Here is a 144179-nt window from a genome sequence, read left to right on the forward strand (position 1 = left end):
TATTGTGTATATCCTCTGCTTTGGAAACAGCAAGGAATGCCAAAAATCATAGAAGAACAAAAGGCATGTTTTTTTTTTTTTAAATGCTTAGCACAAGTGCTGCAAGACAAGATTCTCCAGGCATCATTATAGCAAGCAAACCATACTTGAGTTTTTCAGATTTTTTTTTAAAATGGAAATTTATAGGGTAGTATTTACGATTGTATTTAGCCCAGGAGCTAAGAAACAAAAAAGGAAGGGAAGGCTAAAACAATGATTAGAGTTATACCAACACACACACAAAGACACATTCTCCAATAACAACCTTATCAACCTTCTTTGATCTGATGTTTTCTACAGTTGATATGAAGTCTACAATTCTCATTAGCTATGTTGGCTGGTGGAGAGTAGGAAATGCAGTCCAGCAGATTTGATGGGCATCATGCAAACTGCATGATAGCATTGGCAATAGCACTTAGACTTATATACCGCTTCACAGTGCTTTACAGCCCTCTCAAAGCGGTTTACAGAGTCAGCCTATTGCCCCCCAACAATCTGGGTCCTCATTTTACCCATCTCGGAAGGGATGGAAGGCTGAGTCAAACTTGAGCCTGGTGAGATTTGACCTGCCAAATTGCAGTGGCAGTAGCTTGCAGTATGCCCATGAAATACAAGTGATCCACAACTTACAACAGTTCATTTAGTGACTGTTTGAACTTACAATGGCACTGAAAAAAAGTGGCCAATGACAATTTTTGACACGATCATTGCAGCCTCCCCATGGTCACATGATCAACATTTAGAGGCTTGGCAACTGACTCATATTTATGACGGTTCAAGCGTCCCGGGGTCATGTGATTGCCTTTTGCAATCTTCTTACAGAGTCTATGGGGAAGCCAGATTCATTTAACCGTGTTACTAACTTCACAACTGCAGTGGTTCACTTAACAACTGTGGCAAGAAAGGTTGTAAAATGGGGCAAAGCTCAGTTAACAAATGTCTCGCTTAGCAACAGAAATTTTGGGCTCCATTGTGGTCGAAAGTCAAGGACTACCTGCATTGGTTTATTCGTTTATTCAGATAGCATGGTAGGATTCACATCAACATGTAGTTCCTTACGTGGAACATTTTAGGGACTTACAGTGGGACATTTACAACAGAGCCTCGGTGGCACAGTGGTTAGAGTGCAGTACTGCAAGCTACTCCCACTGCAATTTGACAGATTGAATCCCACCAGGCTCAAAGTTGACTCAGCCTTCCATCCTTCCGAGGTGGGTAAAATGAGGACCCAAATTTTGGGGGGCAATATGCTGACTCTGTAAACCGCTTTGAGAGGGCTTTAAAGCACTGTGAAGCAGTATATAAATAAGTCTAAGTGCAATTGCTATTTAGAGAGCAATACCCTATTTTAGAGTTTGGTGATTGAAACAGGTGCCAAAATCTTTTTCATTCTAGTTCAGTTACATACAGGATTTGACTAGCAGCACAGGTTGCAGCAACTAAAAATACCATACAGCAACATTTACCATTCTATCAATATTTTCTGGCTGAATTGCCAAACCATTAAAAAATAAAAATCCATTTAAGGCACGAGTGTCAAATTTACCACATTCTGTTGCTGTCATGTGACATTTCTCCCATTCGCAGAGTTGGGGTGGGCGTGGCCCGTATGTGATGCATCTGGCCCGCGGACCACCAGTTTGACACCCCTGATCTAAGGAGATCTTCATTTTCAGTCATGTTAGTTTTCCAGTTCATTTGGCACCTAAACTCTAACCCTATGGGTGCTGGCTATCATAACATACCTGTATAAAGGTGTCAACAGAGAGACAAATTAGCATGGGTGTGTCATGATTTTGACATTTGTATCAAACATACTAGTATGATTGAGTTTTTTTTAGCAACTGTCTTCATTGTTCAGGCTGGAAGGGGTTGCTGGAAGTTATAATTAGCAACATCTGGTGGGCCACAAGTTCTTTCACTTTGGGATACAGGAGTTTGAAGAATAGGCTTGGTCAGAATTTCAGTGGGACATCTTCCTTTAAGGTATTCTATGATTGGCTGAACCTATTACAGTAAGCTAGAGATATGAAAAATATTGTGAACCATTTCTGGAACATGGCAGAATTTTCTTTTTTCCTCTGGAGCTCTCCGCCAAGCGATTGGGGGATGAGGTAGGGTGTCTGTTCCACAAATGAATCTTCAAGAACAAGAAGTGGGTGGTAGTGTTCCACATATGGCCCCACTTTGAATTGTCGACCTGATAAACCCTTCTAGGACATTTCATGAATGAAATATTTAGGTTTGCTGACAGTTAAGGGTTAAAAAAAAGTGCAATAATATAGCTTGTCTGAACACTTGTGACAAATTATGGTTTAACCTGATGACCTGGTTCACATAACACATTCATTTAATAGCTAGATTTCCACAATTTCATAGGCTACCCAGGTTTTTTGAAATCCATTTGGCCCGGCTTAACATGAGGCCTTTCATTATATATCAATGTGATGTCCAGAGAAGAAAGAAAAAAAGGAAAACAGACATGATGTATAATTATGGTAGATGTCTAGACAAGTCAGACTCCAAGATGTCATATAACTGTGACATGTTTGATAAGTCCCCAATGTCTGAAATAAAAGGTACTGAATAAATCCCAATTAGCTGTGTAGCACCTACAAACGATCAGCCAGATAAAAGGACAATTGCAGCTTAGATAAGTGCAGGATTTCAGCCATTATCTGAGCATCCTTTCAAGTAAAAAAGATTGTTGACCGTTCCATAATGGTCTTCCAGGTTTCCCCAGCATGTTATGGAGTTCAATTCCCTATGGCTTGCCACAGGACATGGTATGCCAAGTCAACCAAAGGAACCCCTTGGAAGTAATCTATATCAGGAATCCCCAAATCCCGGGATATGGATTCGGTACTCATCCGTAGCCTGTTAGGAACCGGGCCGCACAGTTGGAGGTGAGCTGTAGGTGGTGGGTGGGATAGTTACTCCCTAGCTCTAGTATCACGGCCTCAGCTCATCAGGCATTAGATTCTCATAGGAGTGTGAACCTTACTGTAAATTGGGCATGCGAGGTATCAAGGTTGTGCACTCCTCCTACCCCCCTCGCCCGGTCTGTGGGAAAATTTTCTTGCACAAAACTGGTCCCTGGTACAAAAAAGTTTGAAGACCGCTGATCTATATCACATCATATATGATATCATCATATATATCATGATATCATATATATCATATATAACATATATATCATATATATCTGTCTGTCTATCTCTATCTATCTATCTATCTATCTATCTATCTATCTATCTATCTATCTATCTATCTATCATCTCTCTCTCTGTCTCTCTGTCTCTGTCTCTCTCTCTCCTATCAATTAATCTGGTTAATTTGATAATCAGATAATCAACATAATCAAGATAATCAAGAAATCATGGTTTAGAAATCAGAGAGGATAGATTTGCAATTATGCCAAGACCAAACAAGAAACTACTATATGGCTTAGCGCTGTATATCACACTGTACACATGATGGTGCACTATGGCTTTGTAGAGTGGAAAAGGGTACAATTATGTATTAGGTGTTATTAAGTCAGTGGAAGTCTTTCAATAAAATAGGTAAAATCTTGAGTTTCCAAGAAATCTTCATCAAACAAGGTGTTTAAAAACCCAGGCAAAAACAAAAAACAATCCAGGCAATTATTTTATATTTCAGGCACAGATTATTTCATCATTGTCAATCCAGGCAGGACATTGCTTAATTTTAGGAAAATGCTCCAGGAAGTTTCAAGGTTGGAATTTGATCTCAGTTCCGTAAATCATCAAAATAATAATACAATCTTATACGAGTCTGTTCAAAAGTATGCAATTGCAGGTCAGTGTGTAAAGGACTGCAGTCTTGGCCTTCCTTCCTAATCCATTCTTCCTCCTTGGTTGTTTAGCCTCTTTAGTACAAAAATAAGAACTGTTTAGATTGGAAATGGTTCATTTCTGCTCTTCTGGCATTTTAATGAAAGTCTCAGAGTTGTGCTTGATGGAATGGCTAACTTTGTATGCAGTTTACTTTCTGATACAAAAAGTTCTTATGCCATGTCCAATTTGCCATTCAAAAAATTGTCCTGTGGTTCATTTCTAGGAAAAGTTAATATGGAAGGAGCACAAGTTCCATAATTTCCTTTGCAGTAATATATCAGTGACGGCTGTCTCTGTCTTATACATCTATTAAAATATCTCAAAATGTATCAGTCAAGAGTGACAATGATATAGCAGGTATAGAAACATCATAACAACTAAGTTTCCAAGGTCATGTTTGAACTGTTTGATGATGGATTCCTATGCCAAACATTGAAGACGAATACAACTTTCAGAGTTGGGAAATTATTCAACAATTAGCATAATTGTATTACTAACCAGTAGGCAACATCACTACATCGATTGGCCTATTCAGTACATCTTTCTACTCAACAGAAAAGGTAGAGTTTCCCAAGTAAAGTACAACTTTGTTGGGCAGTCCAAGATCTGGTCACTAAGGGAGACTGCTTCATTTCTGGGTAGATACCCCACAAAATAGCGACAAAGGCTGGGGAATTTTCCCATGCTGTTCTGCAAAACCAGTGCCACGTCACAACTGACCCCATATGAAGAGCACCATTAAATTTCATTTAGTGTGTTTGCTCCGAGAGTGACTTCTGTCTACTGTTCATCAAAATATGTTATTGTAGCATGGGGGATTTCAATGGATAAACCAAGTGACTGACAAGAAGACTCCTGTGAAGTTATTAGAAACCAATTTTTATCTTAATAATAAAAAAGAAAGTCTCACTAGAATAACTGAAGGCTCTCCTCAAAAGGAAGGAAGAGATATTAGTGGGAATTTCCCCTAGATAATAGGCTTGAGTCTATAGAAATCCTGTTTTGTCTTAGTTAGATGTTACGATATTAAAAACAGAATGAAGCAGATTTATTGGGCTGAAGCAGGAAATTGACAATTCTACAAGGGTACTCCTAAACTTGCTGTTTTGATAAACAGCATCTTTTTTTGTTTCTCTTCAGATGAAGCAAAAAATGGAACCAGATGCTAGAAAATGCAGGGAGCTAAGACCAAGCTTTTATAAAGTTGTCCAGAAGAACAAATTTAGCTTCTTTAATAGTTCCCAAAGCTGTGGGTGTGCTATCCTGTCCTGCATCTTACCTACACTGCCGAGTGAAGTGTTGGTGACTTCTGGCTATTAACAAGGCACAATGTCAAATATGTAGTGCTCTATTGTGTTCCATTGTTCTAAAATGAAAGAAAACTCTTCTACAAGGCAAAGCTGAACACTCGTTTCTTTTGAAGTGTAACTCTAATCATGAGAAGAGATTAAATTAACTGGTTATGTAAGCATTGTGTCCAAGAAGGTTCAGATCTTGGAGAATTAACCTCACTTTCTGATATGAGCAGTGTTTTAAAAACGGAGAGCTCTTAAATATGTTGCCCCATCTGTAGTGGAACATGCACCAACTATTTCTAAGGTCACATCTTTACGATGCAGTCTTCATTTCATCTTCAGCCCACAGTTGATTCTGCCTAACTGTTCAATATGATGTTAATGTGTTATTTCTCCTCTTTCTGAGTAGTAGTAACTGAAGCATGAGAATCTGCTCACTGGTATCTGTTAATAGTATCCCCAACTACCTACTTTTGAGGCATGGGATGAGAGAGAAGACAGCACAGATAAGTGAAGGAAAAAAGCAGAAGAGCAAGAGAAAAAGGTGAGAGCAAAAATATAGGAATCACATAGGTGTGGAAATACAAAAAAAAAAAAAAAGATAGTGCAGATAATAGTGCACTTATGGCGCAAAAACAATAGGGATGGCAGGGAAGTCAGTGATAGAGCCAGTGGAGTTGCTCCTAGAGGAGGAATAAAAACCAAGAACTAGTCAAAAACAGAACTAGTAGTACTGACAAGGTGGCACTAGTGATGGAGCCAGTGATAGAGTTGAAATGATGGAGCTGTGATGGGCCTGCAATAGAACCAATTAGGGAGCTGTTGTAATAGTTGGTGATGGAATTGTTGATACAAATGTTGGAATTGATGATGGAGACCAGTAATTGAGATGGTGGCACTGATGATGGAGCTAGTGTTAGAATGGTAGAGAGCAATGCAGTGGAGCAGGTGATGGTTGATAGACTGAGCAATGAAGCAAGAGAAGATAAATGACCCAACAATGTGAAACAGGAAAAGAGTGATCATCTGCGCAATGGACACCATACATAATTCTAATTCATAGGACAAGTAGGGACTTCCTGGTAAGGCAGGAGAGGAAAACAGCTGGTTAAATCTGCCAGTCAAAACACATTTCTTCCCTCACTGCAAATTATAATCAGGGGAGCTATCAGGATATCCATCAACCACTTTGCTTAACTTGGTCCATTTTAAAAGCTGTCGGGACAGGATCTCCCACTAACCTCTTTTCAGAGGCAGAATAAAAATCAGCTTTTGGGACAGAGGAAATTCTGCCATTTACTTAGGGTTGCTGCAAATCTCTGTCCAAAAAATGTAGGCAAAACTAGATAAACCAACTTCCTCAATCCCTGTTCCAGATTTATACAATCTATCAAGTCTACTGCAAGCCAGTTTGGCATTGTCTGATAAATATCACTAATTTTCGTACACTTCTACACTTAAAAACTCCCCCCTCATTTAATATAGCACAACCATGAAATAATGTGGGGCTTAGTGTAATATGTGTTATGTCCATGATGGTGAAGCCATTGGCTTGTTTGACTAACCATTTGGAAATGAGCTACTGGGTCCCAACAGGATGCCTGTCATAACATTTGTACTACACAGACAAAATGGAGATTTCCAAGTATGCCATTCTGAGTACTTGGATGAAAGTCAGGAAATAAATGAAATAATAAAAATAAATATTTCCTGCAACGGTCTTTGGTTCATGATGCAAAGAATCAATATAATAACAATGCAACCATCCAATAAGAACAAAAAGCCAAAATCTGTTAGAAATACAGTTCCAAATACTTTGATTTTTTTTAAAAAAAATTGGATTACATTTTTATTATTTTGCATTAGCCCATCTGTGTAACTGTTCTTTAGTCATTCCTGCATTCCTCAGAAATTACCCTGTTACTGATCATCCATTGGAAAGATAAAGCAACATGAAGAAGTTATTATAATTGTGAGGAAACAGAGTCATCTGGCCTGCTGGTATCAGTCAGAAAAACTAGTTACACATTTTTGCTCTGTTTGCTTTTCTTATTCGGGCTTATCAATGGGGTTTAACCAACAGAACATTACTCACAGGAGGATCCCTTAGGAACAAGGGAGATGGGTCAACAAGAAGAGCCGATTTGGTTTTTGCTCATTCACGATGACTCCCTTTTCAACACAGTACTTCTGGTTTGCTGTTTTCTGGATCCCACTGGGAGTTTTATCCTCCTACAGCAAGAATGTGACTCCATAAGAGCCTCATATGCTTCAGATAGAAACAATGCTGTGAATTTTTCAAGTCAGACAGCTTATTTCAAGCTGGAGTCCCTGGATTCCTCAGATACTGAGGGTTAAGAAGTCATTTCTTAGATATACATTTTTGCTACATATGACCTTTACTGAATAATTTTTTGTGGGAAAAAATACAGGATGACTTCTTTAATTTCTTTATTTAATATCCTTATGCATCTTAAACACAATTCAATGTAGAACAATTCTGATATGTCAAGATAAATAGAAATACAGAATAACAACATTTTCTGCTTTTGCAGTTACAACTTTAAGAAGAACCTTAACACTACAGTGTACTTACCATCACACTGTTTTTTTAAATGATGTAAATCAAACTATATTGCTTTGACAAAGCAAAACAAGTGTAAATGAAAGAATCTTCACTGAACAATTGTTTTACAATACAGAATTAACTCAAAGGAAAACAAACAAATGTTCCTGGCATGCTCCCTAGAATACAGGAGGGGGAAAGGCACATAGGTTATACTAATGTGAACTGGAGTGCCTTCAAATGCCAACGTTCTTCAAAATAACTGTATGGAAGTCCTTAATTTGGTCCATCCAGAAGAGGCACAGCTAAGATCAATTCTTGCTGCTCTGTAAAGCTTCTATTATAGTTTTGTTATATTCTGCAACTTCCTTCATCACATTGTTCATTATGGGCTGGTAGTCACTTTCCTGGCTTTTTGTAGCTATAACTTGATCATATCAATTAAGGAAAAAGTTCTTCAATAAATATAAAAGCTACCAATAAAAATGCCATAAACTCCTAATACCAAAAGAACTGAGGCCATACTGGAAAAAAAGTCCTAGATATCTATCCTTTTTTGTGTGTATCACTTTGCCAGAAAGAAAGAAGGCATCCAGGTTGAGAAAACTCAGGAGAATTTTTTCAACAAGATTCGCTCTCATTAACCATGAATTAAGCCAACTTTGCCACTGACAATACGGCAGTAGGTCAAGCTGTTGCAATCATTCTCGACTTCAGGTTAAACCTCACACGATTCAATTAGCAAAATCCATTCTTTTCTAAAAACAATCAATAACCACTTCTGAACCAATCCAGTCATTTTGGAAGGAAAAGGAATATTTGCAGAACATCCATACATGTTGTAGTAACTTATAAAAGTGTGAATTGGCTTCCATTGTATAAAGAATCTGCTCTTTCCCTCACCCATTATATACTCCAGGGTCAAGAAGTTGAGAAAAGGTCTGATCCTCCTAAAAAGTACATTCACACAATACAGAAAGGCATGCCTAAAAACCACAGACAAGAGAGTAAGGTTCTTTTTTCCTGTCATGATTTAGTGTGTTCACACCTGGATTTACTACTGGTGCCAGATGTAGGAAAAAGAAAGGACAGATGTTAAATTACGTCATGCAGGTTTTTTTTTACATGATATTAAAGGAGCCTCTGTGGCGCAGTGGTTAGAGTGCAGTACTGCAAGCTACTTCTGCTGCGGCCAGCTGCCTACAAGCAGTTCAAATCTCACCAGGCTCAAGGTTGACTCAGCCTTCCATCCTTCCAAGGTGGGTAAAATGAGGACCCAAATTGTTGGGGGCAATAGGCTGACTTTATATACCGCTTAGAGAGGGCTGTAAAGCACTATACGTCTAAGTACTAGTGCTAAGTGCTATTACCATCCCTCTGCTTTGTGTGCTGTGTATATCCAATGGCCAATGCTACAGATGCTAATCTCCCTAAAGGTCCTTATGACACTGAAAATTGGTACAGCTCTGCCTCACTGTGACCTCACTAACTCTTTTTGGCCAAAGGCCTCTAAAAATTCTGTAGGTATGATCACAGAGAAGTCCCTATTACACAAAGTTCCTCTCAGAAGTGAGAAGGAACAATGGAAACAATTCATGCTTGCTATGATTATCTGGAAATCCACCCCAGAAAATGACTGAATGGCAAGAACATTCAGTTTTGCAACTACTCATTACCCATCTTGGTGGAGCTTCTATTAGTCAAAATCTTGGTGGAGCTTCTATTAGTCAAAACAAAGCCAATAAACTACATATAAAACCCATAGCAAAGAAGCAACCATCACCCACTCTAAACCAATTGCTGTATTTAACCAAATAACATATTTGCATATTACTTTACACAACAAGTACCATAGGTTATATTTTTGGTTCACCGTGATCTGAGAAGGTAGACAACATACAACAAAATCTCTATTTATGCACCTGATTTACTTTCTTATTAAACTTGGTGTAATTTATAAGTGTTTGATGTATGCCCTTGTATTCAGAAAAAAAAATCTGCACCAAATTTATTCAGAATAAATGTCAGTAAAGCTTAATAAAGACTGGTGCTTTTCAAGAAGTAATAGTAATAATTTGCAGTATCTGACAACAAATACTATTTATGAAAACAAAAAGGATACATTCTTTCATAACAAAATTATTTTGTTCATGGTGTTGCCACTTCCTTTCCAGATTCGTAAGCTGAAGATAGAAAATGAAAAAAATATGGTAATTAACAGGAATAAATACTGTAGTTCCATTTTTTAACACAAGACTGACCTACCCAGGGGTGGGTTTCTACCAGTTCTGTCCACCTCTGTAGAACCGGTAGCTCTGAAGAGCAGTAGACATAGAACCAGTTCTATATCTGCTGATGTTTTTGCCCACTTGCCCACCCAGGCTGTTACCTGACCTTTATTTCCTGATTTTTTCAACTTCAGCTGCCGTGCGAGGCACAGCTGCAGTTAAAAAAGCAGGAAAAAGGGGTTTTTTGAAAGGCTGCTTCTCTGCATGCAGCATGCTGATGACGATTTACAGGCCCACGCCACATGCAGGGAAGCACATAGTAAATCACTGAACCTCGTAAATGACCGAACTGGTAGTTAACCCTGTCGGATCCCACCCCTGGACATACCTTCTATTCAACCTTCTATTCAACTGTTTAGGTACTTGCTTTTTATTAAGCCTTCTGATTAAGACTAATTGCAGTGTAATCTTCTTGTTCTATATGAACATATGTGTATGTGTGCATGTGTGTTTGTGGATAAACACACACACACACACACACACACACACACACACACACACACACACAGGTTTAATGGTTAGGGTGCTGCTTAGAAACCGGGAGACTGCAAGTTCTAGTTCTGCTTTAGATGAACTTGGGCCAGTCATTCTCTCTCAGTCCAACCCACCTCACAGGGTTATCACTGTGAGGAAAATAGGAGGAGGAAAGAGTGGCATGTATGTTCATCACCTTGAATTATTTATAAAAATAATAAAGACAGAATAAATATCAAATAAATAAATAAACACACACAAACTTATTTTTATAGCGACAAACTATTAAAATAACAACCCATCATGGTGAAGATTTGCTTTAGGTAAGGCACAGAATTCTCCTAGTCTGTTTTATTTTGGGGTGGAGGGGGAGGGAGTCAACAATTGCTTCCAAAATATTTTACTCATATTAAACTATAGTATACTCTGCACTATGAGGGAGAAACTTCCTCAGTTCCATAGCTGAATTTCCTGTCTGATGGCAGAATGTGTGATTAAGAACCGGGTCTGTGCTGAGAATAGTCTAACACAATAAGTTAAACAGTGGAATTTTAGCCATTTGCTGAGCATAAATAACAAGGTTATATGGCTATTATATTTATGGCTGCTTCCTAAAAATACTAGCAGCAGTTTGCTTGCCTAATATTGCTGTTCAAGTCTTTGGAATCAAAACATGTATGCTCCTTACAATGAAACTTTCAAAAACATTATGTGGAAGTCAACATGTTTACTTTAAGAATATCTCACTGTAAATGGAAAATTAGAACATAAACCATTGTACACATTAAAACAATTGTCCATTAATATTTGCGTTGGAAAAATACTTTGAATTTTATTTACCAGTAAATAAATGGCACCATGTTTTATTTACCAGTAAATAAATGGCACGTTTTATAATTAATTGTTTTCTGTGCCATACTCAGCATCGAAAATTACTAATTCCTATTATAAAATGTTATATAGCTTTCATGTACCCTATATTACTGCAAAGCAGTAGACTCTATGTTCATTTCAGAAAGCTGAGTTCCATCCTCCTTTTTAATTCAAATCTGCCATCAGAGGTATTTACTATAAAACACTTCATGTGTCCCCCACATGCTAAAGCACTTGTCTCAAGAAGTTTTGAAGCAGTTCAGTGTATCCTTAACAATTTACCTGTGCATGGGTTTCATTCTCCTGGAGCTGCAACTTTAGGGCTTCATATTCTCTATTCAAATGTTCCATAATTTTCTTGAATGCATTCCGATGTTTGGTCAATCTTTCTTTTTCTTCTTGCAGTTTCTTAGCATGAGGAAATTATACAAAGTCAAACTACTCAAGGAGGTAAAAAGTATTTATGTTTATAATTAAGTCTGCAGCACAGCATTTACCATAAAGAGCACATAAAATGAGATAGAGCTGATTTTTCAGAATATGACTGAATTGGCCAGCTTTTGTTTTGAATTGGCCAATTTTGTTTTAATATTTGATAACTGGTAAATGAGTCAATATTTAAATCCCTTCTGTTTCTCCTTTATGCTAAGAGCTGTTGCCCAGGTGAAGCTTTTAAGTTATTCTAACTTTAGCAAGTGGAAAAATAGAAATGAGAAGATTTGCATGAATCTGGACTTCTAATTTCTTTAGAAATCATACCTTTTATGTGAATCATTTCTTTCTCATTCTCTGTGCTCATGCACTCACTGTAGATTTAATTTTGATTCCCAGCCAGTGTTTATGAACACATTGGCTTCTGCTATTTTTTCCTAGCTTTTACTTTCTAACACATTTCCTCTTCTCATAAAATCTTTTGTTCACAGTAATAAATAGTACTTAAATACTGAAACACTTGATATAAATAATGCACAATTAGAATAAAGGATCTAAGGGATTACAGGATTGTAAAAAGGGAGGTACTATTCCAGATCTATCTGAGATATATAGTAGGATAAAACTGGAATGGTTAATAACATATTGAAGGAGGACACAACAAACTCCAATCCCCAAGACAAATTAAGCAGGAAGAATGTATTGTCCAATAAAGCTTCACCTGGGGAACAGCTCTTAGCATAAAGGAGAAACAGAAGGGATTTAAATATAGACTCATTTACCAGTTATCAAATATTAAAACAAAATTGCTAAAGTGAATCTGAAATTTTATTTTCACCAGGGAAAACGTGACACAAAACTATCATAGCTGTATGTACTTTTAATCTGTTAAAGCTAAGAACAAAAGGAACAGTTAGAAAGTAGGATTCATTGTGTATAGGATAAGAAAAATAAAAAAAGGACTAACAGTGATTCAGAAACAGATGCTAGTGCAAAAAATATAGGCATGGTTGTTTATCTACTATACCGGGTTTTTGTCATAGAACAGTGCTTGTTGAAAGAATTGGACTAGCTGCTGATTTAACTGAGTTTAATGCTTTAGCCTTAATTTATCTATAAAACTTTATGAATTCTCCCAATTAAATGTCATATTATGGATTCAAGGAAATGTGCCTTTTCTATCACAGCTCCTGTCTTTTAGAATAGCATTCCCCCAGATATATATATGGCTCCCACTTTTCCAATCTTTTCTAAGTCCCTTAAGACCTGATTCTGCTCCTGGAACTGGGTTTAGGGTATTGTAGATCCTCTATCATGATTTTTTTGAATGTGAATGTTACTGTTCTTGAATTGTCCAGGAAATTATATTTCATTATGCTATGTTTTTAATTGTGTTTTAATTACACATTTGATATTCTGAAAGCTCCTAAGAGTTTTCTTGGAGTTAGGGTTAGGGTTATGTTCGCTTCATATCAGAGTCCTTCCTGCTTATATCTATCAGAAGCTTTCTTAGTTGTGTCATATCCTGCAGATATTTGTCTAGCAGGAATAGGATTTTTTGCATTGTGTCTTTATGTTGAACAACAGGAGATAAGCCACCTATTTTATTCATTCTGTCATTCCAACATTTTATATTTATTTTATATGCCACTATTTTATATTGTACCCTATCTTATTAATCAACTATCAAATGTGCTATTTACTTTTATTACAATCGTAATACTAGGTAGGAATAGTATAAAAGTAGAATTAGAATTTACCATATAATTTAGTACTATAAATTATGGTAACATATTTAAGCTAAGAAAACCATACATACAAATACTAGTGAAGGTGGAATAAAAGCTGGGTGGATTCCATACCAAACACTATTAGCATTTAACATAACCTCAATCTTGTATTGTATATTTTAAATTTGATGTCATATAGAGCAGTGATCCCCAACCTTTTTGACGCCGCGGCCCGGTACCGGCATCAGCTGGGCGCCGCGCCCGGTACGGCATCAGCTGGGCGCCGCCATCTTTTTGATGAAAAGTGCTTCCGTGACCTCACCGGAAGCACGTTTCATCAAAAAAGATGGCGGCGCAGCGCTTCGTGAGCTTTTCCGGGTAGAAATGGCTTTCTACCCGGAAAAGCTCATCGAGCGTAGCGCCGCTTATCTTTTTGATGAAACGTGCTTCCGGTGAGCTCTACCGGAAAAGCTCACCGGAAGCACTTTTTCATCAAAAAAGATGGCGGCGCCCAGCAAGCCAGCGGCCCGGTAGGAGTTGTTCCGCGGACCGGTACCGGTCCGTGGACCGGTGGTTGGGGACCCCTGATATAGAGTATGCCTTATTTTAACTGTGATGCTTCTTTATTGTATATTTTAAATTTTATGTCATATAGAGTTTGCCTTATTTTAACTGTGATGCTTCTGACATGAATAAACAATAAACAAACATAACATCAACCTATTTTGCATTACTGGCAGCATATGAACCCTTTAAATCAGGGGCATCAAACTTGGGGCCCGGATGCATAACACGCTGGCCACACCCACTCCTGGTTTAGTGAAGGGGGGAAAAACTTGCGATATGTCACGTGACAACAATGCGTCATCGTGAGTTTGACATCCCTGCTTTAAATCATCATTTACACCAATACCACCTTCTCCTTTCAGGCACTTTTAGTTCTGTAAGGTAAGGAAACATAATTGGGATAGTCTGAAAATGCACCTTTTTACAAAAAGAACAAAGCAATGGGGGAGTGATTTGGAAACAACTGATCCCACTGCAACAGAAAAGAGGGAGAGTCCATTTTGATTGGGTTTATTTATTGCCCATTCTAAACATCCATTCCTACAACGAATCACCACTAATTTTACAGTATTTCTTTCAAGTGAGAAGACTGTTGGCTGTATAAGGAAAAAGTTATATGTTTTTTTTTTTAGAAAAAAATGTAATGACTTTTCAATTTTAGGCATAAAATGGTTTCTATTCTAAAGTACGTTATTTTTTTTACCAGTCTGATTATTAAGCTTCTAGCAGGAAGAATGGGAAGCCATTTGTAGCAGCTGGCTTGTATCTTGGGTTGCAGTAGTAAAAATGTGAGTATTGCAACTATTTTGAATTATTACTGACACATCAAATGGCTCTGCCATACTCAGTTGAGATAAGATAGGGGGAAATCACCCTGCCTTATTTAACAGTGCTAGCCTACTGGAAGTGGTGGAGCATAATCCTACAAAAAGTGATTATATAATAAAAGCAGTTTCTATATATGCATTTTAGCCGGCCAAAGACTATTTAATGTCAAACATTTTAATCTGCATTTTGAAGAACTGGTTCTCAATCATATTTCCCAATTGTTTTTTAAAGAGTTATCACATGGAAAAGAGAGAGTGAACTTATTCTTATTGTCCCAGAAGGCAGAACTGGAATCAGTGACTTAAAACTATAGGTAATCCTCATTTACAAGTAGTCCTTGTCTTACAACAGTTTGTTTAGTGACCATTTGAAATTATAATGGCACTGAAAAAAGTGACATGCCTCTTTTTCACATTTATGACTGTTGCAGCAGGTCACATGATCAACATTTGGATGCTTGGCAGCTGACTCATATTTATGATGGCTACAGGGTCCTGGGGTCATGTGATTCCCTTTTGCGAACTTGGGGGAAGCCAGATTCACTTAACAACCAGATTACTAACTTTACCACTGCAGTGACTGGCTTAACAACCATGGCAAGAAAGGTTGTAAAATGAGGCAAAATTCACTTAACAAATGTTTCGCTTAACAACAAAATATGTGAGGCTCAATTGTAGTTGTCAACCACAACTGGAACTGCCAATTTGGCCTTTTAAGCAGGATGATTAATCACTAAGTGAAACTGTGGCTGAGCTTTTTACTTCAGTTTTCCTCGGGTTTACAGATCTGTGGAGGTCATAAATGTGAGAATTGTTTGCAAAGGGACTTTTTCATCTCCACTGTAGCTGAAAACAGTAGCTAAACAAGGCTGTCGCTAAATAAGGCCTACTTATATAAGAAAACTACACAACAGGAGGAATTTCCTGACTGTATCATCCAGTGGAATAGGCTATCGCAAAAAGGGCAAAGTTCTCCTTTGCTAGGTGTCTTCAAAGAGAGGCTTGGTAATCATCTGTCAGAGATACAATACTCTAGTACAGGGGTCTCCAATCTTGGCAACTTTAAGACTTGTGGACTTCAAGTCCCAGAATTCCTCAGCCAGCCTTGGTAACTGAAGAATTCTGGGAGTTGAAGTCCACAAGTCTTAAAGTTGCCAAGGTTGGAGACCCCTGCTCTAGTAGATCCAGCAATGAGCAGAATTGGATTAGATGACTCCCAATATCCTTGTAACTCTATGGTTTTAGGATTTGGACTACTGATTACCTTTTTCTTTTCTTCTCCTGCTGTTTTCAGAGCAGGCAGATTGTTATATACTTCCAGGTCCTTGGTCATCTGTTCAATTTTTTCTTTGAGTGAAGTTAGTTCATCAACCATCTTTCCCTCCAATAAGCCCATCTTCTGGAGGTCCATTTGGAGTCTCTGACTATCTATATAACAAATGAAAACCTTCTAGTATGCATTACTGACATATTTTCCATCCCAGAACACATTTACTTATGTCCAAGAAGACAACCAAGTCCTACTTGCCTTATTCACCTTGGCATTGATCCAGCAAAGCTCTCAAGAATGTTATCTTTTGCATACAAATATCCATTATCTGATGAACTAGCAGTATGGCAAAGACTGGTGCTGAAATAGTTTACTGCTTGCAGCAAAAGCTGCCAAACTGAAATTAAGACTGTTATTCTTCATTTATATCTGTGACTAAAATGAAGAACAATAAAAAATCCATTGCCTTCCTTACCTTTAAACTATCCAAAATGTTATAAACTCCTAGAGATTATGTTGATAATTTAGAATAAAAAATTACTATGATTCAAATAAAAGCCGATCCTTTGTATACCAATTTTGTTGACTCACTATGCAATCCATCGGATATACAGCTTTGAGGCCATATTTTAAAAATGTTTTTAAATATCAAACTTACATTCAGCTGCTACACAATGCAAGCTGTGGTCTGGCCATTTTTATTGTAAAAATAGACATATTATGTCCAGTTTTAAAAATACCAAATCCTTAGATACTTCAAGAATAATAACGGAATCTGAGTATATATGAATACTCATTTCCTCTTGTGCATGATCTCATCTGGGAATATCAGGCAGACTTACTGATACCTCAGAATTACCTGGGTGTATACTGTAGATTGAAGGATTTTTTAAAGGTATCAATGCAAGATATGGAGGTATCAAATTAGCATGCTGGAGGAAACGGTGCATATCATCATGATTTAAAATCCTCATGCTGTATTGTTGATACCTTTCTTAGAATATGGCTTAACTCCTTGTCTCGGAGTTGATCATCCTATTCTCCTGGCTGACCTGAAGATACATGCGTTGTACTCAAAAATAATGATTCAAGGATTCAAATTCCTGCATTGTGGAATGTCTGAGAACTGACAAAAGTACAGGCACAGCTATTTTAAATTAAAAATTTAAAAATCTATTGTGGATGGACACATAGTCAGCCAGCTGTTCATATTGGTTTTGGCATTTTTGGGCACATACTGCATTTAGCCCTTCCCAAGGACTGGGATAGGTGGATGTTTGTTATTTAATAATATTGAAGGTATTGTTGCAGGAGGTAAGTTGTTCCAAACAAAGCTGCCTTTTGCAATTAACCAATGGTGATTTTGACAATTGCTGATGATCAATGTTGATGGTGCTCAAGTAATACCCTTAAACGTTTTGGAATTGCACCCAAAGCATCTATTACAATTAATACTATCTTTACTATTTCTTGTTTGCTGAACAATTGTTCACACCTGGTGAAGAACATCCAGATTCCAATCTAAAACCATAGAAAACTGTTGCTAAACAAGTACAAGCAATATCAAAAGAGCAACAATTTGGGGATAAGACAGGCTGTTTTGCTGAACAATCTGGAGGTTCTAATTTTCTTCATCCAAACACCATCCTAGAATAAAAAAAGGAAAGGAAAAGGGGGAAAAAAAACAACCCTTCTCTCTGGGAAGAGACAGGAAGAGGATGCAGTCCAGTTCCTTCTGATATGCCACTAAGTCACAGACTTCAGCAAGCAATGTGTACATAGTAGCAAATTCTGAGACAAAATTGCTTTTGTGCTTTGACCTAGGGAAACGTTAGTGGGAAATGCTGCCATCAGCAAATCTGTTTACTCACAGAAGTTTCCTTTAAGGAGGGAAAGGCAGACTACTCTGTAGTGGTATTTTACACAAAGAGGGAACTTGTAGCCTCGAAGAACTTTTCTAAAATATGGAAGACTTGTTACTAAGCAAATAGCAATGTGTAGATTATAAAAGACATGATTTCAAAACCAGCAGAGTCTCACCATCCTTTTATAGTGGGTTAAACAAATCAGCAACCATAATAATAGACTAAGCAGTTTTAAGAGAACTAAAACAGAATAAAAATTTGCCTTGTTTGCCTGCCTTTTTCATCTTGCCTTTAAATTGCATCTCATATTTTTTTTACAGTGTGATTTTGGTTTTAAGAGCTGGCTAAGAAGGAGAGAATAACCACAGATTCACTATGGTATAATCAACTCCACAAATGTTTCCATTCAGAATGCACACAAACTGTACAGAATATCTGACTCCTAAAATTATTTGTTCTGAAATTAATATATCTGAAAATTGATAGTGCTTTTATTTTTATTCACAATCTGTAAAATCTCAATGCTTGTAACATTATTTGATACCCAACAGCTTATGGAAGATGTAAATAAAACTACTTTTGAAACAGTATATCCATATATCCAAATGTTTGGGGAAATCAGCAGTATTTTCCTGATTCTATATCAGTTTCAAAAATTTTATTTAAATGTATATGGTAAATTTGTTTCTATCTATACAATGCAAGGAAAATACATAAAAAGCATAACTCTAATCATTCAACCCACAGAAAAATAGAAAGCAATATAATTTTGATAGGCAATCAGCTTTTTTATTATTATTTTTATCATTTTCAGCTTGTACCATCAAACAAAATTCAATAAAGAGAGCTAGACAATTAATCAACTTGAGATATTACCATAATTTGCTTGAATCATAGTTCATCAAACAAGTTCACCGTGTACTTATGGAGCAGGGAAAACTAAAGACACTGCTTCTCAAAGATCCATAGATAACTTTACTATAAGCATTTTTTTTCTTTTCCAAATACAACATTCCACAAATAGCGTCTTAATTTTTTTTCATAAATCTTTCCTCTCACTACTCCCTAATAGAATTTATAAGTTTAGCTACTTGTCCAATTAAAAATCTTTCCCAGTGCTAAAATCTTAATGATGAACAGAGAGCATGAACTATGAAACAGCTGAGTCCTTGAGATATAAAAGGGGAAGTTATTTTTTGTAATGGAATAAATACATCTCAAATGTATTCTTGTCTTACCTGTACCCAGATTTTTAGCTGTACTTTGTGATTTTTGCATCTCACTTGATTTGAAAGTGAGATCTTCCTGCATCATCTTCAATTCTTGATTTGTTACAGAAGATATCTGCTTCATACGACTTACATTCTGCATATTACAACAACAACAACAACAAAAACTCTTTCCAAATGTGTTGCCATGCCTGGAGGTGGATCAATAAAAAATCTTTTTCCATAATTATTATATCAGTCATAGTAAATGCCCTTTAGAAATGTAAATATTAGAGAATATATCTCAAACTGCTGTATTATTCATACAAATGGTTTTATTACTTTACTTTACATAATGTAAACTCATGACATAATGAGTCAAAGCTAAAGATAAACAAAATATTAAAGGCTTACAATAATTTGAGGAAATTCAATCAAGGATACGAGTAGTCCTCGACATAAAACCACAATTGAGTCTGAAATTTCTGTTGCTAGGTGAGACATTTATTAAGTGAGTTTTGCCCCATTTTATGACTTTTCGTGTGACAGTTGTTAAGCAAATCACTACAGTTAAGTTAGTAACAAGGTTGTTAAGTGAAACTAGCTTCCCCATTAACTTTGTTTATCAGAAGATCTCAAAAGGTGATCACATGACTCCAGGACACTGCAATTGTCATGAATACAAGTCAGTTATCAAGTGTCTGAATTTTGCTCATGTGACCATAGGGATGCGGCAACAGTCGTAAATGTGAAAAACAATCCTGTCACTTTTTTCAGTGCAGTCACTAAATAAACTGTTGTAAAACTACCTGTACTTGTTTCTTGCATAAATAACCCTAACCCTTATGTTATGAAAAACATCTTCACAGGCAATGTATCCTAAAGGAAAACTGTTTCTGAAATATTAATGGGACAATCAGAGTCTACTTCAGAAATTGAGACAGCCAGTTTTAAAGGAAGCTATTTTAACTACAACCTGGCACCTTAATCAGTTTCCAGTGAATTGTCTTGTATCTGCAAAAGTGCTAATAAAACATTAAGTCTTTTACACATTTGGTGTAAGGGCAGTTGTTAGCCAAGAATATGAAATGTAATTAGTGCATGGCTTAAGTTGTGTTAGGATGGTTTGGAAACATAAAAAGCATATCTGATAATCACTGTTCTGTTTCATGCCATGTGCGATTGATTGCAATATGAGGTCATTTTTTCTTTTTTTACACCTAAGTCAAAAAAAGGAAGGAACAAAAGTGATGAGGAAAAAGGAAAGTGCAGAAGCAAGATCAATTCTATGGAACCCATTGACTTCCTATGAACTATGTTTTTAAAACCCCTAAAAATGTAACCCTACCTTAATTAAGTGCTAACACAAATGTTAAATAAACCAAAGAAGAATTCTCTGTTCTAGGGACTAAGCTCTGAAACAGGCTTAAAATGTGTTTCAGAACGATCTTGGTGTAAAAAGAGAAGTCACCATTTCAGGACGAAAAAGGCTAAAGCAAGGCTAGACTCTTCACTTCTTAACTGTGTTTACTTGAAAATCTATATTAGGAAGGAAGAAATCTCAGTGCCTTCTTTTGACTTCTCCAACTGTGGTTCACATCCCTTAAGGAGCTCTGATAAAAATGTAAAGGAGTCTGCACTTACTCCTACGCTACCTAGACATGGAGTGTGCTGGTACCAGACCAAGCCGTATGCAGGATCCAGCTGCTGGAACATTCTTCAATAGCCTTTGCACTCACTGTAAGGACTCCTATGAAACCCCCTACTTACTCCTGAGTACTCTCCAACACAAAGCTCATTTTCCTTCTATGCCAAAATGACTCTTCCTGGGGGATAACCCTGAGCATGGATGTCCATTCCAGCCAGTGAAATATTGCTTCTCCTTTCCTTTTTGTGATAGGAAACTGACATGCCCTGGTTGCCTGTCTTTCTGAAGCATATTCTCAAAGTGCTATACTTTCTTAAGGTGGCTGCTCTCAAGATATGAAGACAGCCATCTCCTTGGTAGCAGTTACTAGTGAGGACTTTTCTTTCCTTCCTGTACCCATATAAAATAGCTTCCTTCCTTCCTCTTTTATATGCAGTTCATGATAGAGAGAGAAATATCATACAAATTCAAGTATTATCTTAGAGGGTCATAAATCTGAGAATTCGTGACACTAAACTGCTGTTAGATTTACTCTTCCTTTGCATTCTGAAGAAATACAAATACAAAGAAATAAAAAATCCATGTTATTATCAAATGGCTTTATTATTTCACAGGGTGATTTTCAACTTTATTTAAAATTAAGTAATAATTGTCAGGATTTTATTTGTTTGGGAGAGATGTATGCCATCTATATTTCCTTAATAGTAAATTAGGATTTCAAGAGGGATTACTTCTTACCCGACTCGAGTGCTCTAAAAGTGCCACAATATTGGCCTCTATCTCTGATTTCCGTTCCAGTTCCTGGTTCTTTGTCTCTTCAAAAGATTCGAGAAAGTCTAAAGATTTTTTTTTTAAAGATAGAGGAAGCTATTGTTTACAATAGGAACAGCAGAGAAGTCCTGCAGCATTGCTTAAAATTGCACTTTGAATGTTAAACAGGGAGTTTAAAATCAGAAAATAATTCAATGAAAAAACAGTTCATATGGAAAGTACAATGAGAATCAGTTATTCAATTGTCACTCAATTGACACTTGAGCTCAATCTGGCAAACTAGCAAATAATAGTATAAACACATTTCTAAGATATTTAATGCATCAATTACATTCCATCTGGACTCCTGTAACACAACCTATTTATCTACTGTAACATAATCTCTGAAGAATATTCAAAAATTTAAGCAGAATGCTACACCTTATTGATTGATTTTTTTTTTCTAACAAGAGTTTCACTAGCTAAAATACTATTTCCAAATCCAGTTGGAAATGTTGATGATGATCCATAAAACCATATATACAAACTGTATGAAAGACCCTGAACCTTAAGATTGCCTGGGGAATACCAATGTTCAAACAGAGGAACTCTTTACTAGCTGCTTCCAGATTCTGGAAATTCTTCCAAAAAATGTGGCAATTCAAGTAGAAATTAGGAGAATTGAGGTCATCCACACCATCACCCAAGATTGGGCAACAGCTCCCAACATTTACAAATACTGTGTGACTGCTTGTTTAAATTGAAGAAAACTTTCTGTCCTGAGTTTTTAACTAAGTCACAGTATGCCCGAAAACTGATATCTGGAGAGCTTTCGGAGCAAAGGTTCAAAATGGAGGGTAGCTGTGGGAGTGCAGCTGTAATATGACCACAGAACTTTAGCAATATTGAATTCAGTAGAAAGCTTTGGCTCATATGGGGTTCCAAAATTTGTACCAGAGTTCCTATACGTGCTCAGCAGCTCCCTACATAAAAGGGTTTTGTTAAAATAGACTAAATGCTTCCTCATCAATTTCTCTTGGCAAAGTAACAATCTATAGAATTCTTGAAATGAAATTAACTTAAGAAATTACTATTCTTCATTAGCCACTGTCTTGCCAAATTTCTGTTTTCTTTTATAATATTTTTCAATACATAAGTATTTCAATTTACTTTTAGTTTCTAATAATTTATTTGAAATTCAGAAGACCTGAATGTGAACCAATTTTTACTCGATGTGATGCCATAAATCCCGTTATCATGTGGGAAACTTGAAGAGTTGGACTTACTAGTGAGATTAGCATTCATACCAAGTGACTGATGATGTAGTCTAGCTTTCACTTACCTGAGACTAAAGGATAAAAAACACCGATAAGATTTTTTTCTGAGTAGACATATTAACAAAATAACAGAGTTGGATGGGGCCTTGGAGGTCTTCTAGTCCAACCCCCTGCTCAGGCAGGAAACCCTATACCATTCTAGACAAATGGTGATCCAATCTCATCTTAAAAACTTCCAGTGTTGGAGTGTCCACAACTTTTGGAAATAAGTCTTTCCAGCGATTAATTGTTCTAACTGTCAGGAAATTTCTCCTTAGTTCTAGGTTGCTTCTCTCCTTAACTGAATATTAAAATGAATGTTTTCAGGGCACTAAATGTGAAGTGTGCATTTTACATATGTTTATAAATCTTACTTACTATCCATGCTTTCCTCTCTCTTCTTCAATTCTTTATATTTCAGATTTTTTTCACCTACAAAAAAAATTTAAAATTAAACAATTAATACTGCAGTTATTTTGTATTGACAGATTAGGGTACAGGTAACCTTGGTTAATGATGGTAAATAGGACTAGAATTTCCATTACTAAATGATGCAATCAGAGTGCAATGTTACATTACCTTATTCCTTAGCAATGGAAATCTAGGCAGTTCCCAGCGCCATCATTAACCAAATCCCACTGGTTGTTAGGCAAGGACCCACCCGGATTCAAACCATTCCCGACTTGGTCCCTCCTAGCCGTTGAGCCTCACTTCTTAATTTCTTTCAGAAATTGCTTTTTAATTGTTTTGTAGTTACTGAGAATTATTATAATGACAAGTTATTTTATAGTACCGGGTGAATCTCCTTCAGTCCTTAGCAAAAATAAATAAATAAATAAAAAATAAAACTTTAAGAACTTAGAAAAATTATTATTAATTTGGAATAAAAAGCAAAACGGTGATTAGAATTTTGATTTTGGACAGTTATAAATGGATTATAAATGGACCACAACTGTGGTGGCAAACCTATAGCACCTGTGCTACAGGTGGCACTCAGAGCCCTCTGTGGGCATGTGCGCCGTTGCCCCAGCTCAGTTCCACTGCACATGTGCATGTGCCTCTGCTGCACATGTATGAGGGCAGGGCGCATGTGTGGGGGTGGCTTTAAAAATTACAGGCTACAAAAATGATAATAAAAAAGATGCTGTATACAAATGGATATAGGAATGAAGCTGGCTGATATCGTAATAATTAAAGGGGATAAACAAATAACAAATCAAGAAAACAATCTTGATAACTTTCCTATATTGAATTTACAAAAGAGTCTTGTTAAAGTTTTGAAGGCTTTTGTGAGAAGGATAAGAAAGAAAAAAATGAAAAGAAATCAAATTCTAGGATAGTATTTGAAAGGATAAAGGTCTAGATTATTAAAACTAAAAGGAAGGAATACAAAATGAGTTAATTTGATCAAAGTTAAAGTAGATATTGTTATCTCTGCAAACCTTTAATGGACTTTTCTGACCAAGACTGAACAAGGTTTTAAAGATTTGTTTATAGATAAGAGATGAGAGATAGGGAGAAGAGACCATTTGTTATAATTTTAAGAAAAGACGAGTTACTAAAATTGTCTATATTTCTTCCGATGAAAGGAGAAGTAATTTCTTTATATATTTTCTTTTTTACTACAATATTCTTATTTTTTCTTTCCTTTCTATTTGTTTTTGTCTTTTTTCTTCTACTTTTTTCTTTTTGCACTTTCTTTTTCTTTTAGAAAAATCCATTCTTTTAATTTGTATTAGTTTTTTAAATAGGTTATTCAAATTATTATTTAAAAAACAAACAGATTTGAATGGCCACACTTGCAATATGGACAGCAGCCTCCCTGTTGATATCAGGTTGACAGTGACCTCTATATTATTGGCCTTCTAGAAACTGTTAAAAATGGAATAATGTTGAAGGACAAATGGTGAAAGAAATGACGCTGATCTCTGACATATGGTTTTAGTATTTTGTATTAAAAGCCTTTAGGAAGGCACTTAAGATCCGGCTCTTCCTACAGGCTCTGTGTTACATTGGTATGTGGCCACTAATCACTAGCAGTACTGTAATATATTTGAATCTATTTCCTCCCTTCATTCTTTTCAATGTCTATATTTTCATTGTTTTTAATCCATTATAAGCGGCCTAGTTATGAAGTGGGTGACCTTGAAAATTGATTTACTAAACCATTGTATATTTAAGACTCTTTTTTTTAAACCACAGATGTTTTATTACACCACTGTATGTTATTGTAAAGCACTAAGAGTCCCGTTGAATGCATTGGGAACAAATTGAAAGATAAGTAAGATGCATTTGATTTAATACATGATATATCTCTTCCATAGCATACTTCTATGATATACACACTTTATTTATGATAACTGTAATCTCTGTTGACTTACAAAAATGGCAGATTCAAAAATTTAAAATAAAGCATGTAATACAAGTAGATATCAGCTTCAAAACCTAAAGAAAAAATGGAATGCATAAGCTAAAAATAAACCATATTAGAACTGACAGTCCCGCCTTCTCTTTTCCCTGTAATATAGATGACATTCCCACTGCTTGCATTTATAAATTATAAATATGTGCACTGTTCTAAGAGACATTTTTTAACATCCTGGTAACTAGGGGTCTATTCCTTGTCAATACTTCCTTCCATGATAGGAAAAAAATACTGAAAATTAAAATCTAATTTGCTTTCATGAACTGACCATATAGACTGAGGCTTAAACAAAACAAAAAATCTTTGGAAAATATTTTATGAAAAATAGCTTCAGTTATCAAGCTATAAATAGTAAAACAATTTCTTACCATCTACAGTCATCCAAGCAATATAGGAAAACGATGCAAAAAGTGTATGAAAATAAAACAGATAAAAGCAGAATGATGGAATTACTATGGAAAGGCTAAAATCAAGTACTAATTATATGATCAAACTTAAGAATAAAAGAAAGAAAAACAACACTGTTTAAGTCACACTTCTAAGGAGATAGCATTAAGATAATTAGTTCCTTTTAGTTATTAAATCAAAACATATATCTGCATGTACTTATTTTATTTATCTAAGGGCATTTAAATGACTCCCCAAATCAAATAACATGACTTGGGCAGTATATAAAAAGGAAAGGAAAAAAAATCAACCAATAAACATAAAAAACTTGAAAAGTCATTAAATCATGAAGGCTGATTTTACTGTAACTTCTCAAATTGGGAATTCTATTCAACTGATCCAACTGTTTGAGGAAAGAGCCAGATCTCAACTGCTGCCATTGAAAAGGCATGGCTTTTGGGTTCCATAAAATGGCACCATTTCAGTGAAGCAACCCAGGGTGTACCCTCTGTATAGAATATAAGCATCGTTGGGTGTCACTGGATTACAAGCTCCCACAATAATCCCAGATTTGGGAAGCACGAAGGTGGAAAAGGCTACATTATTAATTGAAATGCTGTTTTTTTCTAACTGCATGGGACTCAAAAGATTTCACGATACATATGCAGAGAATTACCCACATTCACATTCTTCCAAATAGTCTTGCTTACACAAAGCAAGTCAGAAGACCACCCGTATACATTGCAAGGATTAATTTATGTTGGAGTTCTTCTGCATGATTGTAGAATTTGAACAACTTTTATTAGAAAGGATTAATTTTTGGCTTACTTTGCCACATCATCATTCTTTTTTCATTCACAGTGATATACATTCTTTAAAGTCTTTTGAGAAAAGAGATATTTCCAGACAGCTAACAAGCCATCAGGTGCAATATACTATAAAGCTTTGTTAAACATCTTTTATAGATGTTTTAGCAGTAGGAAAATAGATAGAAGCAGAAGGAAACTACAGGAAGGTAACAAATGGAAATAATTAACATATATGAGTAGGGAATAAAAATATTGTACAGATTCATGCAGTTTGCATGTATGAGCACATTTTAGTATCTACTCACAATTCATAGACTCTACCTGAATATAAATAATCCCCATTACTGAATCAACTATAATAGAACATTTAAATACAGTTTTGAAGAGTCAGGTCTTAAAGCCTTCTTTCACCTTGGTGTTCCTCTAAATCCATGTCAAGCTGCCGGATTCCTTCATTGAGATGGTTGATTTTTTCTTTTATCTCTGTTAGCCTAAAACAATGTATAAAGTGCATAGTGATAACTATAAACATGCAGCTTTAGACACCAGCTTTTGGCAAAAAGTACCGAATAAATAGCTTTCAGACTAACAATAAAACAGCAATGTCTTTTTCTCATAACACATTTTCACTTCTGTATATTCTTGAACTGAGTTTACACAATTTTACCTAAACAAGATTAATTTTGTAGAGAATGACGAACATAAGAATTTCTTATGTTAAATAATGGGTCCCCCTGCTGGCTAAAAGATTTCATTACAATAATGTTACAACAGAGTAATGCTTCTTTACCTCACTTTCTCAAATTAAGTTTGATTTCAGAGACAAATGTACATAAACCGTTAATTAAAGTAATCCAGTTAACGTATTTAAATTTAAATGTGATATTGTATATAAATTTAAATGTAATCCTGTATTTATACAAGGGAAGGCATTTTTTTGTTTATAGCTGCCTTTAATGACAGGTATCATCTTTAAAATCTCTTCCCTCTATTTTTTCTTTGAACAATATGAATAATCATATGATAGTGAAGCATATCTCATAAGCAATCAAAATGTCTCCTGTTGCATTACTTATTACTATTGTCTTATTACTATACAGTAGTATTACCTAGTTAAGGCATCAGATACTTTAATTCCAACTCCATTTTCACATATGATTCTTCAGAATATTTCAACAAGCAAGTCATAAAAACAGCCCTGCTTCTTTTTACAGTCAATGGGTACAATACACAGGACTGACAAATCTTCCAACGATATGTGGATGTAAATGAAACTGATTTTATAGCAGACATTAAAAACTAGAGGAGAAATATAGAAAAACACTCACTGCCTCTCCATGCTTGCAATTTCTTGATTGTCTTCCTTCACCTTAGAAAGAGATAACAGTAACATAACATATTTCTTAACGACCCAAATAAATTACTCAATTATGGAAAGAATGATAAGAATGCTGGCTTGGCTATAGAAACAGATTGATATTACTTGTATTGTCTAAAATTTACTGAATAAAATAAAATCATCATACCTTTCAGTATCATAAATATGTGAATATTAGAAAAAGTGATATATAAGTAGTCTCTGACTTACAACTAAAATTGAGTCCAGAATTATAGTTATAAGTTATTGTGGTAATAAGTCAAGGCATCATGTGACTGGGCTTAATTTTTTTTACATATTTTGTGATAGTTATTAAGAGAATGCAGTGGTCATTAGGCAAACATGGCAGTTGTTAAGTGAATCCATTTTCCCCAGTGGGAAAGTAAAAGCTGGAAATCAGCAAAACACATTTCAAACCAGGGTCATGTGACCATGGGATGTTGCAAATGGCTTTAAAAGGTGAACTTGTAACTTCGAAAATAGGTTGTGCTCAAGGAGGTTCATCTTAACTTCGACTAGTTGGTAAGCAACAGGTTGCAAGTCGATGACTACAGGATTGTAAGTCTTACCTATAGGGCCAGAAATGTCTCCAATTTCTGCTAGAAATATATCTGCTCAGATATTCACTGATGATGATGGTTTGGGATCCAAGAGACACAGAACCAAACCCAGACTAGTACAAATAGCATTCTTGGAGATATCCTCTATTTACTTCACATTTTTGGTCAGCTACATTGCACTGGAGGCTTAGCTAGTTTTTCACATCTACTGCTACTAAATCAGGTTTTCATAATCTTTTAGTTACACCCTTGATGTTTTTCAGCTATCTAAATATGATACATTTTATTATCTTTCAACCTTAGTTCAGTATTTCAGTCTATCAGAGAAGAGAAAATAAATTGTATAACATAGACATACTTATTTATTGCCTTCTCAATTCTTTTTATGATATGTGAATACTAAGTCACAATCAACATGTCACCTTTCAAACGAAAGAGAATACAGTCCCTTTACAAAAGTGTTAGCTCTGTTGGTCAAGGTCACCAAGCTGCAATCATTACATCTGCTGGCCTAGAGTCATGAAAGTGTGGCTTTTCTACATTAACATGACATGTAAGTACTCTAGGCCTTTATTTCTACCTGTTAATTGAGCCTTACAAATATTACAAAGTATTTTTTCTACCTGTTTTAATAGTCTTTCTCTCTCCTCCTGGGGAGATCCCATGTTCTTGTCCTCTGCAATCATTTGATCTCGATGTTCCTCAAGACCATGGAGCTTTTCATACAGCTGTAAGGCCTCTTGTTTAATTTGGGAGTGGGTAATTTCCTAGAAACAGAATACATGCATGTGGTATTTTGTATTTATACAACTGAAATAAAAAGTAAAGACCAAGAACAATGAATCGGCTTTGGCTTGCAAGTCACATTATTTTATGGCTAACCAGCAACTAGAGAATAGCATAGTAAGGTTCCTGCTAAAACTGAGCACTCTGCCCATACATTCTTTATAACAGTGGTTGCCAACCAGTGGGCTGGGGAGAAAATTTTGGTGGTCCACAGAGAAATGTCACCCCCAAAGCACTCCCCCCAAAGCAATTAATCCAGGCTGCATGGGAACACAAGGCTACGCTGCCGACATGGCCCGCGGGAACACAAGGCTTGTGTCGCTTGCATTGTGAACAACATGAGGTAATGAGAGGAGGGGGGGAAGGGAGGAGGGGGGAACTTGCCCCACGCGCCTGGCCTGGCCACTGGGGCTGCTTCTTTCTGCTTCTTCTTTTGCTTTTGGCTGCACTCAAGGAAAGCAGCAAAAGTCTTTTTTTCTCTCCCCCAAACTCTGCCAGAAATGAGTCTTTGGGACCCTGCAAGGCATCTTGCTCCAAGAGGCTACGCAACAAGTCTCACAAAGACTCATTTCTGGTGGAGTTCAGGGGAGAGAAAGAAAGACTTCTGCTGCTTCTGCTGCTTTCCTAGCATGGAGCCAAAAGTCTCTCTTTTTCTCTCTTCCCCTGAGAATGGAGCTGGAGGCTATATCCTGCGATCCCAAATAAAGAATGATTGATCGGTAGGAAAACGGGGTGGGGAATTTTCCTGCAGACTTTTTTGGGGATTTTCCCAGGGTCTCTGGTCCACGGGATTTAAAATTATGAGTTTGGTGGTCCCTGAGGTCCAAAAGGTTGGTGACCCCTGCTTTATAATATGTTATATATGTTCATTGATTCATACATTATCACTCCTAAATACTTCTAAACGAAGATAAAACAAAGTCATTCTCTATCTTCACATATAGAGACATAGACTGCTGATTAATATCTGTATCCATTTTCTTATTTCACATCTATTTCTGAGCCTTCTTAACCATTCTTGATTTAAGAACATATGTATTGTCCAAATTATGATTGCCAATGTGTGAAAATTACAAGATAATAAAACCAGCTGTCAAAATTACTTTCTGATAGGATTCTGAAACTAAGGAAATCGAAGCATTATCAAAATTATAACCTTTAAAATAGCAGATAGTAATTTTCTAACAATCAAATGGGAAAATTCAAACAACAGTTGATACATATCCATATAAAAATTATGGGAGTTATTAAACTAAGGATAACAAGTATTTAGAACGTTACAGAGAAGTTCTGTTGGTTAGTATAATATTGTGGTTTAACATTATAAATCGAATAGTAGGAGCCTACTTAAAAGTTCCCACATTATAAATAGTTTGCTTAACTTTTATTTATTGAATAAGACACAACTGCATGTGTGTCCCAATGGCTAAATTTACTCATTATAGCAATAGTAATAGCACTTAGACTTATATACCGCTTTATAGTGCTTTACAGCCCTCTCTAAGCGGTTTACAGAGTCAGCATATTGCCCCAACAATCTGGGCCTAATTTTACCCACCTCAGAAGGATGGAAGGTTGAGTCAACCTTGAGCCTGGTGGGATTCGATCTGCCAAATTGCAGGCAGCTGGCTGTTGGCAGAAGTAGTTTGTAGTACTGCACTCTAACCACTGTGCCACTGAGGCTCTTTTATGCTATGTAATATGTGAATCTGGCCATATGGTTTACTGTAGTATGTTAAATGACAGAGGGAGCAAACAGTGATAATTTTCCTTCAAGAAACAATTATCCTTTCCAGTATTTTATGTTAAAATTTACTAAAAGAGTCACTGAGAGTTGAACATAATAATAGGATTAGTAATTAAATACTATCTATTTATCCCAGATTATTAAGAAGGACTTGATAGATAAATAAAAATGCCAAATCCATTCAAAATACCTTGCTGACTGTGTGACAAATCATAATAATGATTTGAGTAGAAGAGAAAGAACTGGAGAAAATCAACAAAATATAATAACCTTCAAATAGAAATTGAATGACTGTGGCAAAAGAAACAAGAATAGTACCAACAGTAATAGGTGCTTTGGGTGCAATCCCTAAACATCTGGGTGCTTTGGGTGCAACCCCATGAACACCACTGGCATTTACAAAATCAGCTTCAGTCAATGGCAAAAGGCAGCTTTACTTGGATCAGCTTACATCTTGGGACAATACACCATCAAACCACAAAATTCACCTTTTTTATCCACAAGCATTCAGGTGTTTAAACTGGATTTCGCTTTGTTTATCCATCTATGTAGCCCTTCCCAAGGACCAGATAGTGTCCTGAAGATAAGAAACAGCTAAAATGATACTAGACAGGGATTTTGACTTCATTTTTAATTGTATGTAAGACACTTATTTATGAATCATCGCATTTCAACTTATCCTTCCATTATGTAATGAATTTGAGAACAGGAAAATACATACTGCTTCCAGAGCTTCTTCTTTCATATTCATAGCATCCATTTCTTGTTGTAAAGAAGATAATTCCTAGAAGAGGAAGTAAGATTTTCATTTAATAAAAAACTATTAAAGAGATTTAGTGCTTGAAAGAAACTTTGAAAATTAAGGCTTCACGGGCAGCCCAGCTATGGCCATATTCTATATAAATGTACATTTGTATTCAGGGCATCCAATCTTATACTTGATAAATATGTCACCCATTTCTTTGAAGAATTTAATAACTGGACTAATTCCATCTTCAACATGATCATAATCATACTTAGGTCCTCAGTTAGGAGTTGAATTATTTAAGTTTCCACCAGTCTTAGACTGTGACTCAAAATGTAGATCTCCCACACATAATAATTCCAGGAATACCGTATTTGCCGGCGTATAAGACGACCCGGCGTATAAGACGACCCCCCACCACCACCAGAAACGCCCTCCAGAAATCCCCGGGCTGCAGCGGCAGGGCGGAGTGCCAGGGGCCGTGGGAAGAGCAGGAAGGCTGCAGCCTCGGGCGGAGCGAGGCGAGCGGGATGAAGCGGAAGCGACGCAGGGGATCCGGGAAGCCAGAGGCGCCTTCGCTGCATCCAACAAGCATCCGAAAGCCGGCAGTGGATATACCGCGTATAAGACGACCCCCACTTGGAGGCATGTTTTTCGGGCAAAAAGTCATCTTATACGCCGGCAAATACGGTAATTGGAATAATTTCCTCTGCATTTGTGGATAATAAACAATGGAAATCAGTTTCCCTTTGAAACAGATGAACTCAAAACCTGAATGGGAAAGTCTCTAGATTTCAGGATTTTTATTTGCTAAATTTTATAGTCAAAATTAATTTACTAGGTTCCTGCACAGCTAAAATGAGATTCTTATAGAAACAAACATAAAAATGTAAGGAATAATAGCTGTAGTCCAAGTAACTTAGTCAAGCATAGTTAGATTATAGCTCATGCTTCAAAATGTGACATGATTGTAAATGTTCTGATATTAAAGAAATATGTTTTTTCAATTCAATTCAATTCTTTATTGTCAGTGTACAACATGTGTACAGTGAGATTGGCTGAGCCTCCCTTAGTCACCCCTCCAACCCAATGCAACTCAGTGAAAGATTAAAACATTCCTAACCCAGTGAATCCTACTAACAAACACACAATCCTATTTCACCAATGCGAGCATATTGCATGTTGCGCCGGCCCTGCAATCAAGTTCTCTTTTAAACCTTAGATTTGTTTATTTTGTTCAGTTCTCCTTTAAACCTTAGATTCATTTATCTTCTTCTGAACAATTTTTTTTATTCAATGGGGTCAATTGAATCTTTCACTCCTACATGGAACTTTTCTACAAAGAAAACTATCTCACTAATGCATCACGCATGCTTAATTAGTCTTGCAATGGCTGGTTCCTCCAGTGTGAGAGACAGCTACCAAGCCACACGTCTATGGTTTCTTTAAAATTAAGAAATCATGTGCCTGGCAAGAACTGGAGAACTAAAGGTATAAGAAAGAAAAAGAGGTTGGTAGATTCTGTAACATGATTTCTGTGGTAAAGAGTTAATCACACCTGTTCAACCTTTAAAAGATTAAAAACTTAGATTTGGCTGGAATATATTTCCCTTGATATGTTGACTGAAGTTTCTGGATTTTTTTTTTTTTAAATTTCCTTGGTCTGAAACTATTCTGGCACACATCAAACTGTAAATTAGGGAAATATTAAAGACTACCTGCAAGAGCTTTTCATTTGCCATTTTCATTTCTATGTACTTGGTTTGATCTTGTTCCGACATATTTTTTATTATATTTTCTGCCGCTTGTTTTTCCTGGCGGATGTCATCTTCCACAGCTTGAATTAGTTTTTCTTTGCTGCATTACAAAAAGAAATATTTTGTAAACCTGATTCACCTTTTTTTTGCATTTAATTTTTAAATTTTGAACAGCAGTAAATTTTACACTAAAGAGAGTGAAAGCAAAAACAAAGCAATAACAACAAAAAGACATGCCTTCCTTGAGCTGAACTCAACTTTTAATCACTTCAAGGATATATTAATATAGTTTTCAAAGGAATATATAGAAATGCCATTGTCAACTATGAAGACTTTTTGGTTTCAAGCTGTTTTTTTTTTTAAAAAAAAACATTTTAAACAATATTATACATATTTTTAACTAACATTTCATATTTTATCTTTCCCACCACAAAAAAGTGTCAGGAAATTAAAATTCAACAATGTATTTGGAGGGGTCTCTTGGGACCACAAAAAAGGGTCATGAAGGCTACAATTTGCTTACACTAACTAAAACACTGAAATTGCTGAGGTGGATTGGGAAGAGGACCTGACTATTAAAGAAAGTATGACAGAAACAGCATTTCCTCACACTGTTCAGACCCTTATTATGAAGCTCAGCTAGTATTGGTTAGCTCTTTTTTTCCAGACCTTTGATTTAAAATCAAGCACATGCCTGCTTCCTTTTAAAAACAAAATTTAGACAGGCTATGCTGTGCCAAGATTGATGTTTTTATTGCTGGTGGCAGTCACCATCCCCATTAAAAAATGAAGAACTCTACCTTTCTAGCCTTAGCTCTTTGTATCCAATACAAATATCTTTTATTGCAAACTTTAGGAGATTTCTCCGCCCTTACCTTGCAATTTAATGTCATAAAACTACACAGATCATATTCAAAAGTCTTCTTGATTGGCTGTAAGCCTCTAACTCATAGATGAACACAAATAGTCAATCTTTTGCTAAAGGTGTCCTGCAGTTTATTTTAAACTTCCTCCCTGGTAATTGGGTACAAAGGTTGCAGCCAAGTGCAGAAACATGGCAACTTTCCTCTCTCTTCTTTTTCAATCACAGGAAAATATGCAAGTATGATATTCCGGAGGAAAATTAAGAAGGTATGATATATACAAATAAATTATGGTACAATTGTATGACACCAAAGTTTGCTTCATAATCCAAAAGCTGGTACTGATTTTTTATGAAATTCAGAAAAGATACTGAACGATTTATGTTTTGTGAGATGTCGTATTTAACTCTACTGTTACCTTGAAGTTGTACTTTGTTTTTAAACCACCTAAAACGTAACAAAGATTGCTTTGGCAGTAAATAGGAAACCTTGAGAAAGGGCATATACTTGATTTTTTTAAAAAAATATATGGCTGAAGATAAGATTGAGAGATGCTTTCACCACGAAACTTTACCGCAACCTTGGTTTTGTTTTTCAAGCAACTGCACTGTATAAAATAAACATCTTATTAATGGTATTTTTTATCAACCCTTGAGAGATTTATGCAGTTTTCTTTATAAAGAATGGTCACATAAATTGCATCACGACAATGAGAGATGACTCTCTGCTTTGTGCTGCCCTTTAAAGTGGAACCATTTTAGAGCTCAGTTGGGAGCAAGAAGCAATGTTCTTCAATTATCGAAGTTGCATTTAGAGAGTATTTGTTACTTTATGTACTTTATAAAAATCTATAACAATATTAATTAGCTGAAGAAATGCATCTTCATGAATGTGAAGAGCTTGTACTTTTAGCAAGTGGACTTGGCACTTGTAACTTTTGAATTCCTAAAAATAATAATTGCTGTTTGGTTTGCCATCTAGAGATGTTTGAAAAAGAAAATCGTATCTACTTTGAAAAATGGAGGGAGCACGTTTCACAGACTTTCTCCTACCTAGTCACATTTTCTATAAGAAAAAACACTCTGAAATTGGGGAGAGAACCAGATGACTTAGAAAGTTCTACATTAATGAGAAGTAAAGGCCAGGATCCTGCCTCCTACATATGTATTCTGCATGAGGTTGATTTGTCGGACACCTTTGCAAAAGTTTCCATGTATCATTATTCCAAACAAAAAGCAGAATTTGGGAATATGGGAGTATGAAGGATTACTATGTGCATCTCTCTGTGTAGGTATCTGGGTATGTGTGTTTTTTTGCCTACATCGTGCACAGTCACCTATCTTTTAGAAAGTCTGAATAAAAGTTTCTTCCATACATAGGTCATCAGATGGTTGAATGGATGATTTAGGGATGAAAACATTTTTACTTTTTAATTTCAATGTTTTAATTCAACTCCAAGGATTTTTTCATTTATTTTGCTTTGCAATTGACTTTGATACAGGTTATGGCCACAAATCATGAGCCAAAGAACAAATAATAGCTCCTTAGTTTCCTATGTTAAATCCTCAGTTCTTGTTACTATTTGAATTCTATCAAAAATTAACAGATTTTGAACATGAAGCTTGCTTGGCTCCTGATACTGGTTGCGGTTCTCTTTCTTCATCCTGTCAGTACTGAATGCAATGATACTTCCCAAACTGTAAGTTATCCCTTTTAGCCACTTGTTAAAGAAAATGTTAGCTTCCAATTTCTTATTAGATGAGAATGAGATTTAGATCCAATAGAGCTTTTTTTTAAAATGATGTTGTGCAGTTTTTTTAAAAAAAATATGTTTTAGAACATGTATAAACTTGTGATATTTAGAAATATAATGATCACCTATTTCTATTAATACTATCAGTCATTCCACCACTCTTGCACATATATATGTCCAGAACATGCCACACATTGCATACCAAAAATAAGGAATGCTTCTTCAGGATGTTAAGACTAAAACCCCATTAGAGAATATCTATCCTGTTAAGAGATTTGAGATTCAATATAGCACTGCACATTTTGTAATATTCAGATTCAATTCCCTCAAGTATCATATTCTGCTGCATATATAGTGTCCATTACAAATCACAATGATGTAATAAACAGATCTGGCTCATGATGTATTTATTGCAGAAGATGCTATTATATACCACAAAAAGCAAAGAAGCATTCCTGTAATTTATATAATTTGCAAAACAGTGTTTGCATCATGATATCTGATGCAAATAATAAACAATTTAAAATGGTCACATTGGCATGTTGGTATGATGCATATGTCAACACGAGATGTCCTTTGCATCCTTTGGCAGCTCTAGGGATTTTTAGAATGAAACAGCTCCTTATGCCAGAAGATAATTTTCAGTCTAGGTCAAAGGTGGGATTCTACTGGTTCGGACTGGATCAATAGATCCGGTTGTTATGATTCTCCATAGTTCGGAGAACTGATAAATCGGACCTCTGGCTGGCCACACCCCTCTCCGCCCGCTTCTCCACTGCCTGCCTGTTAGTCTTTATCACGCATGCATGACATTGCACACAGCCTGCTCTTGCGTGCCTGCCTTCCGCTGCAGCCCTGCAGATCTCCCTGGGTGAGTGTGGCTCTGCAAGCCCCAGCCACCTTCCCCCCACACTTGCCTTTTGCTGCCACCACCGGTCGCCTTCCTCCCTACTTGCCTTTTGCCACCTCCACCGGTCGCCTTTCCCCCACAACTTGCCTTCCGCTGGAGAACACGTGGAGAGGCTCGTATAGGCTCTGACCAAGGCAGCAGCTGCTTCTCCCACCTGCTGCTGCACAGTGGAAAGCTTCCAAGTCTCCCTCTCATTAGAAACAGCTCCCAGGCAAGCAGAGAAGCAAGCCAGGTTGAATCCTGCTTCTCTCTGGTTGCCTGGGAGCCGTTTCCGATGGGAGGGGGACTTGGAAGCTTTCCGCTATGCTGGGAAACTTTTGCTCTCCCAGCAACTGCAGCAGGAAAGAATACGTGGAGAGGTGCCCCTTGATCGAGTCCAGGAAAGCTGATGGCGGCTGCGGGGAGCAGAGCCTGGAAGCCCTGACACCACCGGAATCACCATTGCCGCCTCGCTGCTGCTGCATCCCCCACCCCCTGCAGGTATGATGAGCATCAGCTCCAGGATGGGTGACCGCCCACCTGAACTGCTGCTCCCACTGACTTTTTTCTGTGCCAAGAGTGGAGGCGAGAGAGAGAGAGAGTAGCCCTCTTGGTGCGGAGAAAAGTTGCGCGTCTCCCCATATTCCTCTCTCTGCAAGCAGCCTCTCTCAGCACCTTTAAACTTAGCACACTTCACAGATGAGGGAACGAGGCTGGGGAGATGCACAACTTTTCTTCACAATGAGCTACTCTTGCCAGTGACTCCAGACTGTTTTGCCCAGCTAAGACTAGATCAGGGGTCCCCAAACTTGGCAACTTTAAGACTTGTGGACTTCAATTCCCAGAATTCCCAGCAAAGGTGGCTGAGGAATTCTGTGAATTGAAGTCCACAAGTCTTAAAGTTGCTAAGTTCGGGGACCTCTGGACTAGATTATCACGGAAGAGAGTATCATGCAGCAAGATGCCTAGCAAAATTTAGTAATACTGCAGATTGGTTGTTTACAATGAAATCAGGTGCAAGATAGTGATGGTAGGTAAATTATTGGGCAGTTTAGTTTGGCAGGCTGATTTTAGAAAGCTAAACAGGATCAGACCTGGTAAGTACTCGGCTGGGAAGCCAACACAAAATAGGGTGTGGGAGGAATGGGGTTGGGAAGGAAAGAAAGAAAGAAAGAAGATAGGATAACCTTTATTGTCATTTTTTTATTGTAAGTACACTGGCACACATTAAAAGTGAAATATATATACATATCCATACACATACATAATACACATGCTACACACACACACACACACACACACATTGCTTATTTTGAATACATAGTGGAAAGGAAGAAAGAATATTGGATACATATACACAAATGTGTGTGAAAAAAGCTGCAAAGATTATAAAAAACAGCTTTCAATCTTAGCAGTTATAGATGAGAGAGAGAAAGAGAAATGAGAAACAGAGAGGGGGAGAAAGAGAAATGAGGAAGAAAAAGAGATGTGAGAGAGAGAGATGAGAAAGAGAGAGGGAGAAAGAGAGAAAGACAGAGACAGAGATACCTGTTTAAAAGAAAATAGAAAAATGGCTCTAAACACTCAGTTTAAGGTTGCACGCCCCTGGGTGAGGCAAACACCATGGTCGTTAAGTGAACCTTGTGGTCATTAAGCAAACACTGGTTGTTAAACAAGTCCATTTTCCCCAATGGACATTTTTAACTGGAAACCAGAAGGAATTGTTGGAAACTGGCAAAAAACATAGAAAACCTTGGTCACAAGACTGTGTGGGATACTGGTCATAAGTGTGTGTGAGTGTGTGTGTGTGTGTATGGCTGTCAAAAACACCAAAAACAGGTCAAGTAGCTCTGGGGAGGTCAGTCATAAATTAGAACACTTGCTAAGTAACAGGCCATTAAATGAGGACCACTTATATCTGGTTTGCCAGTCACATGGCCACCTAGCCACGCCCACCCATCACATGACCACTTAGCCATGACCACCTGTCACATGATCTAGCCACACCCAGTCAATCACATGACCTATCCATGCCTAGTCAGCAACCCACTCCCACCCAGTCACACGACCAAGCCACACCCACAAATTAGGCCACGCCCACAGAACCGGTTGTTAAGAAATTTGAATCCCATCCCTGGTCTAGGTTACATGGAAATGTCACATGCGTTATGCTTTCTATTCCCTTACAGCTTTTTAAAGACTTACAGTATGGAAATTTTAAAGTATCTGGAATCAACATTCATGATCAACTTATTTCTTGTATACAGTATACTTGGAATGAAAATATTCCTAACTAGAAACAGCATATAGATGTCATTGCTTTGTTTCTGATTTGGGTAATGTTTATTTTCCTGTTCTCTGTTGCTACTTCTCTAATCTTATGGGATTTTGTTGTTACATGGCTCTTTATTTTATTATCAAAACTACATGAATATCTGTTTGAGTTGACAGTGCCTTTTTAACAACAAATATTATACAGATTTGTTAAAGGTTTTTGGTAAATAATTTGTTTTGATATTTCTGTAACTGTTTTCTCTCTCTATTTAACAGGTAAACTGTCAGGAAGTGGCAAAAGACCATTCTTCTGTTCCTTCTAACCTAAACAAAGACATTTCTGTGTTATATCTTAGTTGTAACCATATTATTTTAGACAAGAATGACAAAGAAATACTTTGCCAGTACAAAAATCTCTCAGAACTGTATTTGAACAACAACTCTATTATTCTTGTTTCTAATTACAGCTTTGAAAAGTTTTTACAGTTAAAAATTCTTGATGTCAGTAGTAATTATATCGAAACAGTTGAAAAAGCAGCATTTGCTGGTTTGAATGAATTGCAGATTCTGAATCTACAAAATAACAAAATTACAGAGTTAAATTCTGATGTATTTTCAGGGCTAAACAAGTTGAAAGTCCTAAACTTACAAAACAATTTTCTAAAAGATTTTGATGTTAAGGTAACATTTAATTCAATATGTATTAAATTAAAAGGAAATGCGTGGACTTGTTCATGTGACCTTCTTAGTTTACAACATTGGCTGAATAACTCTACTGTGATAACAGGTAGGTCTATATTTAGTCTTGATTATTTTTCCATTTCTAAAAGTAATTTCAGAATTGCTTTCTGAAATTCCTAATTTGGGAGCCAAAAACTGTAAAAGAAAACTGTATATTGGAGTAGCCTAAGAGACTTGGCTTATCTACAACATTAATGTGATGTCCAAACAACTGGATTGTGAAATTAGCTTATATAACTGAGTTTTTTTTTTAATGAACTTATTTATGCACAATGCTACCATAGTATCCTTGAAAGTGAAACTAAATATTGGCAAGGTTCTTTGTCTAATACTGCAGGACCTGGTTTGGGCTCATTCCAGTCACATATGAAGCATTAAGACATGGTTTAATACACTTGTTAATATCCCCATATGAAACTAAATATAGTTCTCATATTTTAAAGTATTCAAAATAGCAATTTCAAAAGCTATCTGTTTAGCCAAGTGGGTTAGAAAAGATGTTTGCACAGTGAACCAGAAATTTATTCAGAATAATATATTTTAGTAAAATAATTTTGCATACTTCAACTAAGCTATCTACCAGATCTGAGCTGAAAAGAAAATCAAGGGGACTACTAGATGATAGCATACAGAGAACTTTAATTGCTATCATCTGGTAGTTGTTCAGAGTTTTCCAAAACAGATCTGATAATCCTACATTTAGGTATCTGCTTATAAGTGAGTCACTTTGGGTTCTAAAGAATATTCTTCTAGGAAAGCAATTAATGCAATTCAAACAGATAACTAACACAATGATATATGTCATTCAGTTTTATAATGATACAGTTAAAACATCACATTCATACATTGACTCAGAAATTGTTTTCCTTGAATGTCCAGTTTTTGGGATATAGTATACATTACTAGGATTGATTTTTCTGCTGTAACATCTTCCAGATGGCTATCTAACAAAATATTCCATTACTGAGGCCAACAGTGATTGAATATATCTTTGCTTTGAATTAGCTATTTACTAAATTTGGCACCAAGAAAGTGGCATTTCACTACAAAATTCTTCTGATACATGCAAGCCAGTTGTTAATGAGTAAGACTAGTAAATCGCGACAGTGTTTCTTTAAGTTCTCAAATGAAGTTTGCTTTCTGTACATGAATGCTAAGTATTTTCTGTCAATATGTTTAGCTGGTTAACTGTCCTAAAAGACTCATGGTTTTGTTTGTTTGTTCTCCTGGCTTTCTTTTCTGTTAGATTAAAATGAATATAAATTCATTTAGGTTTATTATGTTATATACTATTTATTTTGCTTCACTGTCAACCACATTGACAGTGGACCTCCTCCATTTTTTAAATTTATAAACTAAACAATATTTTTAATATAAAAAGTTTATCTTTGTACAAGAATGCAGGCCATGCTGATACTGAATATATTTACAGAAAATGAGAACAAGACTATGTGCCCTATTCCAGTTGCTCTGAAAAAATATCATATCAAGGAAACAAATACATTAAATTGTAAACAAATGGGAATATCTAGAACAACTGTCTCACCCTTTACTTCTATTAATACTACCTATGGCACTACATATAATTATACAAATGGATCTGCATATTCAGGTAAATTTCAGTTTAAATAATAATTAAGTGTATATATGGGGTATATTGTTTCAGAAAAAAAATGTCAAAAATAATATAATTCATTTATATAGATTTTGAAGCACTGAATATTTTTAAACATAAAAAATATCTGTAGGTCTGCTAACTAGAAGAAAAAAAAAAGAATGTGCATAGTCTTGAGTAATTACCAATATTCACTGAGCAATTCAGCTTAGATTTGTTTAATACTCCACTGACTGTCCTCCATTCACGCAAATTAAATAACATATTGCTTTCCATTTAAGAATAGCTTTTGTCAAAATTCCCCTCAAATGCCTGCAATATTCTATCTGAAACTTGGCACATTCATAGAAATCTAGGAGTCCACTTGAATAAATGAAGCTCCAAGCTACCTAACTGAGGCAAAGAGCAGTTTCTGCCAAATTAAAAGCTCATCGTTCAGATAGATGGGCAGATGCATTCATGCATAATGCAGGGTTCAATTCCGTTTTATTTTTTTTATTTTTTTCTTATTCTTGTAAAGGATTGGAAGCTGATTTTTTCTCTGGTGTATCTGGAATGGCCAACTAAATAGTGTTTTCTCAACCTTCCCTCTTCCCAACTTAGTTATTTCAATCATGCTTTACATTTCAAACCAGGAAATATATTGAAATAATTTTATGGGTACCACTTAACCAAAACAATCTTTTCCCTAGCAGAACATAACTGAACACGTTAAATTGCAACGTGTACTGAGTATCTTTACATGCATATTGGCTAAATACAGTTAATCAGCTACAGTTTATTGAGCCACGGTGGTACAGTGGTTAGAGTGCAGTACTGCAGGCTACTTCTGCTGACTGCTGGCTGCCTGCAATTTGGCAGTTTGAATCTCACCAGGCTCAAGGTTGACTCAGCCTTCCATCCTTCCGAGGTGGGTAAAATACTCTGTAAGCCGCTTAGAATGGCTGTAAAGCACTATGAAGCGGTATATAAGTCAAAGTGCTATTGCCGTTGCTAATCAGATAATCTGGATAGTTCAACATTCCAATTATTTGTTGCATGTCTGTTTGAGCATAAAATTTTGGCTTTAGCTATCAGATATAGCAACCATTTCCTCTCATGAAAGTCAAATAGATCCCAGCTGAAGTTGTAGGATTGGCCCTATACTCACATCAAGGACAAACTAGGTGAGCCATTAATCTTGAATAAATTAGACCATGACTTAGGCAGGTATCAGAGATCCATGTAGAAAGTTGATCTATTATTAATTCAGTTGAAATTCCTTATGTGATATTTAAAAGTATCATACCAGTTGACAATTTTAATAAATAACAATTACAGTATAATATTCAATTAAAATTACTTTAAATGTTTACAGCATTTATCAAATCTTTTTTTAAAAATTCAATAGGTAGATAACCTAAAGCCCATATTTCTCATAAGGAAGAGTACAGTTTGCTTAATCAGATCAATAGAAATTAATAAATGGCCTCTGAAAATCAAGCAATTTCTCAGAAAGATTGTGTAGAAAAGACAGTTATGGAGGATGACTGCACATTATAAATACTTTATTTTAACCTGCAGTTATTCAGCCCATTGGCAAAAGCTGGATTTTTTCGATGGGAGTCCTAGCAGTTATCCTCAGCACTACAGCACTGATTATGGCTGCTATCAAGTTTCCGATGTGGTACCATTATTTAAAAAGCTATAATCACAGACGTCTCCAAGAAAAAGAAGAATCTGAGCTGTTTGAAGAAACATTCACACCTCAATTATGCATGCCCTCACAAACATCAGAGACTAATGAAGAAGAGTTTACAGCTGTTTTTGAACAATTCTGTCCATATGTTCCAGAAGATGATGGATTTATTGAAGACAAATATATTGATCCATAAATGCTTACCATATATATTATAGACTGAAACTATTTCTGTTAATAGCACAGAATTGTGCCTTTCACTGTCCTATATATAAGACAAAAATACACAATCTGTGTTGTTTGTCATTGATCAATTTCATGTGATCTAAACTTATTAAGAAAAACATTACAACTTTGATTTAGCAGATATTGATATGATGGATTTCTAATGCAATGAATTAAATTTCTACAGTAATTTATGACATTTGTTTTATGATGTCTATGTTATTTGCATTTATTTACATAATTAATCTATGAAGGAATGGGTATTTAAGAAATGGGAAATATAAATAAAAATTTGGGTAAATGGGAATGCATGCAGCAATACAATAGAAAAATGTGGTTGTGATCGTGGAGCACTGCTTTTGTCAATCTGCTCTCCTCTACTGTATACCTCTCCCTTCAGAGGCCACTAACTGCACTGAATTACCCCACACTTAATAAGAACTGCTTCACAATATTTATGCCAATACTTGTGACTACTATTGTTTTTGAGTGTGGTAAATATGCAAATTGTGAAAGGCTTCTTCAAATGATTGAAAATATACACTGGACAAAGTGTATATTATGAAAATATGAAAATTCCATTCTACATTTTAAAAAAAAACGAATTTAGGTACTTACCTCTGTCTTTCTGTAAAAATAATGTCTATGCTCTGAGCTTCACGGTCATTTTGAGCTTTTAACTATTAAAAAAGACAAAATGATTGGTAACATCACCATATGTGCAATAAGTAATACTAATACTGAAATGAAACATCAGTTTTATGCTTACCAGGTTATAGTCACTCATTACTTCCTCCATATCAGTATTTGTGTTAAGTTTATCTACCAACTAAATCAACAAGAAAAGTTAATCAATTCTTTATGTAATATCATATAGGAACAAAATCAAAGGCATTATTGTGTTGCATAGTTATTGTCAAATCTGCAATGGTCTGAACTAGATTAGAGAAACAATAGTTGGAAAGTTATTTTCAAATGCAATTCAAAATTGAGTCCAATTTTCATATTGCATAATTAAATCTAAATATTAAAAATTATATGTGAAACAATAACATACCATATTGTAGTCTGCCAACTGTCCTTGAAATTCTTTGATTTCACTAGCTAAAGATTCTGCTCTAAGAGCACAAGAAAACACAAGGTTATAAAATAAGCTCAGTTTTACACTTCCAACCCAAAAGTTACTTATAAATATGAATCCACTAAGGATAAGTGTATTTACAGATTTTGATGGGTAGTTTAGCTTACCTTTTTTCATAAGACAGATAGACAGAATTCTCCTGGTTATACATATCAATTTCTTTCTGAAGCTTATTGATTTCTGTGGTAAGCTCATTTATTTTGCCTCTATAAGAAAAGAAATGGGTGATCATGTTAACATGTAATCTTTGGTAGTGCTGAAATTTCGTATCATTTTAATTAAGGTGATACTTGAGAGAACCAAATGTACTATAAATACTACTTCTTTTTTTCATTTTGACAATAAAGGACTAAATAGAACATGCACTAAATTGGATTGTTCAAGGACCTGCACTCCTGATTTTAATTTTAAAATAGTTAGGATTTTTAATAGGTGCCTTTTAAAATTTCCACATGTTCTAAAATATCAATTTAATATACAAGAGGATATGTTTATCATTGACCAATTTGACAACACTGTATTATTTTAGGGTCAGCTAGTTTTTCCTAGAGTAAGAACTATTACAGGTTTTGATAGATTTCTTTACAAAAAAGAAATTTCTTTACAAAAATGTTTTTATAATTATCAATTCTCCCATTACAATGGTAGAATGAAAATCGTTCAATTAGATATAGTTAAGAGTCTTTAATTAGACTGACTCTAACGAGCACATAGACAGATAGAAGGGAGTCAAATTTAAACTATGAAGGTAAAATGTAGGTTTCTTCACTTCTGATCTATTTGTGAATTCACTCAATATGACTTATGTGATTATGTGAAAACAAGATATTATTTTCCAAATTATGGTTAAATATATCCAGCTTAGCTACAATTTTATGACATTCCCAAGTTTTGGAGCTTCATGTGGTCATGTGACATGCAAATCAAAAAAAGTTTGCTAATCATACCATATTACTTTTGCTTATTTTATTCTCTTAGGCTTGCTGTATTATCTGAACCAAAAATAGTTACCAATTTTGGATTTCTGGAAAAGCAAATTCTCAAAGCAACACTTTTCACGAAACATATAGTACAAAAAAGAATAAAGTATGGACTTCCGGTTTGCAAGCTTGCGGCGGCGGCAGGGATTCGCGACACCACGCGATCCATGCTGCGTTTGCCGCAAGGTTCCCCCGATCCGTTGGATCTGGGGGATATAGCTGCCCGTAGAGGCAGCTGAAGACAGGGGGATCCGGAAAGGGGTTTGGGGCATCGCAGACCCCTTCCCAGCCAGCTAAACCCCTTTTCCTGAGGCGGAGGAACGGCGGTCAGCAATGGCCGCCACGAAGAAATCTGCAGCCGGATAAGCAGGTGCAGGAGGGAGAGAGTCGGAAGAATAGTGAAAGTTGCTTCTAACCGGGACAAGACAAGAGAAAGTGACCTGGAAACTTGAAGGCTACTAAGTATGTATTGTCTCTAGTGAGAGTTACAAGCTGCGAATACTTTACAAAGGAAAGTTTTTTTCTTTGTTCCACTCTCCTTCCTAAAGTGACAGCGGAGGGAAAAATCCTTTTGGCTGTGAGTGGGAAGGGAGAGGGGGAAAAATTGGAGCAAAATTTGAGAATAAGGAGAAGATTGCCTAGAATTTTAAAGAGTTACTAAACATCAATAAGACTTCCAAAAATATATTTGAAAGGGAACTTTGTGATCAAACTTTAACTCCAGAAAGAGAAAGTGAAGAAGAAGAAGGTATTTAAAAGAAATAGCCTGTTTGGATTGTTTGGTGATTTTGGAACTTTTGAGAATTATTGCTGATCAAAACATCTGGGTGGTTGTCTGGAAAAACTTTTTCTCTGCACAATGGCATCACTTGTGGATGGATTGAAACTTGTATATCAAAAATATGAAAAAGAAAAACAAGAAGGGAAAGATGGTCTTGGCACTATTTTTCAATTTTGGAAATGGCGGTTCATACTTATGTGAAGCAGAATGAACAACAGGATGAAGGGGACAAAGAAGAAGCCATCTTTGATGAACAAATGACTTTGGTTGGAGAAGGAAAAAGAAAGAGAAAAAGGAAAAGAGGACTTTAAGATCTGGAAAAACAACCCAAAAAGAGAAGAATAAGGTGAAAAAGGGACATTATGTTAGGAAACAACAGAAAGGGGAAAACAGAATAAAAAGGAGGTGGAGAGACAAGGGGTTAAAGAGGACAAGGAGAAGAAGCAAGGGAGAAAGGAAAGGATGAGAAGCCCTAATGGTGGGGAGCAAGATGTTAAGAAGCAAAAGTTTTTTAGAGATAATGGATAAACTTTATTGATAAAGGGATTCTAGAAAGGTACATAAGACTGTATTTTTATATTTGTATTTAGAAATAACCATAGAAAATTGGGAATAATATGTAATTTAAAATGTGATAAAATATTTAACATAAACTAGTGAAATTTTTGTTAAGAAAAAGGAGTACTGCAATGAAATATGATTTATGATTGTGATGGGGGTAATAATTGTTGGAAAGCATAATTATTCCCACAAAGGCATGATATTTAATTGAAATGGATAAAATGTTTAAGATATAAATGATTGTTAATATTATACCATGATCAGACTATGGTATATTAGCGAAATTTTTTGTGAAATGAGAGATTTGAAGTAGAAGAAGGAGGAACATTGTAATGAAATAATGAGCTATAATATGTGATGTGGGGGGTAATAATTATGGAAAATAGGGCTCCCATAAAAGTATGTGATTTAATTGAAAAGTAATGTGTTAAACGTTCAAGATATAAATGAATATCAATACTAATGATTAGATTTGTATCATTTTTGATAATATAGTATAATTTTAGAATGTACCAGACAGAATCCCAATGTAAGTTATGTGTTTTATATTAAGTATTATAAATATAGGGAGAGAAGATAAAGGCATCATACTCCATATAGTGTACAGGAGAAGTTTTTCTTCTTTTTAAAGAAGAAAAATAAATGGATGGCTGGAAATAGAACAGACAAAGAATAATAAATATTATGATTTGAATTGAGAGGAGATAAATAAAATAAAATTGAGAAAATTTAAAAGAGAGGAGAAGTTATATAGAAAATTGAAAATGTTAATAAGATATGAAATGGTATATAAAAGGAATATGAATTTGAATTTGTGTCTGTACCAAGAGTTATAACCCGGGACTAAGCAACTTTCAGAAAAGAGATTTTTTTATGCTTTTATGTTTTGTGTTTTTGTGTGTGTATGTATTGTTTGTTTTGAAGAATTAATAAAACTTGTTTAAAAAAAAAGAGTAAAGTATAATTGCTATTAGGATGGCAAGAATTTATTTCATTCCATGAGAAAATGATATATTGAGAAGTACTGTAACCCTACACCTTCCTCATTAAGATCTTAAGAGTGTACCACTTGATACTATACTTTTTTTCAAATGTTGACTACTATACAACATTTGAACCAACCCATCCCATCTAACTAGTGACAAATTCTTTCACATACCTAAGCACTCCAAGGTAATAGGATTTATCCATAATTTGTCTCTGTGGACCTAAGAAAAAAAATATTATTGATATGACAAAAAGATTTAATTGAAAATAGCAAAATGATTCTTGCAAAACAAAATTATCATATAGAGAAAATATTTATTCACATGACAAAAAATGTAGCATTTCCCCCCTAAAAGGTTAAAGATAATATATGATCTATAAATTTAGAAAACTATAGGCCTTGGTGTCAGCGTTCCAGGGAAACAAACTCCAACACCCAAACTCCAAGACAGGCATTTTCTCAAAGTTCTATTTTATTAGAGTTATCATACTGGCACATCTGGGAAGACCCGAATCTGAGAGTTCTGGGTTTTCCTCCAATAATTAACTCACCCTGCAGGACAACTAGGGTGAGAGGCAGGGATCCCCACTCGCCGCCGCCCGGTCCGGCATTGGTGGCGCCCTGGCAGGACAACCAGGCGGTCAAAAGAGAGCGCTGGGTAGCTTTCGGGAGAGCTCCCGGAAAAGCTCACGAGCGCCGGCGCCTCTTTTGGGGCTTTCACCGGGAAGCCACCGGCGCCCAAATGGCGGCCGCAACCAGGGCCCGGTAGGCTTTTCTCGCCGTCGGGACCTTGGGGACCCCTTACTAGAGCACTGGTATCTCATTGCGGATTTGGCCAGGGCAGGCCAGCCCCTCTGCCTCATTGTTTCTTGCAGAGTGAGTTGTCCTGCAGCAAGTCATTCAGGATGAGCTGACTGGGACAAGCTAGTGGTGGCAACCTGTGGCGGTGAGACAGCCAGGACAAGCCAGGGACGGTGAGCCAGTAGCAGTGAGCTGGCAGCGACAAAGTGTCCTATTCTGTCCTCTGGAACATGAATGTATAAACATTCATAATAGTGAAAGAACCTAAGCTTGTGACTAAGAAGTAATTATAAACAATCTAGCCTCCCAGGAGGGAAGAAGCCAATAAGAAAGGGGGAGGACACTTCCAGAGCAATGGGTAGCAAATAAAAAGGTGTGTTTGTGTGGTCTCTGAAAGTGGTGGCCTCTAATTGAGAGGACATGTGGCAAGTCTAGTATATCAGATCTAATCATGGGTAGATGTTACAGAGAGAATGTGTCTCAAAAGTACCTAGATCTCAAATCTTGAAGAACTATAAAGATGACTACCAGCACCTTACATTGTACCCAGAAGCAAATGGCTATCAGTACACTCTTGGAGTAAAGTTGTTGCATGAATACTTTAATATATAGCATTTGCTGTCTGATCCACTGCCTTCTGGACCTAGCAGACTTCTCTGAAGTAACCAAGGTTGCTAAATTCTATCCAATAACAATTGCTGTAAGGAAAACTTGGATCTAATGGAATGGAATCTACATTCCTATTAGATGAGATATTGTTGTATATTATATTAATTATTTAACCTTTTTAATTTTCATTTAATTTTTACCTTGTAATGGTTTTAACCTTTGAATGGAAATAAAAAGATAATTTAGGTTAATATTCTTGTACTTCCATATCTCAAAATACCTTTCATTCCTGTTTTCATTCCACTCAGTCCTTGCTGTGTCACTGGACGGTCTGCAACTTTGATTTGAGAGGACAAAACCACACCAGTTCCTATGGATCCACCACGTGTACCAGGCCTGGATGTACCTGGGGGCATCTGATACAGAAATCAAAATGAATAGGAAAACCTAATTAAAATAGTACTCCCAAAGAACAGGATAGTCAGTTTGTTCCAATTGGTAACTATGAATCAACAGGCTAAGGTACTGAAATTTAAAAAATGATTAGCTTTTAATATCATATATAAAACAGATTATTTAAAGAAAGAGCTGTTATAGGCAGGCAGAGATTGTGCAAATGTAAAAGATGTACATTAGCTTTTACACTGTGGGAAATAGCTAGTGATATGATATGGATAAAGAAGTAGTGAATTGAAAAGATTTTAAGATCCTACTGTTCATATGATTAAAAGGATTTCTCCTAGAATCTCTTCAAGACAGTATGTTAATCCACTAAACTAAGCCATTTGTTTGTTAATCTGCAAATGGTTACTGAATATATCATAATTTGTAGACCATGATTCACAAATCATATTGGCAGGATTTACATAACAACCAGAAGCCAAAGAAAGGTATGACACCAGAGAAGTCAAGGTGTATCTCATCCAAGCCCTAACCAGGCATGGAAGATTCCCATAATACTGGCACACAATTAGCTACAGGGAGGGTATTTCAAAGTAATCTCTTTGACACAAATAAACATGTAGAACTGCCTTAATATCATTTGCCTAACAAAACATATCAGTGCCTACTATATATCTAAATTGGAAAGGGGAAACTGATTCCTTGGTTTTTGAATAAATTAATATTAACTTACCCCTCCTCCAAGTAATGCTGCAGATGGAGGTCGTAATGAGGATGAAGGTGGCCTAGCACTCAGGCCTATTCGTGAAGAAGGACGTGCTGTAGGAGGTTTATGATTACTCGCCATTTCTACTTTTCAAATTTCTTTCTAGAAAAAGAGAATCACATTTTATCCAAAATTCTCCTTAATGAATAGACAACTCTGATCTGCCTAGTATTAGCCAGTTATTTTTAAGAAAATAATAACATGCTCTCCATATTTTAAATTAGAATCATAAATCTCGACAAATCTTGTGTATGTGCAATAAGGAGCAATCTTTAGGAAAAGAAATAGTTTGTCTCAGTTGCATTGAGAGCAATTACTGAAAGGGGCAATGTTAAAAATAAATTTAAAAATGCATGAATTGATAAAACAATGCACATTAATGCTGGTATTTGGGTACTTTTATAATAATAATTATAAATCACAGGGGCTGTCAAAATGACAAAACATGGTTTATTAAAGGAGTATATTGAATGAACATTTTTAAAATTATAAGTGAATGAATAAGTGGTTATTTTACATATTGTATAATTACAGTATACCTGACACTTGAATTTACCATAGTGATAACAGTTTGCATTATTTCTGTACTGTTTGCTATTTCATCTGCACCTCTATAACTGTCTGGTTTGGTTCTGCAACCCAATAGGGCAGACATAGATTTCAGGGGATAATTAGGACTGCAGAAAAACAATTACTACCAACCTGCCTTCAATCGAGGACCTGTATACTGCACGAGTCAAAAAGAGGGCAGTGAAAATAGTTAACAGACCCCCCACATCCCGGACATAAACTGTTTCAACTCCTTCCCTCAAAACGACGCTATAGAGCACTGCACCCCAGAACAACTAGACACGAGAACAGTTTCTTCCCAAACGCCATCACTCTGCTAAATAATTCCCTCAACATTGTCCAACTATTTACAAAGTCTGCACTACTATTATTATTAATCTTCGCATCACTCCTTATCACCCATCCCCTCCCACTTGTGACTGTATGACTGTAACTTTGTCGCTTGTATCCTTATGATTTATATTGACTGTTTCTTAGTATGATTTGATTGCTTATTGTACCCTATGACTATTATTAAGTGTTGTACCTTATGATTCTTGACGAATGTATCTTTTCTTTTATGTATACTGAGAGCATTTGCACCAAGACAAATGTGTGTGTCCAATCACACTTGGCCAATAAAAGAATTCTACTTCTAATTCTAAAAGAATTATAATTCTAATTTCTCAATTTTCCAGGAAGGGAATTTGACATTATATCTCCCTTCCTGGAAGGATTTATGGATTTATTAAATCCTTCCATTCCCCTACCCTTCAATCAGAATCAAAGAAATTTCTTGGATGAGAAATATCTTCAAGGAAAAAAGAAAGAAAGCCCAGTTCCCTTTTGAAAGGCATCTTTGGGACAACCAGAATAACATTTAAGAACATTAATAGATCTGTCCTAGTCAGAACCAACAAAGAAAGAGCAGGGTCAATAGACCAGTGGTAGTCCAACCCTATCCAAGCACCTTGTTTACATCTTCAAGGGGAACAAATGAAATGATTTCAGAGCATTTTGTCTTGACAGTAGGAAAGTCAGGGCTCTCCTGCTTCTCTTGCTAAATCTGACATGGCTGGCTGCAGATTCCCAAACTTGAAGGGATGGCAAGACAACTGTGTATCTACTGGGATGAGGTGCAGTGGGAAGTAGCTCTTTTAACTTCCATTTCTCCCATCCCATAGAAAAATACATCCACGGAACCAGATAACAGTTGAGGAAGAGAAATGTGTGAGGGGAACTTCCCTTCCCTTCTGCTAACCTCAGCTATGTACCCAGACCTGTGACAGACCAACACCTAACTGGTGGGACTACTGTATAGGTTTTGACAACATGTAGCTTTCTGTAAACTCACTGGGCACATGTCAAAAAGCACATTAATGGATTAAGCACTGTTGAGATTAATGCACTAAGTAAAGGCAGTTTTGGTGTGTGTGTGTGTGGGAATAGGTGGAGGGTGCCCAGCTAAAAAGCCATTTCCCCCCTTGTCCTTTCCTGTCAGCAATGCTTGCAATAAAGAAATACAAGATCTGCTCCCTCTCAAGTGTGGCAAGAAAAGCCAGGGTAGAAGTGTGGCAAAAAATAATTCCTTTGGTGAGAGTTCCTCAATCCAACAGAATGATCAGATAACTTACAGAAAACCTGCAGGTCTTCTACTGCCATTAGCTGACACCAAAGGTATTTCTCATTGAACTTTTCATTTGGTAGGGAATTATTCTGCTTCATTGCCATGGCAGAAGAAAAGTTAGAAATTTGGTCACAAGTTCTTCAAGCTTGCATATATTCCTGCCAGCTTCCATACTGGATAATTTTTATGTTATTGCAGAAAACACCACAGTATAGTTCAGGTTTCTCAAAGTGTGGTCTGAGGATCCCTGGGGGTGGTATGTCTTCCAAGTCCCCTTCCAAAGGTCCTTGAAATCAAAATTATTTGCCATCTTATGGTGAAAAATCATACAATATTAAAAATCCTATCAAACACTTGTGGGAAGGAGCAGGGGTAATGAATCCATCAATTTTAACTTTTAAGAGTAAATACAGTAAATACAGGTAGTCCTCAACTCACATCCACAACTGAGCCCAACATTTCTGTTGCTAAGTGGGGCAATTGCTAAGTGAATTTTGCCCTGTTTTACAAGCTTTCTTGCCACAGTTGTTAACTGAATGGCTGCAGTTTAAGATAGTAACACGGTCAGTAAGTGAATCTGGCTTCCCCATTGACTTGGCTTGTGAGGTGGCAAACAGAGCAACCATCATAAATATGAATCAGTTGACAAGCATCTGAATTTTGATCAGGTGATCATGGGGATGCTGAAACTGTTGTGAGTGTGAAAAATGGTCATAACTCACTTTTCTCAGAGCTGTTGTAACTTCAAGTGGTCACTAAATGAAATGCTGTAAGTCGAGGGCTACCTGTATTGATGAACATTTGATATCTCCTACAAACGAAGCTCTTTGGGAATCCTCCATTATTTTTTTAAAGGGAGAGAAAAGTTTTAAGAAATCCTGGCAGAGCTTATTTTGGCTTAAGACTTGCAAGCAATCTGTCTTGCAAACTGTCATTTACATTTGGTTATTTTGTAAGCCACTAGTGGCTTGTCGAATAAACTATCCAGACCAAACAACGTGATTTATCAAGATGCGACTTCATTTCACCTCACGGCTTTCCCACTTGATTCCATTACACACCAGGCTATGACGAAAAAAAGTCAGAGGAAACCGTAGCGATGCCGGTGCGGACTTGCGTCTAGGGTCGTCGGTGACAGTCCGATTATCCCCGCAGAGAGACTCAGGCAGACGAATATAAAGACGCCCCTTTTGCTCCGCGCTTCGGGTTTCGGCCTCTTACCTGACTCTCAGCGCGCGCGAAACACAAAGGCAGCGGTTGCTGCCTGCAAACTCCTTCACGCGCGCGGCGCCCGTATCATAGCAACGACAGGCAGCTCAGTTAAAGTGCCGTTTTCCTTTCACCGTTCCGGAACTTGGACAACACGCGTTCCTTCCCGTATTTTATCGCGAGACTCCATCCCTTCCCTCCCCCCCACAATATAATACATGTGCTCCCCATCTCACTTAGAGGCAACTCTAGTTAAAATATAACGTTGTTATATTAATTATATATATCAATTATATTATATTTATTATATGTAGATTGCTTAGAGAAGGCTGTAAAGCACCGTGAAGCGGTAAATAAGTTGATTGTTTTCTCTAAGTGCTATTGCTATTATGTTATTATTTATAACAATATTACATATTGGATAACATAAATAAATATTCACGGGACTAGTATCTTCTTGCTTATTTAATTATTGCTTTTCATGAGTAGAAATGTGACAATTTCTTCATATACACAACTCCACTTTTTAACGATGGCCCGTTTTTTATAGCAGTCTGGTGCCCTAATGATGCTGTTGTTGCTATATTGTCAGAGCTATTGCTCTGAAAGTAAATTCACTCAGACATGTTAAAAAGGTGATGCATCACACAAGAGTTGTAGCAAACCTAAATCTAGCCTAAGGAAGATCCATTCATTGCAAAACAACTTGGAGGTGCCTGAATAAAGTCTCTACATTTTTTCTGGCAATATTTCAGAAATGGTTTGCCATCACCAGCAGACATTACCATTCCCCATTGCCTAAATCCTACATTGGGTCTGTCATGTTAGTGTTATTGACTTACATACAATGAACGTCTATAGCGATTCTCAGTCATCCAAGTCATGGTTGTCCCAAAGGTGCTTTTTCAGGAGGCAACTGGACTTTCTTGCTTTTTCTTTAAAGACGTTCTTCAATGAAAAAACAAAGTCCAGTTGCCTCTTGAAAAAGCACTTTTGGGACAACCATGACCTGGATGACTGAGAATAGCTACAGACTTAGCTATACAATTTGGGATGAACACCCTTTGAAGGGTGTGGGAGTAGGAATGGATTTGCAGAGGGGAAAAAATTGCAGACTACAGGAACCAGGAACACTACTTAGGTGCCCCTGAGGACCCAGATAAACCTCCAAGTGCTTCAATGATCCTCTAAAAGGAGGCAAAGGACCAGCTGTCTGCAAAGAATATAAACCCTTCTATTCCCCACTATCCTGTCAGAGCTGAAGAAGCTTCCTGGATGAGAAGCTAAACGTCTTCAAATGAAAAAAAAAACACAAGAAAGTCCAGTTGCTTCCTGAAAAAGCACCTTTGGGATATACAACGAATGCTAAATGCAAGACCGGGGCAACAAAAAAGCTAGGGGACCTCACTCCCGCTGCTTAGTTCTAGGTAGGTCTCCTTCCGTTGTCCCAAAGGTGCTTTTTCTCAAGAAGCAACTGGACTTTCTGGTGCTTCCCTGAAAACATTTCGAGAGGTGAAACGTCTTCAGGGAAGAACCAGAAAGTCCAGTTGCCTCTTGAGAAAAAGCACCTTTGGCACAGCCATGACCTGATGACCGACAACCTCCATAGACATCTCCTTCCGTTGAGCTCTAAGGCATCTCGGGATATGTAGTTCTCATCTGTTTCTCGCCGCAGAGAACTGTGGTTCGTCGGCGTTTTTTCCGGCGCTTGGCGCTGACGTCATACCAGGGGCGGTGCAGAAAGTGGGTGGGAAGAGGAAGAGAAGCGGGTGTGGTGACGGGCGCTGCTGGTGCTGTGTCAGCGTACATAATACCTGAGTGCGGGCGGGATGGCCACCCCGGTAGGTATTTACCGGCTCCGCTGCTCCCTGGTTGGGCACGAGCTGGACGTCCGGGGCCTCAGCTGCTGCCTCTTCCCGACAGGGTCGTTCGTGTCCGTATCCCGAGACCGGACGGCGCGTGTCTGGGCTCCGAACAGGTTAGTACGGTAGTAATTGAGAGGGGGAAGCCTAAGAAGGTGCCGGTGCGTGTGCGGGGGGGATTAAAGACGTCCTATAAGGGCTGGGGGCGCTCTTGCCTTACCAGCTTTTCGCGTGCAGTGTGAGATCTGATGGGCTTTTTTCATCTCCCTCCTTCTGAAATGGCATAGCTGTGACTCGATCCATTGGGGAGGGAAATCGGAAGGGGAGTTGGAGCAATTGGCCGGTTAGGGCAATAAGTCTTGGCTGAAAATCTGTCCAAATTACTACTTTTTCCTGTTTTACTAGATCAGAGGTTGATGGTCCCAGATAGTTTGAACTACAGCTCTCATCAGACCTAGCCAGCATAATAATTGGTAGGTGCTTCTGAGAATTGAGGTCCTGAAACCAGGAGGATAGTGCTTTACCTGTCTTCGTAAACGGGGCTGTAGTGTTTAAAACACCAAAAAAGCAAAAAAAAAAAAAAAAGTTGTGTAGATGCTCATCTGTTGTGCACATATAGATAGTCCCAGCAAATAATGTGTCATCTGTCTTTATGGAAATAGAAACCAGTGTTTTCAGTCTCTGGTGAACGCACCAAAAGAAATTGACTGATGTAGCAGCATGTTCGATTTCAGCACCAAAGCAGCACCAAATCTGGCTTTTGTAGCGGAAGACAGAACTTTTATATGTTGTAGTATAACTTCTGAAATTTATAATGACTGCCTCAGGATGTCTTACAAATCTACAACAAAAATACAGTGTCATGTTACAGGCACCGCACCGTCAGTATAAATTCATTATTAGAAATTATTCTCAAATATTTTCCCAAACTGTTTGCTTAAATATATTATTGCTGTTGTTGTAACCATTGAAGTCTTTTTTTTTAAAAAAAGTATAGTAATACTGTTTCAGAGTAATACTGTGAATGAGTTAGGACTAGGTATGAAAGGCCTGAGTAGTAGTTATTTGATGTATTCATTGGAGAAATAGAAAGCATTGTGCCATTGGAGAAATGGAAAGCATGGTGGTTAAGGAAGTGAAAAAAGGAAGATGTTTCAGCTTATAAAGTTTAAATTAGGTGCTTGTGGTTTGTATTATAATAGTTCCCCTGAAGAATAAATTCTTCAGAAGGATGTTAATCACTGAATTATTTGCAATATATAATTCTATATAGAATTGCAAATGAATTATTTGCAATAAAGTGCATGTTTCCTTTTTCTTCACACCTTGGTTTGGTGCATTTGTTTCCTCTTTGCCTTCCAGTGAATGGGATAATGCTTTCAGCTTAAATGAATTTATTGAACAATTAGAAATCAAGCCTGTCGTACAGTTAGCCCTTGACTTATAGCCATTCATTTAGTGACCGTTCAAAGTTACGATAGCACTGAACAAAGGGACTTATAACCATTTTTCACACAACCGTTGCATGTCCCCATGATCACATGATCAAAATTCAGCTGCTTGGCAACTGGTGTGTATTTATGATGGTTGCAGTGTCCCTGGGTCAGGTGACCATCTTTATGACCATCTGACAAGCGAAGAAAATGAGGAAGTCGGATTCACTTAATAACAATGTTACTAATTTAACAATTGTAGTAATTTACTTAAATATGGTAAGAAAGGTAGTAAAATTCACCTGTCTTGCTTAATAGAGGAAATGTTGGGTTTAATTGTTGTTGTAAGTCGAGGACTTTACCTCTGGTACATCTTTATCTCTGGCTGGAACTTAATTGAAAACCCTGGGGATGCCGTAGCTCAGTGGTCCCCAACCTTTTTTGTACCAGGGACCAGTTTCAAGCAGAAACACTTTTTCAAGGACCGGGGGGGGGATTCTATTTTCCATTCCCAAAACTTTATGTTTACCCTACAACTAGCATTAAAGACACCTGACTGCAGTCTCTCTAGTTCTAGGTCTTGCCCAGCTGTGTAGCTACAAAATTTCATGCAGATGTTTCTCTTATCTCTGTTTGGTGAAAACAGGAATTGAATGAGGAGCATTTAGTCAGTGTGTTTTCCCTAGGAAGCTCCTGTAGTCCTTGTTTAGGGATCATTCAGAGCTACGATGGACCTCTAACATCCAGCCCAGGAAGAAACTGCTTCAAAGAAGCCGGGGGGGGTGGCTTTTCCTTTCGCCGCACCTCCTCCAAAGTGCCCGTTCACCCCCACCCTGCCCGCCCGTGGTTCAATCCAGTGCTCCGTTCTGCCTGCCTGCGTTTCTGGTTGTTTCGGAGCAGCTTCGGCTGATAAAAAGAGGTGAATAGTTATTATTCTCAGCCGAAGCTGCTCCGAATCAACCAGAAACGAAGGCAGGCAGGCAGGCAGAACGGAGCACTGGATTGAACTGCGCGGGGGTGGGCGGGGTGGGGGTGAACGGGCGCTTCGGAGGAGCTGCGGCGACAGGAAAAGCCACCCCCCGGCTTCTTTGAAGCAGTTTCTTCCTGGGCTGGTGGAGGAGCGAGAGAGCGACTGAGAGAGGAACGAGGCGGGAGGAAACCGAAGCCGCTGAGCCAGAGAGCAGGACAGGCTTTGGTTGCTTCCTCCCTCCCCTTCTTTCATTTGTGTCCTTGATCCCTGATCCCAGCAGCATTCACCGAAGGCGAAGAAAGCCGCCATTTTTTTTATTTTATTCTCTTTGCGGCCCGGTACAGAGTGCTCCACGGACCGGTACCGGTCCGCGGCCCGGTGGTTGGGGACCCCTGCGTAGCTCATTTAAAAAATAACAAATTGAATCCGATGTTCATCTATTTACTCTTCTAGATCAGAGGTGTCAAACTGGCGGCCCAGATACATCACATGCAGGCTACTCCCACCCCAGCTCCATGAAAGGAAAAAACGTCACGTCACGTGATGGCAATGTGATGCCGCGAGTTTGACACCTGTTCTAGATTATTTCCATTTCAAATGTATTCCAGAAGAGTTAGGATTTACAAAGAATCAGGGATTTTTTTCAACATGAATTAGAGTTTTGTGGATAAAGGATCACTATTTTAAACATTTTTAACATTCTGATCTTGTTGAAATGAAACATTTTAGTCAACACAGTTACTTTTTTATTTTTTAGCAAAAACTCAGTTCTTGTAGAGAAAATAAGAACTATGACACATTAATAAAGTATACTGTATTTTAATTTTCTATCTCAAAAGTTTTCTCTAATTCTTTAGTATATTAACACCTAGAAGTTTTATTTGAGTTGTTGATCTGATTTTGGTTGTAAATTTGGTATTTATTTTTAGTCCAAACAGAGGATTTCATGAAATACACTGCTTGAGCGGCCATTCCAATTTTGTTTCTTGTGTGTGTGTCATCCCTCCAAGTGACCTTTACCCCCGTGGATTAATTGCTAGTGGTGGTAATGACAACAATATTTGTATCTTCACTTTGGACAAGCCTACACCACTGTATGTCCTTAAAGGTCATAAAAACACAGGTAAGAAAAATCTGTTTTAACTATACAATTAAGCAATTTACGTGTAATTTCCAGTAAAAGGGCATAAGGTATCTTAGCTGTTATATACAGATAGACATATTTTGTTAGGAGAAATATTTAAATGTATGTCACTTTGTCATATTCCAAATTAATGATTCGTTTGGCAGGATATTATTATGAATGCACCAGCCATATTTTATGATGCTCTGAGTTGAATAAAGCTAAATATCTATGCAAGTCAGTATTAATTTGTACTTTGTACAAAATTTTATATTAATATCTATAGTTTTATAGAAGATTTCACATTTGTCAATCTAGCCTTTGAAATAGGGCAAATACATAGGGAATGGCTAAATCAACAATATTATATTGATACTGTATTGTACCTATGATCATAAACTCTATCACGATGCAGTGCATCTTTAAATAAAATACAGTAGAATCTCGGGTCACAATCATAATTCATTCCATAACTTTGGTTGCAACCCGATTTGGTCATGATCCGAACCTAATTTTGGAAATTTGGCCCTTACAAAAAAAAAAAAATGGTACGGAAGGGGAAATTGGCCACGAAAAATCTTCTTGTGAATTTTTTTGAAAGGAACCTGATTTGGTCGTGGTCAGAGGCATTCGTGACCAAAGGCTTTACTGTATTGTTGTTTATTAAAATATTTTAATTTTACAATTCTACTTAGAGAAATCCAGAGCAACATGTTGAAGGAAAGGGAAAAGGCAGTTTGAATTCAGTACTTTGTAGGAATGAGAGAAAGAGTGATAAAAAAAAATTGAGGCAAGGGGAAACTAAAAGAGTGTTAATAGCTGTATGGAAAGGATGTTGCTTGTTTAGGTATTTACTTTGGCTGTGGTTTCCTTGATTGTTTAGCATAATTTTTATTGCTACTTCATAAATGAAATAATTATGAAATCAGAATATGGGATTTTGTTCTGATGTATCTTTAGAATTGCAGTAGTTATCTGAAAAGCTACATCTAAGCTGTTCCTGATTGCTAGCATATCAACACTATTTTGAAGTTCAACAATGCTAATTTTCTTTTCTTTTCTAGTTTGCAGCCTCTCCTCTGGGAAATTTGGCACCCTTCTTAGTGGCTCATGGGACACTACAGCAAAAATCTGGTTGAATGATAAATGCATGATGACATTACAGGTATGGAAGCTGCTTTACTGCCATTAGTGAACCAACAGATAACGTGTGTGTGTGTTGGTATGTGCACGCTTCAGAAAACACAGATGGGCTCTGGCAGAGAAAATATCCTTTTTTTATAGGGCCACACTGCTGCAGTCTGGGCTGTGAAGATACTACCTGAACAAGGTTTGATGTTGACTGGTTCAGCTGATAAAACTATTAAACTGTGGAAGGCAGGTAGATGCGAGAGAACATTTACTGGTAGGTAATTGCCTGTACAGTTTTTAAATACAAAATTGTGAGAAACTTCTTTTTTTATGCAAAAATGGATACTCTTCCCTACCCTGTATGTTGAGATACAGAAAGGAAAAATCTTGTTTCGTTAATAAATACAAGCATCAGAATATTTTATTTTGCTAGCCTGGTTCAGCTTTTGTTTACTATATTCTTGAGAAATATTGTTTTTCAGTTCAGACTTTTAACTACTGGTATATCAGTGTTTGATTTTACAGTACACGCACTGTAAACAATCTTGATTGGGTTATCAAAAAAGCTTTTTACATTTAATGAATAACATGCAAGAAAATAATTGGATCCATTTGATTGATAAGTGAATTGATAGCATTGAGTTAGATTTACAGAAAAAAGTCTAAGAAAGTTTAACATTTAACAAAGTATCTTCTCATGTTAGTGAGCTTAACCCAAAAATTCACTTCTGAGTCCTTTCATATGAGGATAACATTTCCATTGAATGTAGTTAGCCTACTGCCTGAATAAGCTTATTTGCAATTCATGTATTGTTTGTTAATACACAGTTAGAATAGGAAAGTGTTAAAATAGGTGACAGGCACTAGGAAAAAATGTTTTTCCTTGGAATAACTAGCTTAACAAAAATATTGTAAGCTATTGTAAACTAACAGGCCCAGGGAAATCAAATTGTATGTAGCAGAAATCTGTATGCACATTTGGGAAAAATGATTTTTTAAAAAGTTTGGAATTTTATTGAAAACGAATAAACAGGTTTGGTTAGAATCTAAAGACATGCAAGGATTTCTGGCCCTTTCTACTATTGTGGAAGGATATTCCGTGTTGGACTTTGCCACTAGAATGACAATTATTCATCTTTGAAATCTCTGTTTTGTGCAGATATGGGCCTGACACCCCAGCAACAGGCAAAATTATTCTATTATCTAATTCTATTAGCCAAGTTTCCTGTGACCGATGCTTCATTATAGAAAAGTCTCAGATATTAAAATTTAACACCTTCCTTTCTAAAATTGATCAATTTAAGCTGTCTTCTCCATGCTGGGTGGGGAGGCAGTTGGTATCATACAGGATGTTTAACAGAAAGAAATGAAAGTCAATGTATGGTGGAGAAAGCCATTTATTTAAAAAAATTGGTATGGCTGTTTATGTTACCAATCAACTCTGGTTCGTTCATAGCAGCAATAAAACTAGTGACTATAAATCATAAAGCAGTAAAACGATAACCCCCTCCCCCTAAAAAAACAACAACCCTCTGCATCTTCATGTCTCTGGAGATTCTCTGTCATCCAGGTCATGGTTGTCCCAAAGGTGCTTTTTTTCAAGGGGCAACTGAACTTTCTGTTTTTTCTTTGAAGATGTTTTCACTTGTCATCCAAGAAGTTTCTTCAGTGCTTGGATTCAGAAGCTTCTTGGATGAGAAGCAAAACACCTTCAGAGAAAACCCAGAAAGTCCAGTTATCTGTTGAAAAACTACCTTTGGGGTCTGCACCTTAATCCCCTTCTTAGGATGCCCTGTAGCAAAGTTCAGTTATCCTTAGTTCATTCTTCCCATCCCATCCCATCACCTGAGTAAAAAGCCAAGTCTGGATGGCCTTCCTGACCTAAAGGCTAAGAGAACAGGCTGCCAAATTGCAGGACAATTGCTGTTTATAAGGTGGCACAACCACGGAAAAGGCATGCTTCCCAGGTCCCAGGTGGTAGGATTTTCTGGTAAGGTATCTGAATAATCATAGGGAAATGGATGAGAAGAAATGAAAGTTCACTTGACCAGTTAGGCATATTGAAATCAGATATTTGGCTCAGATACAAGTAGTCCTTGATTTACAACTATTTAGTGACCAATTAAAGTTACAACAGCACTGGAAAAAAAAAAGGGGCTTTGCAACCAGTCCTCCCACTTAATGATTTTTGCAGCATCCCCACAACCACATGATTAAAGTTCAAGTGCTTAGCAACCAGCATGTGTTGCAGTGTCCCAGGGTCAGGCAACCAGTTGCAGTGTCCCAGCGTCAGGTAGCTGCCATTTGCAATCTTCTCAACCTGCATCCAACAAGCAAAGTCAATGGGGGATAGCAGGATTCACTTAATGACACAATTCACGTAACAATTATAGTGATTTGCCTAAAAACCATGGCAAAAAAGGTCATGTTAAGGTCTTGCTTAACAAAAGGTCTTAACAACAAAAATTCTGGTTCCAGTTGTTGTAAATCGAGGGCTACCTGTATGGAGGTTAACTCAATGGGACACCCCAGTTTCTGAGCTAATTGAGCTAATTTTATATCTTGCATTTTTGGGCAGGATTGTAAGGGAAAGATTACTGTTCCTTTCTGTATTTTGCATTAGATTGCTGGCGAAAGGCTATGGAAAAGTATGCAGTGAGAGAGCTATTAATTCTCACATTTTTATATGACCACAGAGGGAAAAGAAGAACTATTGTTTTCCCTTGCAGTTTGTTTTTTTGTTATTCGTGTCCGAAGCATCACAAATAACATATAAGGCATACTATATGACATAAAATTTAAAGATAAATTTAAAATATTTCCTTGCAGTGATGCATGGAAGGTCCTTTTACCATCCTATTGTGAGTTAGTTTGCATTCAGTACCTGTAGTTTAAAATTCTGATTTGCCTCTTATGTAGCTTAATCGATATCCCTTATCAATGTAACCAGTAAACAGGATTCTGACAAGGAATGCTGAAGAAAACTATTTTTAAATCTTTTCCTTTAAAAAAAAAGTTTGATTACTGAAGAATACTTCTTGGTGGTTTATTCAGTTTGATCACTTTGTTATTTAGTCTGTTTGGTTCAAGCTGTTATTGCTGCTTTAGAAGTTCCCTAGTGGCCGGCAAAAAAAATCTCCCTAAGGCAGTAATGCCTTTTATAGGAAGTTGGAAGAAGTTGATGATAGTAATTAGTTATTTGCAACCTGTCAAATATTGAAATTGTCCTACCCTGGTAGACTAGCTAACAAGTTGTTTTAAATAACATGAAAATAGTTTTCTACTATCTTGTATTAGATTACTATGCAAAAATCATTTGTTTTATTTCTATTAGATAACTCAAAGTATGATTGATAATGGTTAAGGACTATTGACTTTATGTTGGAAATGCCAATTATAGTTTGGGCGTGTTCTGTTCTATTATTGCCACATTTTGGACAGAAAGCACCAGGGATGGATTGAACTTAACGCCGTGTGTTAAGCATATGTTCTTCTTGATTATATGCTTAATACTTGGTTTCTATCAAAATATCAAAAAATGTGGGATTATTCTGAGGAGGGAGCCACCTATAAAGAATCACTATACAATAATAGTCTATATCTGATTTTCAGCGTTGATACTAATTTGAGTTTTTGTCAACTTTCAAACTAGTTTTTCCTTGTCAAAAGAAAGAAACAAGAAAACTTCTTCCTCTCTGTTAATTTATTGTAATAAAAAGGTGTACAGTATTGCTATTTACAACTTAATGCAAGGCTTCTTTAAGTTTTAGAAATAGTCCAGTGCCGTTGATATTTTCATGAGCCAATGTGGCTTTAGCTGGGTATTTGAGTATGAAGAGACTCCAATCTATATTGATGTATGGAAAATATATAAATGCCCATATTAAAAGGACTGCTGTAAATTTTGTATCGTGAAAATGCTTTTCTGTGTGTTACGTTGCAACATAGATGCATACAGAATACACAACACATTAATACATGGTTCTCCATTTAATTGCGGCTTACGTGCCAACTTAGCTTCTGGTCTCAGAGAAAACTCAGGTAGAATAGCAATATTCATTTTATGTATATTATGAACATTATCTGTATTTAAAAGACTGATCTCACAGACCAGGAAAGCAAGAGCACTGATGGCAATTACTGTAAGCCTGGTTGCAAAGCTTGCTTATTGTCATTTAAAAGAGGTTGAGTCGAGTCTTCTTTGTAGGGCTGAATACGGGCTCTTTTAGAGGGAGAATATAAATTTTTGAGCAAGTTATCAAAGAAATGGATTTCTAATCTATTGAACCTTTTTTCCCCAAAGGGCACGAAGACTGTGTAAGAGGCCTAGCTATTTTAAGTGAAATAGAATTTCTTTCCTGTGCAAACGATGCCAGCATTCGAAGATGGCATACATCTGGTGAATGTCTTCAGATTTATTATGGCCACACCAATTATATATATTGCATTTCTGTCTTCCCTCAAAGTAAAGGTAAGACTTGGGCTGAAAAATAACTCTCTCCCCAGTTTTTCTTTCTTTTTAAACGAATGGCAACATCGTTATTTTATTTTCTAGATTATTGTCACTGTTAGTTTAGAATTACTATTGAATAAAATCTCGGTTCCTTCCCTAGCTTTAGAATAATAGTTCAAGTTTATTACTTAACGTAATATGAATTCTTCTATCTGCCGGAGCATTCCTGGCCACAGAGTCACAAACTCTGAAGTAGCAAGAGTTGTAGTGGGAGAGTTTGAGGAATGAATACATGATGCCAAGTAATAATATGGTTTGATTTTTGGTTTAGCGGTTTGTGAGCACAGTGATTATGATTTAATGTTGTGTGAACGATGTCATTGTGATTTATTCAACCAGCTGTGTTACAAATAAATAAAGAGATCACAAATCATCTTAACATGTGGCCCTAGCAGTGTTCACAGTGTGCTGTCCGGGTTTGTTTAGTTCTTCCGTTTGCCTCTTCTGAGTTAATAATTTACCTTAGATCAAGGGCTGCTATTTATTTTATTTATAAACAAAAACTTAATGGTGACTGTTGATAGACAGGCATCTTCTTTCTTCTTTGTAAGATTGATAAAATTCTATACTATAGAATTACAGGTAATCCTCAATGTACAACAGTTCCTTTAGTGACTGTTCAGAGTTACAGCTGCACTGAAAAACTGACTTATGGCCATTTTTTCACACATAACAGTTACGGTCACATGATCAAAAACCAGACGCTTGGCAATTGATTCATATTTATGACCATTGCAATGTCCTGAGGTGATGTGATCCCCTTTTGTGATCTTCTGACAAGCAAACTCAATGGGGAAGTCAGTTACACTTAACAACCCTGATACTGCCTTAATAACTGCAGTGATTCACTGTGGCAACAAAGGTGGTAAAATGGGGCAAAATTCACTTAACAAATGTTTCTTTAGCAACAGAAATATTGGGCTCAATTGTGGTTGTAAGTCAAGGACCAGTTGTACAATACTAATGTTAACATTAATGTTATTGATAATTAGTATAGTATAGTGTATAGTATAATATAGTACAGTATAGTCCTTGAAGGTTACTCTAAGAAGGCATTTGAGTAGAGGCCTAATAATTGGTGCTACACTTCATTCTCATGTTCTCATGCAATACGATACCGACAAATTTCATTTTGGCTAAGCAAGCTTGATGTGGTTTAATTGTCAGATTTCTTGGTAGTTTTTCCTGAATTTGTTCAGGTTAATAGCTTGGCTCCAAAGAACATCTTCTGTGCAGTGCCGCTTCCATTGCGATGAGTTTTGTTTTTAATCCGTTGCTGCGGAGAACCCCTTCTAATATGGTGTGCAATGTAGCACAACAGTTGCTGCAAGGCGAAGGGATTTGGTCATTCTTTCAAACTTATTATGCCCACTCTGTAAACCTAACTAAGAGAACCAATGCTCCTGGTTGTATAATGGTGTGGTATGTAAGCCATTCTATGCAATGTAGGAAATCACAGTTTCAAATGAGAAAATATTAAGGTGGGATTATCTATTGTACATCTGCAATATGTTAATGTTTGTGTGGACATAATGCAACTGTTAAATTGAGTTCTTTTATATAGCCATGCTTTGTTGTCTCATTACAGATTTTGTTACAACTGGTGAAGATCGATCACTCCGAATATGGAGAAAAGGAGATTGTGTACAAACTATCAGGCTTCCAGCTCAGTCTGTTTGGTGTTGCTGTATTTTAGACAATGGAGATCTTGTGGTTGGAGCAAGGTATCATGTCACCCATTTAGATAAATTAGTAACAGCACTAGGCAAGAACAGTATTTATCAGTTTTATACAATGTAATTAAATACTGTGTTGTATTTACTAATACTGGCTGTATCACTTCAGAGTTATAGAAATGACCCTTAGCATAGTTAGGTTTACACTCTCTCCTCTTTCTTATTTAGCTTGGCTGTGAGAAGTGATTGGAAGCTTCCATTTCCATTTTTGATTAAGGAGATCAATTGAGCTGGCTTCCAGAAGCCATAAATAAGAAGAGTCACAGTTTATCAGAGTTCAGTCCCTATGATTACTACTTCAGCCACAATGGTAAAGCTTTCAGTATTCTAAAATTGAAGTTTTAAGCTTCAATTGTATTGCAATAGGAGTAGATGGAACTTATAATATGAAAAGAAGTGCAGTATCACATTAAATGAGAGTTTAACATACCTCAGAGGCCGTGTTAGAGATTTAGCAGCAAAATATCATATGAAACAAAAGACATCACATCATGTTTTTCCCAAGACTACATCAGCTTCCTACCTCTCCCATCACTTGGACAGCAACCTGCTTGACTTTGAGGCAGGGATTTCATAGTTGGTAATTAAGTACCAGCTGGGAGCCCTTCCCTGGGAGTGATGTTATCCAGCTACTGGCTGTTGTAAGAAAAGGACAGTAATTAAGGGTGTTGGGGCCCTTTTGTGTAATCACTGAATGGATGACATGAAGGTAAGGACCATACCTTCAGTGGGGCTCCATGATAAAATATACAGATGAAGTCTTCGATGCTGTTCCTAAAGAAGATCATTAGGAAGTTTGGAGGCAGATGCCACCAATAGATTTCTGATGCCCAAATCTGTTTCTCAATAACACCTTCAGGAAGTGGTGTGGCTCTTAATAATGTGCTGAATGAGGGATAACATAAATTGAAATTAAATCCAAACAAGATGGAGATGCTCCCTGTGAGGGACCATGATTCCAGAGAGGTTGAAATGTGTCTGTTCTGAGGGGGATTATCCTCTCCCAGAAAGAGCAGGTACGCAGTCTGGAAGTGCTTCTAGACTCAAATTGCTCTCTGGTTTCCCAGATTGATGCAACCGCCAGAATCCCTTTTATCAGTTTCAGCTGATAAGCCAACTGTGTCCCTTTATGAAAGAAAAGGATGTTAAAACTGTGATGTGTGTGCTGGCAACTGCCAGGCTTGATAAATGGTAATGCGCTCTTATGTGGGGAAGCCTCTATATCTAAGCTGGAAACTTCCGCCAGGACAAAGCTCAGCAGCCAGGTTGGTCTGGGAAGAAACACAGAGGCCATATTATGCACGGGCTTTAGAGCATTATACAGACTGCCAGTTTGCTTCTGGCCCAAACCCAAAATGTTGATTATGGCCTTTAAAGCCTTCAAATCATTGGAGAGAATGTCCCTTTTCTATGAACTGTTAACTTTTGCAGGGATCAACTATATAGTTGCCACGAGAATTTCCACCAATGGATTGGCATTGGGCCTTCTCTGTTCCTACCATAGTTCTTTCGAATATACCCCCAAGCCATATTCAGGGGCCCAATATCTAATGTTTAATTTTTTTTAAAAAAAATTGGTGGTTGTTACTTCTAATTATTTTATGTAGTTTACCTGTTTTTATTAGGTTTATTTTAATTACTTAGTTTGATTTTCATTCAGTTTAAATTGTAAACTGCTGAGAAATTTCAGTGGACAGTAATTCCTAAATAGCAAATTAGGAGTAAGAAGTGGCTGCTGCTATCTTTTATTATTTGAAAAATACACCTTGCCTGTTAGCTTTCTTTCTTTTCTCTACATAATTAATAGCTCTATAATAACCATTGATCATCTCAATTTAAAACAGAACCTCCATGTTCAAAGGTAGTGAACTTTAGATACTGGAGAAAAAGTTTTTCTAGTTGAACCAGTAAAGTTCTTAGAGATATTGTAGCTATTCTGAATTTCACTCTGTTCAAACTATATTAATCAAAGAAGTCATTGTTTTTTTAATGAATTTTGAAGATGTCCTTCAGGATATCTTATTGTTTTGTGACTTTGGGACACATTGTTGTGTTCATGGAATCTAATGTTTCCTTCCATGTCTTTAAAAAGTAGACTGAAATGTTAAAATAAGCCAGTCTTTGATATTTCATTGCATTATTTTGAATTCATTGGGGGCGGGAACTAAGATGGGTTTTTTTGTGAGCTGAACCTTTTAGACACAAACATACCAGTAAATGGTAAAGTAATGATGGAAATACTTTGTTGAATAACCAGAACAATTTTTACTTTTCTCCAGTGATGGAATTATCAGAGTGTTCACAGAATCTTTGGAGCGCACAGCCGGCCAGGAGGAGATTTGTGCTTTCGAAAATGAGCTTTCTCAAGCAACCATTGATTCTAAAACTGGTGACTTAGGGGACATCAGTGCTGATGAGCTTCCTGGTAGAGAACATCTGCATGAACCTGGTATGTATGGCACTGTTGTCTTTCCCTTCCCCCAAAAGTTAAAGCAAAAGTTAATGACTTTTGAACATGCATCCTAGAAATCTTAAATAAATATTTGCTGCCTGTTTAAAAATGAGCAATCTTTGATGCTATCTCCAACAGAACAATTTAAAATCTAGGAATAAAAAAAGACAGGAAGCACTGTGTATGCTATAGTGAAGTGCTGAACGATGGAATAAAAAATAAATAGAAATGTGATGAACTGAATGCATTTAGAGGTAACTTTCCACATGCTGAGTTCAAAATTTAGAGAATAGCCCTTTAGTTTAAGAAAGGTCAGATAACAAAATAACTTTTGATCCTTGAAATAAAATCTGAATTAATGTAAGACCGGATTTGTCATTATTATTTGTCAACACTATTAGAAGATAATGAGATCATGGCTTTATTTTTTATTTTTGCCTAACTATGGTTATACCATTCTTCCCATTATGTGTACACGACTTGTTGGAAGAGAGCTTCTCTGTAATCCAGCATACACAAGAATTACAGCAAACTGGAAACCTTAAGCATAGAAAAATAAAACAAGAATAACAAGGTTGCTATTATTGAAATTTAGCTTTGCTTAATCTTTCTGATTTCTTTATTCTTATCTTTATTTTTGATGGAGCCAATTTAATTCTAGTAAAGTATTCCGTCTTAAATATACAGTATTTATTTAAAACTGGGAACTTAACTTTTTATTTCTTTACTGCCTTGTTGGTTTCTTTCCGCTGCTGCTGCATGATTGCTTACTATATAAGCAATTATTTAGTAAGTTAGAGTTATTATTCAGCTAATGTTTAAAAGATGTCGCAACCAATTTCAATAGAAACAATTACATCTTTATTCTTTATCCTTTGGAGTCTATTTCTCAGTTCACAGGTTGTGGCAAACCCACAATTTGTTTTGAGTTGTGGTGTGTTGAACAACCTATTGGAACCCAATTCACATACAAAACTAAATCGTAAAGCATGGCTTATACACCTTAATGGTTTTAATTTATACAACTGGCTGCTATTTTTTTAGTTTACAGAAATAGAGTAGATGGTCTCCGCCTCCCTCCCCATGTAGACCGATTCAAGGTGATTTGTGCATTTGCATACATACATTTTTGAAATAGGAAGTGTTTTGTGATACATGTCAATTGTGTAGGATTAGAGACATGTGGACATTTTTACTCCTGAGAATCTCTTATACAAATTCCAATTTGCTACAAGAGAATGTGCCACAAAATCCAATTTGATTTCAAATCGGTCAGGTTCAGTTACATTTTTACAAACTTCCTAGATTTTATTATATAGGCATGCATTATATTTGGCTAGTTGTGTACCACTTTGTACATTCATATTTATTTATTTGCTTTTATAGCTGTATCTAGTTGATGAATAGTCAAGGGTCTGTCATAAGCATTACATCAAATGTTTGCATTAAGCATGCTACTTTATATTAGAAGCCTTAAACTCTGGGAAGACGAATCAGGTGAATTTTATTGGAACTTCTTATGAGAGAATTCTTACATACATCTGCATACAATCAAAGGAGTGTTTCATTTTGATGTAAGCAATGTGCAAAGGAATAAGAAATAGTCAAGGAAATCAAGAGGCATGAATAGAGGTAGTCCTCGACTTACAACTGGCCATTAAGTGAGTTAGTGATTTACGACATGGTTCGCTGTGGCCCAGTTTTCGTGATTTATTAAATTATGTTCTTTCCCAGTTATTTATTATCTGTTTCAATCAGCAGTAATATTGGTATGCCTTTTATATTCAGAAATGAAACTGTCACCAATCTATGCTTTCCTCACCCCCATATGCATCCACAAAAACATGTATGGCCTTCAGCATGGGCCCATAGACACTGAGAACTATTTGGCCTTTGGTCAATCAGGGCTCTCGCATAACAGTTTTTCTAAAGAGGATATAGAGTAAGTTGCAAGGCTTAGTTGTACCCATGCCATTAACAGCATTCTCTACAGTACTAATGGTACAAAATCACATTTATTGGCGGGTGTACCAGAAGCATAACCAAAACTTTACCCTGAAACATGTTTACGCTATACTACGCAAGATATAAATTTTAATTTAGAGCAGGTTTTCTCAGCCTTTTTTTACCCCAGAAAAAGCCCTTGAAATAATCTTTGGACCTCAAGTGGGTTCCTCCATAAAACTGGGGGAAAAACACAAAAATATTACTACACGGTTAACTTCTAACCCATGTTTTACAATGTTTACAACAATAGCGGGTAAGAGTTTCCACCAATGCAAGTGGCGCATTCTGTAAAATTCAACAAGTATTTTTTTTTAACTCATATATTTTAGGGTAAGACAAACCTTCCAGAATTATCACATTTTAATGCAGGAAAACATGTTGCTTATTATTTTCTGAGGTCATACAGTGAATGTTCTTTTCTATACATTTTAAGGTACAAGAGATGGGCAAACGAGACTTATTAAAGACAATGGAAAAGTTGAAGCTTACCAATGGAGCAGTAGTGAAGACAAGTGGATCAAAATTGGAGATGTTGTTGGCTTATCTGGAGCTACCCAGCAGACATCTGGAAAAGTTTTGTTTGAAGGAAAGGTAAATTATTTTTCCTAAATGACTAATTGTTCAGTGTGCTCATCTCTCTGCTTTGAAGGAAAATATAGGAAAATCACTGTTTCTATTTTGACTTCCGTTGAAAGGAATACGACTATGTTTTCACTATTGACGTAAATGAAGGTGGCCCCTCTTATAAGCTGCCATATAATATTACTGATGATCCATGGCTGACAGCATACAACTTCCTGCAAAAGAATGACCTGAATCCTGGGTTCCTGGATCAAGTGGCCAAGTTCATAATAGATAACACCAAAGGGCAAACGCTGGGACTCACAGAGGCTGACTTTTCAGACCCTTTCACAGGTAAGGGTAAAAATTATGTCCTTGAACTGCTGGAAAAAGCATTTTATATATGTAATGCAGATCCTGGCATTCTTTTGCCTCATCCATGTTCAGCCAGCATTCATTTGTTCAAATTTCAATCAAGACCTGGCCAAGCGTTATTGCTGCTTGAAAATAAAAATACTTGATGCCTCAAACTTTGTAAGATAAAATGGGCTTAAAACAGAAAGTCCTTGGTCTTAATCAAAGATATTAACCATTTCAACTGTTTGTGCAACACTAAATAATATGTGCCTTCCTGAGCCTCTACAAAGCACGTAGTCAGAATTTAGCAGTGAAAAAATTCAATTACATTTTTTCATAACAAGGGTCAAACAAAAAGAAAATTAAGTGTTTTTATTATAAGTTACCCTGTTCTGAACTGAACCAATCAAGCAAGCCATACCATTTCTGGTGATAAAATATTGTAAAAGAAAGTTCACTAATACAAAATAAGTCCGTTATGAATATATATAATCTACTGGATAATTAAAACAATTGGATCATAGATGAGAAACATACAGGATTCTCCTGAGACACCAGTGGATTGCCTCAGATAATACTTTGGACATATTGGGTGTGAAGGTCCTGCTCTCATGTGAAGTTTATGATGCTGGCATGAGAAAAAGTTGACCAGCAGCAAGTGGAATTAAGATGCTTCATGGGAAGGCCTGAAAGGCTATGTTGAGGATAGACCATCTCAAAAAAGGTTGTTCTATCTGTGTGGTCATTAAGAGTGGATGCCAGCTTGGTAGCACATGATCACTCATTCAATGTGATAATGACCTTGTTCTTCTGTTGGTTACATCTTTTCACAGGTAGCGGTCGCTATGTTCCAGGTTCTTCTTCAGAATCTAATGATGGACTTGCCACAGATCCATTTACAGGTATGACTCTTTTCCAAGTCACTAAAATTTGGTTCACAATATGAAAAATGCACAGTGTTGACGCCATGCATTTTGAATCAGATGAATGTTCCTGACACACAAAAAAAGGAAAGGTTATACCACCAAATGTGTGCAAGCATGTATACAATTTGAGCAGCTGAAACCCATCCTAATAAAGCAGTGTTTTATACCTCCAGATGCAAATTAATGTTAACTGAAGCCAAAAAAGATAATAGATTATATTTCATCCTCATATTTATGAATAATGCTATTGGCCTATATTCAGCTTATAAATGTAGATAGAAAATAGCAGGAATCAGTGTTTTCAGACAAATGTACAAATTACACATGGTTATGATGTTTAGATATTTATTATGTATTTATTGATTATTTCAATTTATTTAGCTGTCCATCTCAAATATATTTCTCTGGGCCACTCACAAACAAACAAAATATAAAAGACTAAAACAATATAAGAAAAAAAAAAACAAAAAAAAAACCATGCAACCAAATTCATAGCTGCAGTAGTCTTAACATCCATCAATAATAATCAACACAGCACAAGTTTTACCACATTCCTGATTTCCCATGCCTGTGGCAGAACTACATTTTCAGGGCCAGAAGCCAATCTGATTCCCAGAGGACGATGTTCCAAAGGGTGGGAGCCACTAGCTTTCTTTTTGTAAATAACTCAAACCTTAAGAGGTCTCACGCAGATCCTGCAAGAATTTAGTAAATTCTTGGCCATTTTTTTAGCTTTTAAATTTAATTAGGTTCTTGACTGCCATCTAGTGGCATTTCTGTCATTTTGCCTACCAATAGATGTACTAGGCCCGTGATGGCGAACCTATGGCACACATGTCACAAGTGGCATGCAGAGCCCTCTCTATGGGCACGTAAGCCATTGCCTCAGCTCAGCTCTGCCGCGCATGTGCGCGCGCCTCCCGCTAGCCAGCTGGTCTTTAGGTGTCTGCCAGGCATACATGGGGGTGCATGCGCAAGGGGTGGGGTGCATGCATGGGGATGGGGTGTATACACAGGAGACACGGGCATATGCGGGAGACAAACATGCATATGCGGGAGACGCATGCACATATGCGAGAGACTCGTGCAAGGGATGTGCGCACATTGGATTTTGGGAATGTGCGCGCGTGCACGCTTTGGGCACTCAGTGCTGAAAAGGTTAGCCATCACTGTACTAGGCTATAAATCTAGTATTAACTAAGAGAATGAGAATTGTTTGACGCTGTTCTTTTTTTTATTGTTACTTGCTTTGTTTTCACTTGTTACTTTTCATTTATATCAGTCAATAGGCTGTTCCTTATATTATTCAGAAGCTACCACCAGTTGGTATTATTATTTGTTTTATTTTTATCCTGTTTTAATTATTTTTATAAATAAGGCAGGGATTATATCTAGTACTCACTTCCTCTTCCTATTTTCCCGACAACAATCCTGTGAGGTGAGTTGGGCTGAGAGATCGACTAGAACTTATAGTCTAGAAAGTACAACAAACTCAGATGACTATATTAAGAATGAAATATGGATTTGATTTTTTATCAAAAGTGAATGTACTATAAATGTCTATGTAAGCTTTGTAAATATACCTTTATTTGTTATTGTTGTTTTCTTTTTAAGGTACTGGTCGTTACGTCCCAGGTGCCACATCTGATCTTTCAACCTCTCAAAGTGGAACTCATCTAGTTCCAGGTAAGTGGACAGGTTTTCACAGTTAAGAAATTATCTTCCTTATTTGTCACAGTCATCAAATACAATTCCTTTGTTGCCATTTACCTGTTTGGCTACTTTTTATAGCTAGAACCACTGCTAAGCTATCACTGAATAAATAACATTTTATATAAATCATATTTTATTTTACAGTTTCTCCAGGCTTTGAAGTATTATTGGCCTTTTAAAAGTATATATTGAGAAGGGTACCTATATTATGGTGCAACTGGCTTCATTCATTGTTATAAATGGTGGTTTACAAACCACAGCAGTCGGATTTACATTACATGTTAAACTTGAATAAATCACATTTCTTGCAGGAGTGTGTGAATCATAATAAAGAATTTGGGATATTATTATTAACTGTTCACAGCAGTGTGAAGTCACAGCTGCCAGTTCTTCAGATGATGTTAGCTTTCATATGCATCAAGTTCTTCCCAAGACCTTGGATGTTAATAATGTATCAGCGCATTGTTTATTTATTTCCCAACTTTGATATTTTTATAAAACTCAAGACAGTGAACATACCTCATATTCTTTCCTCCTGTTTTACCCACAACAATCATCCTGTGAGGTGGGTTGGGCTGATAAAGAGTGACTGGCCCAAAGTCATCCAGCTGGCTTTTCAACCTAAGGCGGAACTAGAACTCATAGTCTATTACAACAGGTAATGAGATTTATAACAAATGTTGTAGGCAGATCAGGGTATGATGAGCAGAGGTTAGTAGGCAGTGCCAAATAAAGCAAATTACAAAAATAAAATTAATATACTTACTTTTGACATTTTTAGGCTATATCAGTAACAATAGTATATGTCTGTATGTGTTGATGTGCGCATGCATTCACTCATGCTAATCTTTTAAATATTACATTTCAGGTATATAACTTATGTGATATTTATAAAGCTTACTACGTAAAAATTTTGCTTTGTTGTCACTTTTATATGATTCATACTGTGGTCCTTAAAGGTTGTGAGCCCTTTTGAATTTTTGGTATTTCTGGATAAATTTGATCTAAATGTAACCTGTTCTCTATACAAGTCTTAAAACTAAATAAAAAGAACCCAATTAAACAAATGAGTCAAACATATTTGTTCATTGATTTATTGTTGATTGAGGAAAATGGTCCAAGATGACATATTTATATATAGCAACAGTGGTTGAATCTTTGATTTCAGTAACTGGTATCCCTCCTTTGGCCAACAATAATTGTTACTAAATGTTTCTGATAACTGTTGAATACTGGTGTAGTTTGGCTTGGAGGAATTTTAATCCATTAAAAGCCCACTTCTCCTTACAGAACAACTTCAACTCAGGGATGTTGGTGGGCTTCCTGACATGAGCGGCCTATTCCATGTCCTTCCACAACATTTCTACAGAATTTCTATAGAATTAATGCCAGGTCTTTGACATGGACAATCCAAAATATTATTATTCTTTTTATTTTACCATCCTTTGGTCATACAACTTGTATCTTTGGGGTTATTGTCTTTGTGCATGAGCCACTTTCTCTTGAGCTTCAGTTCACGGACAGATAACCATATTTTCCTGTAGACATCCCCAAATGATGTTGCTTGGAAACCAACTGTGAAAATGGCAAATCACAACCATGTGACTGCAGAATGCTGCAACCGATGAGCTGGTTGCCCAGATTGCAATCACATAACCATGGAGGTGGTACAACAGTCTTCAAAGATAGGTCACAAATCTGGTTGTTGTAACTTAGAATCATCATTAAATGAACAGTTGAATGTGAGAACTATCTGTAACTTTAGATAATTTTTCTCCATGAAGAAGTATATTTTTTGACTCATTTGCTTAATTGACTTTTATCTTTATCTAGGTTTAGGAGAAAATGTGGAGAATAGATCACATTTTAGGTCATATTTATTGAAATACTGAAAATTCAAAAAGGCTCAGAAACTTTTTAAGTACCCCTGTGGTTGACAATCAAGTACTTTACTCTTCATTCAGTATATCAGCAAAAAAAACTGATTCTCTGCTAAATTGGCTTGCAATCTCTCCTTTTCTTTTTACATTTATTCTTTAGGGCCCAAACCAGCGGTAGCTAACACTGAAAATATTTATTTTCCAAAGAAAGAAGCTGTTACATTTGATCAGGCCAACCCTTCATTAATACTGGGTAAGTATAGTTGTAACGACTTCTTCAACGATTTGTGCAAAAAGCATTTTTTCTGGCACATTAGTCTTGAAATTTTTTTAATCCCTTGGTACTTACAAACTTCTTCACTTTAATTACATGCCTAAGTATAAATATAGAAACAGAATTTATGTTTTTAATAGAGTGAAGCTGCTATTTGCTTCTCATAAAGTATAGGTGTATTGCAGGTCAGTTTTTTCTAAGAGTTTCTGTTTCCCCAACAATGCTCTGTTTTCTCGTATTGGAGAAAATGTTGGACTGGAATAATGCTAAATTTGTTTTGTTTACTTTTTTGTCTTTCTGATAAGCCATCAGGCATAATTTTTCCTGGGTAACCTTTTTGTTATCAGGCTGAACATTAAAAACACTGCCCGCTTTCTCCTCTTTACATAGCTGAATACATCGTAAGAGGAGGGCGGTGTTAATCCATGGTGGCAAAAAATATGAATAAAATAAATATCCAAACAGCAGCTTTTCTGACTACCAAATTTTATGCAAAGAATAAAGCTTTTGTGAGTTGCACTTACTTCATCAGTTGTCTAGAGTTTTTAGTTTTTATCCCATCTTTTTTTACATATAACTCAAGCCAGCAAATTTACCTAAAACTCCTCCCTGCTGATTTCTCCACAACAAGAATACTGAGGGATGTTGGGCTGGAAGAGAGTGATTGGCTGAAAATTACCCAGACAGACTTCTTACCTTAGACAAGACTCACGGTCTCCTGGTTTCTAGCCTGTTGCCTTAAACACTGTACCAAATTGGTTTTCTATGCACTCTGTGTAAAGTGAGCTGCAACTCTTGAAAGTTTGTCTCTCTTAATAAAATATCTTAGTTAGACACATTGCTGAAATATTTGCCAAAGGGTGCAAGCAGTAAGCTACAATCGAATGGATTCTTATGTGCTAACCAATACAATATAAACCATTTTTGTTCTCGAAACATCAACGTTAATTTTATGTTACCACATGAATAGCATTCATTATTGCAGAAAATAGTTCAAATAGTGTTCTGAAATCCTGGATTCCAATAAATCTGAATTAGCCAGCTCGTGATATCTTCTCTGACACAAGAAGTTTCTTTAGGTGGGGCACCTATTTGCTGCATCATCACAACTTAGATGGCAGTTTTGATATATAAGTTATATTTGAAAGTATACATGTTAATGGTAAAAAATTGGTTTTCAAAAGCTGCCAATAGTCTATTACTCATTACTTCCCTGATCTTATAACCATTCCTAGTTTCAAAAATGTTCATAAGACCTTCTAAATTAAGAATGGATCCAGAGTTTTGAGGTAATGGAAAGTATCTCAAGGCCATAATACCAAAGTCTGATATCAAAGTTTTATGAAGCTATTTTCAAGGACTCAGGATTTCAGAAAGCGTTGCATTGGAAGTCATAGCTTTAGCTCAATAATCACTTTTTATTTCAGTTTTTGACAGGCACCCAGTAGAGACTGTGTTGACTAGCAGTTATTTTGTCCAGATCCTTGTAAGATCTTTGCTGGTACTTGGGAACTCAAAGCATGTGTTTCTACCAATATTTAACACAAGCTTAAAGCAATTATAAATCTTCAATTACTTTTCATATTTTTTCACTTGTACTTGAATCTTAAATATATTTGTTTGAAAATATATTCTACTGGATCTTATTTTCTCTGCTAAATATGCCTGGGACTACAGCTTCTACATAACACCTGACAATTTATAAGCTATTTTGGATTAGAAACTGGTGATAGACTGTATATATATTACTATTCCATGTCTACAGCAAATTTATTACTTTTGGGCAGTTTTATAGTATGTAGAGATTACTAAAGTTACACCTAATTTAAACATAACGATGGAAAAACCAACAAGTCATGCATGGATAAGTAAGGTGGGTTGTCTCTAGACTAGGGGTGTCAAACTCATGTACTCACAGTGTAGTCATGTAATGTGTCGTGACTTTTTTCCCCTTTGCTAAACTGGCTAGTTTAGTGTGACACATCTGACTTGCAGACTGTGAGTTTGACGGCCCTGCTCTAGGCTATCTCAGTTTTTAAACTTTTTTTGAAAGTTAGCAAAATGTGTTTAATAAACTGAAATTCATTAATTTATATAATTAACGCACACAGTTTGATGTTAAGGAATGCTTATACCATATTGAATTTGTTCCATTCAGTAGTTATAAGAAAAATAATGCAGTGTTTTTATAACAAGGAATTAAATGCATTGTAGAAATAACTAGAAACTCATTTCAAATTATCTGACATCTCCCATGCAGGTAAGATGAAAGAACTAAATGGAGATGTACCTGAAGAACAACAGTTAACTGAAGATGATGTTGATGTTTTAGAAAAGATGCTATCTGTAATGTGTAGTGTGACCTTGGAAACACCCACACGAGAGCAGCTGAAAACTTTGTGGAAAGCGATTAACTGGCCAAATGGTATGCAGTAATTGTTGAGGACAGATCTCACAAATTATATGGACTAAAGGCAGTATCTTAATACATCCTTTTAAGTAAGCCATTTTTATCCCACACTTACCTTAGATCGGTACACTCCTTATTTAAAGTTGAGAATTTTTGTATAGCTACATACATATTCAACATGCCCTTTCCTTTTGTAGTAAGCAACATTATGCAGAGTATAAAAAAGGAATAAAAAACAATATGCAAAGGAAATTTAAAGCATGAGAAAGGAGAAAAGAGAATCTAGCTAAAGCTTTTTTACCCTAAAGCCATTCATTTTATCCCTCCACATCTTCCTGTCTTTACAAACCATCCTTGTTTCTACTATATCATATGCTGATTCATACCTTGCTTTTTTTCCTATTTAAAATTCTTAGTTCTCTCTTTTGGAGGATGTGATCTTCATCCAATCATAATTGTTTTCAGTCTTCTCCTTCCTCTCAACTCTCCATTCATAATATTTACAGAAAGCCCTAAATATATAAACTCTAAGCAGTGTAGATGTAAGGAACAATTAAAATACATGTTACATTGTATAAAGTGGCCTCAGGATCTTCACCATGAACCAATTTTTCATTAAAAACAAATGGATTAAAATGCCTCCTAAAACATTGAGGGAGAGAAGCCATGCATGCCTCCAAAGAGTTGCTGTTAAATATTGTACAGATAATTACCAAAAAAGTGCGCCTTCTGGTCTTTCCAGAAATGGAACCTTCAGCAAGCCCTCCATAGATGACTTGACCTGGTCATCCTTAGCAAATGATCCTGTTAATTGTGACTCTACTATAATTGATGTTCCTGATTAGAAATCTGGCCACTACATTCTATACCAGTCGTACCTTCCAAATCTTTGTATTTAAAGGCAGCCCCAGGTAGATGCATTGCAGGTTCCATTCATGGTGATCAAGGCAGGAGTTACAGTTGCTGAGACTTCCTTGTCCAGGTAGGTTTGTAACTGGCGTATCTGTTAGAGCTGGGCCTCCTGGCCATGATTTCCACCTTTTGCTCCAGCGGGAACTACAAATCCAGGATCCCCTTCTTCCTCAAATCACAAAAACTGGTTTCATCAGGGCCGTTCAATCCCGTTCTAGAGCAACTACAGCAATATGTTTCTGATAGAGTTTCATCTTAATTTCAGATGATGATGATGATGATGAATACTAGCTATGTAGAATTGTGAATTGCCTTAGGAATTCTCATGAAGCAATATAAACTTTTATAATGCATATTTTTTAAAATTTGATTATAGTTCTCAAATAATTGTGAATGTTATAAACTTTCTTAGAAATTAAGAACTGTGGTAGTTGTAGCACAGTGTTTTGCTTGGACTATTCTGATAAACAGGTATTTTATTATTAGTTATATGCCATAGTTGCCACTGTGTGAATATGGGGGTCTTTGCATAAGTCTTTCCACTTTGTAGAATTGCTTGACAAAATACTTGGTATATCTACCAATGAAGAAAAATGGGGAATCCGTGTACTAGAACCAACTAAACGCATGATTGTTTTCCTTTAGAAAAAAACTGTTTGGGGCCTTTTCCTTATCTGTGATTTCAAAAGTAAAGGTAAAGGTTTCCCTCGCACATACGTGCTAGTTGTTTCTGGCTCTAGAGCGCGATGCTCATCTCCATTACAAAGCCGAAGAGCCAGCACTGTCCGAATACGTCTCCGTGGTCATGATTAAACGCCGAAGACGCACAGAACACTGTTACCTTCCCACTAAAGTGGACCCTATTTTTCTACTTGCATTTTTGACATGCTTTCAAACTGCTAGGTTGGCAGAAGCCGGGACAAGTAATGGGAGCTCATTTCATTACGCAGTGCTAGGGATTTGAACCACCGAACTGGCGACCTTTCTGATTGAGAAGCTCAGCGTCTTAGCCACTGAGCCACCATGTCCCTGTGATTTCTAAGGTTAGGGTAATTAAAAATTTAAAAAAACCCTGCAGAAAGCAGCAGTGGCATATTTCTGTATTTTTGTCAAGAAAATTATATGGTTATGTCCTTAAGGCCACTAGGATGTAGGCCTTCACTTACAAGAGTGATTTTAATGAATTGCTTGTTTGCTTTCCATTTCTTGCCTAATCATGTATCCAGTTTTGCAGCTTGCTCTATCTTCTAGGAGCTTCCTTCTCATGAATAGTTTTATTTGCTTAGGAAATTCATGCAGCCGCCCACCTTCCGAAATGTGACTGTTGTTATAAACAGTTGCTTGTTGTTGCAAACAGTTGTTGGACAGTTTAGAAAGCTTGAGGCATAACCATCATCTGTAGACAAGAATGAGCAGATGGGTGAATTAGTTGGTGGTGGGGTGACATTCTCAGATTTTCCATTGCTGATATTTATTTGAGAAGAATGTTTTAAGAATGGAAAGGAACAGTAAAATTCTCAGGGTTATGATGCAATATCCATACTATATTTTTAGCTCATATTTAAGCCATCTTTCAGTATTGTCTAATTTTCAAGTGAATGAAGGCAAATATATATGTCCCAGGATAATGTTGGTGACCAATCTGAGTTGGTTACTGGGACTAAAGGTTTATTCTTCCAAGCTTTTGGAGCCCATCCTCAGGAAACTAGTATACTGCTGTATCATCTTACAGACAGGTTAGATTAATTTAGATTTTCATAATATGCTATATTCAGTCCATTGTTGCAAATGCTGTGACTTTGATATTAGTACAAAGATCTATAGATTAATTTCTAGTTAGCCAACAATCTTACTTATTAAATTCAAATCTCCTATAGGTTGAGTGTGATTCCTGTTGATTTCATGAAGACGTGCCCAATTTTCTCGGCAACAGTACAGAAGTGGTTTGCCAGAGCTTTCTTATTGAATATTTCTTAACTTTCCAGCCTAGTTTACAGCATAATGTTTCCTTAATACCTCTTATATAACTAATAAGACTTTACTGCTTTCCAGATTCAGAGTATGTACGGGTACTACATAACAGAGATGCTATGTGCACGCCCATTTATATTTCAAATCATTGCTTCCCTTTTATATCTAGACTGCTGAATAGATTTCTAGTCAGGCCTAGTGCCACTTAGCTTCTGGGCCTAAACATGGTCATCCACCTAGACATTCTAAATGGAGTCCCTGTGAATGAATTCATTTTAACATCCATAATGTTTAGTTTTTCCCTTTTTGCCAGTGGGAATATGAAATGTGTTCCTGAGAAAACCATTTCATTCCTAACCTTTGGTGAGTTAATTCTGCTCAGCTATTGGAATAGTGAGAGTTACCAATTTACTGACAATTCTGTACAATTTAATAGGAAAACCATTAACTGCTTCTGTATTTCTGTTTTTAGACTTTGTCTTTCCAGCACTAGATATTCTTCGATTAGCAATCAGGCATCCCAGCGTGAACGAAAGCTTCTGTGGCGAAAAGGATGGCCTTCAGTTCTGCAGTCATCTCATCAAATTCCTGAACCCTGGAGGAAAGCAAGCCAACCAGATGCTGGCTCTGCGAATTTTATGCAATTGTTTTATTCACCCAGTTGGCCAAAAGCTCATGATGGCACAGGGGGACTCCATATTGTCACAAGCAATAGAACTGAAGCTGAGCAGCAATAAGAACATTCACATTGCACTGGCTACGTTGGCTTTAAACTATGCTGTTTGTCTACATAAGAGTAACAACATTGAGGGCAAAGCTCAGTGTTTGTCAGTGATCAGCACAGTCATAGAGGTAGTGCAAGACCTTGAAGCTATTTTTAGACTGCTTGTGGCTCTTGGGACATTGATCAGTGATGATTCAAATGCTGTACAATTAGCCAAGTCCCTAGGAGTCGATTCTCAAATTAAAAAGTATTCCTCTGTATCAGAACCAGCTAAAGTAAATGAATGCTGTAGATTTGTTCTTAATTTGCTGTAAAAACCCCCCCTTTTGAAAAAAACAAAACACTTGGGAATCTAGGACTATATCGAAGATATCCATTTTCGTATTTTACAAAAAAAATATTGTGGGCAAACTCTGGAAATGAATAGATCTGAATAAATTTTTTTGCACTGATTTTAAAAGTGTTTTTCTTCGAAGTTGTTAAGTGCATGCTTATTTTAAAGATAAATTTAGTAGCTTCTGTAGGTTAGGAGTAACAAAAATTACTAAGGAAATCTTGATTCATTGACATGTATGACACATTTACGCTGCTTTTCATCAGGCAGAAATCACTTGCAGAATGGATTCTTGTTTCATTGAGTGCCTCTATTTTGGTAAAACCATCTAGAATCGATTTGTAACTGGGATTATTAGATCCACAGGGCTGCAAGAAGAGGGGACTGAAAAGTTATCTTGAGCAAGCAGAAATTTTCTCACAATCCATTGAGAGAGCTGGAAGGAAAAGTTAACTACATTTAAGTTTTCTATTGGAAGAGATTCCAGCAATATGTTTTGATATTAGTTCCTTACTTATTCTTTGAGCTTTTACATTGTATGACACTAACTAATAGTGGTCCTGATTCCTTATGAAATTGGGGATATGTCAGAAAGTTGACTTCCCACATACAGAAGGTGTCTTTTTAACCACCATTCCAGAAAAATCTAGCATACCAGGAAATAGGTCTTTTGTATTTCCAGGTGTACTGTGCTCTTTTTCATTTTTGGTTGTCTTTCTATAGAATGTTTCTTCAGAGTACATATAGTTCTATCTTTCTCTGAATTTAGTGATAACCTTCCCAGTGTTGAGTGCAGTGTTATCTTCAGCCAGCCAGATTTGCAAGAATAATGCTACAAAGTATGAGCTGTCTCATTCATATTGATGAAATGCTCATTCTAAAGTCTAAGCCCTTATACCTAAATGTCAGCATTATTTCTTAGTTCCTTATCAGAAACATGCAGCTCCCATGCTTATCATTTCTTGTGGATTTAGCAATGCAGCTGCAATGCTAAATATGCAAATATTTCTATTTCGAATGTTTTCAATTTATTTTGGGAAGTTTTCTTTATAGGAGGTGGTTTCTTATTGAAATGGAAATTATAAGTAAATTTTGTGTGAGACCTATCAAGTTTCAAAATCAAAGTCTGAATATCTTATTTAATAGGATTAATAAGATATTCAAACTTTCATATATCCTGCTGAGACATAAACAGATTGCAAACCATAATGTTGGGTTTGAGAACATGTGTCAAACTATTATCCACAGTAGCATAAAAAGTAGCCCTAGCCATTATAGAATACAATAATTGTATAGGAATTGTGCAGGAATACCACAATTCCTATGTTATATTTGCTTCCCTGTACTTAAACGACCCATAAATCATTCTACCATATGAATGTGACCTATTTGAAACAACCAAATAAACTAATTCTGATCACAATGAACAAGACAGTAGTTGAAAAATTATGTGAAGGGGGTCCTTGGTGCTCTCTGAACTTGTTCTCTTATAGATATTTCATTACCCAAATTAGATAAGCATCGTCCATACTTATCATCACTAGGAGTCTATACACTTCCCTAAATTACAGAAAGTTTCCTTAGACGCAGTGTGGTATAAAAGGAGTGTTCTCAACTTTTCTGTCTTAGATTTGGTGCCTGTATGCAAAACAATCAGAATGTCATAGGTTAAGTTTGAGTAACAAATAATATCTTAGCATCAAATATTAATCTACAGTTGGGTTGATTTGCATAACACAGCTGAGACTGTTCAAAGTTACAGAAATAACAAAAATGTGAGTGGTTCAGCAGACATATCTTACTGTTTTAGATGGTTGTAGTTCTTCTCTATTGCATTATACGGTTACCAGATGATGATGTAACTTTATAGTTACCAGATGATGAAGAAGACGGGACCTCTGATTCTAAAAATCATAGACATAAAAGATGAACACATTACACTCACCTCTCTTCATTTTAAGAGAGACTGTTGGTATAGCTACCTTTCTGTATCTATAGTTAAAGGTACAAATGTTTGCTTTGGATTGCTATGAAATTGCCTTGCTGTCAATTCCACATTCAAAATGTTCCAATATTCTCTGCAAATAGTTTTAGAAAGCTGCTAGGATCAAGAGAGAACATTTGTAGGCAGATGTTTTGGCTCTTTAAGCAGAATAGATTTTCTGTCCTTGATGGGCCAAAGCAACTACCTGGAAACTTGGCAGAAACATTCCTCCAACCCTATAAAAATATTTGAATACTGCATTCCCCTACTACTAAGATATGGGCAGAAAACATAGCCAAGTCTCCAGGGACTTCCTAAAGGCCAGCGGGCTCTGCGCTACATTTTTATGTACTTTCTTTAGATTTTTATGGGACTTTACCAAATGTATTATCGAGTCACAAAATACATCTGAGCTTATGGACTATATAGTTAAAATCATGGATATTCTGTTAAACAATATTGAAAAGGTAAAGGTTTGCCATACCCAGTTGTGTTCGACCCTAGGGAGCGCTCATCTCCATTTCCTAGTTCCTTCAGCCAGCATTGTTTGAAGACACTTCCATGCCCCTACAGCTGGCATGAGTATACGCAGTTACTTTCCTACCAAAATGGTACCTATTTATCTACTTGCATTTGAATGCTTTCGAATTGCTGGGGCAAGAACAGGAGCTCACCCTGTCACATGATACCTGGGTCTCAAACTGCCAACCTTCTGACAACAAGCCAACTTCTTAACCTCTGGGCTAAAAAATAAAAAAGTGCAGTCATGAATCTTTTTGAGTGTTAAGGATTTTTACAAAGATTTTTCTCAAGAATGAGTGATTTTCATAGTGTTTATACTGAAAGGAAATACCATTACATTTGCGTTTTCAATTATAATGCAACCGGTACAAATAACAGATCTGAGCATGGTGTTCATAGATTCAAATATTGTTTAGACTGGAACCACTGAAATTCATAGATCACAACTGTGATGCTCTGCCAAATCATACAAATTGTAGAACCCTACTTTTCACAATATCAACATTGTGCAAAATTATAAATCAAGGCGAGGACTCTCATAAAATTTTATATTTTACAGTGGAACACACAAATATCAGATGTCATAATAATCTATGTTCATGATTAATAACTGACTTTAAAAGATCAGTTGTTAGGAGACAGTGGGAAACATTAATCATCCATGATTGTTAAGGTACATAAATCAGTTTTGTCCAAGGGGAGTGTATTATAACAATCAAGGATCTATTTTTGGCTTCACTGTGTCCCAAAACCTCAGTCTGACCCACAAAATCTCTTGCTTTTTTCATTATTTTTATACTGCTTTCTCGAAATTGCCCCAAGGAAGAGTATTTGTTTTCACTAAATCACTTAGTGAAATCAAATTTGACACAGTTGATTGTTGATTGCCCTGAACTGCACAAGAAGATACCCATTTTAAATAAATGCATGGATTCTTAAAGAATATCAGGCTTTTGTATATTTGGATGGCTCCATGAAGAGCAGAATTTATTAATCTTTGTAAGCTATCCTAATACTGGTCATTATTAACCTGCATGTTTCTTTAGACCCTCTATCTATCCTGCCCTTTTCATGTAAATGGTACACCTGTTTATTTCAGATCTTTAAAAAAGATCCCTGGTCATTATCAAATGCTGGCGTTTATTCTTTTTACTTGTATGATAACCAATGAGCCCAGGAATTTAGGATGAATTAGAATACTGGATGTGGGCTAAATAGCAGCCTGAGCAACTGAAGCCGGAATAGTTCTAAGGTCAGCTTTGGACTGATAATAAAGGTAGTCCTCAACTTACGACCACAATTGAGCCCAAAATTTCTGTCACTGAGATATTTGTAAAGTGAGTTTTGCTCCATTCTACAACCTTTTAATAGATAATAGACAATAGAATTCTTTATTGTCCAAGTGTGATTAGACACACAAGGAATTTGTCTTGGTGCAAATGCTGTCCGTGTACATAAAATATACATTCGTCAAGAGACAAGAATCATAAGGTACAACACTTAATAATAGTCATAGGGTACAATAAGCAATCAAATCATACCAGGAAACAGTCAATATAAATCGTAAGGATACAAGAGACAAAGTTACAGTCATACAGTCACAAGCGGGAGGGAATGGGTGATAAGGAGTGATGAGAAGATTAATTGTAATAGTAATGCAGACTTTGTAAATAGTTGGACAGTGTTGAGGGAATTATTTGTTTAGCAGAGTGATGGCGTTTTGGGATGTCCTTGTGTCTAGTTGTTCTGATGTTCAGTGCTCTATAGCCAGGGGTGGGATACGACAGGGTTAACTACCGGTTCGGTGATTTATGATGTGCGTCGCCTGTAAATCGTCATCAGCATGCTGCATGCAGAAAAGCAGCCTTTGAAACAGCCCTCTTTTCCTGCTGTTTTATCTGCAGCTGTGCCTCGCACGGCAGCTGAAGTTGAAAAATCAGGAAGTAAAGATCAGGTAAGAGCCCGGGTGGGCGGATGGATAAAAACATCAGCAGACATAGAACCGGTTCTATGTCTGCTGCTCTTCAGAGCTACCGGTTCTACAGAGGTGGACAGAACCGGTAGAAACCCACCCCTGTCTATAGCGTCGTTTTGAGGGAAGGAGTTGAAACAGTTTATGTCCAGGATGTGAGGGGTCTGTAAATATTTTCACAGCCCTCTTTTTGACTCATGCAGTATTACAGGTCCTCGATGGAAGGCAGGTTGGTAGTAATTGTTTTTTTCTGCAGTCCTAATTATCCTCTGAAGTCTGTGTCTGTCTTGTTGGGTTGCAGACCCTTTTTTTCCACAGTGAATTACTGCAGGTGTTAAGTTACTAACACAGTTAAGGTAATCTGGCTTCCCCATTGACTTTGCTTGTCAGAAGTTTGCAAAACACGAACCCAGACATTGCAACCATCATAAATATGAGTCAGTTGCCAAGTATCTGAATTTTGATCCCATGGCCATGGGGATGCTGAAATGATCACAAGTGTGAAAAATAGTCATGTCGCTTTTTTCAGTGCCCTTGTAACTTCGGTCACTAAATGAACTGTTGTAACTGTTTTAAGTCGAGGACTACCTGCAACGTACCGTAGAGCAGAGGCCTCCAAACTTGGCAACTTTTCAGTTGCCAAGTTTAGGGTTTCTTGTCATAGAGGAAGGCTCAGTTTAAAAAAAAACAAAAACCCTTTGCCAATTGCATCCAAATAAAAGATGCTTGTCTCTCTATCAGATTTCTATCTCTATGGCGAAGTCGCAAGAATGACGTAAACAAACTGCGACAGGGGTCCAGCTGAGCCTAACGCGCGGATCACTGATCCCGCCATTCGCGAGATGGCTTTTTGATGCGGTTATTTATTTATTTATTTTTCAAAAGCCTTTAAAAGGAACTGCCACCGTTTCGGGGAGGCGGGCGCCATGACGGGCCGTAAATTCTCTAAAGAGAAGAAGCGACATCGCTCCCGTTTAAGCGGCCCAGAGGAAGGAGGAGGCGGCGGCGGCGGCGGCAGCAGCGAAAGGAAACGGCGGAGTACCGAGGCAACCCGCGGCCTTCCGGAGGTATCTAATAACAGTCCGTCAGCCTTGCGAGGGGAGAGCGGCTGAATCGCGCGGACTCACGTGACAAGGAGGCGCGGCTTCAGCCTCTCACTTCGCGCGCCTTGTTTTGGCGGGATAACGGTTGTCTCGGTTTTTTTTTTAACCTCTTAAAAACTCGCGTCGCATAAAATAAGGGGTCGCGGAACGGGAAAAAATAAAAAGCAGAAAAGCCACTAAAGGAAAATCCGTACCTTAGTTCAATAAAATCAAAAACGGGGTGGGAATCAAATCAAGTGATTGTGAAGTGAGCTCAACCGCATCAATGTACCCTTTAATATCAGAAAAGGTGCTGCCAGGCTTCTGGTTTTCTGGAAATCTGAAGACAGGTAGCGCCTTTTCTGAGTAAGAAATGCCATTAAGTGCTGTTATCGCTTCTAAACTGTCTGTTGGGTGAACCCAGAAGATTGGTTGAGGGAGGTAAATTCTAGTTAACCATGAGCAAATGTGCTTAGGAAAAGCCTCCGTTGCTATTAACACACAAGCTGCTTTATTCTCTGGAACTTAATAGGGCAAAGTATTCTTAGAAAGTAGTTAAAATATGAAGAAGCTAAACTAGGCCATCTTAGAAGGGAAATGAGTGCTTTTTTTGTCGATGGAGATACTCAGTGATCCAGGTCATATTTGTCCCAAAAGTGCTTTTTAGTAGTCCAGTTGCCTCTTGAAAAAGCACATTTAGTGCTTATTTGTTACACAGAAACAAGAGTATCAGGTGTATAGATTAGAAAGAACTAAGGACAAATATCAAGGCTCATAACATCAGATATACAGTATGCCAATTAGAACATGAGAAATTTGGCTATTTTATTTATTCTTTCTGTCTGTCTGTCTATCTATCTATCTATCTATCTATCTATCTATCTATCTATCTATCTATCTATCTATCTATCTATCTATCTATCTATCTATCTATCTATCTATCTATCTATCTATCTATCTATCTATCTATCTATCTATCTATCTATCTATATCATCTATCCATCAATATCATCTCTCCATCAATCTCATCTATCCTACCCCTATTCCACCCATCATCCAGGTGACTATTAGGAAAATAAAACTTGAAAATTTTAGAAGTAGGAATATGCAGACTTAGCTGTTTTGCACCTGACTATAAAATATGTTTGCAACCTTTGCCAATGTTTTTGCCTTATGCGTCAAATAAAACTTTTGAACTCTGAATGATGGCATCTGGTGTTTTGACCTGAGCAAGGAATGCACAAAAGGAAAACATTTAACACATTCTCCCTGCAAATGTAAGGTAGTGGCTGTCTGATGTAACTGGCAGGGGGGTCTGCATTACTCTATTTGCAGCAGTATAATTTGATATTAGGATACAGAGGCAGAAGCTAATATCTGGTAAAAGCAATCCTGCAAGGCAAATAGCTCTGTCTGCAGGATATCCTACTGTACTACTCCAATTCACTTCTTTTTTGAGTGGTGGTCACACTTGTAAATTAATCATTTGGCTGTGCCCACCTAACGGTGGAGTGCCACACTGGAGGTGGTTGATGAATTAAGAGACAACCTCATCTCCCCACGCTGCGCATTCTGCTCCAACCCTCCCTTGCCATCTTTTAATTACAACTTTGTCTTTGATTGTAATTCCATTTTTTCCATTTTAGAAATATTTATCTTTTATGTTTTTAATGTTTTTAGTGCTTTAAGTAATTTCTAAATGAGATGGGCAGAAAATAAATAAACAACAAACCAAACAAACAAATATTACGGACCTAATGGGAAGCAAATCCCTGTTCCATGTGTATTCATACATAGTCTTATGATCTTTTTCTATATGTTTGTGAATTATGATTTTGGCCTTTCTACTTGGAAAGAATGCCACTGAACATGATATGACGTCTCAGCATGCATAATTTGTGCTATTACAGGTAGTCCTTGAATTATGACCACAATTGAGCCAAAATTTATGCTGCTAAGTGAAACATTTCTTACGTGAATTTTGCCTCATTTTATGACTTTTCTTGCCACTGCTATTAAATGAATCATTGCAATTATTAAGTTAGTAATATGGTTGTTAAGTGAATCTGGCTCCCCCATTGACTTTATTTGTGAGAAGGTCACATCACATGATTTAGGGACATTGCAACCGTCATAAATATGAATCAGTTGTCAAGCATCTGAATTTTGATCATGTGACCATGGGGATGCTGCAATAGTCGTAAGTGAAAAATGGTCATAAATCACTTTCATGCATAAATCGCAGTTATAATTTCGAGCGATCACTAAATAAACTGTTGTAAGTCAACTACCTGTATATCACTAAAAAAGGAATATTTTTATGCAGTATGTTAACGATGTGACTTTTTAATAAATTTAACTGCGAAATCTGGATCACATTTTGGAATGATATTATTACAGTCAACAATTATATTTCAAGGATCAGAGAAAAACATATTTTAAGCATCATAGCATTCCAAAATAAGTTATAAAATTGCTTCAAATGACTTAATCACAACCTATGGATCTCAGTACTGATATATTGAAGATACTCTACCTGAAAACTTACAGTGTTCTCTCCTACATTTTATACTGCCCTTCTCTATTTTTGCTTGTGTGTGCTATTATTGTTTTGAGGTCAACTCACCATATTTCAATACTTGTTAAATATATATCCTTGGCTTTTCCTTTAGTGGCTTGCTTGCTTTGTCCTGCATGTTTAGTCCTTTGCTAAATTATGGTGCAAGTATGATTATTAATTTGTGACTTTTTTCTGACCTCTAGTAATAGATCTTTGGATCTTCTTTTTATCCTAGTCTTCCAGTTTTATAATCTTCTCTAATCTTACATTCATTAGTTTATGTTTTTGTATGGAGCATTCTCTGCAGAAAATCATTCACTTTATGATAATTAAAGTAATAATCAAATAATGTGATAGTTCCCCATAATTTTCTCCAGTTCTTTTTTCCAATATCTGGTTCAGTTTTTCTTCTTTTTTCAAGACTTTTCATGTCTTTCATTTTTTTGAGACAGAACTCTGAATTTTTGTTACTCTCTATCCCAGTGGTGGGCTCTTGTGCTGAAAATTGCGCGCACGCTTGTGTGCGCGCTTGCGTGCCAACACCCAGAAGGCAATGCACATGCCCCCCGCGGCCCCCGTGCATGCGCACGCGATCCCCTCCAATATAACAAAACTATATATAAAACATTATTTTCTATTATTGATTTTTTATTCTGCCAATTAGTCTTATTCTGCCAATTAGTTTTATTCTATTAGTCTTCTTTTCCAACATTCATTTGTAAACTCCTTTGCTGGCCTTATGATCTTTCAAATAATGTTGACATGCAAAATTGAGCAGCTTAATGAACCATATTAAAATATTGTCACTGAAAGTGTCATAACTTAGAGTGTTACGATGTTTAGACTATACAATAGGAAGCAACAGTAAGAAGCAATTATAGAAGCTTCATTGATTCAAACTGCAATTCTATATGGATTCACTTGTGAGTAATCTATACTGAACTCCATGAGACTGAACTGTCAGTTCCTTGTCATAGTTTATTTGCTGAGAATACCACACAGTCAATCAAGTATATATTGGATATTTTTGTGTGTGTCATATTTTAGGAAACGAAGTGTATTGCTCAGGTTCCAGAAAAGAAAGATGTGGTAGAAGAGCCCAGTGACATAGAAGAAGGTGGACTAGATCTGACTGTGCAATTGAAGCCTGTCAGTTTCTATATTACGGACAAGAAGGAAATGCTTCAGCAATGCTTTTATATCATAGGGGAGAAGAAATTGCAGAAGATGTTGCCTGATGTTTTAAAGGTATTGAAATATATCAGTTACAGCTGTGCAAAGTCTTTAAAAAAACGGTGCCTCACAATACATTGGAACACACATGAAATATTTTTTACAGAAACTATTAAAAAGCAAATATGTTTTTATCCATGAAGTGTACTGGTTGTGCACACCCATGCAAAGAATAACTTCTGAAATAGTTTCATGAGCCTAGAAAAAGATGCAGCTTTTAAAATTGTTCTAAAAAAGTGCTTCATGTGAATAAGTTATCACATTTAAGAGAAGACTGATTGTATGTGTGTATGTATGTGTGTGCGCGTGTCTGTGTACACACACAAATATGAATGAGATATGGTAAGTTAATAAAAATACAGTGATATTAAATTTAATAAGTAAAAACTCTTACTATATCTTTTTATCATAATGATGAAATCACACTGCATAGGGCATTGCTGCCATCTCTTATTTTTAAAAATATATAAAGCAAAATAGTAGAAATGAAATGTATTATTTTACTATGAAGCTAGACTTAAAATTTGGGCTGGGCAAGTAATCTTGTCTGTAGGATATGTTGTTTTTCATCATTCGGTGATGGACAAGTGAAAGAATTCCCACATCAAATTCTGTGTATGCTTCTTTTAAGGAGTCATAACCATGACATAATTAGAGCAAAAATGTTACTTATATGATCATATAATTATTGTGTTTGTAGGATATTCTGAAAAAATATCCATAGATATCCATTTCATATTAAACATGAACAGCAAAATGTTCAGTATGAGAACTATGTGCAATGCAATAAAAGCATATTTCTTTGATACCTATTTAGTTACTGTTTAGATGTGCATCCATTTTGTTAGCACTTCAGTGTAGGGGCCTTTTTGAAATATGGTAAATTTGATAAAATGTAGGATTTGCCAAATTGCTTTAAATCAATTTTAAAGTTTGAATGTTAAACCACCCTCCATTATCACCTAGACAGACTACCTTTCATTTCTTGCATTCTTCATAATCAAAAAGTAACTTTTTGCATTCTCTGCCTGTGGGTGTCATTCCTTTTCTCAGCTGAAGTCGGGTGTGGCTTTAGTTTATTTTCCTCCAAATTGTTTCCCAACTGTGCACATTTTAGAAAACATAAAAAAAAGGTTTTACCTACCATATATTTTTGAAAGGAAATTACTGTTTTCTGTTATCTATTCCTTATTGCAATATCACATTGCAATATCACGCAAACATTCAGAACAAGACATCCATATCTCAGACTTATGACCCTACCAATTATAGTGGTTCTTTTTTCACTGATTAAATAAGTTTTCACTGATTCATCAAGAAAGCTGTAATTGATTAACCTGCCAATTAAACTGCACCGTTATTTGGTGTGCATCTTATATAATTGTAAGATGGTTCAGTAATAGTTTATATAGATTAAATAGTTCAGCTATTAAGACTGCTGTAAAGGCAGCTAGTGTTTATACATATATCTGTATATGGATGTATATTAATAAATTATGTTATATAAATGCTGATGTACAGTCCTTGGGATAAATCAGACTGGAAATGTAAATAATGTTAATTACTGTGGCATATGGAATAATGTAATATATAATTACAGCTTTTCCAAGGGGATATTGAAATTTTTCTTTAATTGGACATAACACCAGATAAGAATGTGGCAACCTGGCAGTTTATAAATAAGTCATTTATAATTAAAGAACATACTACTCCCAAAGGATTTTTGACATCTTTGCCTGGAAATAACTTAACTAGAAATCAGAAGCAAGCAGGATTTAAAAATAAAACGGAAACAACATTAAGGTGTTACTGTTCAGTGCTTCTTAAGAATATTGATGAAGCTTTCAGTGGGTAAGAAAGGCACTTCAGTTGTGATACCCTAAATCTCTGTTTTTCTTTGCAATAATTACTTTTGTAAAATTGTTTTAAAAAATCAAAAATATTTTTAAATTAAAATATTTTTTTAAAAAAGGGACAGATCTGCAATTGTAAAATTTTCAGCATACCCTAAAACAATGGGAATACCTGTTTAGAAGCCTGCAATAGAGATAGGCTTATGTCAAACTTGGGGTATACTAGGAAAAAGTTGAGATTGTTGGCATGGTTTCAATGAGTGAAACTGCTAGACGTTTGTGGGATTTCTTGATCCCTTGACTGTTCTGACAATTAAAAAAAAGCACATCTCTAATATTGGAGGGCCAAGAAACACATTGGAATTTTGACTATCCAGAATGGCTACCTTATGATGTCCATTCATAAAATGGCTATAGTGATGGTTGCAAGTTCCAAATCTATTTCAGACAAGGGCAAATTACTAGGACTTAAAAAATAGTAACTTGACCACAAAACAGTTTTACTGAACATAATTCATAACTCATTTTTATTATTCACTTGCACTTACCCCAAAACATTTTTTCTCTTTAATCAACGGTTGATATATAAAATATATCCCAACATGGGATCAAATGTAGATCCCAACACATTCTCTCTGTTTTATTATTACTGATACATAAACTGCCAATTTTTCCACATAACTTTGTTTTCTCTGTAGTTCTCCCTATTGCAGTCTGGATCATTTTGTTTTCAGTGAAAACAATTAGTCAGTGGAACAGCTTGCATTCCGGAGTTGTGGCTACTCCATTGTTGGTGTTTTCAAGAAAAAAATGGACAACCATTTGTCTGAGATAGAATAAGGACTCCTGCCTAAGGCAGGGGGGGTTGGACTAGAAGACCTCCAAGGGCCTTTCCAGACCTATAATTCTATTGGATTGTTTTTGTAAACATGTGTTTAATCCATAATGATAATTACTTATGCCAATAAATATAAATTATTGATTATATATATATATTTTAAAATAGCCACTTTAGAAAACTCTTTAAAAATATCTAAAAACAGCAGAACAACTGGAGTTCTAATATATTGAGTATAGTTCACTATATTTTATACTTTTCTGATTTAATCCAATATATATATTTTAGATTGATAAAAAGAATATATAATTACTTAAAAATATGTTTAACTTTTTGGTCAATAGTTTAATCAATAGTTACCATGGTTTAATAATGTATTAGATTTATATATTATCATTTTAATTGTATTCCTTCTATTCAAAATATAATATTCAAGTTCCAAATCATGCATATCTGGATTTATATTATTTTTACATTGTTTTATGACACTATTTAATTTTAATATTACTATTTAAAGTCAACTTTTCAATTCCTTGATTTAGTGAGTTTAGATTTAATTAGTAATTAATTACAATATTTTAAGTTTGTTTCAAGCATGATTAAATTTGACTTATCTAAAATAATTCTTTTTTTATTATTGTATAGAAACATTTCTTTTTTATTTAATTTACTTAGAACTGTTCTATAGAAGAAATTAAAAGGCTTTGTCTTGAACAATTGGACCTTATGTCTGAAAAGAAGTTACTGAAAATTCTTGAAGGTAAATATCATATATACTAAACTATCATTTGGATTGATTATTCTAAAATTAGAGAGTAGGAACTTTTGAAGACTAGATGAGGGCACAGTTTTGTTTCAATTAAGAAAATTAGAAATATTTTTGTAGTAAAAAACTAAATACTATATATAATTATACATGTATGTCTACTAAGATGTAACTTTTACTGAGTTCAGCAGGATTTATTTGTAGATCATATATATGGTCTGGCACTATACATATATGATTAAAACCTATGTGTCTTTCTAGACATCAATTACAGCTACTAAAATCAGAATTTAAATATCTGAATTAGAGATTATGAGTTGAAAGCCCTCTATTTTATGTGGTGCCATTAGATTATTTATTGAGCTTCAGACTATGGAGTAATTCACACCAAAAGGAATCAGTAGCCTTTGCTTTAAGTATGCAAAATAAATATGCTTTGCTTAGAATTACAAAGTTGGATCATTTTAACTCTGAGTATCTAGATACTTTTGCATCATCTGAAAAAAAGAAACATCTTTAGTTTCTGTCAAGTCATAGTAGGATCATATAGGCTTCCTTTTCTGCAGAAGAACAAAAAGATTTAGGAAGAACCAGAAGAGAATTGGAGACCGATGATCGAACCACAAAGTAGAACACAGCAGGAAAAGTGAGAAAGAAGTGGCTCCTACTGCTGGGTTATCTTTAGCTTTTGATCTCACTTAGGGCTCCCCCACCCCCAAGCACTTTCCAAGTCCATGTGAGCCATGGCAAGAGTGAGAGCATTGCCTTGTCCTATGAGCTAAGCCTCTACTTTATCTATCTTAATTTCTCCATGAATGCCCTCCATATTTATAGAGTTTAATCCCCAGAATCATGGGGACAGCTTAATCATTAGGAGTTGAAGTTCATCCATCTAAAGGGCAAGAACTTGTTGATGAGACATTTGTTAAGGGAATTTTGCCCCATTTAATGACCTTTCTTACCACAGGTTACCAAAGGTTGTTAAGTGAACCACTGCAATTGTTAAGTTAGTAGCACAGTTGTTAAGTGAATCTGGCTTCCCCATTGACTTAGCTTATCAGAGGGTCATGAATCCCTTTTTCAGTGCTGTTGTAACATTGAACAGTCACTAAACAAACTGTTGCAAGTCGAGGACTACCTGTACTGACATGCAGTAACTATCCCTACAATTTCAAATTGAAGATTTGGCAACTGGTCATATGAAGGATTGAAACCTAGGACTTTTTTTCACGCAAAGTATGCAAAAAAGCATCCTGTGTCTTACAGAAAGGAGAGCAACTCCCATTTTTTATATCTTCCAATTATTCATCGACATTGTCTGTCTATGAAAATAGCCTTTCAGTTCATTCCTCAAGTATATAAACCAGCCCAATCTTCTGCCAGACCTACAGATAAAGACAAGGAAATTGTATTGCAGGAGAGAATGAGAAACCAGTGCTAGGATTTGAGGAAGATATATGATGAAATAAAGCCAAAGTCTGAATAGAAGTGAAGTGATGGCAGGTGTTGATAGAGAAGGTCAGTTACTGTAGGGAAAGCAAGATAGGACTAGAATATAAACATCAAGCATCCATTTACTCTGTCCTTATGAAGAAAGCATAAATTCTACTTTGTAATTTCAGTATGAATAGAGATTTGCCGGTGCCCTTAGTTGGCATCAAGGGCAGCTCCTCCCACTAAAGGAAGATACGATTACTGAGACATTGTCTGGATATTGAATAGCTCAGCCCAAATTAGTAGTCCCAAATGTATAGATATGGGCATTTAAAGAAGCATGTTCATTAATTATAGTATGTTTTTGTTGTGTGATACATTTATATATTCCTAAAGCAGCGGAGTCTTTTTTGAGATTGTGAATCCCCAATGAACACTAAGCAAAAAAGAGTGTTTGTATATGCCGCAGACGAATATAGTAATTGTCTATAATATAACTAGAATAAGACACTTCTAGCAAGTGTAGGAAAACATAGCTAGAATCTCTCTAAATATAAGAAGATTTAAGATTAATATTTTCAGAGTCAGAGTTGCTCACAAATGTAATACTTTTTTCTTACTTTGCAAATTAAAAATGGGAAGTTGTTTTGCAGGTATCTTTTATGTTCATCTTAATGAGGATTGTTTTTGCTTATTCAAATTATATGGTTGCACAGTTCAAAATACCAGATCAGTTTACAGCAAATTTAGAACTAAGTGCAATATCAAATCTTAAAAACAAGGAGGGACAATCACTCAATGCCATAAAACATTCTCTAAAGATGTCTCAGATTTTGTCTCACTCAGTGTCCTGGCCCAATTCTTATGGGAATAGCCACCTTTTAAATGCTTTCTGAAAGGCCAACAGGATCTCCATTCATATGTTGGCAGATAAGCTGTCCAAACAAATTATTGGGTGGGGTGGGGAGGCAAGCAGGCACCATGACAATGAAAGCATTCTTTCTGCATCCATCAGATAGCATTGCTTGATGGAAAGGACTTAGTGTCTGCCAACTCTATTGGATTTGGTGGGTTGAGTTCCCAGATAAACCATACATGAAGCACAACTAGAGGAGCTGAGTCTACTTTGTTGTAAGGCTACATTAACAGAATCTTGCAAGTCTAAAAATGCAGAGTTGCTGCCTGCCACTTTTAACTGCTACACCTGTTAGGGCAGGTCCTTTCTAAGTTTCTTTCTTTGACCATTCAACAGTTGTGGGCTTCTGTCTTTCTTGTCTGATAGTTTCTCAGGCAGCATCTCTTATCCCCTTTTCTCAAGATTATCCATGCATTCCGCTATATGTTGGGACAGGCAGAATTAATAAGAGACAGAGGGTTTGCATATAACTCAACCTTGTATCATGAAGAGGTTTACAGATGGAAGCATTTTAATTGAACCTAGAAGTTTATTGGATTGGATTATCATTGGTTTATTGGATTATTATGCAGCTCATGGAGAGGTGGATTAACATGGCATGTCAAGCTCCCATGATGCCACATTCTGGACCAGCTGTAGGTTCTGAGTGGTCAGATGATAGCTTACACAAACATAAAACTTTGCCTTTACTTATTAGCAACGGTTCTGCAGGGTTCCATGTTGAAGATGATATAGTTCTTGTGCATGAAGAATAGCGATAGTACTTAGGCTTATATACCACTTCACAGTGCTTTCCAGCCCTCTAAGGGGTTTACAGAGTCAGCATATTACACCCAACAATCTGGGTCCTCATTTTACCCACCTTGGAAGGATGGAAGGCTAAGTCAACCTTGAGTCTGGTGAGAATCGAACTACTGGCAGTCGGTAGAATTAGCTAGCAATATTGCATTCTAACCACTGCACCACCATGGCTCCTGACATAAATGTGATGTGTTTTTTTCCTTGGGTGTAAATATGGAGCAACTACTAGACAGCCTATGCTTATCTTAAAACAACCTGCTACTCTTCCAAAAAAGAGTATACCTTTGGAGCTTGCAATGCCAACTGTCTATAAAATGCAGATATTTCCTTTACTGATTGTAATTAGAGATTGCTTATTTCAAACCTGCTTCTGAAACAGATGGACTACCTGTTCCTTGACAGTAATAACAATATTTATTGGTGAATAACATAAAAACAGAAAAATGCTATCAAAATATAACATCTCATATTGACATGTTATTTTAAGGTGAGAGTGGGGCGGATTCTGACAGTGATGAGGAGATCAATGGTAGTGAAGAAAAGACAATAGTCGAATCAGCCAGTCAGTAAGTAATTGCCATAAATTAATTATATTTGTTCTTAGATAGTTTGCTTTAATTTTGTCTTGTGTTAAAACTTCAGTTGGAAATACTTGTCAGCAAAATTCCAGCTAAAACTTTGTCAAAACTTTGGATGAACTGTAGAAATGCTGGTGAAAATTTATGAAATCTTGCTACAATATGACAAATGAACAACTGTTGTGGGTATTGCAAAAATCAGAGAAATGAAAGCCTGCAAAATTCCACATAAAGCTTCAGTGAGTTCTATGGGATGTGCAAATAAACACAATATTGCATGACAAAATATTGTGAAACCCAGATGAAAATATCCTAGAAAATAAAGGACTGCAATGATGGTTAATTCTATAATTGTTTTCTGTTATTTTCTAAAATGTGAGATATAGTAAATGTTTTAGAGTATTTGCTGTGTGATTCAGTTAAAATAGTATTTTTTTAAATATTGATCTTTCACAATGGAACCCTACCTACCTATTCCTACCAATGGAACCCTAATATTTTGCATATTTTTTATTTTTATGATATTCCTAATAATGCTTTTTAATTGTACTTTGAACAGATGCTATTAAATCAAGAAGTAAAATTGCCCATCTACTAGATTCAAATATTAGAATTCAAACATTCCTCATAGGTATTTTAATCAGCTGTCCAGAATTGTTAGGAATCAGGCTACATTCAAATTTGATAAATACATTAATCACCTCATCATGTATGCTGTATGCTTTTCCTTTAAGAACAACCTTTTTTCTTGATTGCATATGTGTAAAAAGTGAACTTATTTATTTCACAGTAAATCCTAATCTTTAATGTTGTTCCTCTGAATGTACATAGAATTGCAGTCTTCATTTGGGAGTCATTTCATTCTAAACTGCATTCATAGGAGGGAATGGCATTATAAGTATTGAACTTGATGTTGAATTGTAATCTGCTTTGATACACCTGGGAGGCAGAAAGGTATATACATTCCAACAGTATCACTTGTAAAGAGATTGTGTTACTTCTCAGGGTAATCATTTTGAGTTATGCGAGGTCCTTGCTAAAATACATCTTTTGTAGATCTGATTTCTTTTTCTGCCCCTCCAATCTAATATAAGCCTATAATTGACTTGTTTAGCGGGAGTTATAAAACTTCAAAAGATACACACATATGCTAATAGGACTATTATAGAGTTATTGTAAAATCATAGCAGGAAAGGAAGGAAAATCAACTTAATCTAAGGCATTTTATCTTCATTGGCTTTTCTATAAGTGACTTTGAAATGATCTGTTTTTTGATTTTTGATTTTAAAAAAGGAAAAAGCGACCAGGCAATATTTAATAAAGTATTTTGATATAAATAGGTATGGGGAATAATAATTTTTTAGAATATAGTAGGTTGTGAGAAAGCAACATTTCCCCAGAAATAAATACTTATAATTGATCTCTGTAAGCAGTTAGAAATGAATTGTGCGATAAGACCTTAAAATCTTGAACAATATTCGTTTATGTAAAAAGGCATGCTGTAATAATGTCTTTATCAGTTGGTGTAGTTTGGTTAAAATGAAAATTAAGTGGGAAATGTGGTCCCTAAAATTTATACTATTTAGCCACAAGATGGCAGAAAATGCATGCATATTAAAAGACCATTTGCAGCCCTACATCAGAAATTCTGTATGTGACAGCAAAGAATTGCTCAGCGTTAGTGTTTTGGATAACACATTGTCTTATTAGTATATGTACAGCTCTGTTCTGCTGAAGTGGTTGATAGAAACCAGGTACTACATTTTTCTTCCAGATGGTTTTGTATCAGATGTCTTCAGATGTCAGAAAAATGACAGAGCTAAATAGGTCTGCTGTAACCATTTCCATGACCTCTACTACAAGCCATGTTATTAGAACTAAAGAAGTTATTGTGTGGCTGCCAAATGAACAATTTTGAGTCCAAAATGAAATTTGCCAGCAAGTTTCAAGGAAAAAAAAAAGTATTATTTTGGAACCCATACCCTTGGGTAGTTTCTTCCTCAATAAAAGTAGATTTTGCCCAACTACCCTTTTAATTTGCTGATGAATGCTTGATTATACCATTACTATCTAATTCAGGAATTGAAGTCTTTATCCTGTAGGAAGTTAGCACCCACCCCTCTCCTAGAAAATTGAAATATCCCAGGAAATATTAAAAAGGCAGAATATTTCCTCTAAAAAGAGTAGAAACTCAGAAGCAGAAACTCACTCCCATCTTTGTTAATGGGGCCAGAATACTTAAGGCCTGGGCCTGGGCCAGAATACTTTACACAACAAAGATCTCCAGGTAAAGCTGTAGCAATTGCTTAAAAGCCCTTTCAGTGCATCATCATCCAGCAAGGCTCAACCAAGCCTGGAACTCAGGACAGCCTACAGAGATGCCCCTGCATGCACCTCATGGGAGTCTTACAACCAATTAGAAACAAGCTTCAATTCAAATCCCAACGAAGGTTATAAAACCCAGGCACTCTCAGCATATCAGCCCTTTTTTCTTTCTTTTTTCCTTCACCTTGGAGCATGTGATCATCCTTCCTTTTCACTCTGGAGCTCCAGGCCATGTGGTCCTGTCCACCATCAAACCTTCCAAACAGCCTCCATGTTTCCAGTGTCTTTTTCCCCACTTGGAACTGAACCCAGAAGGATTTTTCTTCCAACAATCCTATGTTCAGTTAGAAAAGAGGAAATAAAAAAACCTAGGGGTATCGTTGCCAAGTACCCTTCTCCTGTTTGCCAGCATGTATGAAAAATCTATTTTTAGTCTGGTTGTAATATACTTTGAATAGTTGGTATTTAACTTTGTATTAGAAGGTTACTGCAATTTTAAGGACTTAAATTTGAATTTAATTCTAACAATTGTTTGCATGTCCAGCTGTATGTTACATAATTAAAATAGGTAGATGTTTTGCATAATTAAAATAGGTAGACACAGGTTAAATATGAATGGTATGGTATTGTGGTATGATATTGTTATTTTACAAACAATGAATCCTATGACATCTAAAATATTGTCAGAATTATTATGGTACAAGATTATTCCATTATAAAATTATTTGAAGAGCAGAAGACTGCTGTTTTTGTTTAACCCTGACCTGCAGTGTCATTGACTGTTTTGATTGTGTATGTATATTAACATAATATGTACTTTGCAATTGTTAGACAAAATAATTCATATGTGAAATTACTTATATACATATAAAATAATTTTATGACTAAAATACTCATTAAGCTCAGCAACTGGACTAACCTGCCTTGATTTCAAAATCCTGTGGAGAGCTGTATCCTGTTTTCTCAAGTGTGTTTTATAGTCTTTTTCCCCCGTTACTGCTTTGTATAAAAACAATTAAACAACAGATAAGGTGCCTCCATTTAGCAGTTTCCCCCTCACTATACAGTAGAAATCTTCACATTAAGGTGAAAGTATGTAAAAATATCTTGTTGGCATCTCATCAACGCTTCAGAAAATGTGTTGTTTTTCTTTCAGTTCTGTATAAACTGTCAAATGGATAAGGCTCTTTTAAAGAGATGTCCTTGCCACAGTTTTGAGCTAGGCTATTATTCTTTGTTGCATGTTGTATAATTGCCTCTCCTGAAATCATTTTTCAGTTTTGAGAATAAAAGCTAAATTACTGTTAAAATGTATTCCCTATCATCACTGTGATGGTAGCAATGGTGTTAGCAATTGCAAATGTAGCATTGAGCAGCACTGCATGTAAGGTTTGAATTTGGTTCTTTATGCAGCAGTTCTCTGAGGATAAACCCTCAAGTGGGTTTTACGTTTAGTTCTTATACAACACAGTGGGCTTATTTTGAGGCATCCTAGTTTGATCCTAAAACTGCTTGCTGGGAAACCTTTTAATCCTGTCTAATGTAGAAAGAATTAACTTTCAGATTCTGCTTCTGAAAGTACTAACACTAGACAGATTCACTGCTGGAGGCTTTGTGGGCCTGCCATTCATAAAGGTAATTGTTTTCAGATGTTTTGTAGGTTATTAGTCCTTTTGAGTTCTTCAGTCAGACTTCTTTAGGACTTAAAATGCTAAAGGCCATTCTGGGAAGATGGAGCTGGGAAAGCATTTTATTAAGAAGTCAGAGATGGTTTTTTTTTTTTTTTAGAAAGGGTCATAACCCATTCCGAGAATCAGTAATAAGTGTACCACATATCTTTGGGGTGAGGTCATTGATTAATATGTCACATATTACGCTATGCAGAAGATACTTAATACTGTTGATTGTCATCCCTTGCAGGGAGTATGGACAACCAGGCAATACTTCGAAGTAGTAAATAAGTTTACTATGTTCCTGGACTCATTAGGTTGTGTAGTTGCAAAGAAAGGCAAACTTCCTCTCTTTTAACAGTTATCTGAAATAAAGATTTTGAGTGGAAGCCACATTTTCCCTTCCTTTTCATACTTATTAAAAAAAACCAAGAACCAGACATTCACATTTGGCTATTTTATTGGTCATATAGTGCAGGGGTCCTCAACCACCGGTCCGCGGACTGGTACCGGTCCGTGGAGCACTCTGTACTGGCCGCAAAGAAAAAAAAAAAAAAATGGCGGCTTTCTTGCCTTCGGTGAATGCTGCTGGGATCGGGGATCAAGGACACAAATGAAAGAATGGGAGGGAGGAAGCAACCGAAGCCTGTCCTGCTCTCTGGCTCAGCAGCTTGGTTTCCTCCTGCCTCGTTCCTCTCTCAGTCGCTCTCGCTGCTCCACCAGCCCAGGAAGAAACTGCTTCAAAGAAGCCGGGGGTGGCTTTTCCTGTCGCCGCAGCCCTCCGAAGCGCCCGTTCACCCCCCCCCCGCCCGCGTGCGGTTCAATTCAGTGCCCGTTCTGCCTGCCTGCCTGTTTGGTTGTTTGGGAGCAGCTTCGCTGAGAATAATAACTATTCGCCTCTTTTTATCAGCCAAAGCTGCTCCGAAACTAAGAAGGCAGGCAGGCAGGCAGAACGGAGCACTGTGGATTGAACTGCGGGCGGGCGGGCGGGGTGGGGTGGGGGTAAACGGGCGCTTCGGAGGAGCTGCAGCGACAGGAAAAGCCACCCCCCGGGCTTTGAAGCAGTTTCTTCCTGGGCTGGTGGAGCAGCGAGAGAGCGACTGAGAGAGGAACGAGGCAGACACCTGAGGGAGGGAGGGAGACACCTGAGGGATGGGGCTGAGGGAGGCAGGGCCGAGGCGCTCCCTGAACTTGGTGGTTTGCTGGCAGACGTTTTATTACCCGACTAGGTAACAACATCAGATGTTACCTAGTCAGGTAATGAAACGTCTGCAAGCAAACCACCAAACTCGGATTCTTCTCCCCCCTCCTTGAAAAAGTGTTTGTGCTTGAAACTGGTCCCTGGTACAAAAAAGGTTGGGGACCACTGATATAGTGCACTTTCAATGACATAAGGTCTTCTTTTTATGCCCAAGTAATATCAAAATATATTATTCCTTCAGAAACCTCTAAAATAATTATTTAGATTCATTGCATCAAGTTTAACTTTATCCAGCTTGGTTCCCTCCAGTTTTATTGGGACCATAAATTCCTAATTCACACGCTGGCTTGGAATTCTGAAAGTATTTGCCCTATCAGGTCTGAAAGGAAAAGTAGCAGGCTAGGGAAACTAATGTAATTTTTTCTGAAAACTGTCAATATACTGTATATGCTCCATTTTATTACTTTTATTTATGATTATGTCATTACATAAATCAAGCAATAAAATAGAGTGCTAAGCAGGTTTTGATATATTTGAAGTGCTTATTTTATAATTATAAAAGGCAAACTAATTTAAATGTGTTCTTGTTTTCAGGCAGGACAATAGCATAGATTCTACTTCTTCTTTGAAGGAAGAAAACAAATTGGAAGGGCTGGATTCAAAACAAGGTAGGGATTGGAGAAATCGAACTGTTTTGTGTTAGGTATTCTGAATATAGAAGAGGAGATAATGTGACTGAAATTGGGTGGGTAGGGATATATCATGCACATATATAAATATATTGTAAAGAACTATTAACACTACATATTTATTTGGAAAAATATATATGATATAAAATTTTGAATTAGTTTTTAGCTGTCAAGTAAGGAGAAGAACACGCGTAGATGGGTTGCACATTCCCATCAGGTAAACGCAGTATTCATAATGCCAATTCTTTAACTGTGATTTTGACTATGAGTTTTTCTTCCTGGTAGAATATAATGGATCAAAAAGGTGAACTTCAGTAGCAACATTGTCCTGCTGTTCATGCAATTGTCGTTTCATATTAATGAATGGTTTTCATTCAACCGTACAGGAAAAGAGAAATGGTGTTCCTAATCTCACAGTTGTGATGAGGATAAACTCCATCTTTTACTACTTCATAGACATAGGTCAGATTTTATTCTTTCCCCCAGTTGTGTGGCTTTCACCCAGAATTCTCATCGGATGACCTATCTATCTCTTGCAGAATTTTTTAAATTGAAGCCTACCTATTTGATACCTCAGATTTGTAGAGGGATGACTAGAATTTGGAAAATTGACAGGAACCATGTGCGTTAGAAATTGTAGGGAAGAGGATAACTTATTTTGTTGGTGGCAATTGGTACAAATTCAGTGAGAAATTCCATCTATGGGTTTGTTTGAATTTCAACAGTTTCCTGTCTATTTTGTGATGATAAGCATGTGCAACAAACTACAGAATTGGATCAAATAAGATTTTATTAGGATACATATTCCCAGTAATTATTTCTTTAGAAATAAATGCTTCATTTTTTTTTGTATTAGCCAATAAAGAAAACTTGACTTGAATAGAATAGAATTATGAGGCAATCAAGCTTTAGTAAAATGCTGTGACTTTCTAAGGAATAGTTTAAATACTGCTTTTTTGTACTCTGGTATGACCTTTGAATTGACACGTTTCCTGCAGATTTGCTCCCTTTCTTTTCTGCTATCAGGGGGAATTGATGACTTCTTGCAGATGATTACTTCTTTGTCCTTTTTATGACTTTATCAGCCAGCGTTTCATGATGGCTTTAGGCAATGACAACAGTGCTAGTCAGGATGTTAGGTTTTAAGGAGCTTTGGAGAATGTGCAAGCATAAAATGGCAAAACTTAGTAACTGTTCTTATTCTACACTATGATGCTGAAGATGAAAAATACAAAATCTCAGAAAAAGTGATTCAGAGAGAGAACTTAAGAACCCAGAAATAAATTTCACAATTTCAGCTGAAAGTATAAATGCAGGTTCTCATTTTGATGAAATGAGAAAGATAATGAGAGAAATACCACCAGAGACTTTTATTACTACCATGTTTCTCACAAAATAAGGCCGGGCCTTATTTTTATTTTGACCCCCGAAAAAACGGCTAGGCCGTCTTTTTGGGGGTGACTTAATCCCCCCCCTTGCATCCTCGGGTGGGCAGGTGGCAACAGCTTGGATGTTGACCTCGGTGTTGGTGGGGCACTTCGTATCGGGACACCTTCCGTCACCGTTGCTTTCCCTTCTCCCTTGCTGCCGTGGCATTTAGAGCAACGCCGCGGTGTTTGGCGCAGCCACGTGCAGCCAACCAGGGCTCCTCCCTGCAACCGGAGTCTGGCGGAGACACTTGGCTTCAGGCGCTCCTGTCGCCGCCTTCCCTTTGCCTTCGAAGGTAAAGCCAATTATTTTAAAAACGACGCCCTACTACAACAAAGCCTCCCCTGCCCGAGAGGGCAGCCCAACCCCACATGGGGAGGCGAATCTCCCGGGGTCGCAGCACAGGATCGGCCCACCTCGGGAGAAGCGCCCAGCCGCCATCCCTGCCTGGCACTAGGCAGAGTGCGAAGAGTTTCGCCTGGGGCGCCCAGCACAGCTGACAGGCAGGCCCTCCTTCCCGGCAGCAGAGCTCTCACCAAGGCAGTGAGCGCCGCCCCGCCAGACCCTCCGCTCATCCCGCCAGGGCCGCTCCAGAGCCATGTGGGCTGGGCAGAGCCAGGAAAGCGAGCCGTGGGTGCGCGCCCGCCTGCCAAGCAAAAGAGCCGGGCCGACCTGAGCTTGGCTTCCTTCAGAATCCCTCCAGCGTGAACTCCCGAAGGAGAGCCACAGGAGAGGCACGCGATTCCTGGTGGTGATAGCGCCCACCGTCCGCGGACAGGGAGCAGCGAGGTAGATAGGCTTAGGCGCTGCTTCCCTGGCCAGCTCGGAGGAGGCCGAAGCCCCATCCTTTCCACCGTCCTATGGCTGGGCCATTCAGCCCGTCCCGGTCCCCAATCATCTCCGATGGTAAAGAGCTTCCCAACCGCTGCAGCGGAGCGGGCATCAGGCAGGCGCTGACTCGGCGGGGCTCCAGCTCGGAGGAGGACTCAGGCGCATGGGCCGTCGCCTTGCCTCCCTGTCCACTGCAGATGGTGGGCGCTATCACTACCTCGATTGCACGGAGGGAGAGCCCTGGCTGGCGCGCGCTGGAGCTGCGCCAAATGCCACGGTTGTTGTAGGATGTCGCTTTAAAAATTGGCGCTTCGGCAGCAAGGGAGAAGGAAACCAACGCAGGGCTCCGTTGAAGGTGTCCCGATACAAAGTGCCCCCAACGCAGGCAGCACCATATCCGGGTATGCAACAAAAGTACTTCCTAATGGCAAGCCCCCGCCATTCCCCCCATTTCACATGTTTAATATAGGCCTTAATTTGGGGGGAGGGGCTTAATTTGATTTTATGCCAATAAAACATGCTGGGCCTTCCTATTGGTGGAGGCCGTATTGTTGGAGAAACACGGTATGTAAGATTATGGATGCAAAAAACAAGAATAAAGCAGCTCAACTAATTAAAGATTTCTTAGGCCATTATAGCTGTGTCATTATTGTGTAGCATACATCTGTGGAGATTTCAAGCACTGAAGAAGAAACCCAGGCTGATAACACTTCTTTTCAGAGACAGATAACTTCTCATTCTTGAAGAAAAGGAGAAATAATTTCTCTAAAAAATACTTTTGCCTCACTCCCTCAGGTTAGTTCTTCTTTCACTTGGAACAGTTGGCCTTTGACAAAAAGAGATGAGTATGTCAGAACATAACTTCTGATCTTTGAACTAGGCTTATTCAGTGGGGAATGTGATCTCTCACTGAAGAACTTCTGATTAGTTGAACAGTATATTAAATAAATATGGACTATTACCCTGTAGCAAGGCAAAAGAATTTCCATTCCTTAATCCTATTGATTCCCATTTCATTTGATCTTTCATACTTGTTTTTGGCAGTATGATATTTGATTGCTTTTCTTAGGTGGTAGAAAATTAAATATTGCATCTCGTAAATATAAATTGAATATTTGATTATTATGTTGACAACTTTTTCTCAGAAGGCAATATCGATGCCTAAATTTTGCAGAGGTTCCAAATTGCTGATTCACCCCACACTCTGCCTATCCTGCTGCACTGCTCTATGGTGTCAGTCCATGAATGAGCAAAGCATGTTAGGAATAGAGACCAAGAGTATATAATCAGAGCATGAAGGTCATTCCAGCTGCCCAGTTAAAGCATGTAGGCAGCTATATTGGGCAGCAGTAATATAGGAAGATGCTGACGATCCCTTTAGCGACAGTGGCAAAGGCTGTGCAGGAAAAGGCACTGGTAAATGACTCCTGTGTTTTACCAAAACTCCCTCCTCCATATATGCACATGATGCATGAGATAAAGTGATTGATGATACAGCACCAGATGATGAGCCCCTAAGGCCAGACATGCTATTGAAGAAGAGCTCGGTGGTGTTTATGACATGGTTAGATTAAAGCCTTCAGGATGTCTAGTTGCTGATGTTGCCATGCAGACCAAAAAACCCCAAAGCTGCAAAAATAGAATTACAGTGGGAATATGAAATGTAAAAAACATGAACCCAGGAAAATCAACACAGTGAAAGATAAAATATAATGACTACAAATTGACATCTTAGGCATCAGCAAATGGAAATGGATTGGAATTGAATACTTTCAGCCAGAGCATAATGCTATTTAGTACTCAAGACAAGAGAAATAAGGAAGAACATTGCTTTCATAGTTAGGAAAGCTGTAGTATGGCTACAGTTCAATTAGCGACTTAGTACTATCAATTAGACTTTATGAAAAACCCTTTAGTATGACAGTTTTAAAGTTTATGCTCCAACCACTCATGTAGAGGAGAAGGAGGTTGGTGAGTTTTATGATCACAGTTCAATTTCAAATTGCCCAAACAGATTAGTAGTGTATCAATGAAGGCCTTGAAAAAGATATCAAGATGCTGGCACACATATGCCTACTACAAGAATCAGAATCATACAAGTGGTGGTTTTACATGTGATACTGTATGGAAGGGAAAGTTGGACGTTGAAGAAACAGGATAGGAAGAATATTCATGGTTTTCAATTTTGGAGTATTCATGGTTTTGAACTTTGGAGAAGATTTTTGAGAATACTGTAGATCACGTGTGTCAAGCTTCATTTGACATCACGTGATGCATCGTGATGTTTTTTGCCTTTGCGGAGCCCGGGTGGGCGTGGCCTGTGCATGATGCATCTGGCCTGTGGGCCGCCAGTTTGACACCCCTGCTGTAGATAGTCAAGAAAACAGACAAATGGATCATCAAAAATCAACCCACAATTATCCCTCAAGATGCAAGGGACCAGGCTCAAACAATCAAACTTTAGACCTATTGTGGGAAGCTTTTCTCTAGAAAAGTCTATAATGCTGTTAAAGGTAAAACGAAAGAAAAGAGGATATCTATCAGCAAGGCAGATGAACAATAGGTTGACCTTTGGAGGATTTGAAGGGCCAGAAGGATCTCTTTGGAACATATCTATCTGCGTGGTTGCAAAGGTTCCATAACTATTTGATGGCACATAATCAGATGTAACTAGGAAATAGAAAATCATAATCTTAACTATATTTCCTACACTACAAGTGTTGTTCTATGCCCAGTTTAAGTATGATGCATTTAATATGGTGGCCTAATGTCTTCTTCATCTGATTTTCCTGGTTCTGCTAAATCTCTCTCTCCCCTCCCCCCCACATCATATAAAATAAATGTATCAGAAAAGTATATTTTTTTGAAAGAATCTTACTAATAATTTGACAAAAGTAGTCTTAAAGTAACATTTTCTGAAATCAGAACTTGCAAATGGAGCTCAGTGCAGTTGAATAGGCATAACTGACTATTTTGGTTTTGCCATTTTGATATTACTGATGAAATCATAATATTTATATGCCATAGCTGTCTATTTATCTATATTTCTTATATCTGTAAAATTACTTGTGCAATGCTTTACTTTCCAGGTTTTTTTTTTTTTAAAAAAAAGCTACTTCCTACTTTATGGGCAAGAACATTTATTATACATTTCTCTTAGTGTTCAGTATTGATTTTTTTTCTCCCTCCAGATACCAGTTATATCATAAAAAGTCAAAGAAAGTATGTTTTTCTAAAGATTTTCTTCCTAGCTCATAAACACAAGACCCAATGCACATACGCACACAATGAAAGTTACGGCATTTCTTTCAGAAAAGATTTAAAACCAGAATAGTTTTTTTAAAGGCTTTTTCACTCTACTTTTGGCTTGAGAGAGAGAAAAAAGTAGTCTTGCTTTAAGTTGTTTGGAATTGCTGTAGATTAATTTCACTTATATGTATTCTGCTGCTCAGTCTTTGGACAGATTCCGATGTGAATGGAAAGTAATTGGTATAAAGATCAAATGCAGAATATTAACTTTTGTGTATGTAAACATTTTTTATTTCTCTGCCCCATTTTCCAAAAGAAGTATTCATGTTGCCAACTCCTATATTATTGCCAAACAGTGGATTAGTTAGGGTAGCAAATCTCTTATAAAATCTTGGGTTTCTGAAACCTTCACAATGAACAGAGACTAGCACATGTGGGAAAACATCAAGTGCTTAGCAGGCCTTTTTTATTATGTAAAAAATAACAAGCAGCCTTCAAATTGTAATATCTGAGTAATTGGAGAAGAGCCTAGTAATAGCAATAGCATGTAGACTTATATACCGCTTCACAGTGCTTCACAGCCCTCTCTAAGTGGTTTACAGCAGTGATCCCCAACCTTTTTTACGCCGCGGCCCAGTACCGGCATCAGCTGGGCGCCGCGCCGGTCCCGCATCAGCTGGGCGCCGCCATCTTTTTGATGAAAAAGTGCTTCCGGTGACCTCACCGGAAGCACTTTTCATCAAAAAGATGGCGGCGCAGCATTCCAGTGAGCTTTTCCGGGTAGAAATGGCTTTCTACCGGAAAGCTCACCAGCGCTGGCGCCGCCATCTTTTTGATGAAAACGTGCTTCCGGTGAGCTTTCTACCCGGAAAAGCTCACCGGAAGCACTTTTTCATTAAAAAGATGGCGGCGCCAGCAAGCCAGCGGCCCGGTAGGAGTTGTTCCGCGGACCAGTACCGGTCCGTGGACCGGTGGTTGGGGACCCCTGGTTTACAGAGTCAGCATGATGCCCCAAAAAATCTGGGTCATTATTTTACCTACCTCAGAAGGATGGAAATCTGAATCAACCTTGACCTGGTCAGGATTGAATTCCAGGCTGTGGGCAGTGAGTTAGCCCTGCAGTACTACATTCTAACCACTGCGCCACTACACAATAATGCCAACCATTTAATTCTAAAAATTAATCTACCTGTCCCAATAAAGTCTGATTAGATAGACATATGTGGGATTTTCATTCTGATTATTGAGATTGGGATTGCATCCCAAAGGTGCTTTTTCGAAAGGCAATTGGACTTTTTTGTTTTTTCTTGAAGACGTTTTGCTGCTCATCTAAGAAGTTTCTTCAGTTCTGACTGGTAGAGAAGGATTTATATTTTTTGCAGTCATCTAGTTGTTAGAAGTCTCCAAGTGGCCTCAACGATGGATTGAGGCTAGCCTTGACGACTGTCAGAGGGAGGGTTAACGACCAGATGACTTCAAGGAATATAAATCCTTCCATTCTCCACCATTCAATCAGAACTTAAGCTTCTTATATAAGAAGCAAAACATGTTCAAGAGAAAAAAAAGACCAGTTGCCTTTTGAAAAAGCACCTTTGGGACAATCATGACCTGGATGACTTAGAATCTCCATAGATGGCCAAGTGCATCCATTCACGTGCACTCTCTTTTCTTTTTCCTCACCTCTCTGTGTCATCTTGCTATATTTTTATTTAAAGGTTTCTCCCTCCATCTTACAAAATATGTCTGTATGCTGCTTATGGGAATGTTTTTGAAGTTCTTAGATATGTGCTGATATCCAAGATGAAATTTCTCCAATATGTGGTATTAAAGCTAAATCTGTGTTGCCTGCATCATTCACTCAAAATGCCTTGAAGAGTTGCTTTGCTGGATTGGTGCAGAGCAAAGCCCATTTCTACTACTACCTTAGTTAGGATTTCCCATATTTTCTTACAATTTAATCTGCAAATAGGGTCAGAAAAAAATTGGTTAAATAATGGTCAAGGAATTAAATTTTAAGGTATCGTTGCTTTAATGATTATCAGTAACTTTACAATCATTAATTACAAAAGCAAATACAGCAATTATTTTACTTTGTAGAAGAGTAAAATGAATTTTCAGATTTCTAGATCAGAGTCCAGGTCACAGCCATTTTTCAAGAGACGGGTTTATTTGAGTGTGTGTGTGTGTGTGTGTGTGTGTGTGTTTTCATTCTGTTGCAAGAGAACTGCAATTTATATCAAAATGGATATAGGATATAATTTGTATGCTGTGAGGCTTGCCCTTGCACCTACAAATCTAAATTCTTTATCAAATGGTTCTGTAATAAAAGGTTTTTAAAAGTAGTTTTTATACCTCGTGGAATCATTCTAGAGAATTGGCAACATGGTGCCCCGGCGTACCCTGTACAAGATCTACATTCCCCAAGGTACATAAAAGTTCTGCCACTTCCTTGATGAGTAATAGCAGCCTCTAATTTGGGGAAGCAGGTCAATGGAGGTACATTGACCCTGACATTATTATTTTGCCAGTTCTTTTAAGTATTATCAAGTAAGTATTGCAATTCATTATTTGTTTTTTGACCAAGTTGAACAGATAGCCACAGCCAGTCAAAGAGGGTGCATTGAAAAAAAAGATAAGCCAGCTTGGATCTTAAGTGGAAAGTCATCAGGAAACTTCTGTGCTGGAAAAACTTCAGAAAATAATAATTTAAAAGTGATTAAGACTAAAAGGTAGAAAGCTTATTATATTTATAGCAGGGTTATAAAAGTGTTTATATACTTCATAAAACTATTTAAACCTGATAAAGTTCATTGCAAGTAAAAAAAAAGTTACATACAATGCCTAATTATGTCAAGAAAGGGTGAAATTAACTTCTAAAAGTGTTTAAATAACCGTTTTAACAAATTCACAGCAGAAACTATGATGTTTAACCATGATAGCTATGAATAGAATCATGAGACCTTGAAAGTATCTTCATTAGTAGCTTCAAAAGGACATTTGGCTTTCTGTAGACGGTACTGTTAATGCTGAACTAATCAGGACTGAACTGATCCAGCAAAACATAATCTCTCTTTCTCTGTATTTTACTGCTTACAAAACCTCCCATTGTACTGCTTTGTGGTATTAAATTGCTGTTAATAGTTAACAGATAGCTTCAAAGTATAAGTGACTCTCCATTCGTAGTACCTGATGACTGAATATCATATAAATATTTATATTTTCTTTTAGTATCAAAGCATAGTAATGTCAGAATACTTCCTTCTTGTATTATACATATCCTGTTCAACTTTCTTAAAATCCACACTCTAGATCAATATTTTTCAACCTTGACAACTTTTGAGATATGTGAATTTCAATTGCTGACTGGGGAATTCCAGGAATTGAAATCCAAACATCTTAACCTTGCCGACCTTAAGAACGTTAGTTTCTCTGAATTAAAAGTTTCTCACAGCTGGTTTTGAACATCCAAGAGAATTTGGGACTTACATTTTTAGTACCTTGGTTATCTTGTTGCATTGTTCTTAAACCTAATGGAAATGTCAAAGGCGGTATAACTTAAACAGATTTGCCCAAACAGGTGTTCTCAATTAGTATCGGAATTCCTATGTAGCAGAAAGTACTATACTGGAGAAAGTTGAATTGTAAATTGGGACTCTAATATTTATAGAAATCACTTCTAAAATTTCTGAGCCTTAGTGCATACTTAGATTGGGCTAAACCCACACTGCATTTGTGCATTTGTGTATCAGTCATAAGGCAATTTACAACAATTAAAATATGAACTGTAAAACTATAGAACAGAATCACAAACATATGCAGTCACTGTCAGCACCACAGGAAAACTGTCACTGTAAATCTTCATAAGATGATATATCAGAGAAGAAAGGCTTTCCAACAAATTATTTTGGCACTATGCTGTTTAGGGCTTTGTAAATCCATACCAATAACTGACTAGTACAAGTAATCAAGTACAGTATAGATATAACATAGTTATGTATTACCTAATGCTTTTAAACCATCCAAAACAATCTCATTTTACAGTAATATAGACATCATCACACCATGGATCATACTACATACAGGTTAACTAAAGATTGGAAAGTGAAAATAAACATTTGTAGGAGAAAGGCCTTATGAATTTCCAGGGCAAAACTTTAGTGTATTTCATTTGTTTATTTGAGAAAATTTATATGGCCTCCCAACTCACTTTCAATGACTCCAGGTGGCTTACAAAGATAAAAGACCAATACAAAACCAATTTTTAAAAAAGCAATAAGCCCCCTCCCAGTGACAACAATCAAATAAACTGTTTGATGGCTCCATCTCACTCTGGAATCCTCAGGCCCATTGGCAAAACCAGATCTTCAGGACCTTGCAAAAGAATGTCAAAGTGGTGGCTGATCTTATCTCCTTAGGAGTGATGTTCCACAGGGAGGAAGCGACTATGGAGAAGGCCCTTCTTTTTGGTTCTGCTAGATGGACTTTCTTATTAAATCGGACCTGCAACATTCCCTCCCTGCTGTGATGGGTTGGGTAGATGTGGCTGGGAAAAGATGGTCCTTCAGATAACCTGGACCCAAGCCATGTGGGGCTTTGAATGTGACAAGCAGCACCTTGAATTGGACCCAGAAACAAATCAGTAGCCAATGCAGCTCCCTCAGAAGAGATGACATCTGTGCACAACTAGGTCTGCACAAGACCATTTGGGCTGCCGCATTTTGAATCCGTTGAAGCTTCTGGATTCTTTTCAAGGGGCAATCCCATTTTCAGTGAGTTGCAATAGTCCAGATGGGAGGTGACTAGGCAATGGGTGACTATAAGCAGAGATTGTTGGTCCAAGAAAGGATGTAACTGGTGTACAACTTGCCATTGCACAAGCCCTCCTGACCACGACTGCCACTGCTCCTTGAGCAGGATTTGATGTGTCCAGGAGAACCTCCAGATTACGCACCAAGTCTTTTAAAATGAGAGATTTGGCCATCAACAACACCGTTGTCTTCTAAGGATTCAAATTTAATTTATTGGCCCTCATCAAGTCTATTGCTACCATCAAACATAACGAAGCAAATAAGAATGCTGTAATTGTTACGAAGGAAACCTAAACTGAAACCTAAACCTCACTGAATGTCTGTACACAGATATATCTAATACGTATACTACTGTACTGATAACTATTTTTGTATTTTTGTTACAGTACATAAAGTAATTTTAAAAGTACTTTTAAACTGCACTTTAGGAATTAAATTTACTTCTAAAATAATAAACAGTAGTCAGTCCCAGAGGCTTCCCACATCAACTTTCATTTTGAAATGCAGACGCGTCCTTATGATATAAAACCTTATGACATTTTAATTAGGAAAATAGATCATGCAATTCCATACGATGGAATAAATTTTCCAAGCACTGCTGCTTTGGACTACTGCATGTTCTTGTAAATTGGAATAAAAATGCATTAAAACTGGTCTAAATTAAATCAGTCTTAAGGTAGGGAGAAGGCTGGAAAGAGAGAAACTTGTTTTTAATTTATAGATGACCTTTCTTATACTTTAAATCTGGGCAAGGGAATATTTGTGTGCAAAAGCAACTGCAAGCAGCTTTTTGGGTGAGTCTTCTAAATTTGTTCATTTTCTGCCACAGGCAAAGGAGAAGATAGCGATATTCTCAGCATCAATGCAGATGCATACGACAGCGACATCGAAGGACCATGCAACGAAGAAGATAATCCAGATGTGCCAGAACGGACGGTTGGAAGTGGAGACAGTCAGATAGATGACCTTCAGAAAGACATTGAGAAAAGCGTCAATGAAATCCTGGGGCTTGCTGAATCCTCCCCAAAGGATTCCAAGGCGGCAGCTTTAGCAGTTCCTCCAACAGATGATGTTCAGCCATCAGCACAGCAGCTGGAACTCCTGGAGCTTGAGATGCGAGCAAGGGCTATTAAGGCCCTTATGAAAGCTGGAGATGTAAAAAAATAGCCGCAGGGCTGTTTCATTTGTTAGATAGTTGGATTTGCTCTGATGAGTGTAGGGTCAGCTTCTTTCCACTCTACAGTCTATTTGGACTAGTTTTGATATTCCTCATTCAAGCCCTTTGGGGGTATTCTAGCTCATAGCTGAAATAGTTGGCAGCAGTTTATCAGGGCCGTCAGTCTGCTTCTGTGACTTATATAAATGGATTGGTTTGATGCTGTGTTTTTTTTCCCCAGCTGTTCTTTTCCCCCCAGTTTGGATTAGATTATTTCCCAACGTGAATTGGAAACAGTCATTGGCAGTATGGATGCAGCTAAGCCCTGTTGCTCTACAGACCAGAATAATCCCAGGATTGGCTCTAGCTTTTGAGGAGTTGAACCTTTGGTTGTTTTTAGGTAGCAGCTATAACTGAAGGGAAGTAAAATGTAGAAGCACCACACATTTAAGAGAGTATAGACAAGAAGAATATCTTGCGTCATCATAATCATTTATGATGCTTTGTGATTGCTTTGGTGCCAGCAACAAATGTTTATAACTCTATATGGTTTGAAATTAAATTTAATCCATGTCCCTCTTAATGGTGACCTTGGACATCTCTGTGTTATCTTATATTCTATACAGGTTATACTTGTTCAATGACTGTTCAAAATTACAGTGGAACTGAATGAGGGGACCTATGACCAGTCCTTGAAGTTGCAGTCATTGCAGCATCCCCGTGGTTATGTGATCACGATGCGGGTGCTCAAGCACCTGGGCGAGCTGCAGTCACATGGTCGCCATTTGCAACCTTTCCTGCTAGCTTGCCACAAGCAAAGTCAATGGAGAAGCTGGCAGGGAAAGTCACAAACAATTTTGCAAGTTGCTCTTGCTGCTTTTTCTCCTGAGGAACCCCATTAGGGAGTATGAGATACCAGGGATTTTGTACTCCATAGCGTTTCCCAACCACCCTTTCCAGTGCCTACTCCTGGTTCTTGCCAGGCGGCTCACCACTCCCCATTGGCCACCTGCAGTACCCTCCATGCTCCTTATCTGCATAGTCATTAAAGGTTACATAGGGTTACAAAGGCAACTGGGATTACTGGGATTGTCATCCTTTAGTGATGGCAATACCAGTCCCAATTGCTGTCATAACCCTATAAAGCAACTTTTGGTGGCTAAGAGTAGATAAGTATGTAAATTGCAGAATGTAAATTGATAGTTAAATATAAATATTTGAGCGTGGCTTAGATTGCATAATCAATATGATGAAAATAAAATGTAAAACTCAAAGGATGCTATGGAGGCACCTGACTGTTAGAACAAGTGGTACAGAAGTACTTAATTTCTTAACCTGTAAGGTTCTTTTCTGTTTGTTATCAGTAATGTTTTAAAACTTCTCTTTGGCAAAGCGAAATTACATTTTCACTTAGTTTAGAGGGAATTGTGTTTCTTAAATATTTGGCTATTGTGAACTATAGAGAAGAGTAATGCAGATGTGAAATGTTAAAAGAAAAGTACTTTTGCTTGAACCTGCAAAATGCTTTGTAGTTCTTTGTTCGGGGCACATAGCACACCAATTTGAAAACACAGGTGGAAAATCAACATGTACAAATGACTGACAATAAATTGACTTATTAAGTGTAAATTCAGGACCTTTTTTTCAATAAATTTTTTTGGGTCTAGTGGGGAATCCAAATTGGAGCAAGGCAGCACATGCCAAAAGGGGAAGTATACTGAACTCAGTGTGGTTACTTGCTCTATGATACTGCAAAACAGAGAAGGAATAAAGACAGACTGGTCAGGAAGCACTCGTTTTATATTACCCTGTATTCTCCCACCTTCTTAAGCCTGGTTATTTTCTTACAAGGGGAAAAAAATGAAGATAATGGAATCAGGTAAACATCATACTAGAATAAAGAGACAAAGATGGGTCGGAAAAAAGGGAATAGCTTTATTTCCTAGAGTGTGTAGGGCAGCTGACAGGGAGAAATCGGAGGAATGAATAGGAATTGCCCTCTGGTGTTTCAGCAAATCCTTCCTTTAGTTTCCAGAAATGATCAGGGAGCCAAACACATCAGGGTTATTTAGAAGCCACATTTATGGACTCTAGTTAGGTAATGTTGGTTTCAACATTTGCAGCTTAAAAAGCAAAAACCTCTAACTGGGATATTTCAGCGAGTCCTTGTGAACAACGGAAGGAATCACATAGGCAAATGTAATTGGAATGGTTTCATAGAGATTATAATTATGTTTTTTTATTAGTTTGGAAATATAAAATTGGTTTATATTTGTTTTCATGTAAGACTTGTTTGGAAAACTGCATTAAATTTGTGAAACCAACACAATTCAAACAGTTCACTTCTCAGAAATATGTAGTATTATAGGCCTATTTAATTTTGTATTTGCTCAATATTAACATTAGTTTGGTACTTAATCACCTGATTCGTGAAAGTTTTTTTAATGAACCATCTAAATAATATTTAAGCCTTAAAGCTCGTTATTGTTAAGTACTTTTATTGCAGCATCTTCTTTTATGCAACTATATATTAAACAGTTCATGATTTTGTTTTTTCAAAAAGTCAGGTTTAGACTCACTGTTGTCTAAAAGAATACAATGAGTGGGTAATCTTTTCCTTCTAGCTCACAGTGCTTCATACTTTTACATTTACTTTTACATTTTGTTTCTATATCACTGGAGAAAGCAATTTTGCTTGGAAGAGTTAGCTGTAAAAGGAAACTAGACTGTCAAAGAACATGGTGGCTCGACTCTATCAAAGCTGACACCAGCCAGAGCATAGAAAATTGAAAGAATTCAAGATCGGAAGATGTGGAGAGACCTGGCCCATAGAATCGCCAAGAGTCGGACACAGCTGAACGGATAACTCCATGATCATCATTTGTTCCTATGAAGAAACAAATGGCTTTCCCCATCCCATAACCACCATCACTATGTGTAGCATTTTAAGGAGTATTAGAACAAGATTGTCTTCTGGTTCGGCTTCTGGTGGCGTTTCTATCAGTGACGGATTGGAGACCGTGATCGTGCGTGGTTTCAATCCGTGTTTACCTTGTTGGAGGGTCCCAAATGGGACTGGATGCACCTCAGAGGGTTGGAGAAAGAGGGGGAGATTGCCAGCTACGTCGCGGGGAGCCGCATCTCCCCTCCCTGGCTAGGTATACTCCCCTTGAAGATAGGAGTAAGTGGCTGTCTTTAATGGCTGCCCTGAAGACGGGAAGCTATTCGGGAAATAAGCGGAGAAGATGCAGACAGCAGGGAGACCAGGCAAACTAGCTGACATATGGACACTAAGGTAACCTGGAATTAAGCTAAAAAGAAATTTTAAGAAAGAAAGACAGTAAAAGCGGTGACCAGAGAAAGTGTTGGGGCGGAATTGACAACTGAAAATGGCTTTGAACTTTGAAAGGAGCTAAATTCAAGGAGGAAGCCAGAAGAAAATACTTGTTTAAATTGGACAATATATGATTTTGGCACTAAATAGGCATAATTAAAAGCTGGACTTGAATGTGTCAAAAAAAAAAGAACATTGATAATTGGATTTATTGGATTTTTGGAATTTAAAAGCCTTAAACAGAAAAGAAAGGTGGGAAGGGGGGAATTTGGATATAACAGAGAGTGCCACCTAATGGTAAAGGAAATTTTTTAGTGACTTTAAAAAATGCCTGGTTCTTCCAAAAGTGGATTTTGATACAAAATAAGAGAAACTTTGTTACAACAAAATAGAAACCCTGGAAAGTGAAAAGTGAAAATATAAAATACCAAAATAAAAGAAGTGTGGAGAAATTACTCTGGGACTGTTTAGTGATTTTGGCATAAATTTAAATCTATGGATATTAGACTGATGAACTTGGAAAAAACTTAAAGAGGAATTAACAGAAGTTAATTGTTGGAAATAAACATTCAAAGACGCTGGTTGAATTAAATTACACAGGACAATTGGTTTAGATTTAAAGACTAAAGAAAGGAATAAAGAAAAAAAAGTGTTTAAAAATGGCAGAACTTTTTATGGAACTAAAAATGGGACTAAGAAACATAAAAGAAACGTTACACGAAAGAGGTAAATTGTGCTGCCTAGCTTTGCAATCATTAGAAATGGCGATTTTGGAGTATGAAGAACAACAAGGAGTGCCAGGAGGGGAGGAGCTAATTAAGAAGCAGCTTCAATGAACAAATGGAACAATGAACATTAAAGCAAAGTAGAAAAAGAATGGGAATTAAAACTTGGAGATTTGAGGAGGCAATTAAAAAGGGAAATGCTTTGAAAGCCAAACAAAGAAAATGGAAACAGCAGAAAGGGGGATTACAGAGGGAAATTTTTTAAAAAGGGAGGGGAATAAAAACGAGTAAGAAAGGGAGGGAAAAATGGACGAAAAAAGCAATAAGAGAAAGGATCAGGAAATAAGGAGACATGGAAATTGTTTAACAATGAAAATAAATTGTTTAGTCAAGAGACAGAGATAATGGGTAGATAAGGACTAAGAAAGGATTCTGCAAGGTAATGTGTAATATAATGGCATTTGAAGTAATAAATTATTTAGGGGATAGAAAAATAGATTTTCAAAATGAAAATATTGGAACTGATGTTTTTTTTATTACTAGACTACTTGTTTCTCTTAAATTACATATAGAGATAGATGGAATAAATGTGAAAAAGAGAAACTATGATAAGTATGCTAAATATGTTTAATAAATTTAAGAATATAATTAAAATAAATTATGAGGACTTATAAAAAGACTAACATCGGTTTTTTATGATTAATTGAATAGATTAATTTATTTGAAATTATATATGATTTAATGCAAATGAAGGGGAAAATACTGTGCGGAATCTGGCCTAAAATGTATATGTGTTAAATAGTTATTAGGAGATTATTGTTATGAACTGTTAAGGTGATAATTAAAAAGTGATTTTATTGTGATAAATTATTATTATGAATTAAAGAGGAGTTAACTAAATGATGTATAAAATAAAGGGGTGATATACTCAACTTAGTAATTAAAGGGGAAACTTTGAATTATTAGAATTAAGATGGAACTTTTGGAATAATGAAATATGAATATGTGATGAAATTGCAAATGTGACAGATTAAAATATAAAGTATAATGAATATGAAGATATGAGAACTATTTAAAATAAAAAGAAATAAGTTAAGAAAGGAATAGAAAATATATAAAATAAATTTGAAGATTATAAGAATATCTGAGAAAGTTTATAAAATATGAAATGTAATGATATGATATGAAAGTAAATGTGAAAGATGAATATGTAACCAAAGTCATGTTTGTGTGGAAATGTGCAAACCTGGAACCATGCTGTTCACTGAGTGTATCCCAGCCTTGCCTTCTATCCTTCAGGCTGACCTTAAGTTTAATTATAATCCTCTGGTCTTGTGTATATTAATTTGCAATTCATCTGTGATGTCTTGGAGTGTGGCACAAAGGCAACACAGTCACATAAGTAAAGAAGAGTTCCTTTAATACCTCCAACTTTGCCCCAATGTCCAGGTTACCTTTGGCTGGAGAAAAAACTCCCAAGAACAGTCTTTAAGTGGAGGAAATTCAGTCTGAAAACAAAGTACAAACTGTAAATAAAAATCTACACAAACCACGCTGCAGTAATTAACTTGAAGAAGGAATTGCAGACTTGAAAGGTCAGCAAAACACACACGGTTGGGAAGATGGCAGGAACCCAGATAAGTCTCTACAATACCAGATAATTCATGATTTGCTTCCAACAAGTTACTGTGCGCAGCTTTCCTTTTTAAACACTAAGTTCCCAGCTGCAGCTAATGAAGGCAATCAGGACCCTTTCCTCCCCTGTAAGCCAGGCAACTCATGTTGCTCCCTTCCCTGTTCCATCCTGCCTGCCCTAGGATGAAGAGGGGGTGGGCCTGGGTCTTTCTCCGAATTCCCTCTCCCTTGCTCTACCTGTACCCTGCTCTGCCCAGCTGGACTGTGCCCTTCCCTAGTTTCTTCCACACTCCCACTCCCTGTCGGCTGCTCAGACTTCCCCTCTGAATCAGATTCTGACAGGGGCATGATATCATCTGTAGAAAACTACCATCTTGTCCTCTACCTGGAAATGCATAAGGTATGTTTTGCACAGATAGTCCTCGAGATAACAAACATTCATTTAATGACCATTCAACAATTACAACAACCCTGAAAAAAGTGACTTCATGATCAGTTTTTCACATGTGTGACCGTTGTAGCATCCCCACAATCATGTGATCAAACTTTGGCAACCATCATGTATTTACAATGGTTGCAGCATTCCAAGATGGTCATTTGCAACCTTACTAGGGAGTTTCTGACAAGCCAAGTCGACGGGGGAATTTATTTATTATTTATTTAGTGTATGGCAATGGGGAAGCGAGATTCGCTTCACCACCACAGGATTCACTTAAAAATGTCAGTAATCTGCTTAAAAACCATGGTAAAAAATGATCATAGAATGTGGCACAATTCACGTAACAATTGTCTTGCTTAGCATTGGAAATTTTGGCCTCCATTGTAGTCATAAGTTGAAGACTACATAACACCTGTATGGCACCATTTCTTTTTAAATCAAGTTTGATGTTTCTCATCAGTTAGATTGTTCTGCCTACCAAGGAGGAAAAGAAGAGCCAAAATCTACTGCATGCTTCTAGGTTATGTAGCCAAAAGTTTCCATTGCAGAAATCGTTTCATTTTTTTTACCTTTTACCAATTAAAAGATAGCATAGAGTGTTACAATTCTATCTCACACAACTAGGAGGCGGGTTTGTGTGTGCTAGGTGAGGTATTCATGGAAGAGGAGTGGTGGCTGCAGGAATTACCATACCGATAACTCAAAGCAGGAATCAGGGCAAGGATGGGACAGGATCCAATCTGTCACCGGAACCAGAGGTTTAGTTTTCCGAGCTTTTGGACTGATGCTGGAGTCCATCCTCAGGGAACTTGTCTCCCACCAGAAGGATGAGACACACGGTACTTTTTGAAAGGGGGATGTGAAATTTCCACTTTTTCTAATCTACAAGCTGCAATGTTCCACTACAACCTGTCTATTAAGCAGAAGCTGAACAGGATAAATGTCAACAAACCAAAACAATCAACAGAGAATTCAAATGAGAAATGGGCAACATCCCTTTTCATTGCGCCAGTCCTGCAAAGCTCAAATGAATGAAGATTTGGTTAAATATCGAAGTAGTATTTGCAAACCTCTCCCTGTTAGTATTTTTGCCATTGGATCGATCTTAGAGGTGGGTTTTTTCCTCTGGATTATGTTTAGTTCATATTATACAGCAATTCAATATTGATAGTTACACTAAATCTTTTTTTAAAATCCAAATATTTATAAGTTGTTTTAATGACCCATTTCATATATAAGTATTTTTGTGTGTGTGAGGGGCATTGCAGGAGATTTGTAAATAATCTACAATAATACCATTGTAGTTTCCTTTTGAAAATGTTGGCACAGCATTGAGCTCAGACTTCTTGGCATCTTTCGGATGTGCTGGGACTATAATTCCCAGAATTCCAAGGCCAGCAGCAAAGTGACGTTGATTTTCTGTTGCTGGCATTTGGCATTTAATAAACCAAAGTCAATGGCATCTCAATTGCAGTACTCTAAAACTAGCAAAACCTACAAAAACCAGGGTAGGTTTTGTACACATGTATGACCGACAAATTGATTGTGCGAACAAAAATTACATTCAGGGCAACTAAAGACATCCATCAAAGAATAAATTAACTAGTTTTGCTTTGTGCTTGAGACTTTGCCAGCGGACAAAGGTGCTCTTTTAGGAAGCAACTGGACTTTGTTTTTTTCTTTTGAAGGCGTTTCACTTCTCATCCAAGAAGCTTCTTCAGCTCTGGCAGAATAGTGGGGAATAGAAGGATTTATATTCCTTGCAGAACGCTGGTCATTTGCAACCCTTTAGAGGGTCATTGAACCACTTGGAGGTTTATCTGTGTTCTCAGGGTCACCTGAGTAGTGCCTGTTTCCCATAGTCTGCAATTTTTTCCTCTGGAAATCTATTCCTACTCCCACACCCTTCAAGGAGTGTTCATCCCAAATTGTATAGCTAAAAGTCTACAGAGATTCTCAGTCATCCAGTCATGGTTGTAGATAGATGATAGATAGATAGATAGATAGATAGATAGATAGATAGATAGATAGATAGATAGATGATAAAATACTTTATTGGCCAAGTGTGATTGGACACACAAGGAATTTGTCTTGGTGTACTCTCAGTATACATGAAAGATACATTCATCAGGAGTCGATAATCACAAGGTACAACACTTAATGATAGTCATAGGGTACAATAAGCAATCAAATCATACTAGGAAACAGTCAATAAAACTTGTAAGGATACAAGCGACAAAGTTACAGTCATACAGTCACAGGTGAGAGGGGATGGGTGATAAGGAGTGATGAGAAGATTAAGAGTAATAGTAGTGCAGACTTTGTAATAGTTGAACAGTGTTGAGAGAATTATTTGTTTAGCAGAGTGATGGCTTTTGGGAAAAAAACTGTCCTTGTGTCTAGCTCTGATGTGCAGTGCTCTATAGCGTCGTTTTGAGGGAAGGAGTTGAAACAGTTTATGTCCGGGATGTGAGGGGTCTGTAAATATTTTCACAACCCTCTTTTTGACTCGTGCAGTATACAGGTCCTCGATGGAAGGCAGGTGGGTACTAATTGTTTTTTTTTCTGCAGTCCTAATTATCCTCTGAAGTCTGTGTCTGTCCTGTTGGGTTGCAGAACCAAAAGTATACCAAAAGTGCTTTTTCAGGAGGCAACTGGACTTTCTTGTTTGTTTGTTTTTCTTTTTGCCAGCAACCACTTGTTTAGGAGCAATTTCACTTTGGAACTGCTGAGGCTTTTATCAATCACCATTTTGCAAGCTTTTCCCCTCTTCCAGATAATTTTTTTACTGCTTTCAGTTTTGAATGTCTCCTCAACTTACTCTTTCTATATCTGAGTCATCACTCATCCCTAGACTATATGGCCAATGATTAGGACTAACAGGAATTCTGCATTTAGGCCTACATTAACAACATTTAGGATTTCACAATCATACACCAGCTCAGACCAAGCATGGGCAAAGGCAAATCATTGTTGAAGAAATAACTCCAAGCCACATGGAAATATAGTCTTACGTGTAGGTGGTCCTCCACTTATGAACACAATTGAGCCGAAATTTCTGTTGCTAAGTGAGACAGTTCTTAGGTATGTTTTGCCCCACTTTTCAACCTTTCTTACCACAGGTGTTAAGTGATTCATTGCAGCTATTAAGTGAATCTGGCATCCCCATTAATCATGCTCGTTGAAAGTTTGCAAAAGGCGACCACATGACCCCGGGACAAGGCAACCGTCATAAATACGAATCAGTTGCCAAGCATCCGAATTTTGATAGACTGATCATGGGGACAGTGCAACAGTCATAAATGTTCATAAATCATTTTTTTTCAGTTCTGTTGTAACTTCGAATGGTTACTAAATGAATGGTTGTAATAGCAATAGCACTTAGACTTATATACCACTTCAGAATGCTTTACAGCCCTCTCTAAGCGGTTTACAGAGTCAGCATATTGCCCCCAACAATCTGGGTCCTCATTTTACCGACTTCGGAAGGACGGAAGGCTGAGTTAATCTTGAGCTGGTGAGAATTGATCTGCTGGCAGTCGGCAGAATTAGCCTGCAATACTACATTCTAACCACTGTTGCACCACGACTCTTACAGTCGAGGATTACCTGTGTTTTGCCTCAGTTCGTTCTTCTATACAATGGGTGGCTGGCCCAGGTATTAAGGATAGGGTTGTGCCCATAGAACTTGATAGTCTCCATTGTTGTTTGCCTTGAGTGGCCATGTAAGAGGGTCAGGACCAGGAAATATATATGTTTTTCTGCAGAGTTGAATGCAGTCAATTTCAAGGCTGCATCACTCAGTTGATATGCACGATATCCCCTCCTGAAAGTGAAATAAATTATGTGAGGGATCAGATTAAAGTCATTCTATTTCTGCAGAACCTGACCAGATGCTAGGCACAGCTCATAAGCTGGAATTGGGAGACCCACTGCCTCCGATTTCACAGATGAAAACAGGGATCTGCTTCAAAAGGACATAATCCCAGATCGGAGATCAGTGCTCCGTTTTCAATCTTCCCTGAGGAACCATTCTCCCTGCTCAAGGCTCCGCTCCATCTGCTGCCTTATTTACTCCTCATTGTAATAGGTTCTTCTACACTCTTCTGAAGCCAAGATTTTGTCCCTCCTTTCTAGAAAAAGATAGACTAGAATAACTTAATTAGCCTATCATGAATTGTTCAAAATGGGTCCCCTCAGCACACGCAGAATGGCAAGCGGTGCATAACCTTGGCCTGGCTGTTTCAATGGAGGTATGCAAATGGCAAGATGCATCCATTATCTATTTGGGGATTTAAATGGCGGCAATGCGTGCTTAATGAGCCTCTGGATCTCACTAAATGGGCTGTTCCTCCCATGGCTTGGACAGTTCTATTATTAGGCAGAACAAGACAGCTGCCTCAGGCATAAGGTGCTCAGGGACAGATTGCAGACAGAGTCGTGTGCCAGACAACTTGCTCTGCCTCCCTATAGCCTGCTGTTCTCATACACAGTGGGGGAGTCTGCCCTTTCATTAGCGCTGAAGTCAAAACGGACACTCTGGATATTTCCATAAGCTCTATAAAGCAGTTTGGAACAGTCTTTCTGAATGCCTTTTTACTCTTGCTGATCTCGGAAACCTGGGAGCAATATGAGCCAATCCAGGATAGCCAGGAAGAGCTTGCAACAAAAACAACAAAAAGTTATATGCAATGGTATATGACAGGGGTGGCTAACCTTTTAGGGCTCCTGTGCCGAAAATTGTGCGTGTGCTTGCATGCGCGCGCTTGCATGCCAGCACCCAGAAGGCAATGCGTGCACGTCTCCCATGTCCCCTGCACATGCACGCACAATCCCCCCCCCACTGCCCCCTTACCTGCACTGCACCACCTTACAGCTGATTTTTGGCCAGTTTGAGGCCTTGTTTGGTCTCCCAGAGGCTTGAATTACAGGTATTACAGGAAGTGACAAAACGGGCCTATTATTCACCCTGCAAAGCTTGCAGAGGCTTTTTTCAAGCCTCTGGGAGGCCGAAAAAGGCCTCAAACCAGCCCCAAAATCAGCTGTGAGGCGCGCACATGCGCAGTGAGGTAAGTTTGCCTGCGGCTCGCGTGCCAACACAAATGGCTCTGCATGCCACCTGTGGCATGCGTGCCATAGGTTTGCCATCATGGGTATATGAGAATGACCTTGGGAGATTAGAGGAAGAATCACAGCCAGGGGAAAGGTCAGATAAAACATTGCTTAAGCCAGCGGTAGGAATGGGAGCATGGCAAACTTCTCAGAAGGATTCTTACGTAGTATCTTGGGCTATAGCTAGTCCTTGATTTACAACCAATCATTGAGTGCCTGTTCGAAGGTACAACAGCACTGGAAAAAAAGAGCTGAAGCAGCTTCTTGGATGAGAAGTGAAACGTCTTCAAAGAAAAATCAGAAAGTTGTCTCTTGAAAAAGTACCCTTTGGGTCAACCATGACTTGGATGTCTGAGAATTCCCACAGACATTTAGCACTGAAAAAAAGTAACTGTTCTCGGTCTAATTGGTTGTTGGCTATAGTGGAGGAAGAAAGAGGGTGGAGGGTGATAAGTTTTATACAATTTATCTGTACCGGTGGTTATCCACCTTTTCTTGACCATGGACCCCCTTTAAATAACTTTTGTGGCCACCGACCCCAAGACTTAACTCAAGTCTTAACTCATAACATTTCTTCAAGTCTTCAGAGACTCCCCTGTGATGACATTGTGGCCCCACCAGAGATCTGTGGGCTACAGGTTGAGAACCATTGACCTATACAACTGTATAGAAATTCTATACAATTCTACACAATTGTAGTTCTGGGAGTGCTTTTTCTAGGAACTACAGTACAATTCATGGCTAAAACCCAACTGCATTGTCATTGTTTACTCACTGGAATAACCCAAATGCCCAACACACACAGACACACACACACACACACTCCACGTGACAGAAATGAAACAAAAAAGCTAAGCAAAACTGGTGCTTTGCAAATCTTCTGGTTCCCATCACAGGAGACAGAACCAAACAGAACCCTGTCCTCTTCTGAAGCTCAGAAAGTAAATGGAGAGGAAAGATAAGTTTTCCCTGGTAGAAACAAATGGCTCGTGCGCTTTGTAGAACTACAGTACATCATTATCAAAATAATAATAATAATAATGGGGGGGGGGGCAGCAATTTGGTTGACACCACATCTGATCCCAAAGATATTGGTTTTGCTGCTGAAATCCGTCAACCAAGTCAGTTCTAGAAATCTAGGTTTGCTTAGAGTCTTCTTGTGCAGGTGTCTTCAGTCTGAATGACATAGCTTTTCATTGTCTTGTTTATCCTTTCCTCTACATCTGTGTTTTTCAACCTTGGTGATGCTCAATGCTGGCTGGAGAATTCTGGGAGTTGAAGTCCACATATCTTAAAATTGAAAAACACTGCTCCGTACCATGAAAAGTTTGGGATTGGTTAACATTATTTATTTAACACTATTTGTAACCTGTTGCCCCATCTAAAATACTTTGAGCCACCTTGGCTTTTGTTCTTTCCACTGATTATTTTTATAACACCTTCATTTAATTTTACAAATATTATACATGCATAGAGAAAGGAAAGCTGAGAAGAATTTAGACACTAAGAAAGGAAAATAAGTGATGTCTGTGAGCTTAATTGTAAATCCACAGGACCACTTTACCACTCTTAATTATATTTAGCCTCTTATCTTAGGAATAATCTAAGGATTCATTGGTAATTGGCAAAATATTATCAGTTGAATATTACATGTTTTTTTGCTTATACTGTTTTAAAACCAACAGCTGAAGAGCTAGAATATTTACTACCTGCTCTTTTTGGTTATTTGTATGGTTATTCTTTTCACTATTTCTGCAGCAGACAGGATGAAAATTGGTACATTTAAAAAAAACACTAATGAAAATAATGTCATTAAACAGGTATTAAAAATAATCTGGGATTCAGGAAATACGAGTTAAAATTTGATTCAGTTGGGATCCATAACATATATCCAACATTTAAAAGTTGAGCTGTGTGTTTTCTTTTTAATACAATGGCTTGTGAGCAAAAATATTATTGAGCAAATCAAGCAAAAATATGCCAATACCCCTGTATTGTATGTATTATTGTGTAAATTAGATGCTGTCAATCAAACAGCCTGGACATTTAATTTCCGTTTGGTAAAGAAAAATGAGCAAATTAGAATAGCTTTTGAAAAGTTCCAAACATCATATGAATAAAATAGCCAGTCCCATTTTTTTTTTAATTTTACAAAGCTGCCCCACGCAGAAGTGTCTGGTAATAGAAAAGAAATAGGGGCAGGTTCCCCTATACTATAATTTAAATTTCTGTAACTAGAAACAAGTATGTTTAATTTTGATAGCAATCAGCTAGTGTGCTTACTTGTTCCAAGACTATACAGTAATAATAGAACTGGAGATGCACATTAGAGAGCTCAATTTAAATTGCTTGTTTAACCTGCCACAAATAACTCTTTATAACTTTTGGATTCACACGACAATTTTTCCCCTTGGAAAACACAGGCTTGACTTTTTCTCAGCTGCAGATAGTCTCATTTTTATGCTTGGTTACACAATCAGCCAGATGTTTAGACTGGATAGAGCAGTTTTATTTACCCATTGAGCCCTTCCCAAGGACTGGGATAAGCAGAGGTTGTTTGGTGGCATTACATAGATTGCAGGATGTAGCTGTTCTAAATAAAGCTACCATTTGCAATTGACTGGTGGTGAATTTGTCAATGCCAAGGTTGTTGAAGTGGTGCTCCAGATGTTTTGTGATTGTACCCTGTTTCTCCAACAATATGGCCTCCCCCAATAGGAAGTCCCAGCATGTTTTATAGGCATGAAATGAAATTAAGCCCCTCCCCAAATTAAGGCCTATATTAAAACATGAAATGGGGGGAATGGTGGAGGGGCTTGCCATTAGGAAGTACTTTTGTTGCACACCCGGATATGGTGCTGCCTGCTGACCCCGATATGAAGTGCCCCACCAACGCCGAGGTCAACATCCAAGCAATCGCTGCCCGCCTGCCCAAAGATGCAAGGGGGAAAATTAAGTCACCCCCGAAAAGATGGCCTAGTTATTTTTTCGGGGCTCAAAAAAACCAAACAAACCCGGCCTTATTATATGAGAAACACGGTACCTAAGCCGCCTATTACTATTGGTACTATCTTTGCTTTCTTTTGTCACTGTCGTTCTACTTCTATTTCAGATCTTTGTATTTTGTAATTCCCCCCCCCCCAAATCGATAGGCAGGGCTCGATTGATAGATAAAAATACCCAACCCAGTCACTAAACATCTGGCTGACTGTATAACCAACCATCAAAATGAGTCTATCTGCAGCATTTTTCCCTCTTCTCTTCTCCTATTTTCAAGTACTGCCACCTACGCTATCCAAACTCAGTCTTCCAAGTTCAAATCAGCCCCTGTCTGACCACACAGGTTCTTGGAGTTATAATTAAAGCTTTGAGATAGCCCCAACGTGGCTATCACATTGGGTATCTCTGATGTGGAAGTATAAACATGAATTTGGTTACACAACAAATGGATGCTATTGGAAGCGAATTCTGTTGCTGCTGTGGTTGCTTTCAATGGGTAGCATCCCATTATTATTATTTTTAATGGGACATCATAACTTCTACAGGTAGTCCCAGTGGTGGGATTCAAATTTTTTTACTACCGGTTCTGTGGACATGGCTTGGTGGACGTGGCAGGGGAAGGATACTGTAAAATCAGTCAGAGGTAGTTTTTGCCGGTTCTCCGAACTACTCAAAATTTCTGCTACCGGTTCTCCAGAACTGGTCAGAACCTGCTGACCACCATCTCTGGGTAGTCCTTAACTTACAACAGTTTGTTTAGTGACTGTTCAAAGTTACAATGGCCCTGAAAAAAGTGGCTAATTTAAAGTAGCTAATTTTTAATCAGTAAAAACTCACCGTTTTTTTACACCTGCAGTATCCCCACGGTCACGTGATTTACATTCGGATGCCTGACAACTGACTCACATTTATGATCGTTGCAGGGTCCCGGGGTCGTGTGATCCCCTTTTGTGGCCTTCAGATGAGCAAAGACGATGTGAGAAGCCAGATTCACTTAACAACCGTGTTACTGATTAAACAAATTCAGTAATTCACTTAATAAAGGGGGCAAGAAAAGTTGTAAAGTAGGACAAAACTCACCTGTCCTATTTCTCACTTAACAGCATAAAGTCTGGGCTCACTTGTGGTCGTAAAGTTGAGGACTACTCGTAGTTTAGCAAGAAAGCCTGCTCTTCCCATAAAAGCTGACCAAAAGTGATGGCATTAAGATCACCTTTTTTTGTCTTCTTCTTTTTTTTCTCAGTTGATGTGCATTTCTGGTAAGTTCTTTCTACATTAGTGACTTTTAGAGTCCCCAACCAATGCACTGATTGAAAGTTTTTCTCATTACTGCTATTTTGAACCCAACCCCCCCCCAGAAAACTCTGGATAATGCTGTAACAAATTCTAACAAGAATGAAACCATAGTGCCTTCTAGTGGTCAGTAATGAACCCGATTACTGTAATATAAACTACAGCTAGTCCTCAAGTTATAACTATTCGTTTAGTGATTGTCCAAAGTTACAACGGCACTGAAAAAAAAAAAAGACTTGTAATCATTTTTCACACTTACGTAGCAGCCCTGTGATCAGAATTCAGATGCTTGGCGACTGATACACATTTATGACCGTTCTGGGATCATGTGATCCCGTTTTGTGACCTTCTAACCAGCAAAGTCAATGGGGAAGCCAGATTCATTGAACAACCAGGTCACTAATTGAACCACTGCAATGATTCACTTAACAACTGTAGCAAGAAAGGTCGTAAAATGGGGCAAACGTCAATAATAGACCGAGTAACATTTAACTATTGATTTGTTGATAAAGGTAGTCCTCAAGTTACAATCACTTGTTTTAGTGACCGTTCAAAGTTACCACAGTATTGAAAAAAGTGACTTATGACCAGTTTTCGAACTTAACAATTGTGGCATTTATTTTGATGTCACTTTGTCAACTTTTGGGAATGTGGCACAATAATGATTAGGTTCAGATCAGTGGTGGGATTCAAAAAAATTGACTACCGGTTCTGTGGGCGTGGCTTAGTGGGTGTGGCGTGGCTTAGTGGGCGTGGCTTGGTGGGCATGGCAGGGGGAAGGATACTGAAAAATCACCATTCCCTCCCCATTCCTGGGGGATGGTTACTGCAAATCCCCATTCCCTCCCCACCCCACTAACCTGCTTTCCAGCTCCATTCTCCTGTGCAGGGCAACCAAAGAAGACGCAGCCAATCAGCTGGGACCCGGGAGGCAGAGAATAGATGGGGGCGGAGCCAGTCAGAGGTGGTATTTGCCGGTTCTCTGAATTACTCAAAATTCCAGCTACCGGTTCTCCAGAACTGGTCAGAACCTGCTGAGTACCACCCCTGGTTCAGATACTATGAAGAACTATGGTTTATTTAGCAGGAGTGTAATGAATAAAGTGCAATTGTCTATTTCAACCTTCAGAATTAAGAATGAATTAAAATATTAATTAAAATTAAAACAATGAAGAATTAATTCAATCTGGAATTAAGGAGGAACTTCCTAACAGTGAGGACAATTAACCAGTGGAACAGTTTGCCTTCAGATGTTGTGGGTGTTTCATCACTGGAGGTTTTTAAGAGGAGATAGGAGAGCCACTTGTCTGAAATGGTATGGGGTCTCCTGATTGAGCAGGGGGCTGGAGTAGAAGACCTCCAAGGTCCCTTCCAGCTCTATTCTGATTCTGATTCTGAATTCCCGTGTCATGTGATCAAAATTTGGGTGTTTGGCAACTGGCATGTCAATGGAAGAAGCCAGATTTGCTTAACAACCACATGATTAACAGCTGCAGTGATTTGCTTAACAACTGTGGCTAAAAAGATCATAAAATGGGGAAAACTCACTTAACAACTGTGAGTGGGCTCAAGTTAGTTATAAGTCAAGGACTACTTGTATACAACTCCCAGTCCCATTGGGAGGCCATGAGGCATCTAGTATAAGGTCCAGATAAGCCCATATCTAGAACTGTCTAGTTGGAGAGTTCAGCTCAGGTGGCTATAATGATAATCCTTCTTTCTTCCTTATTTTAACTTCTCCCCATCCCAATTTTATCCAAACACTAGACCAGTAGTTGATTAGGATCAGAACAGCAAATGGCCTAAAGCAGTGTTTCTTAACCTTGGCCACTCTTAAGACATGTGGACTTCAACTCCCAGAATTCTCCAGCCAGCAATCCAGACTGGTGAATTCTGGGAGCTGAAGTCCACATATCTTAAGAGTGGCTGAGATTGAGAAATACTGGCCTAAGGAATGAGCTTAAATACTGATCAACTGACAAGGAAAATCATCCCATCCCATATAGCAGAGGAATACCAATCCATGCAATGGTTTTTTTGTTTTTGTTTTTGCTCTTTCATTATTGGCACGATTGCTGCTGAAATTATCGAAATAAAATGGTGTGACACCCCTGCAAACTGAAAGTAACAATTATTGTTGGCAAGTGACTTTAATGCTGTTTTTATGGTGATTTGATGAGAATAATAATTAAATATCAGGATGTTACTTTAAAATTATAGGCATCTCTCCCATACACCTCAGGTTGTCTGGAACATTGCCCCCAGTTAATAGTATTGCTTTCTCAAAAAAAAAAAAAAAAAGTTTTACCCAAATTGTTTTAAGAAACCAGAGACCTGATTGATTTTCTTCCAAATACATTTGAGATTTTTGCCATCTCTGCGGTTTGAGATATTTAGTCACGCGCTTGCAAAGGTGGCAAAGGATTCACATGAACAAGGAATTAGATGAGGTTTCTTAAAGGCTGCATAATAAATTTTTAGCAACGTTTAAAAACTGCAAATACATTTGAACCAAAACTGCAAATCCTTTTTCTTCAAATTCCATAAAAAAACTATTCAGTTATGAAAGTGGGTAATATTGATGTCAATGGCTAGTCTGAAATGATTTCTAAGGCATTTCCACAGAAATTGGGCTGATTCCCTTACACTCTAAAGTAGTTTAATGTTGTCACATGTCCTCACCAGAGGTGATATTCATTAGGTTCTGACCAGTTCTGGAGAACCAGCAGCAAAAATTTTGAGTAGTTTGGAGAACCGGTAGTGGAAATTTTGAGTAGTTTGGAGAACCGGTAGTGGAAATTTTGAGTAGTTTGGAGAACCGGTAATGGAAATTTTGGGTAGTTCAGAGAACCGGCAAATACCACCTCTGACTGGCCCCGTCCCCATCTATTCTCTGCCTCCCAAGTCCCAGCTGATCGGCTGGGTCTTCTTTGGTTGCCCTGCACTGGAGAACAGAACTGGAAAACAGGTTAGTGGGGTGGGGAGGGAATGGGATTTTGCAGTAACCGTCCCCTTCCACGCCACCAAGCCACACTCACCAAACCATGCCACCCCCACCATGCCACACCCACAGAACCAGTAGTAAAAAAATTTTTGAATCCCACCACTGGTCCTCAATAATGTTCTTGGAGGGTGGCTGGATGGCTGGTTGGAGTGGACGAAGAGAAAGATGGGTAAAAAAGTTAGCCAGATCATCAAGGGTAGACTATGTTCAAAAGAAAGGGAAGGGGTTGGTGAACTCTTGGCTTCATGAGGAAAGGGACAGTCCTAGGAGGTGGGAGCAGGATGAGGTGGGAGATAATTGCTAATGGGAAACACGGTCAAAGAACTGGAGGCAGTTCTTGACTTATGACCACAATTGAGTCCAACATTTATATTGTTATGGCACTGATGATGTTACCTAGTTAGGGTAATGCAACTTCTGAAAGAAAACAAGCAAGCTCAGAGAACACCAAGGACCCCTTATGTCAACCCTGAGGTACAAACATTCTCCTTTACTGACACGAAGATCAGCTAAGTATACTAAGACCAGTATATCTAGAATCATGGATCTCACCAATCTTTGTCTTACTACCTACTTTCAGTTTGATTAACATTGCCAGTTGAGATATTTTGAACCATTGGTCCTTTCTTCTTCCTTGGTTGATTATTTTCTTCTTCTTTTCTCAAGGAAAGAAAAAAAAAAAACCGAAGGGAGAAGTTGTAGTAGAAATCGGGAAGGATGGAGGGAGGAGGATTGCAGACAGCCGCTGGACTCTGAGGCAAGAATGTGCACAGAAGATGTTGAGAACCTGAAGCCTCCCGTACTGCCTGCAAGGGGGCATGAGGTGTTGACAATGAAAAAAACAAAACATAGATAACTTTAGGAGTGCAGGTCCCAAATTAAAATCTGATTATTAAACCCTGCAGTTTAGTCATGATAATATAAAGCTTCATGTTTATGGCTAACTCAATCTGCAATATGTGTAGAGAGGTGGGGGGAAAATCTCCAACCACCCCTGTTTATTATGTTTACCTTATTTATGGCCAAATTTAAATGTTAAAATACTGCCATTTTTTTTTGTCAAGACTCGTGTTTTATGGTTACTTCTTTCCATTAATATTAAAATATGTAAACAGGATACATAAAAGGTGAAGAAAAGTCTGAAGCCCGTAAAAAGGTTTTTGCTGCATACCAGTTAATCAAAGTGACTCTCTAGGCAGAAGGGGAAGGAACCGGAGAGTGTAACTATAAATATTGCATGGTTATTAAACTGTAGAGGACAAGTTATCATCTCTAGCTTTAAATGCATCGTCATATGGTCCAACAACCCTGTCTACAAATGCACGGTCCAATTTGGCCCGCACTCAATTTTTTTTTTTTATGGCTAATCTCTGAAAAATGGCAAGCTTTGAGAAATCTTTAAATGCTTCCTGCTCCTTGAAAGATACAACTGCCACATCTATCTCAACTTCCTTTCTCTAATTTCATTCATTTGCACTTAAAAATGTAAGGACTTTGAAATAAAGATTAAAGACTTTATTGTTCTAATCTGGTGCAAACCTTCAGCGAATTGGCACATGTGGCCAGTCAAAGTCAGGCAGGCAAGCAGATTCCAGGCATTGATTTAAACAGGGAAGTTAAGAAGGTGCTTGACACAACTTTAATTCTAAGTTATTTATTGTTAAGCACCAAAATACATTTCATTAAATAAATTAGTGGGCTTGGATTTTGATAAAACTTAGTCTGTTTCATCTGGAGAGTTAAAGCACACAAATGAAAAAATAAAACCTTAAATTCTAAGCTTTTCCTAACTGGCAGCTTTACTAAATTTAAAAAACAAAACCACAAACAAAACTCCAAGTTTCTTCCAAACAGGGAACAACTACATCTTTTTCTGGAATATTTCTTGCAATGTCAAAGCTACCAAAGCTATTTGTTTGAAAATTGACCCTATCACTAAAGGCAGCTATGATTGCAAATGTCTTCCAATTTTGCTAAGGTATGAACAGGTCTCTGAAATCCCTTATAGAAATAGAAATTTAAAGGGCTATTTATAACACACACAATCATTTTTCACTTGATTGCCCATAATTTATCAGGCTTTATTCTCCAAATGGAATAAATAAAGAAAAAAAAAATGATGGCCATTTGTTAATTTCCAATTCTAGCCAAGTTGGATAGGGTAGCCTTTGAATCATTCCAAAGCAAAACTGGTTGCTTTCCAGATTGGGCTCCAAACTGCATTTTGTAAACACCATGTATCCTTCTTCCGTTCTTATTCTGGAAGCATGTTGCTAGATTTTTTTAATTGGAACGATACGGTTGATAATGGACGATCTATTTGTTTGCCCACAATCCACAGGAACTGTTAACAACTGATGTGCAAATGGCATCTCACTCATGAGGTGGAAATGGTGGAAAAACAATCCTCATAAAATTGCGTTTTACCGATGTGTCACCAGTTGCCAAATTGACTTGGCTCACATTTGGTTCATTCTGTTTATTTGTAGTTCAAGGATAGCCCACTAATTGCTTCTCAAAAAACAAGAAGGTGAGCGAATAAGGCTACTCAGTTAAAAGGCCTAGATCAGAGGTGGAGGACTATGGTCACTTCACGATTTGTGGACTTCAACTCCCTTCTATTCTGGGAATTGAAGTCCACACAAGTCATCAAAGGGGCAATGGTTTCCACCTCTGTCTTTGATAATTAACACTGAGAGTGTTGTCAACTCATAAAACATTTTGTATACACATTTTATAGTTGACAACAGAAAGAAGGGGGAGTTTCAAAGAGCAAGCAGCAGTGTAGAATCGAAAGTACATTCCATTCATATTTTCTTCAAAGACTGATTAGATGGCTGAAGCTTCTGCTGAGAAAAAATCTAATTGGAGAGCATGATTGATGACTCTTGGCTATGGACGTTTTTCATTGGATGATACACCCAGAGGGGTGGGTGGGAAAGCAGGATCAAGGGTGACAGTGAATTACGAATTGCTATGCCCAGGTTAGTGCTGGACGGAGAATGTTACCTTCAAATAAATCCTCTTTAGTTTGGGGAGTGTGGCCTGAGGCTCATGATTTAATTGGAATAACTGCCAGAACCCTGACAAGTGTTATGTTTAGCCTGAAGAAGTCTAGGAATTACTCAACTAACTCCCCACTGTCAATTATCTCTCTGCATCACATCCTGAGGCTTGATGTCACCTCCAATCAAAATGCAAGCTTAGCAAAACTTCATGAGAACGGAGTTACTCTAGCATTCCATATCGGTCATCATTTTACAGTACAGGTGGTCCTCGACTTAACTTATTGATTTAGCAACCATTTGAAGTCACAACGGCACTGAAGCAGTGACTTACAACTGGATCCTTGCACATAATACTGTGGTAAGTCACACGATCAAAATTTGAGTGCTGGGCAACCAGCATGTATTTATGATGTTTGCAGCATCCTGAGGTCCTGTGATCGCTATCTGCAACCTCCCCAGCCCTCTTCTGACAAGCAAAGTTGATGTCGGAAAATGGATTTGCTTAACGACTGCATGACTCACTTAACAAAATGCAGTGGCTCCTTTACCAACCGTAGCAAAAAAGATTGCAAAAATTGGGCATGATTCATTTAACAACTACCTTGCTTAGCAATGGAAATTTTGGTCTCGGTTGTGGCTACCTGCAAGTGGTGCAGTGGCCTAGAGGTGGAGCTCTTGCCTCACAATCAGGAGGCTGTGAGTTCAATCCTGGGTAGGGGCAGATATTTCTCTCTCTCTGGGCAGGATGAAAATATATCTGCTAAATATAACTCCGCATTGGTGACAGGAAGGGCATCCAGCCAGTAAATAGTCAGCTCCATTCAGTTGCCCTGACTCCACCCCGCAAGGGATTATGGGGGTCATTAAAAGAAGATGATGATGATTTGTGGCTACCTGCATTACTCCCATATACCCACTGGGGCCCCATTAGGAAAGAAGTGAGTAAGGCTGCCCTGCCTCCATCCAACTGGATCATACCACAATGCTAGAGGAAATGACAAATTCTAGAGGAAAAAAAATGGTCTCAAGGTCTCCTAGCTAGTAAAAAAAATCTCCTGACTGATTCACTGCTGATGCAATGAGTTTATTCAACAGGTGTAGAGGCTATTTGGCTCTGCTATGTCAACTTGACCATTGCTTGCCTGCTCTCCTCAGCTTTCCTTGGTTTTTGCAGAAAAACCAAAACCCAATAAACTTAATAAGGAGGCAGTCTTCCCTCCCTGCAAAAAAACTACCCTCTAAAAGGCTGCTCTAGGAATTTCCTAAAGCTTGGAGACAGAGGAAACTGTAATAGCATTTACTTCCAATTAACGGCCTTGTACAAGGGCATCTAATGAAATCTATAATTTACTCACTGAGCCCTCTGCTCCACTATTACCAGCCCTGTTGTCTGAACAAGCTTTGAAAGGGAGGGCTCCAAACCGTACTTTTACCTCATGGAGGATTTATAGGTAAGGACTCTCTGAAAACCTGGCCAGGGTCCAATCCTGTCCTCTTCTTTAAGGAAAGGAGGAGGAGAAGGAAGAGGGGAGAGCTGCTTAGCCACTAGAGGCCTTTCTGTTCCCGTTTCGCTGCCAAGGCCAAATAACGTTGTCACTCCTGTTCATTAAATATCAATAGGCCGAAGGGAAGGAACCTGATGCAAGTCAGATCTATAGTCAATGGAGAGCTGTCTCATAAAGCTGTTTGGAGAATGGCTTTGGAAGATATAATCTATATATTTCTTTCTGAATGCTGTAATCAGCCTGAAAGATCAGCAAGCTGGGTTTGATACATTGGATATATAAAGTTGATAACAATTTTAATTCAAAAGGCAACAGATTTTTTTTTATTTTATTTTTTACAAAAAATGGACAAATGCAGACCAGACAGGGTATCTGGGCCTATTCTATCCCATCCCTGCTGCTGTAATATATTGAAATGCAGACAAATTTTCCAGGATCTTTTCTCATTTAGTGTGACTAAATGGCACCAAGTGAACAGTGAATTCTTTGTGCAAGCTATAAATTGCGTTGGGATTTTTATTCAGGCAAGTTTGCGTGTGCAAGAATAATCACAGCAAGCTTCCTTGTCTTATCTGCAGCCGACCCACTTCTGTATAAACCTTAAATCTGAAAATCATTTTTTTCAAATTTAAAGAGTGTTGCTTTCCTCCTAACATGTACAGTGCTATATTGGTACGTTACAAAACACCAAGTCTAAATTCCAAGTTGTAAATTCTTCACAAAAAAATCTGACGAGATTCAAACATTTAAATGCACATTTGGCAACCGCAGTATTTCTTCTACAGTACTTGCTTGTATTTATTTCTGTTGGTAACACTGCCCCTCCTCCCCAAAAAAAAAAAAAAAAACCTGGGCTATGCATTGTAGTTAAATGCAACTCCTTGTATAAATGCACTCTATCTACGAATTTCAGATGTTGGAATTAAACTCTGAAGAGAGAATGACCCGTCCACTTATTAGCTAACGTAAGTAACATACAGATCATAAATCATTGCTTGATATTTACCACATTCTGGCATTGTTCATTCAGCAGTGGTTCCTGTCAGCTAGAGAAGACTGTGGGTTACATAAGCCTTCATCAGCATGGCTTATGTAAAGTATAATACATACTATGCAATCCTTCTGGAAAAAGCTGACGGAGATTCATCTCTGGCGTCCCCCACCTCCACAGTAAAGCCAGTTTGGTGTAGCGGTTAAGGCACCAGACTAGAAACCAGGAGACTGAGTTCTAGTCCTGCCAGGTGCATGATTAGACATAGAATAACAGAGTTGGAAGGGACCTTGGAGGTCATTAGTCCAGGGGTCTCCAACCTTGGCAACTTTAAGACTTGTGGACTTCAACTCCCAGAATTCCTCAGCCAGCAAAGCTGGGAGTTGAAGTCCACAAGTCTTAAAGTTGCCAAGGTTGGAGACCCCTGATCTAGTCCAACTCCTTGCTCAAGCAGGAGAGAGTCTCTATTCCAAATATTACCCTCTACCTAGGATCTAACTCACAGCCTCCTGATTGTGATCTTGGCCCAGTCATTCCATCTCAGCCTTAAAAAAACAGATAAGGGAAAACCACTTCCAAAAATGTTGCCAAGAAAACTGCCGGGACTAGTCCAGGAGTCAACACTGATTCAAAGGTACCAGCAAAAAAAAAAACAAACAAAAAAAAAAAACACCACATACACACAGTTCTCCAGAAATCTCCATTTTCACTAGCACTTCCTGGAGAGTTCAGGTACAATAATCATCCAATTGTCTGTATCATAAAGATAAGATAAGAACTTTATTGTCATTGTACAAGTACAACAAAACTATGGATGCACCCCAGCAACTGTTCGCAATACAATAATAACTGTCAAAACAGAAATGCTGTATAAAAGAAATGGCTTATATCAGAGAATTGGAGGGCCACAACTCCTGTCCTAGTGGACTTTCAGCTGGGTTGTAAGTTGTTAAGGGGGGGAAGACCATCATAGGGTAGACATCTAAGTAATTAATTGTGTATTGTTATCTATGATTACTCAGAGGCAAGCTCACTTGATTTCAATAGGACTTACTGCCAGCTAAATATATCTGGAAGACACTTTTAGCCCTGCCTGTCTTTCTTTCCTCATATGTGACACATGTGCCCTTATCTACACACATGGATGTACACACCCAACATAAAGCAAAATCGAATAATCCTCTCCGTTTCTCTCTCAATTCCCTGAGCTGCTGTATTCCTAAAGCAATAGAAATATTTTACTATGGCAGTTTGCTCTTTGTGGCTTCTCATGTTGGTATTGATAAAGTGTTATAATCAACACTTTGTCTTGCTACCTCATTTTAATTTTTTTCCCCTGTGTTTATCTCAGTGGGGAACTCTAAACTATATTTTTATAATGTCCTTTTTTTCCCTGCAAACTTTTCTCTTCAGCTGGTGAAAAAGATTAATAATCCTCTTACCTTTGCTGCAAAAGGTTTAATAAACAATGCTTAATTAAAACAAGAGAAGCACAATAAACCCAAAAGGTTTTTGTTTTAGTGTTGCATATGTCTGTCATTTTTCTTCTTTGTTGTGGGGGCTTTCAAAAAATAAGGGGACTGGGGAGGCAGAGGGGAAGGGCCAGCAGAGAACATCAGAGTTTTATATTTAATTGAACTAACAGCATGTGCTGACAAGTAATAAATAACAGCAGAACGGAGTGACTAAATAAATTGGTTTCCTGGAGCAATGATTCATTCTCTGTCTTTCATTGCCATCAGGTTAAGAGAGAGCTTTTTGTCAGCTACTAGGAGAAATATTTAATAGTATAACCATCTTTTTGTTTTCCACTGACTTTTAAAGTTGCCTGGATTACTAGCAAGAAATTAAAAAGGAAATGAAGATGAGTGTTCCAAGTTGGCATGTTTGTTTTATGGGAAGCCAAATGATGCCATCCTGCTTCCATTGAAAGAAAATTAATGGGCAAATTTTATACATATCCATTTGGCAGCTCCCCACAAGAATTGCCCCTGTTGCATATTCCTCTTTTGGAGATTTCCCTGTCCCCTTCCCAACTGAAATTTTGTAGGAGACATTTGTCTAGTTCACCAGTGGTGGGATTCATTTTTTTTTTTTACTACCGGTTCTGTAGGCGTGGCTTGATGGGCGTGGCAGGGGAAGGAAACTGTAAAATCTGCAGTCAGAGGTGATGTTTGCTGATTGGCCGAACTACTCAAAATTTCCGCTACCGGTTCTCCAGAATTGGTCAGAACCTGCTGAATACCACCTCTGTAGTTCACCTATTGTGTTAAAATAACTTACGGTTAACCATAGGCTAACCCCAGATCCACCCAAAATAAACTTTTGAGACCTCTATAATTCTTCCTCAGGCAAGATGATACTAAAAAAAATAGCATAGAGAAGGAAGACAAATGAAAGTTCAGCTACATATAGTCCTTGATTTACAACAGTTCATTAGTGGCCATCCAAATTTACAACGTCACTGAAAAAAGTGACTTATGACCATTTTTCACAGTTACAACCTTTGTCGCACCCCCATAATCAAAACTGGTTGGCAACTGGTTCATACTTGTGACCACTGCTGTGTCCCAAGGTCATGGGAACACCTTTTGCAAGCTTTTGACAAGCAAAGCCAACGGGGAAGCCCGATTCACTTAGCAATCGGTTACTAATGTATCATCTGCAGTGATTCACTTAACAACTGTGGCAACGAGGGTTGCAAAATGGGGCAAAATTCACTTAAATGTCTCACTTAACAACATACATTTGGGGGGCTCAGATGTGATCATAAGTCGAGGACTACCTGCATTAATTAAGTTAGTTATTGATATATCATAGGCATAGGATTCAGTACATCCAGGACAAATGACTTGATTAAGCTTGGAGGATCCTGTTTACATCTGACTGCATGAAGT

The 144179-nt window shown here is 37.4% G+C and overlaps 4 protein-coding genes across 7 annotated transcripts; 3 read left to right on the forward strand and 1 right to left on the reverse strand.

The window, feature by feature from the left end:
- Positions 1-7625: 7625 nt before the first annotated feature.
- IFT74 (intraflagellar transport 74) lies at positions 7626-54229 on the reverse strand. 3 transcript variants are annotated; one of them, XM_087957615.1, is made up of 20 exons: positions 54064-54229; positions 50634-50768; positions 49779-49914; positions 48260-48308; positions 44886-44984; positions 44695-44755; positions 44407-44466; positions 44256-44317; positions 33561-33699; positions 31819-31881; positions 29188-29331; positions 27955-27995; positions 27038-27117; positions 23384-23437; positions 21678-21775; positions 19322-19448; positions 16213-16376; positions 11675-11800; positions 9880-9940; positions 7626-8184 (listed from the first exon to the last, which is right to left on the reverse strand). In XM_087957615.1, exons 2-20 carry the CDS (start codon positions 50745-50747, stop codon positions 8069-8071), a joined length of 1794 nt encoding a protein of 597 aa, XP_087813741.1. In that variant the 5' UTR covers positions 50748-50768; positions 54064-54229; the 3' UTR covers positions 7626-8068. The 3 variants fall into 3 exon arrangements, with proteins under 3 accessions (XP_087813741.1, XP_087813744.1, XP_087813743.1); XM_087957618.1 differs by having other exon boundaries at positions 50634-50764; positions 54064-54179; XM_087957617.1 differs by having other exon boundaries at positions 53871-54120.
- On the forward strand, positions 34629-44388 carry LRRC19 (leucine rich repeat containing 19). Its single transcript, XM_026672281.2, has 5 exons — positions 34629-34730; positions 36069-36161; positions 39655-40165; positions 41552-41731; positions 43298-44388. The coding sequence occupies exons 1-5, from the start codon at positions 34704-34706 to the stop codon at positions 43606-43608; spliced, it is 1122 nt and encodes a 373-aa protein (XP_026528066.2). The 5' UTR covers positions 34629-34703; the 3' UTR covers positions 43609-44388.
- Positions 54230-55773: 1544 nt separating the features above from the next.
- Positions 55774-83458, forward strand: PLAA (phospholipase A2 activating protein). 2 transcript variants are annotated; one of them, XM_026672277.2, is made up of 16 exons: positions 55788-55892; positions 55975-56029; positions 56319-56386; positions 59246-59439; positions 60504-60604; positions 60724-60844; positions 64874-65041; positions 66672-66807; positions 69099-69268; positions 71712-71869; positions 71974-72193; positions 73030-73098; positions 74737-74808; positions 76876-76968; positions 79250-79414; positions 82755-83458. In XM_026672277.2, the coding sequence occupies exons 5-16, from the start codon at positions 60590-60592 to the stop codon at positions 83318-83320; spliced, it is 1953 nt and encodes a 650-aa protein (XP_026528062.1). In that variant the 5' UTR covers positions 55788-55892; positions 55975-56029; positions 56319-56386; positions 59246-59439; positions 60504-60589; the 3' UTR covers positions 83321-83458. The 2 variants fall into 2 exon arrangements, with proteins under 2 accessions (XP_026528061.1, XP_026528062.1); XM_026672276.2 differs by lacking the exon at positions 56319-56386 and having other exon boundaries at positions 55774-56029.
- A 5121-nt stretch (positions 83459-88579) lies between these two features.
- CAAP1 (caspase activity and apoptosis inhibitor 1) lies at positions 88580-118865 on the forward strand. The gene is made up of 6 exons (XM_026672273.2): positions 88580-88885; positions 92508-92708; positions 96060-96144; positions 99789-99867; positions 105670-105743; positions 116910-118865. Exons 1-6 carry the CDS (start codon positions 88745-88747, stop codon positions 117245-117247), a joined length of 918 nt encoding a protein of 305 aa, XP_026528058.1. The 5' UTR covers positions 88580-88744; the 3' UTR covers positions 117248-118865.
- Positions 118866-144179: the final 25314 nt, after the last annotated feature.

The sequence above is a fragment of the Notechis scutatus genome, chromosome 2 (assembly GCF_049901735.1).
Source record: "Notechis scutatus isolate UNSWTSFEM ecotype Mainland chromosome 2, rNotScu1.2, whole genome shotgun sequence".
NCBI classification, from domain to species: Eukaryota; Metazoa; Chordata; class Lepidosauria; order Squamata; family Elapidae; genus Notechis; species Notechis scutatus.

Excerpts from the sequence above, each read along its gene's own strand:
- LRRC19 (XM_026672281.2), top strand. The coding sequence starts at position 34,704 with ATGATATTCCGGAGGAAAATTAAGAAG. Across the intron at positions 34,731-36,068 it reads TCCGGAGGAAAATTAAGAAG|ATTTTGAACATGAAGCTTGC; the intron begins GTATGATATATA and ends AAAAATTAACAG. Across the intron at positions 36,162-39,654 it reads GCAATGATACTTCCCAAACT|GTAAACTGTCAGGAAGTGGC; the intron begins GTAAGTTATCCC and ends TCTATTTAACAG.
- IFT74 (XM_087957615.1), bottom strand. The coding sequence starts at position 50,747 with ATGGCGAGTAATCATAAACCTCCTACAGCACGTCCTTCTTCACGAATA. Across the intron at positions 49,915-50,633 it reads CAGCATTACTTGGAGGAGGG|ATGCCCCCAGGTACATCCAG; the intron begins GTAAGTTAATAT and ends TTTCTGTATCAG. Across the intron at positions 27,996-29,187 it reads GAGAAAGACTATTAAAACAG|GTGAAGGAAGACAATCAAGA; the intron begins GTAGAAAAAATA and ends TCTCTTTCTAAG.
- PLAA (XM_026672276.2), top strand. The coding sequence starts at position 55,881 with ATGGCCACCCCGGTAGGTATTTACCGGCTCCGCTGCTCCCTGGTTGGG. Across the intron at positions 56,030-59,245 it reads CGTGTCTGGGCTCCGAACAG|TCCAAACAGAGGATTTCATG; the intron begins GTTAGTACGGTA and ends ATTTATTTTTAG. Across the intron at positions 66,808-69,098 it reads GATCTTGTGGTTGGAGCAAG|TGATGGAATTATCAGAGTGT; the intron begins GTATCATGTCAC and ends ACTTTTCTCCAG.
- CAAP1 (XM_026672273.2), top strand. The coding sequence starts at position 88,745 with ATGACGGGCCGTAAATTCTCTAAAGAGAAGAAGCGACATCGCTCCCGT. Across the intron at positions 92,709-96,059 it reads TGTTGCCTGATGTTTTAAAG|AACTGTTCTATAGAAGAAAT; the intron begins GTATTGAAATAT and ends TAATTTACTTAG. Across the intron at positions 105,744-116,909 it reads AGGGCTGGATTCAAAACAAG|GCAAAGGAGAAGATAGCGAT; the intron begins GTAGGGATTGGA and ends TTTCTGCCACAG.